The following is a 144179-nucleotide window of genomic DNA, read 5'->3' on the forward strand; positions in this document are numbered from 1 at the left end:
TCTAAAAGGGCATTTTCAATGTCCAAAAGATACTTTCAAAGCTCGCAATCACTATTCTCAAGGAGCACGACTCCATAAGGTGGCAGCAACCTTGTGAAGTATGTTTGCGTCTTATACGACTAGCTTTAAGTTTGTATTGTGGAAAAAACAATGGTATTTTATATTGAAGTATTTGTGCTGGTGTGTCCTAATGTTCGTGCGTTAAATCCTTCAGGACATCTCTAATACACTTAGTGGGTTGACATCTTTTCGTGTTTTTATGTAATTTATTCTAAAGTTTTGTAGTAGCGAGAGTAATTATTATGATAGCTCCTTTTTTTACCTTGAAGATGAGGCATAGACTGGCAAAAAAAGTAGAGAAGCAGCTTAAGTAACTTCTGCTCCTCCCGAACTACATTTTGCTGAGTTTGCTGCATGTGCACATCAACAGCCTAAGAGGGTAACCTTATGACAGGGTAAACGGACACGAAGTCAGACATTCGAACCCATCCAAGTTGCCGTTTTACTTCGTAATACTATATTATATACCATTTGACGTTCTTGGAATCATGATGTGCAATCATGGCACTTATAAACGAAGCCAGGAAGCATCTAAGCAGGACAACTGTGACTGTACCGAGTGCATAAATGGTCTGAACGGAGGCCGCTGAAAAAGCCCTGCTGAAGCACTAACATACCAACATGATCTGACGTAAACATTGAAATGTATAGCAGATAATACTATTACGACGAGATTTAATGTTGCCAAACAACCACATAGTTTGGAGGAACGTCGTAATGTAAAAACTATCTTCCGGCAGATTAATGACCCGGGCTGCCTTGGGAGGCTCCATAAATTTGGACAACCCGGGGTGATTTGAAGTGCACTTAGAGCCAAGTGCACGGGCCTCAAATATCGCGATGTCACGTTAATGTTATCAATTTACCGTATGCTGTTTCCCTTGTTAATCTCGCAAAGACGCCCGATGACTTTCCAGCTACGCCTTTATCACACTGAAGGTTAGCAATGCGCGATAATGCTGCCTCGACACCATCTATGTCGTCATGTTGGAGCCATGATTCATAGCCATAATCATGCACACACAAGAAATATGTTAACAACCTTATAAATCAGTGGTGAAGGCAACAACAACAAAAAAAGAACATCGATTATGGAAACAACGATAGTGCAGAAGACACAACCACGTAAAAAAAAACGCTGTCCTTGGTACGTTACCAGAGAGTCACCCACTGATGAATATACCGAATCAGCCTAGAAACGACGGCCCAGTTTTTTTATTAAAACTAAACAAACAAATTTGACTAGAAAGTCAGTATTCTTGCAGTTTTACCAGCCGGCTATGTTGGAAATGTTTATCTCAAAGAACTGTATGATGTACTGCTACACATATTTATTTTTTTTTTTTACGTAACTAGCCCATTGTACGTCTCGACACTGCCTTGCACATAGCACATCCGAATGGTTGAGGTTATTTTCGACTGTTCTAGAATCCATAAATAAGAGCGTGCAGAAAGCGGACAAGATAGTTTATTCTTCCCTACTAACGAGGCCTCCAGCGATAGTCATGGAAACCTCAGTGCCGCCTACATGTACAAATACCAACTCGCTTTACCACTAATCTGATTTACGGTGACCGATGACTGTACTGCAGGCTATTATTGCACTAGTCACTTTTTTCTAAAATTCAGGCTGCAAGGCAATTGTAGTATGTGCAGTTTTACGTCCATAAATCACGACATGATTATGAGAGACGCAGACGTAGAAAAATCCAGAAAGTTCAATCAACTTCATGTTATTTCACCTGCACTGACATTGCAAAGTACATGGGCCCACTTTGGCTCTACTGGAATACCACCACCACGACCGAGATCAATCCCGTGAACTTCGGTATAACAGCCGTGCACTCTAACCGCTACTCCACCGCGGCGGACAGTGAAGCGTCTCATCCGCACCCGTTGGAATTCTGCTTGCCGTGCCGTCACAACCATGCACGTGACAGCATCATTTGCCGCGTACTTTGAACTCCAACGCTCGAGATCGAAGTGTGACGCGATCGTTGTTACGCTTGTGTCCGCCAATTTTCTTTTATTTTATATATTACCTTTCGTGGACCCTCACGCTCAAACAAAAGAAGGCGGCAGAGAGTTAACGAGGCAACCGTTTCGAGCGCAGCGCTTTCAGCTCAGCGTCGCGCGTGGAGAGCTTTGGCTAATTGCGTAATTAGCGGCAGGAAACGAGTTAATCGTGTTACGCCTGCATTTGGGAGCCGAGACCAAGGAATGCGCCGAGCTAGGCGGTCGCGAAGGTTGCATCGAAAACAAGAAACACGCCCATGCAGGGCGCCTTATTCTATTTCCTCGGCGCACTGGTTCCTCCTCGTACGGAAGCTTGCAACACCCTGGCAGCTAACGCACGCCAGAGTACTTCCCATTTCTTTTTTTAACTGTTTTGTCTTCTTGGGGTTTTGTATATTTGCTTCGACACGCCATAAGGATGGCGCGCACAACCGGCTTAACGAAAGAGCATGAAGGGGCTTTTAGATGCGGCGCTGACAGTATACTACATATATACGGAGTGGCAGCTAACGCACGTCAGCGAATCGGTGCCGCAGCTTTGATATCAATCAGATTTGGCGTGCACTTGAAAGCGCTCGCCTGAAATACTGGATTGCGTCTGGTCCATTTTCGGTACAGAATACATCCTGTATTCTTTAAGAAAATATTAAAAGTCTAGATGGAAGTCGACAGATAGAAACACGTAGGGGGATAGGCAGGGTGAACTGTGGAAGTGCCTCGGACAGGCTGGCTGACGTTTCGACAAGAAGACCTATCTTTTTCAAACTCACCTTGTCATCCTTGGCGTGTTAGTTTTAAGCGGGTTAATAGTGACGTCATCTCCTGGTGGTGGCGCGTGTTCCTGTGGCGTACATCCTTATTACCTCTCTTGAAACTAACACGCCGAAGATCACAACGAGGATGCCTTTGACAAAGATAAGTCCTCCAATTGAAACGCCTACCAGCCTGTCCAAGGCACTTCCACTGATCACCCTGACTATCCCACTAAAAAAAAAATATTGTAATACGTCATCTGCAGTTACGCAGAAAAGGTGTTGCTGCATAAGTAAAATGAGAGCGAAATGAGAGCGAAAACTTCTAAGAATTTCGCCAGCGTAAATAAAGCCGCTCATGTTTCTCCGGAAAAGAAGGCGTACTGAGGGCAGAGATCTTAGGGAAGAGAGGGTAGAAAAGAGAAGGAGAGAGAAGAAAATATATATAGTGATGGTATCTACAGGTTAGATGTTAAATGTAACGGTTGTGATAAGAGTCACCTCAGAGTTTATCAGTTCGCGTCCTCGAGGAAGACGAAAAAAAATTATAAATTGCGGTGTGGCTTTGAAAGTTAAGCCATACTATAGGCAATTTCCCGAGATGTACTTGATGAGTTAAGCACAGCTACCATTTTTACCATGCCCGCTCATGCACATGTCATGCCGTATCTAGTTAGGTGTAATAAAGCGAAAGCTGTTATGAGATGAAAAATCGGGTCACGCACGGCGCCGTAGTTGCCCGTCACCGCCCGTGTCCGTAACCACATCGCACAAAATTCAACGAAAAATTAAACTTAGTAATAATGACACACAGGGGCTCAAACCAGCGTCCACTGGTTGCCAGTCCAGTATTGCACCCCTGAGCCACGCTGGTTCTTAGAACTTCTTGGCAAACTTGCCTTAAGCAGGCCTAATGATGGGAAAGCAATCGCATTAATGCGAATTAGTAATCGTTTTAAAACAGCAAAAAAAAACAACCAGTCGTCACACAGTGCGAATAGCATGACGAGGGGGTCGTCTAAGGCTCCAACTTATTACACAGGCTTGTTGTTGTTCACCTATGAACTGCGGCGCATACCAACTTCAGCCATAATTCCTCATTGTGGTCAGCCACTGCATGAACAATTGGCACAAAATTCCTTGAAAGTGTTCAGCAGATACCACGCTTCTCAGAAGAATGACGAAAATTTCTATTTTTAGCGCCGTAGGGGGTATCAAGGAAGTGTGCCTGCTGCAGTTATCTAATGACTGCTTAGAAAAGGCTCTCAAAGGCTGCTCTTCCAGCTTTCGTTTTGACTGTGCTGCGTCTTCCACGTGGGCCGGGCGTTTTCCTTAACTGGCCGTTTTTTGTATTTTTTTTGTCTTGTAATTTTATTACGGAACCGAATTATTCCAGGGCTCGACTATATATGCATAAAATTTTGCAACTTCCTAATCTAGTGCATTTCTCTCATGGACAACACCTAAGTGGCTGTTCAGCATTGGTCACACCTCTTATTTAGTTTATGTCAAAATATCAGCTTGAGATCAGTAGGCTGCTAATTGTTCATAATAGGCCTATAGCAAAAACAGTTGTCTATCCACACGAGATACAGCAAGCAATATTACTTTGTACTACGAAATGACGTAGAGGCAGCGTGGAATGACCCCCCGAAAAAAGGAAGCCGAGAAGCGATTCTGTTTCGAGGGGCAGCCTTCAGTTTAAGCTTGCAGTCTGCTCTATAAAAGAATAAAATATGTTTTGCCAACAACATTTCCAAAATGCAACAAGCTGAGTGCTCTTCGTTATTGTACTGATAAACTTATTCGTTATAGAGGCATATCTACGTGATTTGGAGAAATTTATTTACCTGAATGAATATAACTCTTTAACCACAAAGCTGCCATGGAAAGGGTGAACAAAACGCCAATTGGCGTCGAGCTCGATAATTTTCTTCCCATGATTCAATAATCTACCCACTACATGCAATATTCTGCCCACTACATTTTTTTTTGTTCGGAAAGCAGTTGATGTGCGCAAAATAAAAAAAAGAGAAAACGAGATGTTACGGAGCTCTCAACTTGTGGGCAGTGACAACAGTGCGTTGATGCATGTATCACAGACGTAATCAAACAGTTTGAATAGTCACGGGACTTATTTCAAACAAATATTGACAATATCCGCAGCGCTATTACCGACTGCGAAACGGCTTGTTTTAGAGCGTTCTTTATTCATAGTGGAAATAAGAATTCAGACACAAGTATGCATTTCGATCGCAAATCCGGCTCACCTTTGTGACTGTGAATGCCGTCACCACGTAAATTCTTGCTCGGGTCCTTGCCAAGTATACTGCTCCACTACGTAAGCTATCGTGCTTTATTATTATTTCTTGTTTTATTAGCTGTCTCAGGACATTGTGTACATCAACAGTGATATAAAAGGGATATCAACAAATAACGTCAGTCCTACTAGACACGCACCAATTTTTAAAACTTCTGCAAAGCTGTCAAGGGTTCACCTTCCAGCATTCATGGTGACGAAGCCTGTCATACCTTTTCTGCACTTTTAAGTGTGTTGCGTGTACGAAGCTTTCAAATATTCAAAAGGACTGTTGTATACGCGTAAGAATTCGCGAACACTCTCTGCTCAACGCGTTATTCAAGGATTCTCATATTTCCACTTGAGTATGTATCGTATGTCCGTGTTACAATTATTAACATATGCGCAAGTGTGTGATAACATATACAAATATCAAAAAGCATATTGGTATATGTGCCAAACTATAAACCGTCCTCAGACAAGGAGTATGCGGCGGCGCTGAGTTTGTTCGCTAGCATCCCCTCTTCTTCACTATGTAAATGTAAACAATATCAGCTTCATTGCATCACATCTTGTGCACTATATTATCATAATTCCCTCGAAAACGAAGGATGTATGTTAGGCCAAAGTCAGCGATAATATTTCTTACTTGAAATAAGATTCAGCGAACGTATAGCGTGAAGCATATATATTGCGTGAGTCACAGCAAGTATCTGATTTTCTGCCTTGCACTGGGTAAGGCGTGAGGGGAGATAAATGTAATAAAGAGGAAATAGGAGTTAGAGGAGGAAAACAAGCATTCATGCATGTAAAAGGAATGTTCATAAAGTGGGTATCTGAAAGCATGCATAAATGGTCGCACGTGCATTTTAGAATTCGAACGTTCTGGGTATATGTTTCATAACAATCTCGCAATACGACGTTTTCTTCTTATAGCGAGGACTCGTAGAGCACCCATATCATGATCTGACGGTCACATGATCGCACAGCGAACAGCCGGCATTTATAGTTACTTTTCTCCTGTCTCATCTCTATGGAGTACGCTGAACGTAAATCGTTGAAAAACTTGAAATAAACGCGTATGTCTCCAAGCTGGTTTCCCAGAAGCTGATAGTGAACGAAAGAGGAATCAGAAAATATGCAGTATGAAGAAAATAGGGAAATTATTATTAAACACAGAAAACTTCCCCCACGTGGAAGCACTTTGCCCGTTTCGCACTTTGCCAAACACATAAACAAAGAGAAAATTCACAAACTTTTATTTGTGTGCTCTAGCTTCTACATTATAGAGGAGACCCACGCCGAGGGAGGCGCTGCGGAGCGTGGCGCTGTCAGTCAATGTGGGGAGAAAACTGGTTACTCGAGTGTTGGCCCCTCCGCTGTCCCATTCAACCTGCTTGAAAACGCGTTGTTTTGCTCGCACGCTGCACGCGTTCTGCACGTGTTTTTGAGAGTCTCGCGTCGCGCGCGGTTATGATGTATGCGCTCTGTCCGCATTTATTAGGATGCTGAAATTGAGGATTTTTTTTTCGTGGCAGCAATTTGGTAAAAGGGCAGCGAAGCAAGTTGTAGCAGATGATGTCGTTCTCGTCAGAGCGAAGTGCGTTTTGCAAGTGAAAGACGACGCTGTTTACGACGTTAGAAGTGTATAAAACTTTCTGTACGTTCATAATTATATACCTGTTTTATTTGGTTTACTGTGTGTACTATGCACTACGTTTGTTACTGGATGCATGGGTAAGGCCGCTTCTCATGCTTTAGGTTAAGCGGTTCTTGCGCTGTGACTGCTATTAGCTGGGATACCTTAATTTACTAGCACCCACCCAAGTTATCGTGCGGTATATACACAACACTTCAAAAATAAATGGTCTATTTGGGGCTTCTTTCTGACCCACAACGAAAATTGACATCTATCTCACGTGTCTTTCCTTGCATTATCACTTTTCTCATCGCGGGTACTTTGAGTTCACGAACAGCGTGCGTACCATCATGATGAGCGCGCAGCTTTCAGAGAAACTTTTTTGTGTGTGTCTCATCTGCAGGGGAAGAGCGCATTGCTATAAAGGCATTTTATCTTGGTCACGTATAAAAAATGCACCGTGTTTTTCGGGCTGCCCCTGCACACTCAGTAACAACTAGTTCACTGTATCTTCCAACGGACATGCAACAACGGCTAATGCATTTTTTTTTCTTTTTTTCATAGTTGTCGTGATCGTGTCCACTCAAGCGGGAGCGTCGCGTTTCTAGCAGCAAATGTAATTGCATCGCTGGCGTCTCTAGCGATTCTAAATCGCTTGAAAGCGAGTCATAGACATCGAGGAAAACAGTGTTCTCTTCATCTTGCATTGCTGGGTCGTCTTGAGCAATACCTTGTGGCACAGCCGGCTCCACAGAATTTTGTGCTGATCTGGCTGCCCTCACAGAATGACGCTTCCACCTAAGCAAAATAAAGTTTTGGCAGAGATTAGATCGTGCCGTTCACAACAACGTTCATACGTTGGAGTTTTTTCTTTATGCAGATTTTGTATGGTGATCATCATTGAGCATATGGCAGATAATAATAGTTTTTTTTATCATCTTCAAGTATAAAATGTACAAGAAGTCTGAAAATGAGTAGACGCGGTTTCTGTGATCCTGTTAGTAACACCTTACATTCACAAAATAAAACAAGTACTGCATACGAAAGCAAACTTTATAAAAACATGTACGATGGCAAAACGCCCCTTTAAAAAAACTCCGTGTCCATCTGTGTGCACAGAAACACTTCATACAAGAACTTCACGGAGATAGCTGCGTATGAAAATTTATTGATTAAACATTTTGCATTGTCCGTTGCTTGAAATATTTTTTACTTTGTACTAAAACTATCAAAAAAGTAATGTGCTTGTTACTAACCGCGTTCAAATCTTACCCTTAAAATGCAACGGTGCTAAAGTACCATGTTCGATCAAAACCCTTTTATTTTTGCTTGACTTGATAATTGCGCACACGCGGAATGAATTCTCGCTGAGCTTGAAACGAGGAATGAAGAGTCCTCAGAAAATGCTTTAAAATGCATAGATAGTTATGCGCTTCACTGCCTATCATACCTCCGCGCCGTTTCCGCGTGAGGAGCCCGTTTCTTGTAAGCCACTGGAAACACTGTCGGCACATAAGACGGGTGCAGACTTGGGTCATTTTTACAGTTTCTCACAAAATGTCTGCTACAAATCATTGTCCAAGCTTTTGGCAATCACACACTTCCGTCGGCGCTGCGTAGATATAAAAATATATAACAACACATCACCAATACCACATGTGCACACAGCTTCAACTACTACGTCCCCAACAATATCAAACACTAGTAGCAGCATAAACTATTTCTTCGCTATTTTTTAACAGTGCTCTAAAAACGGACGTTGAAAATTTATACTTTTAAGATGGGGACGTGCATTTCCCAGTAAACTCGATAGATTAGAGGAACGGTGACGCAGAAATTAACACCTGTTATTTTTAATGCATTGTGCGCCTGCTAAATTTTTGTGAAAAAATTGTTTACTTACATTTTCGGCGCACTACTTTATTCCATTCCTGTCGTCTGCTTGTTTTGTACTATCAGTTTGGGAATCAGTAGAATTTCACTGGTGGAGTCGACCCCTTCGTGTTAGCATGGTTATTGTGACTGTTGACGACGCCACAATAGTTCATCCTTTTCTGTTGGGGCGAAATTCATTCATTCATTTTATTACCTCAAAGGTCCCAGTTGGGATATTACATGAGGGAGTGGGTATTACAAAGGCTAACAATATAATGGTAGTTATGATGGGATAGTTTCGATGAGCCGTTTAAATGCTTGGGTGTCGATGATGGTGGCGACTTCGGTGGGCAGGTCATTCCAGTCTTGGGCTGTGCGCAGAAAAAACGATTGATGAAAGGTCACAGTATGGGCTTGTGGTGGATATACTGCGTTACAGTGACTGTTGCGTGAAATGCGGTGGGCTCTTCTGATGTATGGGTTATCTAAAGGCAAAGAATGGAAGAATTTATGATAAAGGTTAAGACGTGCGATTTCGCGGCGCTTAGCCAGATCGAATAAGTTAATCTCTGCTTTTAGTGGAATCTCTGCTTTTAGTGGACATCGTGGAACAAGGGACGTTTCACGTGCAGCGCGCGCTTCGCAAATGCGTGGAAGCCAAAGGGAGCGGAAGGGTCGGAAGACGCTACTGTTCTGCGCTTTTTCTGGCAGGGGAAAGGCAAGCGCTGGCGTCGCCGGGCAAACTTGAGCGGGTTTCCCCTATACTTTACCTATACTGCCCCACATTCTGCAGATTTGCATGTATAAAGTCAGTGCTTTTAGCCTCTGCTAGGAAAGAACATGGAGAGTATGTAACAGAGGAACCGACCTACTGGTTATTCCTTTTTTTTTCTTCCGTGGCTATTGATGCTGTATTTCCTGCTAATAAAATTAAAATAAATAAAAAAATTGTGCTCATTACTGCGACTGCCGTAGGCTACAATCCACTGCTTCTACCGATGCCCTCATTTGCAAACCGTCATCCATAGCCAATCGAGAAAAAAGGCGGACTTGGGTGAAGACAACAAAAACAAAACAAAAAGAAACAAGAAGAAAAAAGAGAGGGTGTGAGGGCTAACTTTGACGCATCATTAGAAATACATTTCGCAGTGGCCGCACACACTTCGGAAAACATCTCTGTAGTTAGTCCATAGCAGGAAAAAAACCAACCAATAGGGAAGTAGAAGTATGAAGTCACAGAGAAAAAAAAGAAGATAAATGGCCTCTACACACGAACGATAGGTATACATGCAAAACTAGATGGCTCATCGTCTCCACATTCTGGGCGTCGCTTTCGCTGCATCCATCCATACGAAAACGGCACCACTCCCGAAAAACCCTCTCACCGCCTCATTTCCCAACCATCCCCGGCGCTCGCGTTCTACCTTTTGGAACCTACGCAGAATAGGACAAATAAAAAAAAAAAAAACTAATGATGAAGCAGCTAAACGGAAAGGCAAGGTGGGAAGTGGGGAGGGAGCACATGTATGAGAAGCTTGGAAGCAAAAGTGGCGCCTGGTTGCGCCAAACCGAGTGGTGCGGATGCCATAAACGAGAAGGCGCGCGTACCGTAGTACAGGAAAGGAGCAGACGAACAAAAAAAGAGAGAAGATGTTTGCGAAATGTGCGGAGGCGGTGGTCTTATGGCTCGGAAGTGTACTGGCTCGTTACTCGCGCGGTTTTGCAACAGCCTCCGGTGAGTTTGCCACGTGGCGGTGCGTGAGGTGTGTGTGACTGCAGAGTAAGCGGCCGGCTGAGAGTCGTGGCAAGGTATATAGGCTGTGGCCGAATCGGCATTGCGTGTATACGTCTTCGTGCGTTTGAGGCACGTGGAGGCTGGATATTGCTTTTTCCGCAAAATGCCTACGTCGTAAGAAATAAGACGTTCGTTTGGCAGGTTCTCAGGATGCGAAACGGAAGCAAGGAACGCTTGCTTTGGTATGCAGCTCATTGGCAGGCGTCTGCGAACAGCACAAGAAGTAGCGAAATGGGGGGCGACGAATAGTACTAGCTGCGGCTCCTTTACACCCAATAAGAAATGGTATAAGTATAAGGCACGTCACTGTATAAAAGACTCCGTAATAAATGCGAGCACGCGGTGATCTTTGCATTTCGCCTACCTTCGAAGCGCGACAGCCGTGGTTCCGGGATTTGAACCAGCGCCGAATAGCTTAGTAGCAGCACACCTTAAAGGGACACTGAAGTAAAAGAATGGATTAGTTTAAAATGGTAAATATGGCTCCGAAAACTCTAATCAATTTTTTTTTCACCTTATAGCTTTGATAATATATAGTAAAATGAAGGTCAACGTCACAATTTTGCATTTCGAGCCAGAATATCCACCTATGACTTCACTGATTTCAAGGTATGTTTATTGTTCTTGTACCATTGGCAGAGCAAGACTTTCTGTTAACTTGGCACGTAATTTCCATGGACCCCTAAGATAACAATATATGTTATTCTACTGGTTAAAAACGACACAGGTAATTGTGAACACCGTCAAACTATGAGGCCAGGACGATTGGTGCGGGATCAGTAAGTCAACGTTGCCACCAGCATATTTCTTTTGCTGCATTTGCTCGTTTGCCGGCCGTCGTTTCACGGTAAACATACCGATTTCAGTTTTTTGAAAGAATGATTTACTAATACCTGAAGAATTGGGCTTTTTTATAGAGACTATCTGTAGGCACTACAAGTGCGATAGAAGGGGAAAAAATTGGGGGACCCTTAGGCTTCGCCTTTTAAAGTTAAACGCGATGGTGAAATCCGGCCCCTAGTGCACCCTTTACCGGCTAAGTGCATACTTATTCATATGTTTTGCTACATACACACGCACGCACACAAACACGCACACAGTAGATTGGACCAGCGCGCGCTATCATTGCAGGATGGGCTTGTTTTTGTCGTGACACCTGTCGAATAAAATGTGTTAAAGGGGCCATAAAACACTTTTTCTAGGAACCATAGAATGAATTCACTAGAACAGCTTATTGTCTCACGAATTCTACACCACAAAAGCTTTATGAATTCAGTTTGTCGCATGCTGCAATTGCAGTATCTCTTCTCTCGTCCCGACGAAAGCGTTGGAAGCTGAGCGGGCAGGGGTGGCAGGGCAAAGAAACTACTGCGCCGCGTGACCTTGAGCACTTTTTTTTTCTTCGACTGCGTGATCGAGTGCGGGATTCGGATGCATGATTTTTTTTTCACTCTGATCTAGCGCGCACGGGTGGACAAGTAGGGGACTTCCACGGATATCTCGGTACCTGTCGCAGTTTCGAGATGAACTCGCCAGAACAAGCTGGAACGCAGTTTTTGCGTGCTCTACGGCTGATACCGCATATGACCATTTCATAGAAATTTTTTCGTCGGTATATAAAAAACACTTTCCGTACAAAGAAATAACTAAGCCAAAACGCGCACGTAAGCCTTGGGTAACGTTAAGTATATTGAAAATGATACGTACGAAAAACAGACTGTACCAGGTGTTCTTGAAAAATCGCGATTTGAATGCACTGAAAGCGTTTAGGGCCTACAGAAACAGTCTTTCAAAAACTTTAAGGCAAGCCAAACGCGACTATTACCATACTATTTTTAACGGTATCATAGATGTCAAGCAAATGTGGAAAAAACTAAACACAATTATATCTTCAAGTAATAGGACGCCCGGTGTCGACGAAATTACAATTGATAATCATATATTTAAAGGAACAGCATTAGCCAATAAATTCAATGGGTACTTTACTTCTTTGTCAGAAAGTACTTACGACGGAAATGCATTAAGTTACATGCCAACACCTATAGCTCCCTCAATATTTATTGACCCTACGGAGCAAACTGAGGTAAACAACGTTTTCATGAAACTTAAAAAAAGCAAAAGTGAGGACATTGACGGCATAAAAATGGAACCGGTTATCTTTGTTATTGATTTATTATCACCCTGCCTGACGCATATTTATAATATTGTTTTAAGCACAGGTTTGTTCCCTAAGCGGATGAAAAATGCCAAAGTTGCAGTGCTTTATAAAGGTGGTGACAAAAATGAAATGAGTAATTACCGGCCAATATCGGTATTACCTATATTTTCAAAGGCTCTAGAAAAAATCATTTTCACTAGATTGTATAAATTTTTGGACTCGAATTCTGTGATTACAACAGCACAATATGGGTTACGGTCTGGCGTATCGACGGAGACAGCGCTGTTGGATCAAAAAGATTTGATACTGGGCAACATTGAAGCAAGGAAGCTAACATTAGGCGTATTCATAGACTTTACGAAGGCGTTCGACAGAATTGATCACCAAACCTTGTTAGAAAAATTGTTTTATTACGGGATTAGAGGCATCACGCTCGATTTAATAGAAAGCTACCTTAGTGATCGGTACCAGTGTGTGTCTATAAATAGGCAAACATCTATGCCCAAAAAAATCAAACGCGGTGTACCACAGGGAAGCATATTAGGACCTCTTCTATTTAACCTTTATATCAATGATATTGTAAATGTGGATCACTCAATAACGTACATTATTTATGCAGATGATACGAGCTTATTCTTTACGGGAACAAATATAGACAATTTGATAAAAGCAGCTAATAAAACGTTAGTCAATTTTTCGAAATGGTCCTACCAAAATTCGTTACAGACCAACAGCTCTAAAACCAAGGCCGTTCTTTTCCGTGCGAAAGGAATAACATGTACGTACACACAAAAACTGATGCTAAATAATTTCAATATCGAACTTTCAGAGACTGTCAAAACTTTGGGCGTCATCTTTCATCAACATATGTTCTGGAATTCTCACACTGAACAATTGTGTATTAAGCTAAGAAAAGCCCTTGGCGTGCTGAGAAGGTGTCAGTCGTTTCTACCGCTCCCCCAGAAACTTCTTATCTTTAATACGCTTTTTTGTTCTCATCTACGCTATTGTCAGTTGGTATGGGCTTCTGGAACTGAAACATCAAAACAAAAGTTGTATACACTTCAAAAAAGCGCTTTGCGGGCTGTTGCAAATATAGGTTACAGAGAACACACATCCCATTTATTTGTCAAGTTTAAAGTTTTAAAATTTTGTGTTGCATATGAACATAACTTGTTGTTGTCTTTGAGGTCTGAAATTCGAAAGAATTGCGCAAACCTGAGAGGCTTAGCACATTTACAGCCGAAAATTTTGTTGCGTCCGATGCGGAGTTCTGAACACTGGCACATCCCCCGACCGCGAACAAATTACGGACTCCAAATGCTAAAGTACTCTGTTCCCCATGTACTAAATAAGTTCAAGCTCACAGAACAGCAATTGCGTCTCCTTTCAAGTAGTAATATATTAAACCTGTTTGTATATGGAGCTATAAACCCAGAAAATTTACACCCAGTACTTGTAAATGCATGAAATTTTAAGTGTACCCCTTTCTGTTATAGCGTCTTATTTTGGTTGCCTTTTTTCCCAAAAATTGTTTGTTTGTAAACACCCAAGTGTGCATCTATTCTGTACTTCATAAACAACCACTAGAATGTTATTTTCTTTTCTTTTTTCTTTCAATCATACGTGAGCACTCTATGGAGTTTGGTGTGCCATTGTTTCTGTTGCCTTGTACAAATGGGAGGTGGGGCTAGTCAAGCTGCTATAGCGCAGCTTTTTTCCTACTTTCCATGCCACAATTGTTTCTTGTTTGTGTAAATCACGGTGTATCGTTGTGGTGAAATAAATTTCAACTTTCAACTTTCTTTCTTTCCTTGATTTTTCGGTCACAGATGCACAGACGATTTTTCGCTCACAACGAACGGCGCTGAGGCCAGCGGTGGGTTTTCTGTGACACGAGTTCTTTAACGCTATCGCGTTAAAATGACAGCATATCCACGCGATGAATGATGAAGAGTGGGGCGAAGCTGCCTCCTCACGCCGCTGCCACTTCAGCCTCCTGTAGTTCTACTGCGGGGTGCTCGTGGCGCCACCGCGTAACTTCGCTGCGCACTTCTGCCTCGCGCGCCCGCACGTCGGGGTCCCTTCTTCGAGCGCGAGCCCCGCCGCCCCCCTGCGTGCACGCCCGTCAGCAGCCTTGTCTATCCTACGTCGCCGAGCCTCTGAATGCGCGCGAAAACAGCGCTTTTATTGTACCATAAAGCGCCTTTGACGTACGGCACCGCCTAAAAACACGTGATCGTGGTGGCGCGATTGTCTCTCTCCCCTTCCGTAAGTGTGACGTCAATCCTTCTTTTATACAAGTAACGCCCTCTAGTGTCGTACCATTTGCATTTTTCAGCGTATAGTACAAGTCCCACCCTCGATAAGCGGTTCAAGAATTAATGAGTGGTGATTACTAACAACGGGAAAGCACAAGCCACGCCTTAAGGAGGTTTGCCCCTAAAATTGGGGAACACTTAAGCCTCGCCTTTAAGAGTGGAACACAATAGAGATATTTTGACCCTAGTGCGTAGTTCAAATACGTGGTGCGCACTTTATATTGTATGATGTTACTCGAAAAGTTCAAATTGTTGATTACTACAAAGCAATAGATAAAGCTCAAAGCGGCTTGTGTTAGTGGAGTTTTCGCCTATACCTGCATTCTGTGTAGTAGGTAGCATTCTTTAAACTTTGAGAAATTTTGCGCTTGAAATATTTTCGAACTTTTTATGCACCCACCACATTGTCTTAAGGGAATATGCGCAGTAACGTGTGTCCTTGTAGTGGGTGGATGGCTTTAAACCACAAATTCCTATTGACATTCACACGTTACGCCCGATGGCAACGTACGCTTGTACTACGCATTGCGATTCTGATATTACATGCAAAATTTTGAAGCCTGTATAAAGAACGCATATGTTTGTAAAACATCAAAGTTATTTTCAGCGCATTTCCAAACGGAGGAAGTTCTTTTCGCAGTATTCGCAAGCATTGGCGTGGTAGTGTGGTGTACAGGTTTTTGCCACGCAAACTGCTTGGAGTTGATACTTGCTTGGACCCGGGAGTCTTTAATGTTTTATTTATATTTTATCAATATTTTGGTCGTACACACAATGATTATCTTTCTCTCTCAACCAACGATGGTGAAATCAACACCAATGCCGGAATTTTCACGCCATAATCTCTTTATCGCTATCGCGTTCTTATAAAAAAAGGTAAGGCTATCAACTAGGCACTTCAAGGTGCTGAGATACCACGACTGGTCAAGATGGCGACTGAAAAAGGCAACTAGTAGCTCAGAGACGATGAAGCTTTTGTGTGCCTCCATCTTGGCATATTGCTACATAAAAGAGTTTGGTGCACTATGTAATTTCATTGAAGAATCTAAACGTCATCTAAATTATCATCTGTTTAACATATACTCAAACAGTTCGGTAAATCTCACGTATTTGGGAATAGACGTTATGAGAAGCATGTGGAGGGACGGTGACCGTGTTGCAATTTTTTTGATGAGCGGCACGTCATGAAATTACGCTAAATATATGTACACTTGTTGCGTGCGTAGTCATATGTTGAAGAGTTTCAGATGTTTATATAGCCAGTTCTTTGCACTTGCGCAACGATTTCAACTGGAATTGCGCATTAGCAACACTAGAAGCTGATATGAAGCGCTATTATACTCACGAAGATGCTGGCCCTGAACACTGCTCATAACTCAACTTCAGCGCATAGCACCTAACCAAAATTGACGTTAACCCGACGTGACGGCTGTATCAAAGCAGTACATATGTAATGTTTATAAAATTGGGCATGCAGCACTGCAACCACTATTGACGTTTCATGAAGATTAGCGCCTATTTGAAAAGTAGTTCCGAGACCTGGCGTATAGCTTTGTGGTAGAATGCTTGACTGCCATGCAGAATGCTTGAGTTCGATTTCTGTTGGGACGGTGAAATTTATTATTGGCATTCGTCGGGCATCAACGCTTCCTATGGCAGGTTTTTCTTGACCTTGACGTGTATTCTTCGCATTTCGCCGGTCGACGCTACCGATGTCGGGTATTTCTTAAAGCTTGAGCGTTAAAGTTGTCCATATGTGCCCTCGTCGTCCCTGGGTAGATACTAAGTGTCAATCACCCGTAGCACATACCCGCATTCCAGTGGCACATGCCCGCCCGTGAGTTTGTGCCACTGTATGGCAGGAAGTGTTTGACGACGTACGTGACGGGATTATGACATTATTCATGTTTTGACTAGCGCGGCATATTCGTCAAACCATCTTACCCTCCCATGCTAATTTTGGTTCACACCAAGTTAAGGGGCTGACCATGAGAGCACCCAAACGTACGCGGCTAGATAGATAGGCTCAATGTCGCTGAAGTTCGCCAAGAAATGCTTCGTATTTAAAATGCTAGAGTTATACTTGTTCGTGTGAGTAAATGTAGGACATACATTCGATTTTGATCGGGCGAGGTAAACTCAGCTGTCTGGTCAGCTAAAAATGTCAGACTGTTGATAATATATTAGAATTCATTTCCTTCTGATTCCTAATCTTTATATTTAGTAAAAATAATTTGTAATTTCACCCTCGTTTTTTTGTACTTTTTAGGAATATGATGGCGATCATTGTGCAGTTCTGATATTTAGGCTACGACCAGTTTTCTTGACAAATCCCCCAGAGTGGTTATGTGCCGGAGCTCAAATGCCACAAACAAACAAACAAACAAACAAACAAACAAACAAACAAACAAACAAATACTTGTCTGTTTGACAGGAATATGCGGTATGAAAAAAATAGGGAGCGTAACAATAAACACAGAAAAATGCCCCCTCGTGGAAGCACTCTGCTGGCGTTACACTTTGTCAGGCACATGAAAAAAAAAGCACGAATCCCCCCCCCCCCCCTTTTTTTTATGCTCTTCCACGTTACACTGCCCTACACTCTGCAGATTTGCATGTATGAAGTTGGTGCTTTTAGCCGCTGCTCAGAAATAACAGGGAGAGTATGGGTAACAGTGGAATCGACTTACTTGTTACTCTTTTTTTTTTCGTTGCTATCGGTGCTATATTGCCTGCTAATCAAAATTTTTTTTTAAAGTATCGTGCTCATTACTGCGGCTGCCGTATGCTACAGTCCACTGCGTCCACCGGCACCCTCATTTGCAAGACTTCATCATAATGGATCATGAAATACGCGCATACTTGGGACAGGACAACAAAAACAGAAGGAGACAAGAACAAATAAAGAGAGGGGGGGACATTGAGGCGTCACTGGGATTATGCCTCATAGTGGCCACACAGACTTCGAAAAACACCACCTCGAGTTAGTCGAGAGCAGAAAGAAAACCAACGTCAGGAAACAGTAGTATGGAAAGGGGGCTACGACAGGCAATAAAAGCATAATGGGTAAAAAATTCTTGGCAAAAAAGGTATTTGTTCGATGGATTAGGAAAGCGAATCAAACACTCGCATCACATATGCTCCACTTAGTTTTGTTCAATCTTTGCTGGAGTGTCTGATGAGCGGCTTTATTATTATTATTATTATTACATTGCTATTGTTATTGCTTGTCGTTGTTGTTAAATTGTTATTGTTCTCATAATCGTAAGCTGCCCTAGTGACGGCAGCTCGTTATGTGATGAATGACGTCAGTTTATCCTTTGATACTTAAAAAAAAAGTCCGGCGGATCTCACGTATGTCTTGGGAATCAACGTCATGCGAAGCATGCGGAGGAAGGGTGACCGTGTTGTAATTTCTTCATATAGCGAAACGTTATCAAATGACACGAAATGTACGTTGAAATGTTTTCACGCATGGACATATTTTTAATAGTGGCAGATGTTTATAAAACCAGTTGTTTTTATCTGCGTAAGGATGCCAACAGGAACATGAGTTTTAGAAAACTACTAGCGATAAGCTAATATGACGCAGTTGTGCTCGCGATGATAATAGCCCTGTGCAATGGTTCGTTAATCGATTTCAGCTGATGGCACCTAACCAAAATTTACGTAAGCAGACCTGCATCATGGGAGTAGATGCGTGATGTTTATAGAAATGTATAGCCAGCACTGCAAACGCAATTGGCGTTTCGCAAAGATTATGATCTGTTTGAAAAGTAGTTCCGACACCTGGCGTGGACCCGTGGTAAAATGCTTCATTACCAGGCACAATGCTTGGGTTCGATTCCTGCTGAGACCCTGACATTTATTCTTTGCATTTTTTGGGTCAATGCTGCCGATGGCTGCATTATTCTTAACGATCATGCGTCAAAATTGTTTGCGTGGCTTGTCGCCCTTTCTGGATAGATCCTAAGTATGAATCATCATTGGCTCATACCCGCATACCAGTGGCACATACGTGCCCTTGGGTATGTTATCACGATCATGAGAGCACCCACATGGAAGTGGCTATTGATAGATAGACATCTACCTAAAGTCACTTACTTAACAAGGCCTAAATCACTTCGAAGCGGGCGTCCGAGAGCGCCGCCTTGTTGTACGCACTTCACAAACACCTACGCTACCACGGTAACGTGAAATCAGAAAAATAGCGCGCGTATGGTAAATGGTACGAGTAACGTACTTATCAGCGCCCGCGCACTTGATCCCGCTATCACGGTACGCCTGGTATTCCGATAAGCCCGGTATACTATAACTGTCTATTGTCGGGTGCTTCGGCTTCGCTGGCGGTGAAATCGCATGACCCAGAAAAATTGCCAGTGGTAGCTTTTAACAAGTTACAAAGCGGTGGCCGGCTCTTCGCAAGAAGAACTGCAATGCACTTATTTGGTCCGACCTCCTGTATCCTCTCATTCTTTCCGCATTTATTTTCTCTAGATGTCAAAAGATGTCGGCCACGGTAAAAAAAAAAAGAAGGAACTATAAAGGCAGCCAGTGAATATAAAATTTTCCGTACTTCTCGGGAATTTTCGGACACACTTCTTAAAAGACCCTTCATACGACACTAAGGAGATACAGAAATGGCAAGAAAAGTAACACATTACATATGTTCACATTCTCTTGAGTGCACGTGAAGTAAATTTCAAACCAGCTAACAAAGGTAGAATTTGCTGCAGCAGTAAGAAGACCGTTAGACAAAGGCCATAACTTATTCATGTCTTCTTTAATTGAATAATTGACTCATTGATTCATTATTTCATGGATTGATTGATTGATTCCCACTCGCAGGCTTGGCATTGACCCGGTCGTGCAGCCCAACTGGAACTGATGAGTGCGGCCGTGTGGCTTCTTCCGTACCAGCGTCATCAGAGGACGCTGCAAGCCTCTTATCGTGAGAATGCTGGGGACGCAAGAGACGAAATGAGACGAGAATTTTTCCGTCGATCGCATGGCCTGTGATCCGGGGCGACGGCGGACGGCTCCTGGAACGGCTCGTTCATGGGGAGCGTCGTGGTGACAGCGGACACAAGGCAAGCGCTTACGTGCAGTCAATCATAAATGTTTACAGCTACACGCGAGTGCGTGCTGTAACTCTGTACTAAATAGTTTGTTCGGGCCACCTAGTAGTGTGCTACCTACCATCAACTGCACGGCTGGGTCCGAAATAGGCCTTATTATTCGTTGGTGCATCAGTTTTCAGCTGCCGCATAGCGCATTGTTCCTTTCTAATTTTCATGAAAAGCGCTCATCTGAAGCATTTCCATCAGATTTACACTTTTACAGCATAATCGAAGCTATCACAGCGTGCCTTCAATGGTTTGCCGTTGTGCAAACGATATTTTTGAGAAAGATTGCGAATAATAAATGTTATGCTGATAGACTACGTCAATATATAAGCATGCAGCTATGGCTGCCAAAGAGGACGTCTAGTTCAGAGGTTATAGGGGGAAAATGTTTAAGTCGAGTGAGTGAAGAGGCAAGCCACAGATTATAGCAGAGGGAAGCGTCTTCTACGAAGCACGACTGTCGATAGCCCCTGACGTATGGGGAAAATGTCGCGAAGAAGCTCTTTGGCACGCACTTGCTTGGTGCGCAAGATGTCGAAGTTGAGTGCATTTCTGTAATAGCCTGGAGATGGTGTTCTCTGAATGCAGCACCGATATGTCTTGGGACCTGAATTTCAGAGCCCCACCTGAAAAATTTCTGTCGAAGTCTAAATCTGCTTATTGCTTTCAATACACTTTGAGCGAAAGTGCTTATTTTTTTTTAAGCACAACTTCATTCATGAACGAACGCGAACTTAGCTATCCGTCCAGGGCTTCTTGGTATAGTCGTAGTGCTTCTTAAAAAGGAAACTTCCATTGCAGTAAAGATTTCATTTGGGCTATAGCTGGTGCATTGTTTAACAAATAATGCTGGACTGCGTAAAAAAAAAACAAGAATGAAGGAGACATGCTGTGTATTCTCCTTCATGTTTCTTCTCTTTTCCGCAGGCTAGCATTATATACGTTTCGGAAACTTTTTGTAACGCGACACTGTATTATATGCAGCTATGTAAGTGGAGTGCAATATAGGACTAGGTGCCTTCTACAGATATATAGACGGCCCAGTGAAGACATATATATATGACAATAAATTGCATTAGTGTGTGAAAATTATGTACATATGACGTGTCAAGACGTCCGGAGGTGTTTATAGGTCGTGCACATTTGGCAAACGCAATGCACATAGGACGGCGCGAAGTGAAATTATTATGTGCCCATTGATGCTGTACATACCGACGTATGGTAGCAGTCGGCTGCATTGTGTATTGTATTGCGTAATCGAAGAGAGAAAAAAATCCCGAAAGTATCTCCTGTGTAAGAAGTACGTGCTTTCAGGTTCATAACACGTTAAAGGTTAAATTGTCTTCTTTTCGCTAATTTGGAAGCTTGGTTCGGACGGTTTCTCAGCCGGAATAGCTGGTCTATTCTGAAGGCTGGGAACTGTAGCTATTACGCAGCTTCATATTTTGGATTGTTCCAGGCAGATACTAAATGCATGTTATCCACGGTTACCTGGTTGGCTTGCGGTTGTCATAACGGCACGGCGCCAATGCATATTGTCGATTAGCCGGACAGACACGCTATATGCTGCAAAGTGCGTTGAAATATATGGAACTGTTTAACAGCACCTAACATCATCATACGCTTTCATAAACACAGGTCACGCTAGAGACGATGTTTCGAGGAGTGGACTTCAGGAAAACGGACTTCAAGGCTGCTTTTAGAAAGAAAACAAGTCTGCTTATTTAGTGACACGTGCTCCAGCACTTCTCCTGTTCACAAATTTTTCATCTCAAGCTTGTGTCTTCCCGACTCATGCCGTTTTTTGGATAATCATAATCATGTATAGCAACCCTCAAGTGATGTGCGCTGCCCTTCGGTAATTTTTTCTCACATAAATCAATGTTGCGTGTACTTATCAGTGAGAGTGCGATCTGCTTCTGATAATTATAGTTGCTGAATGGAAATACCGGAGAGACCGTAGCGTTCCTACTCACAATGACTGTACTCTTTACCTAATTATGGGTATGGTGGCCCTCAGTGCAGGGAACACTCATCGATGATGTCCCGCTTTCCAGGATTAAAGCTTTATTTCTTCCTGTCACGTGATGTTCTAGCCTGCGCGTACGAACGATGCACATCTAGAGAGAGATTATGCACGAGGTAAAGAAAGTGGGAGAAGAAAACGCGTTGCAAGGCAATGGAATATGGACCAAATACTGACCAATGAACGCTGTCAGTGTACTAGTTACATCAGACACGGGACATTTCATTCCGGTAGTCAGTGCCGACATACTGCCGAATCCGATTCTTCAAGAAATGCGAGCCGTCAGCGTCAAATCCATACAGACGTTTCCCGAAATGCATCGACTTGGCGCACCCGGGGAACACTAGCGTGATGCTCGCGCTCCTTCCCACAGCGAGTGTTTTCTCGGGCGCTAATTAGTTTCGCCGCGGAGGGCGGAACAGTATCCGACAGGACCGTGTTCAAACGCGGCGTTGTTCACCCAGTGTCACGACTCCATTACGCTAAGTGGGTTAACGGTCCCAGGGTTCCCGGCCCAACGTGGGACGTGAACTCCCTCGATTGTTAAAATCTCGCCCATGAGAGAGGCTCATCAGACGAACTGTAGCTCTCCGGGATGAGATTGAACTATACAGTAGTCTCAAGGCGCGGCAGGGTAAGTTCCGCAAGGCGTACTTATAATGTTCGAGTGCAAAAATCCAGCGTAGATGTGCGTGCATATGTAGAAGGACTTTCTCGGAAAACGCGGACGGCTCTTGTCGGAGACATGTGATTACGGGGGGGGATGCTGGACTTTAGTTCTTGACAGAATATGCAAATTGTGAAAAACACGCTGGTAGTTCCATCGTAATTGAGTGGACTCGGGTGCCTCAGAAGCCCATCGTTCTTCAGTGAGTACTGAAACGTCGTTGACTTGGCTTCCTGATAGAGCCACTACTAAATGGGATTGTGTAGATTGGTGACACTATAACACGTGAAGCAGCGCACAATACGCCGAGAAAACTAGCAGATAGGGCTGAGTTACACATATGAACAAGAGACTGCAGATGGAATGGAATCGGTATAAATAATGAAGACACGAAAACAAACATACCGCTGCGCTTAGTACGGGCTGCACTACGCGGGCACGTTGGGCCCGTGGCCGAGCGCACTTCAAGGTTGTGCAGCGTTTGGCTTTTCCGGCGAGTATGTGCCGACATCCCCCACGTCCATCTACTTCCTTGCTTTCGCTCTAAAGCTAATCAATTTAGAATCAATTTAGAGGCAGATGTCAGGACAAAGCAACATGAAGGCGAGGGTGAAAGCAGGGGCAGGGAATGCGTACTCGCTTGGACAGTCGATCACTTTACATATAGTGATAAAGCATATCACGATCAGCGCCACCGTACCACCCTTCAGAGCACTCGATCACGCACTCGTGTGGTGAGCGGGATAAGCATGCGCTCGCATGGTAGACGCGCGCAGCGAGCTGCGGCTCTCTGCACGGCTTCAAGAACGATGCAAGAGAAAAGTAAGGATAACGACATCGTGCAACAAAAAGGCCTCTAAGCAGAAAATACACGCTCTCTATTCGCGCACAAATTATTAGCCATGCGGTTTTTTGAGGCACTACAGTTATGAGTATTGGGAAGTGGTACTGGTCACCGTCTAAGCGGTGAACAGTCATACGCAAGTGAGAGGTGGTTAGGTGGTTGAACTGCACTAAATCGAAAAATAAGAAAGAATTTGATTCACTTACCCTGCAAGTTGGCTTGGCTAGCAAAGTTCATTGGCGGCCTTCGTGTGGAGGGAGGTGCACTGTAAATCATTCCTCCTAATAAACGACACGTCAACTGCTAAATTCGTATCTCGAGCAGCACGCAACACGCAGCAGGAAGAACGAAGCTCACGAAACTGCCGATCGAGCTGTCGTGGCAGTAGTTGTTATCGAGAAAACCTCGAACCCAGGTCCCAGCGCTTCGCCGTAAGCCATTCTCGAGCAATTGTCACGCCGGTTTGAGGAACCCTCCCATTTGCGGGGAAACAGGGGGAGGGGGGAAGTTAGAAGCTGTACTATAGTAACGGGGTAACAGTTATCACACACATGCGGAAGCAACATGCATCAAACTACTGGCACCCGGATAAATGCTGCGTCATGGTCAAACGTTCCGGCGCACCGCGCTTGTGCGATGATTGTGGCCCGTCATCCTTAACACGGCGGGCTTCCGAAGAGTAAAGAGAGCCTTCATCAGTCTACCCAGGAAGCGTTGGTTACGCCTGCTTTAGAGGTACACAAGAATTTGCATCAAAACTCATACGCCCACTTGCGCACATTGTCCGTATTCGACAATGATTGCAAGGGTTTAATACGCATGAGTGTGAAAGGAACTTTGTGACGTTGTTCTCGATTTTATTTCAGGCTGCAAAGGTGGAACAAAATTTGTGCTGCTTTCGTGCACTAACACGCTTTCAACCACAAAATAAATCTCGAGATTTTGTTTTTTATTTGTACATGCTTAATTAAACAGTGCCAGGTACAATACTTGAAGCTACTAGGCAAGGGCCAGGCGACAGCTAGAAGAAAAAAAAGGAAGATGCTAAAGTAACAAAATCACAGCATATCCACGGAGTGAATGATGATGAGTCATGCGGCGAAGCTTCGAAGGATTTTGTCGGCAAACCGTGAATCAACCACCGGGTGCGTCAATCCGTTCGTTCGTGCGTCCATCCGTCCGTTCGTGCATATGTATGTATGTATGTATGTATGTATGTATGTATGTATGTATGTATGTATGTATGTATGTATGTATGTATGTATGTATGTATGTATGTATGTATGTATGTATGTATGTATGTATGTATGTATGTATGTATGTATGTATGTATGTATGTCCATCCAGCCGTCCGTCCGTTCATCTAGTGAACACTCCAAATACCGTCACCTGGCATCTTTTCATCATATATTCATCATGTACAAGTACCGCCATCCAGTGGACTTTTCAAGGACTAATACGTGAGGTGGCTACAACATACAGGAGACGCGCTACCCACGCCTTAAGGAGCTTAGCCCTAAAACAAACATTTTAGCATATGGACTGGACCCCGTCTCTCTATATTAAAGGTTAACCTCCAAAAACTTCACCGAATGTCAGGTTATTTTTCTTCTTCTATCTATCAGTAGCTGCTCATTGTGCAATGCCAGGATAATGCGTACCATTTGAAACATAAACGGGGAAGATTCAATAATAATCAACAGCTTCGTATATTACGTGTTAATGTTGTACACCAAAGCATCAATGAAAGGATCAGAGGACCTGCCTTTATTGTGCTACTTCTCTTTTCTCACCTAATTCATATCGTAAGTGTCTTAAAAACTATTGCAGATGAGAACCCAGTACAACTGAACTATCTATAGTGACTTAGAAAAATATAGTATCGCTTTCGTCGTTGTGGCATAATCGTATGAATAAATAATAGTCTCATACAGAGAGCGCCTTTCCAGCATCTCCTACCAAGCGTCCGTGCCTTTCGCTTCCAGTTGTTCTGCAGAAATAGCATTCATCACGATATCCATATGAAAGTCGAGACAAACTGTACGCAGAGCATTCGCAACAGAAGTCATGTATCGATGGGAGTTCCCTTACAATTCTCTAAATTACTACTAGAACGGTAGAATCAGTACCCCCCCCCCCCCCAAAAAAAAAAAAAAGCCATGCACGGAAGCGGCGCGTTTCTCGGAGGAGACGTACCCGTGCAAACAGTCGAGTAGCGACTTCATCTCATATCCTCATTACAAAAGTGCCCTTGGGACTCTTTGTCCATCCAAAGAGTTATTCGGGCGAGCCTAAACCAGACTCCCTTCTCACTGAAGAACGAAGCGCGTTATTGTTTCGCGTTCACGCTTCGATGACTCTCCGGCAACTTCCAGGCCATCCAAAAAGGGCCGCGCGTAGCGTTTCTTCGTTTATCTTCGCGAGGAGAATCGATACGAGTGTCATATTTTTTTCCCATAGTCCTCTCTATTCCCTACAGACGCATAAGATTGGCGTGCGGCCGCCATAGCGTGTATATATCTCCGGCTGCATCAGCGACATGGTTGAAGGCGAAGTACGCGGTGGCACGGCGCCGAGTCGGGTGCATTAAGGCATCGGTCTCTCGAGGACCACTCGTACATAACCGGCACTTCTGGCGAGGCCCACATACAGCGGCTGAACGTCGTTATTCTGTATCGTGCTGTGCCTGCCATTCCCCTGAGATGGTCTGTTTTGACAGACGTCTTCGAGGCGTCTGGCGTGCCGCGTCACTGGTGCCACCCAGCGATGCATCTTTCTGAGCGATAGTGGTGCATACATGACCAGCAAAATGCTGCTTAGCAATGAGTGATATAAGGGTACTCATAGGTACCTTCAGCGTTGCGAGAGTCTACGCTTCGTGTCTATTCCCTAGTGGGGTTGGTCTTGCAATCTCAGCTTTTCGAACATGGGCGGCTGTGGTCTCTTGGTAGCGAGTCAGGGAGCTTGTTCTAGCGAGTTCGCTTTCAGGCGCCAGAGTTCTGTGTACACGAGCAATCCGCTTCATTAAAAGGAGACGATTGCGTGTGCTCGTACTTCAAAAGTTTCGATGAACTTGTAAGCTGGTGACGTTTGTCAGTTGATGCGTTTGCTTAACAAAAAAAAAAAAAAAGACCTACCTCCCGAGACTTCATTCGAGGCTCATGTTTCCAGATTCGACGGCAGCTTCCCCTTAGTGTCTCTCCGATGACAGGCTATATATATTGCGCAAATCCCGCAATTCTCAGTAAATGGCCTTTGTTTCTGTGCGGCGAAGAATGCTAAACGGACAGTGGTGAGGCGACAGTGGTATCAACTGAAATGACCTATCGATTCTAACCTTGACGACGACGTGACTATGGTAGCTGTACGACGCTGTTTTGCTGACTGACCCAAAAGAAATCAAAATGTCAGCCATGCTGGGTGCAACACGTCGTTGGAATGTACTTTTCCGTAAAAATTCAAGCTGGTAGGAACTATGAAAGAGCGTGCCATCTAATTCACGTCAGCGTCGATTATAGTGTATTCTGTTGGAGCCTTCGAAATTACCCAACAACACTGCGCTAAACGTCTGCGTGGCGTGTGGTATAGCACGTGAATTAACTGTCTAACGCTGAAGAAAAATATTGCGAGATATGACTGTAGCATCAAATAAGATTCGAGTAAAGAAAAAGTTACTATAGAAAGTGCCTTGATAATGACAAGACGATGAGCACGTAGCAAAACAAATGGTAAGAGATAGTAAACGCAGGGCAGAGATAGTTGTTGTTACTGCAGTGAAGTTTTAGATTTCAGGACACTAATTGGTGCTGCATTAACGTATCGTAACTGTTAGGGTCTTACAATATCACACCATTGCTTCATTTTGTTTAGGCGATCACATTTCAAAATTCAGTGTGATCCTTTTTCTTAAGTTCGTTTCTAAAACTTAATTCCATCTTTGCAAAAGCGTCATTTTTTCACCGCACCATGACCTCTCACGCTGGCGCAACAAGAACGCGAGCGTGCGAACAAAGACAAGCTATTTTTTCAGACTTTACAGGGCCGGGCTCTTGTCTAAAAAAATACTTGTCTCTGTATGTCACCTCTTCTATTTCCAGATGCTTCCAGTTATAGCGCTTTTTGAATGGCTAATGTTGCTGACGTTAGAAGCAAGGGCTGTTCTGGGCATCTGCCACATGGAGTTCGACAGCCTGGCGAGCAAGTCGGGCAACTTCTCGTCGCCTCAGTACCCGGAGCCGTACCCGGCCAGCATTCACTGTTACTACCTCTTCAAGGGACAGGAGTCCGAAACGCTCAAGATCACATTTCTACACTTCGACCTCGAACCGCCGTTTTCCAAGGGGCAAGTATGAATCCATTAAAAAAATATTTCAGAGAAAGCTCATTCGTTTGAGTGGATTAAGTTGTTTGCAATTACTTGATATTGCGTGGAGCTTGATGTTCAGGGCATGAGAATAATTTGAGAAAAAAAGGTCGACGAGGCTATCAACTGAGCTCTTCGAACGGTAAAATGAAGAAACAGCTAATGGTCAAAAAGTGCCAAAACAATTTTTTTTGTTAGTAGAGCTTGCTATTCTTTGAAAGCTGATTAGAGTTTGAAAGAAAATAGGAATAATTACATGCAATGACTACAACAGAGGGTCCTGATGTCAGAAAATAGAATGGTCACAAAAATATATAAATAAAGGTGGCTGAGAGGGTTTGGTGTCTTGAAAGTAAGGCCGGCGCTGTTCCTAGTTGTTTAGACCCTCAACTTTGAAAAGGAAACGGTTTTATTGTTATTATAATGCTATCACCTAAATGAATGGAAACAAACATTAACGTACTTTTGATTGCAACAAAGATGTATAGCTGATCCCAACGTAATTGAGAATGAAAGATTTGAAGGTATTTACAAACTGTAAGAAAGAGCATTCACCCAAGTGTTCATTGGTCGATAGTGAGATTTACGCTGACTGTTTTCCACATTGGTTGAAGTACGAGAGATATATCTTGCGCAGAAATTCAGCACTAGCCCCTAATTAGGAATGTTTCCCGGTGCTTTATCTGTACAACTTACATCTTTATTAAAAAAAAAAAAACGCCAGGCCGGCGCGCAAGGCACAGCACAGTCGCAGCGAAAGCTAGAAGAGCGGCCTTTCAGAGCCTTTTCTAAACACTCATTGGATAAGTGCTGCAAGCAGACTACCCGCTACGGTGTTAATAGTGAAAATTTTTGTTTAGTAGGCCGGCATCGCTAGGCTATTTTTCGTCATTCTTTTGAGAAGCGGGGTATCTGCTAAACACTTGCGAAAAAATTTGTGTCCATTGTTCATGCAGTGACTGACGACGACGAGGAACAATGATTAAAGTGGGTATGTGCCACAGGTAATAGGTGAACAAGAACAAGCTATTGTAACGTGTTGGAGCATCGGACGGCCCACTCGTTACGCTATTTGCAGTGTGCGACAACAGGTTGTCCTTTCGCTGCTTTAGAACGCTTCATAAGTCCTATTAATGCGATTGCTTGCCCGACATCAAGCCAGGCTAAGGCAAGTTTGCCAACAAGTCCGAAGCACCGGCGTGGCTGAGTGGTAGAATACTGGGTGGCACCCAGCGGACCTAAGTTCGAGCACTACTGTCATTGGTACGAGTTTTTTTTTTTCCAATTTCGTGCGTTGTGGTTACGGACAACGGCGGCGGACAACTACGGGAGCACGTGACTCAAGTTTTGATCTCATAACAGCTTTCGCTGTAAAATGCTTATATTATTTTACAGCGAAAGCTGTTATCAGATCACAATTTGGGTCACGCGTAGCTCTGTAGTTGTCCGCCACCGCCCTCAGTGTCCGTAACCACATCGAATGAACTTAGAAAAAAAACCTTGTACCAATGACGAAGTGGGGTTCGAACCTGGGTCTACAGGTTGCCAACCGGTATTCGACCACTCAACTACGCCGGTGCTTGGCACTTGTTGGCAAACTTGCCTTAGGAGGGCTTGATGTCGGAAAAGCAATCGTGTTATTACGACTTATAAAACTTTTAAAAACAACGAAAGAACAACCAGTCGTCGCACAATGCGAATAGCGTAACGTGAGGGCCGTCCGATGCTCCCACACGTTACAATAGCTTGTTCTTGTTCACCTATTACCTGTGGCACATACCCACTTTAAGCATTATTCCTCATCGTCGTCAGTCACTGCATGAACAATGGACATAAAGTTTTTTGCAAGTGTTTAGCAGATACCCCGCTTCTCAAAAGAATGACGAAAAATAGCCTAGCGATGCCGACCTACTAACCAAAACATTTCTAATATTAATGCCGCAGTGGGTATCAAGCAAAGGCGCTTGCAGTACTTATCCAATGAGTGTTTAGAAAAGGCTCTAAAAGGCTGCTTTTCCAGCTCCTGCTTCAGAACTTTGATTTTGGTGGTCGCCTTTCAGGCAACGTTCTTCGCACTCTTCCGTGGCTGGCTGCTTTATTAATTTCTACAGCTAACAGTTCAGAACTTTCTTGCCTATCTGAGCAAAGGAGGTTGAAGTTCAAACATGAAACCTTTGCACTTCCGAGTAAACAAGGTATTGAAGTAGGCTCCCTTTTAGTTACTTTTAAACACGGAACGGGTGATAACGAGAACAGCGAAATTCAGTACCGGTGTTTGGCATTCTACTGTTCACTTGCTATCATGTGCATTGACTTTCATAAACATTTCCACTTTACGCTTGATAGCATGTCATTTGTGGTTCAGGATCACAGAAACTGCGTAGGCGATAATTTAAATTGTTTTGGGAATCAGACCCACAATGTTGAGTAAATCTTAAGAATATTATTAGCTTAATTTCTGATTGTTCACACACCCACTCTTGCACGTTGTTTCAGCTATACTGCGTTCAGATCAATAGTCAAATGTCTAGGGCGGCTCAAGAGGCCTACTGGACGGCTTTATGCTCTCCCATAGTAGAGTGCCTAGTACTCTAAATCGTTAACCATTTTTTTCTAAACAGGTATATACAACTTGAAAAACTTATTACAATGTGCAAGACACTTGCCTGGTGGGATTAATTGTTTGACATTCATCAAGCAACAGTAACTTTCAACTCCATTTCCAGCAGAAAAATTTTACTCTTACTTTTCCTTCGGGCGTTTTAGCACCTGTGCCAAAGGAAAAGGTAATTATTTATATGCATGCAAGAGCCTGCTGATACTCCTGCAGTTTACTTGATTGATTGATATGTGGGGTTTAACGTCCCAAAACCACTATACGATTATGTAAGACACCGTAGTGGAGGGCTCCGGAAATTTCGACCACCTGGGGTTCCTTAACGTGCGCCCAAATCTGAGAACACGGGCCTACAACATTTCCGCCTCCATCGGAAATGCAGCCGCCGCAGCCGGGATTCGAACCCGCGCCCTGCCGGTCAGCAGCCGAGTACCTTAGCCACTAGACCACCGCGGCGGGGCTTCATTTTACTTCCCATTCGCCAAAATGAATGCCTGATGAACTTGTCGCCTATGTAAATGAATATCTCAATGAAGACCTTTGTGTGCTAGTTATCGAAATTTGATTCTCTCAAAAGTTCTCTGAGGTAATGTTCACTGAAGGCTTTCACTCTTACATTAGGCATTATTCAAAACAATTTTCTTGTTTTTAACAATAAATACTCTACTTACGCAAATTTCTCAAGGTTAATTAGGTCCCCATTACCTCGGTGCTCTATCAGAGTAGTTAAAAAAAAAACTGGATACAGCTAGGCTGCCACAGCCTGTTCACATCCCACTGCGTCTCTAATGATTAAAAATTTTACAAATTTTTGTTTATGGTGCAATGACAGATTTGACGAAAAAGGCGTCATAACTACGGATGCCTCAGCAAGAACGTAAATTTGATTGACAAACATGCAAACAGCCTGCCGTAAACATTGGTGTTTCTCTGCGAATGTCTTTGCAATGAATACAAGTGATAAAAAATTGTCCTCACCTTGCAAACAAAGCATGTTATCATAAATGTCATTATAGCACAATCCCGTACGTCAGGTTACATGATTCTTGAAACACGATACCAGCACTAGTCCAAGTTAAATAGCATGATACAGTAGCACAGAAGGACACACAATAACTCACGATAGCACACATGGGCGACCGCTGTTGCCCTTGTCACGCTCTTCTTATGAGCGTGATCGCCCTTGAAATGCTCTTGTCAAAAGCGCATTTTCGTGACCTATCAGCTATCTCAAAACACCAGTTTTCTAAGTTTTCTGACGAAACCTAGCTGTTTGGTTTATAGTGTAATGTATCACAAACTGGGCGACTCTGAGGTACTTTAGAACTGTCTACACTATATTAACATGGTGTGACTTGCCGTTGTGGCTGTCGGATATAATAGGTTCCGAGGTGGCGTAAGAATGACGTCACCGCACAATCGTAAACAGAAAGGGACTTCTAGACACATTTTTTGTATTCTTCGAGGCTCCTCGAGCCCACGAGAGTGCGGCACCGACCTTCTTTTTCTTCTTCGTGCGAAGGCGCGAAACACACAAAGAGCGTCATTTACTATCACTCGTGACACATAGAATAGAAATGACACCGCATGAGTTGGCTCGAATGAGTGAAGCCTGAACGCGTCACGCTGCAGGTGCCTCAACGACTTCGTGGACATCAGCACCATAAGTGTAACCAACGTGCGGCAGCTGGTCGGGCGGTACTGCGGTGTCGAGGTTCCCGTGCCGCTTCTCACCATGAAGCCGCGAATGGAGATCATCTTCAAGACAAACCACGCCCACGAGCGCACTGGATTCTTCGGCATGTACCAGTTCACGGACGAGAGTAAGTGCCGTTCACTGGAAAAAGTGTTGTTCTTCGCTGTGCATCTGCGATATTAGCTGATTGTTGAGTCGTTGCGAGAGCCACATTCAAAAATATCGGCTGCCCTTTCCGAACGGTGCGCTGAAATTTATTACGTGGTTGCTCCCCGTTGTGCCTGATTGTAAGTGCTTAAGCTTGTGACAGTTTACAGCAGTCATAGAACACGAATATGTGGAAATATCCTACTGCTGATGACACTCAAGAAGCTTTAGACGACTACGAAAACACACAGACGCACACGTATACACACACAAGCGCACACACACGAACACACACGAACACACACGCAAAGACAGACAGACAGACATACAGACAGACAGACAGACAGACAGACAGAGAGACAGACAGACAGACAGAGAGACAGACAGACAGACAGATAGATAGATAGATAGATAGATAGATAGATAGATAGATAGATAGATAGATAGATAGATAGATAGATAGATAGATAGATAGATAGATAGAGTACAAGTGAATTCTTCATTGAATAATAACGGGGTGCAATTACACCAAAGTGAGGGAAATTGATGCAAGACACATGCTCGGAAACGACCTAAACTAACTTTTGAGGTGTTTTATAGAAGAGCGAAAAGTATGAAGGAGAGTATAAAGGTGTGCATTGTATAAAAGAGAATGTCATATATATTACCGCAATTATAGAGCAATAAGTCTAGTGCACGCACAAATGAGCGCTTTGTTTTCTCTTTTGATTTCTTGCTTTTTGTTATTCGTAAACGGATTAAGTATCACGAACATTCCAACTATTGTTGGTTGTTAAACACACTTTTGAAACTCGAAATATCTGACAGTTACTGTTGTAAAAAATATTGTTCCCCTGTAGAAGGCAGCTGGCTGAAAGTGGCTGGCGCATAGAATGCGGATATATATATATATATATATATATATATATATATATATATATATATATATATATATATATATATATTAAAATGATTACAACGAAAGAGTCTGTACAAAATGCACGCCTGGCTGAACAAAGGCAGCCGTTCAGACCTGTTTTCTCCTGTAAGGCAACCTTAGCCATCTGGAGGTTGCGTGGCCGAGTGGTCTGAGGCACTAGTTTTAGGCACCAGTCCAGAAGGGGGTGAGTTCGAATCCCACCACGGTCACAACTTTTTTACAATTTCCATAGGGTTTCGAGGTCAATCTCTCTCTCCTGTCATTTGTTCGAATGTTTGAGCACTGCGAAATTCTTAACAAGAATTTATCTTAAGGAAGGTTTTGCGCTCCAAATAATATAGTTTTTTTTTGCCTTAGCTTGGCGGAAAACAAGCCAGTTTTTTTTCCCCAGCTTCCAATGAATATTGTGTAGCGCAGATATTGTTATTACTTCATTTTTTGTCGTATATTCGATCAGCACATCAATGAGATAAAAATAGCTTCACTAATTTGGAAAGAAAGGTTTATGATGGAGTGTAATCGGATTGAGTGATCTCAAGATTACCGCTTAAATCGGGCTAATGTTGATACGTGTAATAAATGCCCACTATTGATGTTATTTTATGTAAGTTGACTGTTTACTCTGCACTTAGGTTGCGTATTTTACGTGCTGTTATAATTATTATTTTATTGTTATTGTTAACCGAGGGTCCCACTGCAGTCGCTTGACTTTGGGACCCTCGTCTGCATACTACATTCTACAAATTTTGTATTTTGAATGAATGAATAAACTGAATAAACTAAACTAATAAATGTAGAGGTGCGAATATCTGCGCAGCTGCGGAAATTTGCGCTCTTTCGTATAAATCCCGGCTCTTCACCACGTCGTGATCAAAATGCATGAAAAATATCTTGAAGCACAATAAACAGAAGCCGCTATCTGCCATTACCCATAATTATTAGATGGCAGCAGTAAATTACCTTATGTGATTTGCTTCTGTGTCATTTGTAACTTTACTTGCAGTACACGGCGGTTATGAGCTTTGGCCGGGAGAGCAACTCCATGTCTTGAAACATAAAAAGAACGCTGTCTTCAAACCCCTCGTATACAGATCGGGATTCGGATAATGAACATCAAACGCACGAATAGGTTTTCGTAGATTTTTTACCTCAAATAATTATGTCCGTTATCCAGAAAAGAAATTACATTTGGAGTAACAAATATTCCTTTTAACCACATCTCCGATAACGATGAGGACAGATATTGGTTTGAAAGCGTGGTTATGGAGATGCGTTTTTTGCGCACTTTTTTGCTTCTGAAGAGAAAAGCACAATAAATGGCACGGAGAAAGAATAAACTCACGACACGTCCCGTTTTTTGCGCTGTTCCCCTCAGTATGACGTACCTATGGGCCTTCAAGTAACCCTTCTTTCTTTTGTTTAGCAGCCATGTTGTTAATATTTCGAGAAGCTTCTTTTGTGGCTAGCCTCACTGAAAACGTAAGAAAGAAACTTTTGGGTACATGAATACACCCTGTGAGGGCTTGTGATGGCTATGAATTGAACGTACATCTAATAATAATTGTTAAAGGTTAACATAACAAAACTACGGTACGATTATGAGGGACGCCACAATGGAGGGTCACAGAAATTTCGACCACCTGGGATTACAACTAGACTAACGTGATGGGCTGGATGTTCATTTACTAGAATGTAAGATAATAACTCCTAAGTATAAGACATATAGTAAATATGTATAAGTATGACACATAAGTATAAGACATATAGGACATTTACAAGTATAAGACATATAGTAAATATGAAAATGTGTGCTTCAACAGTAGCCTTTGTCTCAATATACATGGGAAAACAGTTGAGAGAGCCATTGTGTCTCAAGCAGCAGCCAAAAGATACTTACAACGAAATCCGTACACACCAAGTACACCAATAATGAATGCGTCTTTAGTATTTCGAAAACATACTAGAGTACACCTTCTCGTCCTAATCTTTTGTTGTAGTTCAACATGGTCATTCGAGGATATTAGTTGTAGTTCAACATTCAAACTGTGAAAGAGGCGCAGTAAAACAATTTCAAAATTTAAATTCCTGAATGCTCCGAAAAATCGATCAAGCGATATGAACGAACAGATACGAAAGTTAGATGTAAGCTTTGACAGCGTTTTTACTCAAAATAAAGTTACCTTAATACCGACCCACATGAACTTATTTTTACGAGTTCATGAATTTTTTTTGATGATGATGAGTGAATAAGTACTGTGCCTAGTGCATTATTGACAACTCCGAACAGTTTACTGAAAAAGTTCGAACCTATGAAAATAATCATATGTTTCATAGAGTGCATCAGGAATTTTCGTACGAGTAAATTGCGAACTGGGTGAAGTCTAAGGTATTGAAGACGCTTTGTTTATTTTTTAGAGTGTTTGTAGTAAAAGCAACAGTAAATTATAGCGAAAACATGAGGTGAAAGAAAAAATTGCGAAGTCTTAACATATGCGAGTTTACAATAATTGTTTACAAAACAGTGAAAGGAACTTCCTCTGCTTGGAAATGCAGTGGAAGTGGCTTTCATACTTCACAAACACACGCTGCCTCTATACATGCTTCGCAATGCATTATGAAGTATTGCAGTAATGATGCATGGTACAAGCGTTCATTGCCAACGGGCATCAGAATATGTGATTATCGTAATGGGTTCGTGGTATAAAGCAGGTACCCCACTACAAAAGGCACACACGATACTGCGCCTGTTCTCTTAACGCCACGTATAGTGGGTGCATAGCAAATTCGAAAAGGTTTCATGCACTAAGTGTTTCGAATACGCACCAGGAACAGGATGTCGCTTTCGCGTTCAACTCCAATGGGCGAAGCTTTAGAGTACCCTGATTTGTTTATTTGTGTGTTTGCACTGCGGCATATATTTCCACAGTGATATACATCAAACTAGCCTTATATAATATCTTAACAAAAAAGTATAGCGGAATGTCACATAGAAAAATACTATGAATAAAAAAAACTCTTGTTACATACATTTAATAAAAAAAGACAAAAATATTTTGCTAGCATTATAACACTCGAAATGCTAATTATAACATTATTTATGTACAGACGCCAGCACTTGACAATACGTGGACAGAAATAATAACAGAAACAAAATATGTAAACTTAAAAAGAAAGCATGGCAGATATCGTAGGAATAAAAGTAGATAATAATTATTAACTAACGATATACTTTTCTCTAATTTAATTCTGGCATAATAGGTATTTCAGAAGCATAGGAGCAACAGCTAATAACAAAAAGAAAAAGAAAAACTTGTATATTGGAAAGCGTATACACAATTGTATTGACGATACACAATTATATACATAGCAGTTGACTCTGTATTGGTGTTTCTACAGCATTAAATATTTTAGGTTACCTTATGTGATTTACAAGTGTATATTCATTCTTGAAACACAGCTGCGTTAATCGCAGCTGTGTTTCAAGCTGCGTTTTGGAGCTGCGTTTTAGGACAAAAATTAAAAAAACCTCGTGCGTAGCTTCAGCTACAGAAAGCAGAATATAATTTAGAAAATGTGGAAGTGACTATAAGATGACCTACGTTACTGCGAGAAGATATTTATATTCAGATTTTTTTAGAAGGCAGTCACATCACAAATCCACTTTACAGCTTCATGTCTGTGAGGTTGTTTTTTTTATACCAGCGTTATAATTTATATACGTGTGGTTACGTACAACTAAGACAGTGACACAAACGTTTATTAATGGGAACTAAAAAACGACAAAGTTAGTGCCAGTGGCCAAACGATCTCTCATTTTTTATGTAACGAATGGATTGCGACAGTGTGCTATATCGCGCTTACCGTGCTTAAAGAAACTAAACGCAACGCTTGAAACAGCGGCAAGAAGCAAGACACCCTATGCGGTATTTTTCATCTTACGCCATATCATTTTCTCACCATTTCGTGGAGTCAGCACTCCGAATGTCGTCTGAACGAGTGGCTCCGATGCCGAAAGAGGAGTAAATGAAGACGGAAGTTGTCTCCGAGGAGTATTGTCAATGCGGACCAGCTACGTAATCAGGTGAATCTAAGGTTTCGTGTGAAAGCGCTATAAAGAAGTGTACAAAACGCTCTACTCGAAACAGCAAAAAAAAAAAAGAGCCCCCTTCCCCCACAAAAAAAAAAAAAACAATACATAATCCACAGGCCCATTTTTTCGGGCTGCGGGCCTGAAATTTGCTCAAGCAGTGGAGTCAACGAGAAAAGACTGCAAGTTTTCACATAAAAGTCTTCGTTGTTGCGAAGGTCATTGAGAGGAGTAATGATTACAATGATGATGGTGACCACGTTAAAAGCTAGCATTACTCGCTGTTCGCGTCCTTTCCCTAGTGCCATTCCTCGGAGTTTTCCAGTGAGAAAATGAGCCCTTTCTCGGGACGTAGCGCAAAAGAAATATCATACGCACTCGCCATCAATTCTGGAGGGTAATAACCCTTGTCGTGTCTTTAAAGTAACAGACGTCACCTATTTTGTGGCCGCATCGAAAATGAAAACTTCTCCCCCGACGCGACGGAGTTTCTTATTGCGTACAGTGCACGCTGAACGTTACAGACTTTATGTCGATGCAAGGAAAACAGGTTTGGAGGATGTGCTCCGCTGTTTCCCATGTGCGCTGTCGCAATGTTCTGTGAAAAATTACCCGAGGATTAGAGACACCTCGCGATTGCAGAGCGATTTGGGTAGCGTAAAGGCAAGAAGTAAATTCATTGCGGGTGGATTATACGTTTTTCGAAATAAACTGTACATTCTGCCGAACAAATTCGTGTATCGCAACGTATGGGATGCGCGAGAAAGTACACTGAAATTCATTCTGTGACTGTAAAACGAGTACAACAGAAACTAAGTTCATTTTTTTCCACGGAAGATATTTACTGCTTTTATTAGGACGTGCTTGCGGGCTAGTTCATTTATAGTTTGTGTGAGCTTAAAAGTGGGAGAATAAGAAGAAATTAGAGACGATCGATCTGTGGAAGGAACGATCAACACCATAAGTGCCTCTATGCAAGCGTTTAAATTCGTGTTCTCGAAAAAAATGAAAATAAAGCAATCAAGTTGCTTCCGCTAAAAAAATGTGCGAACGAAAATTTGTAGGCGTGATTTTATTTACGAATGAGATGATGCCATAAGCGAATGTAATCTTATATAACCTATTTATTCAGCGTGGCAGTCAATGTCGAACGGGTCTGGGCAAAGCGATATTCGCAGTTAGGTGCTACAGAAGTTAGGCAAGAACTGAAGAAAGGTTAAGGACTCAACCCACATAAACGAAAAAAATAAGGGGACTAGATTGAGCGTCACTTGCAACTGAATTTATGTGAGAAAATTCTCCTTTCAATATACATGCATATATGTGCATAGTCACAATTGCGCAGGACAATGGTGACCAATCCAACGCTTATGTCAAGCTTATAAAAAAATTGCGGCTCTGCTTTACGCAGGGCGACAGACATGCCACTAGTGGCCACGTCTCCTTTCACATTGATAGTACACGCCTCCAGAAAGAACGACTTCATGAAGACCTGTAAATTAATAATAATACGTGGAACTTAACGTCCTAAAGCCACCATGTGATTATGAGAGACGTCATAGTGAAGTGCTCCGGAAGTTTCAACCACTTAAGGTTTTTTTTAATGAACACCCAAATCTGGGCACACTGGCTTACAGCATTTTCATCTCCATCGAAAATGGAGCAGCCGCAGCCGGAATATGATCCCGTGACCTTCGTGTTAACAGTCTCGCGCCATATATTCACTAGACCACCGTGGTGTAGCGGCTGCAAATTACCGTAGCGAGCCATACTAGTCTATGATGTCTTTGTAAACTTCTCTCCTGAATAGATTTTCTTTTTGTCCGCTGACGCATCTTGCGCCCTCCGGGCGTTCTCGACTTCTTCGCAGGTTTCATCAATCCGCCTCAATCCACGCGAAACGTGACCGGTTGCGGCGGCACGCTAACTGGCGTGGGCGGTGACCTGGTGTCTCCGGGCTACCCGGAGACTTTCCCCAAGGACGTCGATTGCAACTGGCTCATACGTGTCGACTATGACAAGCACATTTATATCCGCGTCCTAGAGCTCCAGCTAAAGGGCAGCATTGGTGAGTTGGCCCAACAAAAGCCCCACACAAAGCATGACTACGTCGTCATGCAGGTTTCGTGACAATTATTTACTTGAGCTCATTCTTCTTTGAATAAACAGTAATAGTTTAGCGGGCTTAGTCGAATAACGGGATTGAAATACGCATGCGCAATGCACCAACTGGTCCGCATAAATTACGGCGTGCAGCCTATTTTCCGTTTTAGTATTACCGTGTTTGTGTGATAACATGGCATGTACAGCACGGCGACTGTTTAGGACACCCGCTACGAACTCAATTAGGAATCTTTGTGAACCAATCAAAATTTTATAGCAGATGGCTGTGCACAATGGAATGGCTTGCCTTCAGGTGCCTTCTACGACCGAGTATTAGGATAAATTAACGTAGTTTTTGGGATGGCTTCCCATTCCTAACAATCTCAGGCCTAACTAAAAGATCGGCGTAAACAGAATTGCCTCAGAAAAACCTTCACTTTCGGTGCGCGGCTCATAAATATTTACTTTTATTGTTTTTTACAAAAGTTGTAATACTGCTACGTGCGGAGATGCACGCGAGCATTTTAAGCTCTTTTTTTTTTCTTTTGACTTCTTAAAATGCACTCATTCTCCGCTAGGGGACGCCATTATTGCAGACTGAACTCGTCAATGCTAGGCCATTAAGCTGAAAAGCTCTATGCTTAACGAACATTTATGAGACTTTGACGCTATTCCCTTAACTATACCGCGAGATACCGCTAACGCTAAACTACAATTGTCTCGTGCTATCAGATATCTTGCGCATGAATTCGACTGGGGGTCTTCTACCGGTCCTAGCGATGCTTCATAACAGCTTGAATAGCTCTTGTTTGTTTCATAGCTTTTTTTTTCATTAGCTTTTGAGTGAAACAGAATTATAACCATGTATACATAGCCCCTTGCAAGTGGAACGAGTATGGAGCAGATTATACAACGCAGGCGCTGATGTGGTGTAAAATTTATTCTTGAAACGAACGGAGATATATACATGAGCCACGAAAAGAGCACGAATAGGAAACCTGTAAATGACATCGCCCATCATATCGCACAAAAACTAGATTGATGACGGCAGTGGACGGCATACCGATGCAACGTCTGCCCATCTGCTGTATCTTATATTCTTTATAATTTCACAGAGAAATCACTAACGATGTATGTAGACAACGGTGGAACGTTGAAGTCAGTGCATCTTCTGTATCATCTGTTTTTTCTATCAGTTTGCACTGTGTAGTCATGTAGATTGAATAGCGAACTCGCCCAATATACAACTTAGAAACAGCATCAAGACAATGAGTATATTGATGACACGTGAAAAAAAAAAAGATGTGCAGCTTGCGATGTACGTGGTGTAATTGTGTTCAAATAATTTGCTAGTAAACTGCTCCTCTATTTTCGGAGCCAAATGCTTGCGTTTGCATAGACAGATTTATTTTCCGAGAGTGGCATTTTGAAACCTTTGACAAAACAATGTCCGGATTGATCGCGACACCACGCTTTGCAGTAGGTTGAAGGGTATGTGGTGCAAAAAGTGGGATGAATTTTTTTTCATATGATAGGAGGAAATTACAAATATACACAGGGTGGGGAGGTTAACTTGAAATCTGTTCGGTGGCTAGCTCACGATTGGAATGCTCCCACAACATACCAAAATGTTGCCCCAATCGACCATTCAGAAGAACCTTAAAAGGAGAAAATGAAGGACTGTATACCTAAAGGGGCACTGGCACGAAAATTTGGGCCTCACGTTTTTTTGCTGCAATGTGTTCCTGTGGCCTGTTAGTCACAACACGACACAGCGTTTACGGCCGCAAGCAACCAATACATAATTACAGGCTCGTCGTTATCGATAAGTGTCAGTTCCGCTTTAGAAATCGACAAGTGTCCGAGCACAATTATCACCACCTGGCGGGTACAATGCTCGACCACGTCAGCATACAGGACTGTGATGTACTTGCGCAAGGTCTGCGAGAAATGTTTTCGAATAAGAAACGCGACAGCAACGTCACCAAACACAAAATTTCCAACGCGGACCCCGCGGCCACAGACTCGCGGGCAACTGCCCAGTAACAGTCTGCTTGCTCAAACGCCACAAAAAAAAAGTGGCGGCTATTACGTCATCATAACTTATTTCAGAGCAGTCAAGTGAGGGAAGTAAGGGGTTAACCATGGGTCATCTTTGAGGGTGTGAATAGCGTGAGGGAATGAGTTAATCACGCAAACTTCAAAAGTAATTTGAAATACCCTCCAAGCTATTTGGCTCTTGATATTTTGCAAATTATGTACACATGTTTCTTTATTCAGAACAAACGTTCGACGATTTAGACTGCGTTGCACCCTACTGTGTGAGAGCAATAAGCTGCCCAAGTATCAAAAAGCCAACGCCTATGTGTGTTTAGATGCTCAGTATGTGTTTGGAATGTTCTTAACAGTTTAGAGAACTTGGCACTCTACTATCGGAGAGCTTAAAGCTATCCCGTGAGCCTCACAATGGACATGACGTGGTGTCTAAGGGGCAGTCAAATATAAGCAACGAATGTTATGTCTTTACCCTCTAAAAACATGGAACAAAGACTTTGATTGAAGGAACAAGTACAAGCGCACATATATGCAATCTATGAGGCAGGACTGTACGTCGGCTTAATATTGCTTATTCTTATCTGCGCACATATCCACATCGGATGCCGCGCTTTATTTCTCCTTCACAGTGTGGCTGTTATTCTCTACGTTAAGCCATATGGCGACATCAGAAAACTGTCGTCATCGTGAAGCAGCATGCGCTCTCTTCGGCCTCCAATTTATCTCTTTCGTTGCCAGGACACGTGCGCCGGTTTGTGCTGGGCTTGATAATATAACGCTGATGGGTAAGAGAGCGTTTACAGGGAAATTGAGAGGAAAATAGAGAAAGAAACGGAAGAGCAAAATTGACATACAGAAGAAGAGATACAAAAATATAGACACAAGAAAGACGAAAAAAGAAAACAGAGCATGGAAGGCATGTGAAGTATAGAAAAGGAATGGGTGGTAAAAAAAAAAGTCCGGGTGAAGAGGAGGGAAAGTATAGCATTGTCTGGCATAGTATAGCAATAAGTTGGACAAAGATGTCAGGCTAGGAGGAGAGCAACGTAACGAGCTCCCTGCTTCCCCAATATTTTCGCTACCACTGCTCAAGTAAAATTTTTTTCACGGCTTCTTATGTGACATAAAATTTTGGTAAAATTGAACGCTGCTTTAATAAAGGTTACAAAAGCTCCGGTAAAGCTATTTCTTTAATATTTGTATGATTTGACAAGCTCTAAACTATACTTGGCGATTCACGGTACATTTCAGAATCCGGAAACATCAGCTTGTTATTTTATCAAAACAACCATCATTGAGTAACAGCCTTCCAGCAAAACTTATCTTTCACATTTAAATCCGTATAAGTGGGTTTCTCGCAATATGAGGAGGAAGGGAATACAAGGAGGTTAACCAGACGCACGTCCGGTTTGCTACCCTGCACTGGGGGAAGGGGTGAGGGGATTAAAGGAGATGAGAGAGAGAAGTGAAGGGCAACGTGTGTGTAGATGTGACCTTGTCCATTGCACGCTTATAAGCGGTCGCGTAGTCCAGTCGTCTTTAGAAGACTTAGCAATGCCCGCGTCGCTCGCAATAGGAATATGAGTGTCGCTCAGCTTGTGAGTTATTCATTCAGGATTTTTTTCTATTCCGCAGCGAACTGTGGCGAAGCGGAGCTTGCCATTTTCGACGGTTACTCGAACTTGAAGGTGAATCCTGTACAGCTCAAACGCTATTGCGGCGATCTCAAATACTACAAAAATACTGATGAGAAGACTGAGCTGTCCAAGAGGAATCGAATTCTTGTGAGGTGAGTGACATGTCTTGAACTAGATTTATATAGTTCGTCATAACGTACACTGCAATTATCGGTGGACGTTCTCAGCTTTGTTTTTCGTAATTACATAACACCAAGGGCTGTTTTCTAGCTGTTTATATGCCGTCATCTCAGGATGTTTAGATTGCGATTTTCTGTGTGTAACAGCTGCATGAATCGAGCAACCGCAGACAGATGTGCTTGGAAACATCTGTAGAAATTGTTTGGCACATCATGGCCCTGTAAAGTTTATGACATGACCTATAGGATTGAGAAGTCACTGGTGCGAAAGCTTAAAATGGTGGCTCTCTTACATTTAATATGAAATTATTACTGGTAGGAAATGGCATAAACAAAATGTGATAATGTAGAGCATCGCGACGCACTGAATGCATTCAGAGGGCACGAAAAACTTCACAAAATAGGCGGAAGAAATAGACGAATGTTGGAGAGGTTAGCCAGTGCTCAGACTAGCTGGCGATCCTGAGCTGGGGAATGAGGTAAGAAGACTGACAGATTATAAAAAAGATATTTAGAAAAATGAAACAAATAAATAGAATAAAACAAAAGAAGACACGAAGAAGGAGTGAATAATATGCTTGTAGTCTGTCTCTAACACCAGTTGTCCATGACAAACGCATGAAACACTCTTCAAAGTTTTTTTTTTCTTGGAGCACTGAAGCGAGAGAATTCCTAGAAAAAAAGAGTGATTGTTTTTTCGCCGCTACAGTAATTACACAGCGTACTGTTGATAGCTGTTCTGATGCGAAATGAACCAGCGTTCGTCAAAGGCACCCCAAGCCACAGGTGGCACAATAACGTCTGCGCAGATCTAGCTTCTCCCGACGGAGAAGGGAGCTGTCGATTTTTGTTGAAGTAGAGAAGACGACTGTTGGTAAAATATGTTGAGTGCAGTTTTGCAAGCGTCAGTTTACGTGCGAACGAACGAAGTCGTGTGGCTGCGTCCATTCTGGTTAATGGTATAGCTACAGAATGGAAAGCACCATGAGGCGATCTGGTGACCTGATTTACGTGGTCGATTCCGCAGATAATTAGGTATCAACTGTTATGCCATGTTGTGCTTTTTCTCCGTATGTTCATCATTGAAGTTGCCCGGGCTGACAGAACGCAGGGGAAAACATGATTACACACGAAGAAACGCGTAGAGAACACGCATACATATGGATAAGTGAATGAAAAGAATAGATTGAAAATTGTTCACCCGGAACCGCAATGCACTGTATCGCAGACGAGTTGGTTTTAGCCACACGACGTAGAATGCGGCTGCCTAGGGTTTTGTAAGTATGGAACTCTTTTTTTTTTTTTTTTTTTGCAACGCTGTTCACAAAGATTGGGGAAAGGTTTAGGACGATTTTAACGCGCCAACACGGATACAACACGAGAACATGAGATAACTCTAATGTGTTTTAGAGGTGGAGCATTTCTTGCTCGCGCATATGTCACGCGTCCGGCGTCCGCACTCACACTACGCATGTTTGACTCTCCTCCTTCACTCTCTCAAAAAGCTTCGAGTTACTCTCTCCACTTCTCTCCTACCACCTGCTTGCGCTCACTTCCACATTGCGCATACGTGTATCTTCCCCTTTTTCTCCTCTCTGACGATCCCCCTGTCTGCCGACGCAGGGAGCGTCTGCTAACCTGCACTCGCTCCCTCGTGTCCTCTAGGCATTCCTCTCCACAGCGTCTCGCAAAGCCGACGCAGGTAGCGTCTGCCAGCGAGTTTCTTCCTTGAAAAAAAAAATGGCAGCATACTCCGTGTGTTTTATTGTATTTTATTGCGTAAATTGTATACAATGCGTCTGTGTGGCCGCTCGTGCGTCCATCCGCCCGTCCTGCGTGCGTCTGTTTGTGTGTCCGCACGTCCATCTGTGCGTCCGTCTCTGCGTTCGTCCATGCATCGGCTCCTGCGTCCGTCCATGCGTCCATTCGTCCGTGCAGCCATCCGTGCGCTCGTCTATGCATCTGTCTGTGTGTCTGTTCGTCCACCTATTCAACACTCCAAGCACTACCATCTCGCATCTTTTCATCATATATTCCTCATATAGAAGCACCGTCATCCAGCGGACATTCCAAGGACTGAACAAGATGAGGCACACGCACACTTTTTTACGGCTTGCGCTTCGTGTCTACTTCCCACATTTAACCACCTCGAATTCATGGTATATACTAGTTCACTGTATTCATGGCACTGCGGCCCAACGCTCGCTAAGCCTTTCTAAAACCAAGGAGGTCACACCCAGCGAGTATAACGTAGCAACCCTTTCTTGTCACATATTGCTCAATGTACATGCCAATGGCTGCTAAGGGGTAATGAGAGACAGGTGAATTCGGCTTTTAGGTAACGCGCACGCTGCGATTTTTTTATTGTTGAGCATCGCACAGAAGAAATCTTCCACGAGTGCCACCTTTGAGGTCAAAATCTAAGACTGGTTACACACTACGACTACTCCTACTACTACGAGGGACAAACGGGTGTCGCTTTAAGGAGCTTCGCCCCTAAAACCGACTGTACGCGCTGCACCTCACCACTTTGTGGTCTTCTTCGGGGAGATTATATTTTATTTTATTTATTTATGGTTTTTGTGTCAATGTGTTTTTAGTCGAACTATTTCAGGCGTCCGGTGGTGTCCGCATGCCGGCAGGTGTTATCTCTCTGCTCTCACTCCCCTTTTCATGCCAATACCTGCTGGCGCGCGGGCTTATACTCACCCCTAGCAACTGGAGCAGGTTGTGCGGCCGGAGTAGCGGAGAATGTGTGGAGAAGTGATGCGTGCTCTCGCTTGTGAGAGCGCTCGCATCGCGGAAGTTCAGCGGAGCTCCCGTGTGTGTGAAGGCAGTGTAGGAGGGGGTAGGTGCAGTGCTTCGCCATTTCTTCTCTCACTGTTCGCCCCCTCTCCTCCTTGCACTCCACTCTCCCGTCTACTCACTCGTAATTATGTATAAATGGAGTGAAGCGCGCGCCTCACTCTCGATTGTTCGCTGACAGATGAATGTGTACATATTTGGTTACGGCACAAATCCTCGCCTCGTCATTAATCTACGCCATTGAAATTACTGCGTCGTGTATTCTCGTGGCAAGAAACGCAGTCGCATTTCCTCACGATTCCATTCGGGGAGGTGGGGGCAATTTTTGTTTCTCGGCTAGCTTCGGCTATGTTCGTGTTTTGAGGACTCAGTTTCACCCATTGCAAATGCCCGTAAACTATTTCGGCTTTCTATTTTTGAATGGAATCTGGTTAGAGTGAACAACATACTCTCACCAGACCGCGGTGTTTGCTGTCCCAATACGTGGTTCTCACCACAACGCCTAATATGATTATGAAGTTTTCGTTTTCTTACGGCTACATAGAGTAACCAGCTGCTGTTGATGGCTTAACGAGTTGGAGAGGTATGTGGGTAATTCCAGATGCTACAGCAAGAGAATTAAAGTCCTCTGAAAGGGGAGTGAGCTAGGTGTTTTCAGAACCTCGTTGTAACGCCAATGAAATAGGATTCCTTTGGAACTTGCAAAGCATTTCCAATGTATGCTTTCTAAATAGGTTGTTTTAGGTAGCATTGAGCAGTGGTCTGGTGAAATATAATCGCAAACGCTACCTATGCATTTTCAATAGAAAATCATGCAAGACTGCGCTGCTTGCGACTATTGCGGCAGCGATGAAACGATAGAGCACGTTTTATGTCACTGCCCTCAATACAGCGTGCAAAGACGGCAGCTAGCTGCTGCGTTAGCTCGCCTTGATGACAGACTCTTGTCAGAACAATCAGTGCTCGAGAGCCCACACGATCTGTCTTCACCCAGAAAACCAATCAAGGCCTTACTGAACTTTTTGTGTGGTAGTAGCCTATTGAATAAGCTCTTTTTTAGTGTGTATACTTTGCTTTTTACTTTATTTCCTATCTTTATTCTCTATTCTCCTTTCTCTCAATGCAGGGTAGCAAAACTTACGCCCCAATTTCCGGTAGACCTCCCTGCCTTTCTCTCATTTTATTTTCTCTCTCTCTCTCTCTCAATAGAAAATAACAAAAGGGGTAAAGTCATTTGGAGAATACTGGCTTATCCTTACGTTTGTGTTTCGTGGTGTTCCTGACACAAAAACGGTTTTGTTTATTTATTTGTATTTATTTGGTTGTTTGTTTGCTAAGTGTCTACCTTCTTATATTCAAGCTACCTAAAAGATCGTGCTCAAAGCCGTCCAGGGAAACATTTTTTAGTGAAGGAAAGGACATTCTCAGTGATAAAAATTAAACTATTGAAATTTCTTACCACTTTGTGCTACAAATACATTTTTTGTGTGAAGAATTCAAGTGCAAATGATGTCCACACCAGAGATTCAGTGGCTATGGTATCCGGCTGCTGACCCTGGGGTCGCTGGTTCAGTCCGGGCCGTGGTGGTTGTGTTTCAATGGAGACGAAACTTTAGTGCACCGTGTACAGTGCTACGTCCGTGCATGTTAAAGAACACCAGATTGTCGAAAGTTCCGGAGCTCTCTAATACAGCTTCCGTCATAATTAACCGTGATTTTCACGTAAAACCAAAAAATTTGTGGTAGTTGAATTGATTTTGAAGAATTGACATCTGGGCTCGTTCGCGAACGTCTTGAAGACAGCGTAACTCACGACACGGACAATAAAAATTGAAGGATTGAGGTTCTGTGGCGTGTCCTTCAATCACCCATTGTACTTGCATGTTGTAATTTCCACTGTGTTCGCAACGTTCAAGCATGTGATGTATCCCTAGGAAACTTTAGACGCGCATTCCGGTAAACCCAACCTTACTCGCCAAGCCGAAATAGTAGAAGTACGTTGGCCTATTTGTTTTCAGCATACCATGCTTGAAAAGTTTTCGTTGGTGCACCACTCACGTTTTCATACTGTAGTTGCCGCCATAGTGTCTTTGTTGCTCGCCTTTTCCTATAGGATAGATAGATAGGCGCACACAGGAGGAGTTTTGCTTGTATTACGCCCCTTCAACAATCTTTCCTTTATTGCTGCTTTGCCATTTCTTTTTTTATACAAAATATAACTTAATGTTGTTGTCCACACATCTTTCTCGGACTCGTAAACGCAATGTATTGCCAACATGGGGTATTGAGATTGGGCAAACAACTTCGTGTCCTATGTTTGCCTAAGTGTTTACGAGTGCTTGTAGGGGAGAAATTTAGACCAATCTGCAACACTTGACACTGTCGTTTTCTTTCAGATTAAGAACAACCGTGGCCTCTCCTATCAAGCAGCCCGGCCAAATAATTGGCTTTAAGCTTGTGTGGACGGCCGTAACGTTTCAACCAAAAGGTCAGTGCAATATTAGAATACGCCCCATCTCGAATCATATTATTTCAAGTATAACATGCAACAGGAGTAGGACCTTCCCCTGAACTATTAGCGGTCAGTCTTTAAAAAATGACATTACCAGATAGGAGAAAGTGTTATGCTAGCCACATTCGACGCAATGCTATATCACGGATCATGGTGTATGCCCACCCTCTTCACATGATGCAATAAATATTCAAAGTTCATCAGTTATACAGTGGCATTTACAGAACCAGTAATGACGAATACATAAACAGAAATTGTCGACTAAGCCAACCTTTCGACAAGAAGACGATGCTGCGTTTCTAGAAATTCGGTTTTAGAGATGAAATTTTGCAGAGCACAGGTAATATTCGTTATAGCATTACAGGTGCCACAAGAAACTCAGACTCTCGATGTATTCAAAATAACAATGCAGTATGCTTACTCGCAGAGGGAAAGTAATTCCTCGAGCCTGGATGTTGCTCAAGGCACACCCATTTTACTATACCGCAGGTAATATTGGGAAACTAGGCGTCGCTACAGAAAGACCGAGTCTCGTGAATTCACGCGTCAAATGTACTGCGCTGCTTTGCATAAATTATAACTTGAAACAAATATTGCGATTCACCTGAACTCTAAGAATATACACGCGTTATCCATGCACATTCGCTGAAAGATCACTTGAGATTGAGTGAGCACCGACGGCGTTTTAGAGGAATGTCCAAATTCTAAACAATTCCATTCAGTAAATAGACAAATGTGCTGACTGTACTTTCTAATACTGTAATAAATGTAACCTCACGTTACAACTAAAATTGGTTTATTTACAATAAACCACAGCCTGACTCATTGCGTGCTGCTGTAGCACTTGAATTGAAGGCCAGAACAGGTCATCTTGGTTGGTTGGTTGGTTCCAAAATATCTTGGTGCAATCCTCTATAGGGGATAGGCCATGTGTCGGACGGTGCGTTGTTTAGGATACTAATGCACTTATCGAGGTGACAGGTTGAAAATTAATAGATCATCTTCTCCTTTATCGACCTTTTCCCAAAAATGTCTTTGATTTCTGTATTATTCCGCAGCTTCTGCTGTATTACTAACTGGCTCAAAAAGTATAAATTACTGCATTCGAACGGCTGTCATGTACAGTCTTGTAATATTAAATATGATCAAGTCTATTAACACGGGAGTAAATATTACCATATATGAACGAGTAATTGTTAGCAGCCATGGTGTCTTTGTTTGCAATCGTAAAAGAATAGAGGACGCATTTAGTCTTGTCGTTGATTCTCGCACCGGAACTATTTCCTGCATTGCCACATGATTAGGGGTGTGCCAATAGCGAACTTTACATCCAAATTGAAAATAATAGCGATAGCACCGGATCAAGTGCAAGTACGAGCAGAATATTACAAAAATAGTTTTTGAATAGCTTGCGAATAGTAAGGAAATCATTTTCACAGCAGCCTTAAGTAGGCCACGTTATAACTTTCGAAGCAGCCCACGAATTTTGCATTTTATTTTAAACAAATATTCACTATTTTTAACCAAGGCACATTGATAATGAAATGCTACAGTTTTGTCAATTGATAGATAATCATACACAGTAGAACTGGAGTTTCAGAAACATTTTGTAAGTGCAGGTTCAAATACAGGAGGACTGTAGCATTCAAGGTGGTACCTAATGAGCAGCTTCTAGGTTTTTTATACAAATAATATAGAATATTCATAAGTCGACGTCATAATAAATATTATGATTGTATAGCGAATTATGACTCTGTAGTTTCAGGGACACCGGAGTTTAGAGGGAATAAACCTCCAAACTGTAATCAGTCTAGCGCCCCGCCGCGGTGGTGTAGTGGCTAAGGTACTCGGCTGCTGACCCGCAGGGCGCGGGTTCGTATCCCGGCTGCGGCGGCTGCATTTCCGATGGAGGCGGAAATGTTGTAGGCCCGTGTGCTCAGATTTGGGTGCACGTTAAAGAACCCCAGGTGGTCTAAATTTCCGGAGCCCTCCACTACGGCGTCTCTCATAATCATAGAGTGGTTTTGGGACGTTAAACCCCACATATCAATCAAATCAATCAGTCTGGCACAGAAAGTCTCGTAAAATCTTGAGTTGCATTATCTTGCTAATACAATATAAAACTTGGCACTTTAGCCCTTTCTGCTCGAACACATCGTTTGTTTTGAGCCTTTTCATCGAGACATATTATTCGAAAAACATTCGAAAATAATAGGTAATTTTCATACGCACTATTCTATTCATATTCGAACGAAATATTCGGTTTCTTATTTTAAATTTCACAGTATTCGCACAGGCCCATAAACAAAGATCACCGATACTTTGTTTGCTGTTTTGTGAATTCTCAGACGTCTGTAAGGAGTACACCTGCCCCAAGAGCCAGTACTGCATGAATTCGGAATCTCGGAGCTGCACCGAAACGAGAGAGTACTGCATCGATAGGTCATTAGTATGCGATGGACTGCCCAACTGTAGTGGCGAAGACTTCAGCGATGAAGATAAATGTGAGTATAAGGTGATCTATCGTACTCACAAAGAATCTCATACGCCACACGTACTCGACATCCAAATGACGGAAACATGTCCCCCTGAATGAAGGGACATAGCTCAGCGGGTGCTTTTCACATAGGTGTGTTTGAGTGCCTGCACGTACATAACCTATCTCGCTTATTCTCACCATTATTAAAAATTTAGATATTACCATTCGAATGAGTTTTAAAAGCTTGGAGAACACTTGAGCTTCACCTTCAGAAGTAGAATGCGATAGCGCAATCGGTCCTTGTGCGCATTGCCTTCTGAAAAGATAAAACCCGGTTTCCGTTCTCGGTGTATGCTTGAACCATGCTGTAGAGACAAGCATGCGTGTGCTTCAAATTAGCTGTTTCAAACTACGCTACAAGGCCTATACTACAAGTAAAGTAGTGAAGTGCCCACCACGCCATAATTATTCCTCTTGCGAATCAGTGAAGAACCTACTACGCTTGCGTAAGAGAATGCGCGAATACGCTTTACTTAAATAAGACTGTATCGCCCCGCCGCGGTGTATTAGTGGCTAAGGTACTCGGCTGCTAACCCGCAGGTCGCGGAATCGAATCCCGGCTGCGGCGGCTGCATTTCCGATGGAGGCGGAAATGCTGTAGGCCCACGTGCTTAGATTTGGGTGCACGTTAAAGAACCCCAGGTGTTCAAAATTTCCTGAGCCCTCCACTACGGCGTCTCTCATAATCATATGGTGGTTTTGGAACGTTAAACCCCACATATCGTTCAATCAATAAGACTGTATCACCTGTCGCTGAAAATGTGGCTATTTTTGCGATGTCAGCCTGCGGTGGAAGAATACACCATATTAATATGTCCTGTATGTTGTGCATTGTTGTTCAAGCCCTAACCACATGCACGCCGTTTCCTCGAGACAGCGATCAGCGACAGCTACGAGCCACAAGATTTGCTGTCGCGTAGGCCCATCCCTCACCGCCGCTTGTCGCGTCACGCGCTCCTGTAAAACTAGAAAAGATAGATTGTCGCCTGTAAGCCAGCGTGGCGATTTCCGGCAACCTGGCTGCCCCATTGGTCCTCGCTTCGCTTGCAATTTGCTCTAGATGCTCGTTATCCACGCGTGTACTTCAAGGAATGCAAGGTATCGACTACCTTTTTACACTCTCATCGCACGCGGAAAGTGAGATCGGCCATATCTTGTTGTAATCTCGTTGTCGAAGGTTTGTTTTTATGTCTCGACGGTAGCTTGTGACAATTTGGTCGCTTGCTACAATGCGAAATCGTCATGCGAAGTGCATCGTTTCGCCACCGTAGCGTACGCTTCTGGACAGCCTGTCGTGGCTAAACCAAAGATTGTGAGGGAAAAAAAAGGTCGTGAAACACCTTTGTGGCTTCCTCGTGTCACACTAGACAGTATTAACTTTGCATGTTGTCATCGACCAACTCTTAAACTTCTATTCGAAATTCATGGGTGTACACACGATAGTTTTCCTCCAAGCACCAATGACACTTTGTCGCCGACATGCGGTTGCAGCTGTCGCGAGGGAGGAAGTTCGTCGCTGCCGCTTGTCACTGTCGCTAGGAAATCATGTGCGTAATGTTCAGATTTTAAAAATGACGATGCATGCTACAGCCTTGGACGTGAGGTATTATTTTGAAACTCAAACTTCTTTCTTCCCTACTACTTTAAGATAGTGTTGCATTAGGTTGATATGCATCGACGCTTATATAGCATTGTAGAAGGCAGAAAGAGATAAACAGCTTCACACAGCGTAAGCAACGTAATATGATGAGCAGGTACTACAAATATTGCGTTACCGTGACATTTTACATTGAATTACCTTCAACGCCGGTCTTCGCGGTATAATGGGCTGTATAGCCTTCCAGTCGGTCAGTATCGACAACGAGCCTTCCAAAATTTGGTACCAAGCCGCTTTAGCACCGGCACCGCCACAGTGAAGCGCTCCCGTTTCGGAAAGACCCGCTCATCGCTCTCCTGGTAAACCTCGGCTAACGTCGTAAACCCGTGATAAATTGCTCCACGGGGAGTTGAGATCACGCTTTCCCTAGAATCCCCCTCCCCCCTTTCCTTTTCCTTCCTCTATACCCCATAGCCGGCAACATGCCTGATCCGAGTGAGTGAGCCCCTTTAGCAGGGATGTATAGCGAGACATTAAAATGCGCAGCGCCAACAGATGATGTGCATAATTATGTCTATCGCTGCCGCACCGGCTTAGAATCCAGGCGAGAGCGAGCCGTGGTAAGTTGGACTGATACGCGCCGCACAGGCGCCCAAGTCGGTACGTGAGTGATGAAGCGAGTCTAATGCAGTTTCCGGGAATCTCGCTTTATACGAGCAATCTAATTTCGAGGCTATATACTGCGGGTTCCGACGCCTGCCTCAATAATTCACCTGGCAAGTTCATTGCTATGTCCTCGACGTGCTTTACTTTCTTTGTGGCAGCTTACTTTTTTTCTTGATTCTTTTAGCCCGAAAGCTATCGATGGGCCGTTTTTTTTTATTCTGGCAAATATATCGTAAGAGGCAATAGATCTTACACCTTCCATGTGCTCACACATACAGAAAGACACCATGTTGGGGAAGAAGGCCGCATTAGAGTGACGGCAGTCATTGAATTGAAAAGCCCGTCATTGAATATTTTTTTTTGCTGCGTTATTGTTTTGATATCTTGAATTATGTTCTTACAAGACCACGATTGGCATGTATATATGTACATATAAGTATATGATCGGAGGCTTAAAAATCGAGTTTCAGACGGTTCTGTAATACATTTTAACAAAGTGCGGGAGTGGAGAGGATGATGAGGGCTGTACTACCACAGCCTCCACTGTATCAGGCCACGCAGTTGGGTGCTTTTAAAAATTGACTTTGAAGTCATTTTCTGAAGTAGTGCTTTTCTAAAAAAAATGGCATGGAATCTAAATGGCACTTGGTGCCAACGCTTTGAATACATTACTTTCGACCACGTTTTCGGAAGATGAATTTCATTTCGGTGAATGTGTCGTAACAGATGTCAAGAAGGGCCTGTGATCTAAAAACGAAATTCAATACCTGCAAATCCATGAAATACCTTAAACATGTCTGCCTTGCATGCAATTATCGTTTCATCCCCGTGTTTTAATCAATGTTGGTGGTTACGACACGAAACACATGACCAGAGCTACACTCTACATTTACGTGTATGTGCCACCATCGCTACCTAATTCGAGAAAGCCTTTTTCAGCACAAAGCAAGACACATATGGTGAATAAGACGGAAAGCACACACGGACCTATTTGCGACGCTTCACTGAGAACCGCGAAGCGTTGACGATAAAATGTTGCAAGTAAGGCACCAGTGTGCACCCCGCTTTGTCAACCATCGTAATTTTCTTGTGCGCTGAACAGGAATTCTTCATGTCTTACCAATGCCGTCACTTTAATGGTATAGTTTCAATAAAGCACCAATAAATTAGATTCCAACGTTTCTAATGCACCAATGCGTAAGGACAACTGGCTTCACTTACGCAAACATCTTGCGGTAAAGCAGTCGAAGGCAAAGAACACCGTAGACAGGATGGGCCCCAACTACCGCCTGATTTTCTTCATGGCCGAACGTAATCATGCGTGCACAACTATTCAACGATCTTCTCTGCAGTGTTTTTTGTCCTCAACTGCTTTGCCCCCAAGACGTTCGTGTAAGTATGTACGACCAACTACCTCAAACAGAAGCTTTGCAAAACTGAATTCATTGGCGACTTCAAAGATCTTCAAAGTACAAGGAAGGCATGTCTGTCTTGTGACACTCGTCTGTCTTGCACACCTGCAGGCAACCTACCGCTGCTGGCTGGCTGCGGAGCCGGCGCCGGCGTCGTGCTTCTGTGCGTGGTGATCGCGGTGATCCTGTGTCGACGGCATTCCCGGAGAGCGGGCCAGGCGTCGCGAAGCCTGTCGCTGCCGCTTCGCGAGCTCGAACACAGCCCCACGTGCGCCGCGCGACAGACGCCTTTCCTGCCCGAGCTCAACTGCAGCGTACACCGGCCGCAGCACCTGCCGGGACCCGTACCACCGGCGAGGCCACCACCCTTCGCCAAGCCCCGGCGATCGCCCACCGACGTCTAGATGTGTTCGCTTGGCGACAACTAACTGCACCGACGCAGCTGTCCCAACTGCCTATCGTGAACGTCTGCCCTTTCTAGGAACAAAACCTTCCTACGGCCTAGTTCGCGATGTAGTTTCGCGCAAGTCGTGAACTGTTGAGGTGTATGCAACGGGGTGCAGAAGCGCTACATACCCTGGCAACGTGCGAAAGCCGAAAAGTTGACGTTTTCTGCTCCGATGCTTGTTTGAGATATCGACGGCCTACCGTGCGCGTTACCACCTCGGAACTTGCATTATTAGTGACTCCGACCCTGGCGTGCCCGTCGATATGAGGACCATGACACGTGACATGTAGTATAAGGCGTAGATCGTAGTCGCCGATGAAAGTTATTCGTACGCATGTCCAGCGTGCGAAGGGTGACGGCGTTTTGTTAGAATTGTGCAGTAGCAATAATACGACGATATGGGAGCTGCCGGGTGTGAAAGCCGTGAAAAATATCCGCATTGCTTTGCTCGAGCATTCAGATGGTAAAATAGGGTCGCATAAGATCGCGCTAGGTCATACAAAGCCAGGGCTTAGCGTTTTTAGCGTAGGGCTAGTACGATGTCTACCGTGCTCATTAGTGAATAAGGGCGCATCACGTGATCTGGAATTTGCGTAAGCGAAGCTGACAACTGACACTAAGGTTGTACATATCACAATTTCCGTTAAATCCTTTGAAGAGTGTGGGCTACTCGTATTTCGGTACTGTTGATGCTGACTTAGACCTAGAATCCTGCGACCCGCGAAATACCTACGAATAATTAAAGTCTGTGGTAAAGTATCGAGCTGCCATACCTTAACAACGATATTGTTTCATTTTTATAGCTGCAATATGAATATTGGTGGTCAAGTGCAAATATTACGAGTTTTTACATTCCAAATACCGCAGCTGTTTATGGAGTAGCCACAATTTTTGCAACGTTGTGCTTGCTTATTATGCTCGAGCGTAATCAGATGTGGCTGTAATCATTAGGGGTTGTTACTTTTTAGAATTTTCAACTTTTAGAAAAAATTATGTGTGTAATGACAACGCTTTAATGTACCTCAGTTTTGACCAAAATTTCATTTCTGTATATATCATAATGAAACGAATATGGTAATGAAGTTCCATTTCTGAGCAATCATGTGCGCCGCAATAGCTACATAGTCTCCTGGATGAACTAAGAACCCGAGAAAGAAAGAGAGAATAGCTCGTCTGGCAACATTTAACAGTAAGTTACGTGATCTGGTGCATCAAAACACCATTATTTTTGCTTCCTCAGAGGAGTCAGTCAGATGATTCTATGATACATTTCAGGAGTATACGCATAAACGCCGAAACTGAGAATATCACATGTTGTCTTGAAACAAAAATGCACATGACTTTAATTTTTTTTTGGTAACAACTTTTTAGTTTCTTGTGTCTGAGCTTATAGAAATGGAGTGAGTAACTCAGGTAATATAAATCTCGACCTCTCCTTGGCTAGCTAGTTAAAATAGATCAGAACAGAACAGAAATTCGCTGTAGAAACAGGACTGCAATCTTCTGAAGCAGTGCCTATATTCCACTCATTGAGCATTTCTATGCATGCGCCGTGCAACCAGAGACACCGTGTATGAAGCCGGAAGCACAGGCGACGTATTCTGACAAGCTGCTACTTCTAACACTAGTCATTTTCTTCAAAAGACTTGGCCAGGAACACAATAGATTTGCCACAGTCTATCGCTGAAAACTGTCCAAACAAATGATATCACCCTACATTAAATATGAGAGGAGTATACTTTTGTTGGTAGCTTCGTTTAGCCCCTGCAAATACTCTGATATGCTCATCTTGCCTCTTGTGATCAAGAAACCCTGCTTTTATACGCAAGCAGCATAGTAGTGTACTCTAATATTATCAGTAAGTTGTATAACATATATCGCCTTAAGAAGACGCTAATGCAAGAAAGAACGGCGTCAAGTTTTACCGCACACTGCCAAATCGTTACTGTTTCAGGATGTCTCAGATTGTGTTAAGCGCATATTTTCTAGGCCGTTCCGTGGAGTCACAATGACCTTGCTGTATAGATGCGCACAGGATACCACTTGTAATAGGTAGGCCCTCGAGCAGTGGTTCCCAAATGGTGGTCGGCGAAGACAAATTTGTGAGGCCGCAAGACCAATAGCACAAAAAGCAAAACTAGAAGTGAGTTTTTTTTTCTTTTTTTTTTCTGAAGCACGCTTGGTCCCGTGACATCGACCCTTTCGTATTTTAGTACGCTTGACTGCATAACGACGTTGCATTGCGGCGCAGCTCACTTGTATTTTGGTTTCATGGCATGGTTTTAAAACGGTTGTTGCGGTTTAATATTGAGGTCATATGTACGTCATTGCACGTCTGTGTAGGCTTGTATATTTTCAAGAGAAAGCATAGAGAGAAACATAGTATGTGGATAGAGACAACACAAGTTATTCGCAAGCTTTTGCGATGGAACAGGCGTGGTACTTGAGTTGGATCACTCTTCACCAGGGATAAATAGGAGGAAACTATTTGACGATGAATGTTGCGTTAAATTATAATCTAACCTACTTTTATATAATTAAAAGAGGCCTCTCGTCACTTTCACCAGTCCTCAACGGGAGCCCGGATCATCAATGGTTGAAAACTGCTGCCTTGGATGATATATGAAGAGATAAAAAGTCGACAGTTGGAGAGCTCAGATCCTGTCAATTCGAATCGCATTGGTCATGCGGGAACATGTCATTGGCCATGCGCGAAACACTAAAACTAGTTTAACGAGAAGTGAAAATGTATTTTGTTGTAGTTGGCAACGAGCATTTTATAATCAAGAAAAAAAAAGCACCCCTTGAAGACCGTGAATGCCGACAGTATCAATTATCTACGTTGTTGCCAAGAGCTGGACAACAACATAGCTTATACACTTTTCTCACTTATAATGTTGAGAGGGTTGAAGCGAATTCACAAATGAAACACCGATATTTGTCTTACACGCAATAGTATTACGGCGCCGGTGGCAGGTTTCCTTTTTTCCCAAAAGTTAAACAGGGACTTATCTACCGAGTCCACCACCTTCATATGCAGTACGGAGAAGTATTTGCGAGCCCTGGACACTTAACGGTGTATACCACCGGCTCTGAGACGGTTCTGTGGTAAGAAAGAAACATCAGTGACGTATAGTGAAGGACGCGTGGGCGTGATGAGGGAACTCCAGATAGGCGTTAATGCAATACGTTGTCCCTGCTGCGACACTTGCGCAAAGTGCTGATTAGATTGCAGTACTTTTCACACTGTTCATGTCGTTGGGAGACGAGCGAGTTATGTCAGCGACATTCACAAGGACAACATGCCGACTGACACTGTATAACACTATGAATGGACGCCTTGGTGCTAGCTTGCGTAATTTTTTTACTACCACTAGCACGAAGTGCGGATATGTGGTACGAAAAAAACCACAGGACGCTAAAGATAACAACGTCAAAAAACTATAGTGAAATGATTGGGCACTTTTCAATAATTTTGACAATAACCACTTCTAAGTGGCAGTTTTGATCATATTATTACAACGTTCTCCCGACTTCATAGTGAATCTGGAAATGTTCACTCAGATGCCGCCCACAACTGCCATAAACCTTTTTTTTCTGTAGTGTGTCAAAAATTGCGGCTCAGAGTTGTGGCGTGAATAACGGCAGACTAACGCTTCGTAATGCCAACTGACTGTGGGATGCTGGAGGCCAAAGTTCGAACACAGCAAAGATGCGCGCACTACGTATACATAGATATATAGATATAACATATATGCATGGACAAACAGCTAGCTGCTGGGCTGCAACTCTAACGCAGTAGTCCAGCTTCATCAAAGCACCGTGTGGTACAATGATGCTTGCTGATTGCTTTTCTAGCGTACTGAACGCGAGAGGAGTTTTGTTGTTTCTAATCTCTGAAGGACATCATTTCGTTGTGCTGTTTCACCAGAGTATTTGAATGTTGTGTACCCAATCTGTTCTCATTTGTACAATACATTCCCATGCAGTTGGTTGGCTTGAAACGAACCTTTGAAACTGTTGAACAGATTCGTTTATTGCCCCTTCGACGTAAACATACTTCTGCGATGAGTGGAAAGGATACATCAACAGGTGTGAGATGCTGTTAATATTTTCTTGAAACACATTGATGTAGTTGAATGATTATATAACGCTGTACTTGGCAATCTCACATCAGACGGCTAGTTTGATTTCCTGTTGAGATGAAAGGTGTTACGCTTATCAGTGTTCTGACATTTTTTTCTTAGCTTCTGAGCGTTCGGGAGTGGCTATTTTTTTTCTTTGTCTCAGATAACTGATTGCAGTACAATTTGTTTTTGAAAGTTTGGTAGTTGTAACAGCGTGCTCAGCTTGAAAGGTAATCTTTGGGTAGACGAGTATGTTAGTTTAAAATATTAGAGCGGAAACTTGTTTCTGACAGGTTGACGAAGAGAACATAGCGTGTGATTGAAACTCAATACTCCACACGACGTCGCACAACAGTTGCTACAGTGAACGGCACTGTAGAAGGGTCCACGTTGACAAGCGTTTTTGGCTCTGAGATAGCTACAGTGCAACAACGGTGCAACATAACGCGAAATAAATTCACACTGAACGTGGCTTCGTTCACTGCCACGTTTGTATAAGCCCCTGTATAATATTTGCACAAGTTAGTTCTGTATGAGGTACCACCATGCATTCATGTAAAATGGTGTGCTTGCACAGCACCTAAAAAGCGCTTACAGAAAAAAATATATAATGGTGACTTTATTTGTGTGACTATAAGCGTATATATCATGAACGTTGTCGTTTGTTTTTTACCGTTTTAGTTCTATGTGCTGTGCTTATGTTGGGGAACTATATGTGTTCGAAACGTTACAAAACTTCAGCTGGTACACTACAATGTGTCACGTCTCGTTTAGTTATGTCTCTTTTTAATCACGGAGTGCAATCACCAATCCAGTTGTTGGTAAGACGGATTGGTTGTAGTAGTACTGGTAGGTGATAGCAAGTTTTAGTGCTGCTACAAATGTGGACAAGGAAGAATGAAAATAATAGTTTCACCAGCCTAGTATCTCAAGTATGCTCTCTTTATTTAAATATTGTGCAACTACCATGCATCGGGTGCTTAATTCGAAGATATAGAATCTTATAGAGCTTCGTTTACTAACTCGGACCTTTATTTTACAGCAATATCTTAGCATGTCTGATATTATTTCGTTTTTACAGCACTAGTATACGCTTGCGGCTTCAAATACAATGAAAGCTTTTATAGCCAACAAAATGTTACGTAATAATAATCAAATACAGCGATAAAAGTTATCCTATATATATTTTCCAGTTCATATCCTTTCAAGTAAAGCGAGAAGTGAATCAACGTCTGTGTACGGTGAATGTGAACTTTCCTTGTCCTCCTAAAATGATCTTGAAGCGAAGCGTACGTAGCCACACATGAAACTATTTAGGTAGTGACATATGAAAAGTGTAAGCAATTATTGGATTGCTTAAATCTCCAAGTAATAAAACACAAAGTTGAAGTTTTTAGATTACGACAGCTGAGAGCTTTTTGTTTTTATAGTCTAGGGAGTATAGAATGAACGAGTAACAATTATATGTGTTTAACGCATGCCGTTACGTGAAATTGCATTTGTGTAAATTTAGTGTGTGGAAGAAATATTTTTTTTACTAATGATACGCTATGATACCCTATTCTGTAACAAAAATGCGTGTTTGCCATAGGTTAATAGCGTTTGTATATCGCATATACACATTCGATGTATTGGTTTTAAATGACACATCATAGGTGATAGTTTTATGTACATATTACAAAATTTTATTTTCGCACCACTATTTGAAAATTTGCACTGGTTTTTTAAACTTGTTCTTTTTGGGCAGTAGTTCTACCAATGTTTGAAGTGATTTCTACGAACGTCTGTGTGGCACAAGACAAATACTGTCTCTACAAGTTGGTAATTGTGTTTTTAACCTGCGAAAAACTACGAAACTGCCCCTTTAGTGTTTGTGTTTTGTACTGGTTGTACATGGGCTGAATAGAATGAATAGAATGAATGAATGAATAGAATAGAATGGGGTCAGATATGAATGAATCATTGAAAAATTGATCACAGGTTATACTGAAAGCCACATTTATTTTCATGCCGATTTAGGGCGCCAGTTGTACACCGGAAAACTGACCGAATATTGCAAATAGGTTTGGTTCGCTATACTCATAGCTTATCAAATTATGAAAGCCAGAATGAATAATAAAGAAGTTAGTACAGTAAGGATTCACAGCCTCCAGGTAAAGAGCCGGCTCATTAAGTTTCCTAACAATCGATAAGGCCATTTCGAATTAGTGAGCAGTCATAATCGTTATCGCGTTTGGCGTATTCCTCTACTCGACTAATTCCACCACTGTAATCTGTGTACTGAACTTCTCCTCGGAAAGTTCATCGTTAGTATTGGAACAGACGAGTTACAAGTATATTAGGGATGTCAATTTTGTCTATAGTTATGTGCAGCACAAGTTACCTTGGCTCACAACAAGAATCACAGACAGACAGGGACAAGTATAAAGTACTGCTTGCTTGGTAGAGAATGTCCAAAAAATGCGTCCTCTTTCCAACCATTATACAAACATCAGTACAAACACAGATCGCCGTGAACTGCGTCAAGTGTCACGACGGTCACATAGAGAATACACCACTGAGGCGGGTTTGTGTTGAAAATATCTGCCATTCAAATGTTCAAATCGTGGAGAGAGAATTCTTTGTTCATCCTACAATACGAACGTAACAACCAATACACTAAGCGATCATATATGTGCTATTTGGAATGTCACACCGTATACTTAGAAAAACTGTCTATTCTCTTGCACACAATACGAACATGTCAACACCCCTAAGCAGTATTTTTTGTTGTTGGAAACGAGGGGTTTCCAATGGCTGTCCATTGCTATTCCCGTATTTAAACGAGGTGTACGCAAGTGTTTCAGAACAAGTATGTACTTATTAAAAAAAAGATGTTATAAACTTAGGTCCAAGTAAAGAGTTGTGTAGCGCTCACAAGCATTGACGTATGTGCACTCTTCTTGTTGCCCCCAAGTGAACTTTTAAGAAGTTATGCACAGTTCCTCAAGATACTTGTACACAGTTGTGCTGCCAAAAAAAAACAGTGCACGTATCGCTTTTAAGGTTACTTGCATAGGATGACGTTGACGTCGTGTTGTAGCGTCACACATAGCTTCCCCCAGCACTGTCAGACGTGAGCGAACCATATAAGGCAATCGCATTATTAACACGCTGTGCTGCTTTATGAAGGCGCTCGCCACAGCATAACCACACGATCACAATCTTCCCTTAAGGTAGTCCGTGCTATGGAAGAAAACCACGGTGTGAATATGTCTCATAATGAAAAATCGTTGACCGTTTGCATCGTAGGTAAACTCATTTCTTTTGCAAGCCTTTGTTTTTGAATAGCGTATGACAGAAACCAAAGCACAGATACATTTAAGCCTGTTTATATATACACACACGTCTGTTTGAGTGCGTAGGGTTACCATGAGACGGGAACAAACCGACTTCCAACGATTACTGCCGCGAGGAGAGCAGGGTGCGTGAAGGATTTATCAAGTGTCCCGAATGTATAGTTTGCGTTGTTGCAAAAAGTGTTTTAGAAGAGTGAATTATGAATGCTCAGCGCACCACGTCACTTTATCTTGTTTCAAATGTTGTGTAAATCGAAATTTGTGGCTGTTTTGCGGATGTCAAGTTTGTTAAATATTGTGCCAAGACAACTGTTCCTCCAAACAAACGCTTGAATTCTCGCAAAAATATCTTATGCAGTTTTCATGCAGTGAGAAAGAAACACAAAAACTTTAACGGTCTCTCACTCATGTGATGTTATGCGATGTTACCTGTCGGTTCGATGAAAATCATTAGATATGACAAGCGTTTACAAGGCCATGGTAAATGAAAGTTGAACAGCTGTGCTGGTAGAATACAAAAAAAAAGTTGTGTGGCAGATACTAAAGTTGTGTTGGCAGATACTTTCAAAAATAAAGTCAAATATTCACTCTTATTCACAATGGCGTCGTCATTTACTAGCCAATATGCAGGCGAGAAAAGCTACTTTTCTTAAGACTAGGTCCACAGTGTGAGTTGAACGAGTTTATTACCGTTGGGTACATTGAGAGCTATCGTCACTATCTTGGGCTTAATTGTGTTTCCGAACTAAGTACGTGGCCACGATGGCATTGCCTAGCAAAAAATTACAAAATGTGCTTCCATGAGGATAAAATGCTAACAAAGCAATAAACCAGCACGTGCAGAAACTTTTACAGAATATAGAAGTTTCGATAGTCATAAATATGAGGCTAATATACAACAGAGAATAGCATGAATAAGCGCATTGGCTACAGCACTTGCAGGATTAAGTCTGCGTGCAGCATCCAACTGGTGATTTTCTCTTCACAATTTACTTACAAGGTGTAACCTGCAACACGTTATTTTAAAACCATTGCAGCCACAGGAGATGAACGTTCACAATTATATAGTAATATGTTGAAACATAAATAAAGCTCTGAAGTGAAGATATTCAAAATTGCACCAAATTATCAGCCTGTGCACTGCTATAAGTGAAGCTTGTCTCAATAAGAAAACAAAGGAAACCCGAGAACGAACGTTTTCAAAAGACTTCCGAAGGGTGTCGCGTAACTGTCGTATACTTCTTTGGCGAGAGATTTGCAATACTGATGTTTTTTTAGGTAATCACTAGGCGGGCAATCATAACTTTCTACACTTCAAATTCAAAGAACAAATCCTCGTGATTCGGATAGGAAGAAAAAATAACGCCATGTTTTCAGCTTATTCTGGGGTCTAAAACGAATTGCACACTCTTCTTTAAAATTGCCTTGGTCCTGTGGGTATCTATTCATGGTGTATTGTGAGTTACACGCTTACTATGCAAGAAAAAAAGTGTTCGTTACTGCTTTCGGGGAGATCGAAGTTGTCCAATGTATTTGTTTTTAAAGGAGTACTGAGATAATTTGCAGCATGGGACGCTCCTGACATGATGAAAGACAAGTCGCGCAGTCTCTATTTCTGAAGCCAGGCAAGTCCCTGTTGGAGCTCTGATACTACCGTCCGATCGCATTGGCCAGTTGTGTAGGCAAACTTGTGGAGAGGATTATTTGAACGCCAGGAGTGGTACTTGGAGTGCAACAACATCTACCCAGATTCCATGGCAGGATTTCGGCGAGGTTGATCATCGATTGACAACCTAGTCGACCTGGTCATTTACGTCCAACACGAGAAAGGCCGTAAGCGTCTCTGCGCAGCTTTGTTCCTAGACGTCAAAGGGGCGTATGACAACGTAACGCCTGAAGCATTGCTCACGGCTCTCAAAGATGTAGGCGTAAGTGGTTGGACGTATCGCTAGATACTTAGTTACCTGTCAATGTGATCCTCCTTGGCGAGCACTGAAGACGGTCAAACATCTCCACCTTACATCCACCGTGGCGACCCCAAGCGTGACGTATTCAGCCCTGTGCTGTTCAATCTTAAGCACATCGCTCTCACTGAGCATCTGCCAAGCACAGTCAGGCTATCAATGTACGCAGATCATATCTGCGTTTGGGCATCGGCTGTAACACGCCTGCTGTTGCGAACGATAAATCAAAAAGCTGCTCTTGAAACGTTACGTTACCTCCGAATGGAACCTTGGAAATTTCTTCCAAAAAATGCGCCCTCGTAGCTTTTACACACAAGCCTATGAATAGGAGGAGGAGGAGGAAGGGAAGAAATGAAAGGCAGGGAGGTCAACCAGACGCACGTCCGGTTTGCTACCCTGCACTGGGGGAAGGGGTGAGGGGATTAAAGGAGAAGAGAGAGAGAGAAGTGAAGGGCAACGTGTATGTGGGTGTGACCTTGTCCATTGCACGCTTATAAGCGGTCGCGTAGTCCGGTCGTCTTTAGAAAACTTAGCAGTGCCCGCGTCGCTTTGCTGGCCAGCGACGCGTAGAGCCATGAGCCAAGTATCTTCTCTTCGGAAAAAGATGTACTGTCTAGTGTCTCCAACGTTTCGTGTAGCAAATTGCGTTCGCTCGCAAAACGTTCACATGAACACAGTAGATGTTCTATTGTCTTGTCAGTGTCGCACGATTCACATCGGGAGCTATCCGCCATTCCTATGCGAAAGGAGTACGCCTTTGTAAAAGCTACTCCTAACCACAGGCGGCACAGTAAAGTTGCATCCTGGCGGGAGAGGTCCGATGGAACTTGAACCTTTCTCGATGGGTCCAATTTGTGTAGGCGGCGGTTCCTGACACTGGGGTCACTCAGCCAAGTTTCCGACATGGTGTTAGCGAACGAGTGAAGGCCCCTTGCAGTGTCGGTTCTCGACAATGGAATTGGGGTTGTCTGGGCGTCCGCGTGGGCGGATCGGGCAGTTTTATCAGCAAGGTCATTACCGACAATACCACAATGTCCCGGTAACCACTGGAACACCAAGTCATGTCCTTTCGATAAAACTTCGTGAATCACTTCTCTTATTTCATTCACTAGTTGTTGATGCTCCCTCTGTCGTAAAGCTGATTGCAAGCTCTGAAGGGATGCCTTGGAGTCACAGAACACAGCCCATTTTTGAGGTCGGGCTTCCGCGATATAAAGTATAGCAGCACGTAAGGCGGCAAGCTCCGCTGCTGTGGATGTTGTCCTATGCGACAGTTTGAGCTTTATAGTGACCTGGTACGCCGGGATGACAACAGCACCTGTGGAGCTGTCAGCCGAGACCGATCCATCGGTGTAAATGTGGGTCCTCTGGCCGTAGTTTTCGTTGAGTAGCGACAATGTCACCTGTCGTAGGACCACTGTTGAATGATGGCTCTTGTTCGTTATTCCCGGAATAGTGAGGCACACCTGTGGTTGTTGTAGGCACCACGGGGGTGACGCTGGTCTTGTTGCGGGAGTGGAGCCAAAAGGAAGGCATTCTCTATGGGCAGAAATGATCTTTGAAAAGATCGCGTGTGGTCTTTGAAGGGGCAACACTGCAACATGGTGACCAGCAACTCGGCAGAGGTGTCTTACGTGGGCTCTCAAATTGTCAGTGGTGATGTATGTTCGAATTGGATGCTCTCTTGCGATCATAATTGCCCCGTAGGTTGAGGTGCATCGCGGCAATCCTAAGCACACGCGTAGTGCTTGTCTTTGCAGACTTTCGAGAGTGCGGATGTTCGTCTTGCACGTACTTGCCAGTAACGGCAAGCTGTAGCGCAAAAATCCCAGAAACAGTGCTCTGTATAGCTGCATCATTGACCTTATCGATGCGCCCCAAGATTTTCCACAGAGGAACCGCATTATATGGACAATGGAAGTTAGCCTTCTCTTCTGGTAATTGCAGTGGGCACTCCACGAAATGTCCCTGTCAATGATCACACCCAGGAAGCGATGGTTCTTCTGGTATGGAATATTTTGTCCATTGATGGTAACGGGTTATTGTGTCATGGCTCTGCGGGTAAACGCAACCAATGCACATTTCTCCGTTGAGACGGAAAGACCTTGCTTGCGGAGATATGAGAATGTCAAGGTGGCAGCCTGCTGGACTCTTGCACGTACTTGTAGACGAGTTACAGCCGAAGTCCATAGACAAATATCGTCAGCATATATAGATATGAGGATGGTACTTGGCAAAATTTCACGAAGCCCTACCACCACGAGGTTAAATAAAGTGGGACTTAATACGGCGCCCTGAGGGACGCCACGGGAGGTATAGTAATTGGTGGTAGGTCCATCTGAGGTTTGTACAAAAAAGGACCTTCTCGTCAAATAATCCTGGATCCATTGGAACATCCTACCACCGATTCCAACAGCTTCCAACGAGTCTAGGATGGCTTTATGTGTTACGTTATCATAAGCCCCTTTGACGTCGAGGAAGAGTGCCAGTGGTATGCGCTTGAGGCTCTTCTGTTGCTGGATAAATGTTGTGAGATCAATCACGTTGTCAAGAGATGACCTACCTCGCCGAAAACCCGTCATGCCTATGAATAAGTACACCGTAAGCATCAATGGTCAAAGTGTACCATACGTTTGATCGCACAAGTTTTTGGGCGTGATAATTGACAGGAATCTATCATGAAGCGATAACGTCTCCTACATGAAAAAACGGTTAATAGACATGTGTATACTACTGAAGTTCTTTTTAGACCTGGCAAATGTCGCTCAGTGTAATGCTACAGCTGTACAGGGTACTTTTTTTCGGTTGTATGCGGTAGAGCTTACCGGCATTGACCAATGCAAGCAAAATATGCCTACGAACGTTACAGAGTGTTCAGGCGCTGGGACTCCGGATTTGTTTCGGCTTGCCTCGTAGTGCGTCGACAATGGCTTCTATAGCAATTGCCAGTGACCCCTCATCGCGACACATATTGACGTTGAGACACTCAGGACACATATAAAGCATATTGCTCGGACACCCTGCCATTACCTATAGCCCATTTACCAGCAGACAAGCCACGTTCGTCCTTTTACCAAACGTTAACCTCGTATCGCGACTCTTTGCCAACATGATTCACACCCGCCGCCAGGCCTTTGACTCCTTCTTTGAGCCTGACTCAGGCCACCATCAGGCTAACAATACCTGGCATCCAGAAAAAGCAGATATGTCGTTGCCTCCTCTTAAGCAGCTTGCTCTGCTCTTGTTATACCAGACGTACAAAAACTGCATACCCGTATACACCGATGGCTCCGTTTCATAGAACAGTTCAACGGCATCTTTTGTTATACCAATAAACACCACAACATGCAAATTCAAGACCTCCCACCTTACGACATCAACAGGAGTGGAGCTCACATCTCTTCGTGCCGCATTGCAATTCATTTGTGATCAACAGCCACAAAAAAGGCCGATTTTCAGTGACTCTAAGGTGGCACTGCAATCCCTTCTATCACCTTTACGGCGCGGTTCGAGAGAACAACTGGTGTTCTAGATTGCAGAAAATACTCACCATTTATTTGAGAAAGGACATGAAATAACCTTCCAATGGCTTCCAAGTCACTGTGAAATAATTGGCAATTTACGGGCTGCCCATACTGAAAGCAATCTAATATCAATTCCGCTCTTCCGAACTGACGCTGCACGGAAACTCCGCATGGTTGCTCACAAGTGCACCACGCCGCAATGAAATGACTCACATTTTACCCACGCACGATGATGTATTTTAGATCCAACTCTCAGTTTTCGAATTCATTCAGAACATCGCGGACGAGACGCTACTATGCTGTGGAGATGATGATTGAGTGTCGCGTTTACCACTGCGTACGCGTTCCGCATAGAAATGGCCGATACTACTGCATGTGACCATTGTGACAATGATGACACAACTTGCCATATTCTGTGCGAATGCCCACAATACTGCTCGCAGAGACAGTCCCTCTGCAATGCACTAAACGAGACGCTTTCGGAAGAAAGAATACGGCGCTACCGACAGGACTTTATTTCGCAGAAGACTGTAAAGGCGCTCCTGCGCTTCTTGCGTTGAACCGGCCTCTCCACACGATGTCACACAGGCCCCGTTAATTAGGGAGGCGATCGCCGGGGTAATTCCAAGGGCCGAAGTATCGGCCCCCCGAACCGCACCACGAAAGCGTGGACAATTTAGAAGTGGTCCTTTTTGGCGCGCCAGCGGACGCCGGCTGTGGCCCAAAGAACAAGTCAGAGCCGAGAGTTGATAAACAAAACACAATTATATTCTCAATAATGGCAGATCGAAAAACAATACACAAATATGCTCACTCAACAATAGTTACATACAATACGTCACCAACAAACAACGTACTACAAAGTACAATCAACCACACATGGAACAACGGACACAGACAACAATACGCACTACAATGCAGTCGCATGCATTGAACAACCAAGACACTTAAAGACTAAAGAGATAGAAAACCTATCCAGTCCAAAGTTCTTGGAACCAAAGTCTAGATGATACTCTTCCGAGAATCACTCACTCAAAGTCCAGCGTTGTTGTCGTTCCGCAGCCCTCGAAGTTTCTCTTCCAGGAAACCTCGCCGACGTTTCTCTTCTAGGAAACCTCCAGTCTTCAATAGGCCACTCTCCAAGCTTCAAACTTCTTCGCCCGAACACGTCGGCTTCACACACGCAGCTGTTGCCACGCGTCCTCGCTCGATAGCGGTAGACACACGCTCTTGTCTGTAGCTCGAGCCTTCACCCCTCAGGTGGAAATCCTCGTCATCTCCTGCTTCGTCCCTACGGACAAAACCTTCGCCGACTACACGGCGGGATTCCTACGCACTCTGGCGTTAAATTCCGTCTTCTCCTGATCTCTCATCTCGGCTGCTCGGTTAAATACCTTGCGCGCGACATTCCAGAAAGTTCTCGTCCTTTCGTCGGCGCGATACGCAGCGAAGGCTGGGAAGAGGGCGAGACGGTTGGAATGCCCTCCGCGGCCGATGACTCAACTCGGTATGACCACGCCCCTTTCGTTCTAGAACTTTCGCGGGCTATCTCGGCCGCCGATGTGGGGTGAGGAGGTTCGTCGGCGAAGCCACGCTTCCGCGGGGAGAGGGAGTCGCGCGCCCGGGGAGCCTTGGATGTTTGTTTTCTTCTTTTTTTTTCTTTTTTTGACCTCCCGGCGTCTCTTTCGCGCGTTACCGCAAGAATTTGGCGGCGCGCCCATTTCTAGCGCTCGTTCTGTGACACACGACTATGATTGGAACGCCCTGCATGTGTGTGATTGTGTATAAGGGGCGAAGCTTATTATAGCGACACCCGTTCGTTCTCGCGGACGTTGTAGTAGTGTGTAACAAGTATAACATTTTGACCTCCAAGGTGGAGCCGGTGAGAGATTTCTTCTGTGCGTTGTTGAACAATAAAAGATAGTGCTCAATGTACACGCCAATGGCTGCTAAGGGGCAATAAGAGACAGGAGAATTCGGCTTTTAGTTAATGCGCACGCTGCGAATTTTTTTATTGTTCAACAACGCACAGAAGACAAGAAAGTGTTAAGTGTTGCTACGTTATACTCGCTGGGCGTAACCTCCTAGGTTTTAAAAAGGTTTAGCGAGCGTTGGGCTGCAGTGCCAGTGAATTAGTATATAACATGAACTCGAGGTGATTGAAGGTGGGAAGTAGACACGAAGCACAAGCCGTAAAAAAATGTGCGTGTGCCTTCTCTCGTTCAGTCCTTGGAATGTCTACTGGATGGCGGTGCTTCAATATGGGGAATATATGATGAAAAGATGCGAGATGGTGGTACTTGGAGTGTTGAATAGGTGGACGAGCAGACACACAGAAGGATGGACGGATGCACGGATGACCGCACGGACGGATGGACGCATGGACGGACGCAGGAGCGGATGCATGAACGAAAGCAGGATCGGACGCACAGATGAACATGCGGGCGCACAAACAGACGCACGCACGGACGGGCGGATGGACGCACTGGCGGCCACACAGACGCACGCATGAATGGACGGAAGCAAGAACGAATGGACGGATGGATGCTTCGCCCCACTGTCCATCACTCACTCCGTGGATATGCTGCCATTTTTTCCTGTTTTATTTTGTATATTTCTATCTCTGTCCTCTTTTCGACCCTCATTTACCCACCCCTGTACAGGGTAACAAACCAGTTATTCTAGGGTAACCTCCCTGTCTCTTCTTTTTATTAATTTCTCTCTCTGACATAACTTGAACACATCGCGAAAAGTACATTTTTCGTTGCCATGGTATGCAGTGTCAACCCTCTCTACGCACCGAAGTTAGACAACACGTATGAAGTATTGTATTATAATTTTAAAATTTTCATCGTAGAGCATCTTCAAGGCAGCACCACTTCAAAGGACATTTCTCAACGAGTCAAGGCATTTCCTGAGTTGGCGAGCTCTGCATCTTGCACACCGACTAAACTTCGAGAATCACTGTCACGGTCACCGGACAATTCAATCATCATTGCCCCCATGCACCACGAGCAGATGACAGAGTGGGCGTTTGAACCTCGCGAGTTGCTACCTTCCCGTGACGTCACACTGCTGTGACACGTCACTGCGAAGCCACCCTTTTGATAACGAAACTGACACTGTTGTATTAATATAGTGTCATAAAGTATATCCAATTATCTCTTTTTAGGTAACCTGACCCCTGTACTTTTATTTAGAGCTACTAACAAATTTCTTTGTAAAAGTCTTGTCAGTACTATTTTAAAGAGACACGTGAACTCCCTTTTGATTCTGAAGACCCTACGACGAGGATATAATGATCTATAAAGAGAACTGATGTCTCTCTTCGAAGGAAGCCATATACGTAGCCACTCGCGAAAAACGGTTAAACTACTTATTTTTTTCTCTGAGAGCATGATGGTCCTTGCGGCGATTATTGACAATGCATGAATCACGAGATTTCGTGGTCTTAGTAATTTCATGTAAAAATATTAAGGCAGCTTTGCACTCCTGGTGGTGAGCCTAGAGGCAGGGCGGAGTTGGCTGGCATTGTTTCTTTCTCTTCAGTTTATTTTTTTGCTATGTTTCCTCTATTTTGTAATTTACAGTTCTTTATGTCTTGTCTTTTCATTTCTTCTTAATTTTTCTTCCATTTTCTGTTTTATTTTTCTCGTTTGATGACCCCTTTTTTTTTACATTTCTATGCGTAATGTCACCACCAAGGCGCTCGAGGAACATGAGGCAGGAGACTTCTTTCTGGTGTGAGCGTGCGGTAGAGATGGTTTTGTTACGTGAGGTTTTGCCTGTAATATGCCATGCGACGACTACAGTATACAGTACCTACACCACCAACACGGCCCCCTGAAGAGCTTCGCGCTTAAAAATGCGTATACGCCCTCAACAATCCTATATTTTAACATTGTATGCCATCGCCAATGAGGTAATGATAGCCCGCTTCACATGGAAAGGAAGGGGACAGCGCATGGAAATAGAACACTTGGAAGAAATAAAGTACGCAAACGCTATACCAACGATTGTTCGCAAACCCCTCTGCAGGCTTTGCCTGCAGAGGGGCTTATGTATGCGACTGACGTCATAAGTTTGTACTCGTATTCTGCAGCAGCATTCCATTGCGACAGAATGAAGAGGGAAGGTAAGTAATCAATGATGCATACGCTTGAAGCTTACATACGAATAGCGATGTACAAAACAGGTAATTCTGATGTGCAAGGCAACACGACATGGCCGAAAGAGGACGCGCTGTCTTAATCTGCGTCTGTAGAGGCTCTCCCAATGTGTTAGCAGAGGTAAAACTGTACTATAAAGGCGCCTAATATAAGACAGACACGAAGTATAGTTCATAACGAAGTTTACTACAGAGAATCAGTTACCTATGTGTTGGCAGATGAGTTGGTATAATAGATGACATATTCTATATATCTCTTCTAGGTCAGCAGCACGTGTCAAGGCACGTTTTTGCTTGAAAACGTGCTCCAAGTGACTCAGATTTCCGGATAAGTGGCCGAAGTAGCGATGCCGCACTGGTTTTGCTTGTTTCTCACCATCCTTATGTAACCACGCTCGCCCCAGTCAGGTCCCATGCTGCAGTTTAAGGAGAATCGGTAAGTGAACGCGCGCTCGCTTTTGGTTTTTCAGAAACGAAAATAAAAAAGCTCACCTGTTCTTGCATATCCAGTAATCTATGCCGTTGGTGGTGCCGTAGCCCACTACTAAAAGGCCGTAGTTGACTTCACTAGCTCTACAAAATGGATTGTCATATATACCTAAAAATACAAATGAAAATGGAAATTGGTCCGTAACTTGAAACCACTCCACCTAGTATGAACGAATTGCTATTTGTGAAACTAAGTGGCCATGGTTAACATGAAAAAAATAATCTTTTTCTCTTTCTTTCCAATTATTTTGATATTTGGCTACTAAAATGAAGCAGAACTATTTATATCAAGAGAAAAAATTGTACATGCTTCCACCAGGTATCGAACTATAGAAAATGGTGCCGTCACTCTGTTGGTGTGTCTGTGGATGTTGTGTTCTGTCGCGATGTTCTGTTGGATTGTAATTGATGTTAACTGTCTGTGAGATTAAACTTCTCTAAACAGAACTCGGGATACTTCCGCCCGCAATTTGGCAGAAGCAAAGCAGCACCAACTCGCGTAGATGTCGACCACTCCAATACATCTCACCTTGGTCATACTGGAAAAAATCATCGTGTTCGGCATCGATAACCACTGCAACAGGTCCCACAGTGGCTACAGCAATCTGCAGTTGCTCTTCAGACATTTGAGGGACTGTGTGAAAACTGGACATGGTCGCACCGACTGCACCCTTGTCGAATGCGCATGGCATGGTCTGGAAATGAGAAAAACGATAGTCTTAAACTCACATATAGTGAAAGCCGAACGAATATCACACTATTTCTGGTAAAACACCTGTTACGTTCATTTTTCGTGATAATAAGAGCCGCAGGTGTACGTACAAATTCAGGACAACCATTATGCATTCAACAGACTCAACTGATACCGTAAAGGCGACGGAGCTCAATATGTCGATACAGAGAAGATCGTTTCCCGTGTGAACCGATTTTGGAGGTTAATTGCGACTCGTAAGGCATCGTTCTTTTAACCGCAGATGGCGCTAGCTTGTGTTGCTGGCGAGTGAGAACATTGAATGTTGGATATAGAATCATTTACTCGACCACTGATTTGCAGTACAGAAAGGTGTTTTAAGTCGCCAAGAACGAACGAAGGAATGGCTCTTGGAAGAAGTAAATATATGAAAGTGTCATAAATTACGCGTGGTAAAAAGTTTGCACAGCAAATACCACATTTAAAACTTTACAATAAGTACATTTATACTTTCCAGCATCCTACTAAATTTTTGTGCTAGTTTTTCTACAACTGTTCTACTAGCATATAAAGTAACTTGGCGCAAGAGGAGCAGGATCAGGGAAACAATATGCGGATAGCTCGAGATGCGTCCGGTTCTGTGTGCAATGCATCCAGAAATTGATGATGCAAAAAAAAGCAGGAAGAAGACAGGATGAAAACAACCAGAACGATGGGAACAAAGGGCACGCACGGCACGCCGGAAATCGGTCACAGAAGTTGAACAAATTTACTAACTGACTGCTGTGTACGTCAGCCATGCGTGTGAAAAAACGTTTTCTGAAAGTGAGCTGCAGGTTTGCTCACGGTAGCTTTGCGAAAAAAAAATTACGTTCTAAATGATAAATAAAACAACGTAATACAGTTTGAATCTCTGCAACCTGCATAGCTTGTCGACACGTCAGTGACTGTCATAACGAACTACTCTACTTTGTAAGCAGGTGCTGCGTAAGCAGGCGTGGTTGATTGATTTGTGGGGTTTAACGTCCCAAAACCACTATATGATTATGAGAGACGCCGTAGTGGAGGGCTCCAGAATTTTCGACCACCTGGGGTTCTTTAACATGCACCCAAATCTGAGTACACGGGCCTACAACATTTCCGCCTCCATCGGAAATGCAGCCGCCACAGCCCGGATTTGATCCCGCGGCCGAGTACCTTAGCCACTAGACCACCGTGGCGGGGCAAGCAGGCGTGGCTGTGAATCAGCCTAAAAACAAGAAACGTGACACTGTATTTACTGTTTGAACGAAGGCATGTGTACTTACAAGCTACTGTACGAGACGTTTAAAGAAGTACTGACACGATTCTAAAACATATCAAAGGGCATTTTTTTTTGTTTCCTATAAATGCAGTTTTAACGCTCTCCACACACCGGAATAATTCAGCAAGTATAAAATATTTTCTTTGATTACAAAGTTTTCATCGCTGAGAATCAGCAAGTTAGCCCCGCCACAATGGACTTTATCCCGATGAGTCAACACAGTTCCTCTAGAGCGCGAACTCTTCAAACTTCTAGCAGCCCAAATCACAGAAATCACTGCCGAGGTCACTGGAGACAATGCACGCACTCTTGTTCACGTGTACCACAAGTAGATCACCGATCTGCCACTAGTACTTCGCAAATTGCTGTCTTCGAGTGGCGCCACCCTTTTTGACATGTCAGCGAAAAGCCGACCTCACTGAAAAAGAAAACGAAAGCTTCTTTTCAAAGTAACGGCATTAAAGATATGTTCGATTCATTCACAAGTACACCGTACTCTTTTTAGGGTTCAGTATCACGTCAGTCCATTTACTGACAATTTTCTTGTGTGTTTTTCTTCTCTCTCATCTGTCTCATCTTTATACTTCCCTTTCCCATTCCCCCAGCGTTAGGTATCCAACCGTGCATGTGCTGAAGTAAAGCGTGGGATTGGGCTAGTTGGTAACGCATTATTGAACTTCTCAGTGCAAGAACTTCCGACAAGTAACACAAAAGACGAGGGCGAGCGCAGACTTTCAACAAAATTTATTACTACTACGACGCACATATATATGTTACAAAAAAGACAATAAGATCACTTGCTTAAGCAGAAACCAAAAAACTAAAACAAAAACACAAAACCAAAAGTCAAAAGAGACTGCAAGAAACCAGGTGCTCACCCGTGACCATCACGTGCCCAATTTAAAAACGCCAATTCTTTTTTAGATAACGCTATTGATGATTTGCTGATGGAACTGCCTCGAGCGATTGCTGCAGCTTTGATTACAAGTCTTGTGCCTTCGTTAGGGTGGAACGCGAGAACCCTTGTCTTTTCGACCAATGGCTGGCACCCAAATTCGGAACAATGAGCGGCCAAAAAACTGTCCCGTCCTGCACTTCTTACTTTCTGGCAATGTTCCTGAAGTCTTACATTAAGGCACCTGCCTGACTAACCTACGTACTCACGTCCACAAAATAGGGGTATGCCATAAACAATCCCTGTTTCACACTCAACAAACTTTTTTTGGTGCTTAATCTTGCAGCTGCTCACGGTGGTTCCTACGGAACTAGTTCGCACAGATAACTGAGACAATTTATTTGGTGTGGAAAAAGCCAATGACACACCTGCTCTTTGGCCTATTTTCTTGGGTTTATGCGAGATACCATGAAGATATGGTATCACCACCATCCTCTTGGGAATCGCTTCTTGTAAAGCTTCCCCATCGTTACCTACTTTTAACTGTTTGCGCAGCTTCTCACAAACAGAAACTAGCAACGAACCGGGATAGCCCGCTGCTTCTAGACGGAGAATCTGCTTGTCGAAACTTCATTGCACTGAGTGGAAGCAAGATTTCGTTAAAGCGTTATGTATACATGTTTTTACAATACATGTGCATGTGCCTCGTTAACCTCCCTGGCTTCTCTCGGGTTGTTCTATCTCCTTGCTCCTCAAATCCCGTGTTTTTAAATATAAAAACAATCATAAAAATTTTGAAATTCGTGTCAGTACTCGTTTAAGAAAATGTCAGTGCGGCTGTTTGCTTCATGAACGTGCCTACGTATAATATGTTCTTCACATAAGATAGATGGGAACTATCTCAGCATACGTGAGTAATATTTCAGTGCGGGTGATCATAATTGAGAAGTGGTGCTAACCTTAAAAGCATACGGGTACAGCTCTTCAAGGTCGACGCCCTTGTTTTGGATGATGTATTCAAAAGCTTGATCTGCTCGGCCCCCTTCACATCCCAGGTTGCCAAAATCTTGGGAGCAGTCGATGAGGTTCTGCTCACTTAGCTCCACGAGTTGGCCCGTCCGTATGAAATGTTGGCTTTCCAGTGCTCCAGTCTAATCGTATCAGATTCACAAAGAGGTTATAAGGACAAGAAAAAAACCACAATATGTTCGTAAAATGGCGGCAGATTTAACAATCATGTGCGTGTATCAATATTTATGCCATTGCACAGGAGGGCTAAAGTATTTGCAAAGCGAACGAGCCTTAAAAATGCAAGAGAAGCTCAAAGAAAGTTCAGTTGGGATCTGAGTTTTTATGTAGCTGTGCACTGCGGAGAAAACAATAAAAAAGGACGTCTAAGAGCACTTGTAGTTCAACAGAATGGTTGTCTGAATAATTCAACAAATACACCAAGGTGCCGAGCACAAGAGAATAAAGTTTTATCAAGGCGTTTAAGCATGTAGAACGAGAAGAGCCTTGTTATATATATATATATGATCTCCTCATTTGAAAAGTTTTAGTTGAAAAGTTTCATCTCGTTTGAGAAGTTGCTTATAAGACAACTCACGTTGCGAAACATCCAAAAAAGAAGCAATTACAGGGCTTTACAGTACTGCACAGAGTACATGCACACACTTGGTTCCCTCCTGATGGCGTTGTAAATACGCAGAACTAGATGCATAAATTTTAAGCAACTTGCGACGGTGATCGTATTATACGCCCGTGATGACGGAAGCATCCTTAAATAGTATATGCCAACAAAAGGGTGCACAAAAATATAAAATGATTGCGCTGAGAAACAAAGGAAAATCACATAGTTATGTAGACCGGTGAATAAAAGCACAAGCGTATAATAAAGCAATTTCGTTCTTAGCAGCTAAATACGTGATTGAATTTTCACTTAGCATGTAAAATGATTCAAGCTGGAGGGGTGTATGCCACATGTAAGGAAGTTGTACAACCTCATCATGTGTCAAAATTGCGTACGAATACTCGAAAGCAGCATTACGATATCTCTATGCAAGAGTGTTAAGTTGGGCTTGTTAGTTAAACAAAAGAAATCACAAAAGACAAGAGAAAGAGTGTCGATGAAAGGGCGCAATGTTGCCGCTTGTTTTCGTGCATTCGTTCGTGCCATGAAAACTTTTCGCTCTACATACAGTTACGATATCGGTTACCGTAAATTTGATATTAGACAAAAATTCATAACTCTAGACAAGCGATAACTCCTTGCACAGTTTTAGAGACCGAATTATGTTGAGAGTGCGCCTAAAGAAGCTCAGCTCAAGTGTATAAAAATGACTTAATTTCCTGGCAACGAAATGGCATTATACTTAAGATGCAAACACTTCGATTTTCGCTAACGAAGAGATGCAAGTGCAGAACTGCAAAATAAATTCTTAGTCTTCTGCCAGAAATAGTTGAAGGAAATCAAGTAAAACATGCCGCGCTGAAGGCCCACGTAGCTGGGCACGGCCCCTGCGTCTTCACGGGAGTCACTGCTCCTTTCTTTCTCCAGTCGATGCTGTCTGGCAAAACTGACGTGTTGAGCGTTCGTGATGGAGTGTTTTTCCATCTGCGGCAATTGCTCTGTGATGAAACAATGTGTCTTACAGCTGTAGTCATACGTTCGACTTCCTCTTGTAGCTGTAGAATTAAAAATTATATCGATCACTATGCAGTTCCATGGAAGGAAGAAAAATTCAAAATTTACGAGCCATATGTAAAGGTTTTACTGCAAGTTCTATAAACCTAGAAATACTGATCATTGTGAAGGTAACAAAAACAGTGCCGTAAAAAATGATATGTAAGCTCCCTTCCCACAAAAATAAAAAAAATATCATCCTAGTCAAATAAAAATAAGCTGCTTATAGAATGATGTTTAGTCACAGAGACATCGTTTAAAACTCTAACCTGTTGCGGAAAAGTGTAATGATCCATAAAGTGTACAAAGTCACGAACAAAGCCAACATCTCGGCTTTAGTACTTTGACCTTAAAACACCGTTACACAGCTTTCTTTCTCATACTTGTTTAACGACTGTGAAGTAACAAAATATGAGATTCTTTGGTAAATATCCTAGTGCTTAAAAATTAAAGGCCTGCGTTGTTCACTGGAATCACTTCTGAGCGATTGGTTGATTTGCAATATACGTCACTCATTTTGCTGATAATGTACGGCCACTTAGGTGTATATTAACACAAAAGTATTTTATGCCGGAGTCCACCATGGCTCCGCTGACCTATTTACGTCATGGATATGACGTTGTAAAATATATGCCAGCAGATCGCAAGGAAAAAGGATACAAGAAGGAAAGATTATCTCGCGCGGCTCCAATCCAGCAAACCCTTAATTGGTGGCGCGCTGCACTAACTACAATGCCGCGAAGCGTACGCCGTCATGCATGTTAACAGTAAGCCATTTATACACTCCGTACACCGTTTTTGCCGTCCTCAGAGCTTCGAAACTTGAGCGCGTTTTTATTATCAGTGGCGAGATGGCGCGACGCGCTCGCGTTGGGCGCACTCTAAGCCCCGTATTCAGAAACGCTTTTCGAGTCGAAATCCATCCTTCACTTGACTGAGTTGAATACTGCGTCGCTTCTCGACTGAAATTGACGCTGCGCTAGTCATGAATCGCTGAAAAATAATGCCGATATGTAGTGACTTGATCTGCCAAAGGACGGCGCTACCATTGACGTTTTCAAGTCGAGGAGAGACCTTGAGTAAAAGAGCGTTTGTGAATACGGGGGTAAAGCTAGTAACCTCCATGAAGTGCCACCTCCAGAGAGCGCTGTTTTTCCTGCGCGCGCGTTTATCGGACTCATAATGGGGGAGGAGACGAAGGTCGATTCGCTCGCAACCGTGGCCGCGTTTGCGAAAGGGGAGCCCTGCTGACACACGACGAAGAATTGTGACAGCTGTTGGCGCTTGTCCTGTGTATACATGCGCGATCGTTTCGTGCATTTTTCTCACTCTTTGAACTGCGCGCTTTAGGTGTCTGGCTATAACAGATGTTCGTCTGCGCTCGTCTTGAATATATGCTAATTTCGTGCGTGCTTTCTGCTTGAGGTGCGCGCTGCAAGTTTCGAGCTGCTTGCCGTTCTTCCCGTGACTTGGCTATTTGTTACTGTTGCTGAAACAATGCACAATAAACAATCAACTACCCAAGTGAAGGGAAGTTTCGCTTTCGCGTTATTCCAATTACTAGATAGGGAGATCAGCCACGTTGTATTTTTTGAGCTGATATTGACATTTTCTCGGCGCCAGTATACGAAGATTTATTAAGCGGTGGGGGCCCAGTAAACATGACATAACGAACAACGTGGCCACACAAATATTGCAATATATCAATTTTTGGCTCAGTATTTATGCTTATTATGCATTCACGTTGACAAAAACACAAAAAAGATACGCATTGTGATTGTTTAACAGGAGAAAATTGTTCGGGCATAAATATCACAAAATATAATTTACTAACCATATCGGCGAACTTGTTTACTTTGCGTGTATAGGCGACTTCTCCTCTTGCGTATCTGTTGTTGTGTTCTGCAATTTTTAGGCGGTTTCGAAGATATGCCAGCTTCCTTGCCCCATCTTCTATTGGCGACGAGTAATACTTGTCTTATATACAAAAAAAAACCAAAATAATTCACTATTAGTCTTGACTCCCAAGCCTCCACGAAATAAACAAAGAATGCGTATATAGAGTGTGGTCTACATAGTGAAGAAGCCGAATATACTGTAAAAGTTGGAATTTTATTGCCGAAGAAATTCATGGTACTGTTTATGTGTGCATCGACGGCTTGTTTATGTGTCACACTGCGTCTGACTGTACTTAATGCGTTGCACCGTACCTGAATAAATGCAAAAACAGGGACTGGGGGCTTTCTTTCAGTTACAATCCTATGAGACTGTAGGTGGTGGAAAGCACATGGGACAATACTTGCGGTGGTGCTGAAATATATTGCTTATTAAAGAATCTTACACTGAGATGTGATACCTGCAGGCAGAAGAAAAATAATGTGGAAATTTGCAGTGTGAGTGCAAAGTTTGAAGGTAGTGCACAACATTCCTTCTTTATCTTCGTTTTCTTTTCTGCTCTCATCATTTTTATACTTAGATCTGTGTTTTGCTTTTTTTATCTTTCTTTCTATTTAGTTCTTCCTCTCTTTGTATGTATTTGTGTCTCTATGTCGCGTTTTCTAAATTTAATTTTTTTTATTTTTCCGCGTTCATTCTGTCGATACTTTCTCACTAAAGCTTCCATTTATTTTCGTACTTGGTTTTTCCTGCTTAACGCCAACCGACGGCAGCATACGATAGCATACCACAGCTAGGGTACCTGTAGTGCTCCACACTTGCCATCAACACAAGAAGAAGATGGCTGTCCCTTGGCGCGAGTGTGCTCTCAATTGCTACCCGTGGTGTTCGTTGTTTTCGTCGCCATTACGCGAGGTATACTCCAGCAAACGACGACCACGCTCCTATCTATCTTATATATGAGTGCTGTTATCTAAGATAGGAGCGTGATTAAAAACCTTCCGCTTTCCGACTCGTAACATTGAAAATGCGCAAGCCGGAACATGGGTCTTTGGTTTCCACTTATGTGGGTCGTCCTTTGGCTGTTGTTGTTTTTCCATTTCGTTATCTATACCTTTAGCGCGCTCGTCGTAATTTCCCCCTTTATTTTCCTGACCTGAACCTTTATGTCTTCCGCGCGATTCTGAGACAAAAGGTATTGTAAAATATAAGTTGCAGTTTTTAATATAAGTACAAGACATGTACAGCCCCAAAAATTCGTCACGCCCTAAGTCTATTAATGTTTATTCTATTATTTATTTTTACGGGGCGATGGCGAAAGCGACACTCTCTGAAGCTCCCCTTTATTATATTTTTAACGCCAGCGATTCTTCCGCGCTGTTTTATTGACAATTCCTTCCACTACCCGGTCCCCTAGTTTTGAGTAGACAACCAGATGTTTCAATTGCGGTTAGTCTTCTTTCCTTCTGGTTTACATGTATCATCTTCTACATTGCTAACCTTTGGAGGATACCGAGGGAATTCGGCTAAGCGAGATATTATCGATGGCCTAAAGCTGTGACTCACCGTATTTCAGCTTGAATGCACTCCACTCCGCATCAAGGCTTGTCACGCTGACTCCAGCTGAGCCACGTGTTACAACCAACCAAAATACACTAGTTAGCAGCGTAAAAAGCAAGCGGCCTTCCATCACCTGGAAGCACAAGAAACAAGGGTAGGCTAAGCAACACAAGGCTCTTTGCTACGTGCTACAAAGTTGATCCGATGGAGTTGAAAATTTTGTAAAAAAGGGTTTTTTGAATAGATGCCTCAAAAACACGATTGATGGGGGAAAAGTTCAACATTTATTGATAACACGATGTAGAACATGTGTCGATGATAATGCTATTGGTTCAGGGTCGAAGTGAGTCACACCACTCCATGTGCAAGTCGCTAAGACAGCCGTACCTCTTGCTGTGGTAAGGTGCTTCCCATGTAACATGAGGAACTGAATGAACACTTGCTACATTAAAAATATTGACCAACCCCCATCAATTGATCCTGTTGTGAGGCACGGTATAGGAGGAGCTCCGTAAGAAGTTGAATATTTTGCCCATTGCTTTTTTTATTGCGCATGTAAATATGACTTCCCTAGTTTTTTTTTTTTTTTTGAATATTGGTCACTCTAAAATGCGGCTGCCAAGACCGACACCATAACTACAAACTCGAGATCAACACAGCTACTTCTTCAGCCCCACTAGTTACTAAGCTATGAGGCGTACTTGCGAAATGACATTGTTGTTTGGAAAAACTTTGGCCTTTACGAAGCTTTGTTGGTCTCGCGAGTGGTCGCAGCATGCTGGGGATCAATACGACCAGAAAATGCGAAGAATAGGAAGAATAGCTCAGGAGCCCACTTACCTAAGTCTGATAACGATGAGAAAACGGCGTCAACAATGGTCGCTTGTTCGATATTATCACTTCTGGGTATGGAGCGAGTCGTTCTGACGTCAAAATCAGACAAAGGCCTACATAGAATGTTATCGAGAAACCAAGATATGCGCCACAAGCATTCTTGGAAAAGTCCGACGTGCTTTCTGCTGCGAACACAAAGGGACACGCTGGGCCAGAGGACATTTTTTATGAGTCATTTCGCTAGCACAGTCTTGTGACCAAAAGTGCACACGAAAGAATTACACTATTATCTTCTAAGATATAGTTGTGCTTAGCAGTGGTAGGAGCGTGAATGTCTGATAATTCATTTAAAGATGCTCCAAACTCTGAGTAAATCAGCATTATCGCATCTTTTCTTAAAGTAACTATATAGCCCCTGTCAAGCTGCGTTATGATGCTACCGCACGAAAAAAAAAAATTGGTTTCTACAAGGGCGGCCAGTTTGCAGCTGTTTACACTAAGCGAATACATCTATCACGCTTGATTATCACATGCGATGTCTAAAGGCTCTATGATAAATGTCTTCTCTTATTGTTACTTCTTCAGTACACAAATCAATATCTTCATGTGCTTCTAGTAAGTTATTCAAAGAGAACCTTTTTCGTAGAAGCTTCAGTCCACGGATTTTATGCAGCGTTTGACTGCAAATTTGTCGCTTTTTCTGTCTTCCATTGTAAGGTAGTAAATAGTTACTTTCTTGACATTTACGCTAACTTGTTTTTAAACGTATTTATATGACTTTATTTTTTTGGCAGCAATTCTTTGACTTTGCCAGCATTAGAAAAGAACGACTTCGTAGCAGGGCCTTATAAAAATAATATTTTATGCAATGGTGCTGTGAAAAGTGTAAACGGCACACAGAGATTTATTTTGCGTTTTCTGTAATGTAAATTTCAAGATATGTTGCCAAAAGTTGTCATTCAGTTTAAATTCTGTATAGCAAGTTATGATGCGTTAAACGACGGGATACGTAATGAAGCTGGCAATTCCGCATTCATTGTGTGAATCTCTTCTGATGAGGATGTAGCCATCTTGGCCCCAATTGGTGCCCCATCTGAAACAAACGCAGGCAGAGAAGTATACTTAGGATTAGTGCGATGCCATCAGAAATGGGACCTTGTCAACTACATTGATACTCTCACTTTTTTTTTTTCAAAGAACTAGACAGGTTTTGCAAACGGAAAAAGTAAAGTACGTGATAAAAGGAACTACGAAAGGATAGCACAAGCATAATAATAATAATAATAATAATAATAATAATAATAATAATAATAATAATAATAATAATAATAATAAAGGAGTCACCGAGTCAGTTGTTAGAATAAAGCCAATTCTCACAAAAGCTAAAAAGCCTGTGAGACAAAGAAGCCGTTTCCGCTCTTTGACTGTTTACCCAAATGCTTGGGCGTAAATTTCGACAGAGTATGTATGTAGTATGTACATTCTGCGGCGCCTGGCTGTGCGAAGTGCATCGTTGGTTTGAAATGTTATCTACGCAGTGTAGCTTTCGTCATCGAAGAATGTTTGAAGTTGGAAAATGTGTAATTAGGAGTACAACTTGGATGCTCCAGGGTGGACGGAATTACTTTTTTCGCTAAGACCATCCCAGACAACTGTGATGAGGGTGGTAGTCCTTAATACGGCAACTGTGGATTCTCAGTTGAAAATAGTTATTGAGTGCGGAGCTGTGGGCGATACGCAGATATTAAATTGATGGAAAAGCAGGGATGCAGACGAGAATTTAGCATTTATTTTGCTACCCTGCACTAAGGGAAGGGGGAATGGTGAAAATGGTGAAATGGCGAGAAAGGTGGTAAAAAAATTAGGCAAGTGAAAAACAAATAACAAAAGTGGCTGTGCTATAGCCTATTGAACTCATTGATGCAGCAATGATGTTGCGCGAAAACTTACGAATTCCGCACAATCCAGTATTTCTGGCCATCTTTAGTAGCTCCGTAACCAACAATCAGCAGAGCTTGGCGCATACTGTCTTTGAGACATCCAGAATCGTGATACACTCCTGAAAAGACAAGCAATAACGAAGGTAACTATTTTACGCATCGGTTTCACTTCTTAGCTAGTTATAACAACCGTCAATGATTGCGCCATATTTGAAGCGTGCTCCTCAACTCTTCAAGCATTTCCGTTGTGTTTGATACTCAGGGAAGCATTCCATTTAAATGTTTCTCGCCAAATTTCTATGGCAAGTACTAATCCTATCGCTCTTCTCGTGAGTGAATTACTTCTAAGCTGAAGTTAAAAGAGTCCACGTAACTATTGAAAAGAGGGTTCCACAATAGGCTTACGCACTGCAACCATGAAGCTCTAAACAGGTGTTTTGTGTCATACGATTTTGAAGAAACAGACAACAGGCTTTCCGACCGTTTCTTACACCACCCAAACGACCTCAAGCATTTTTCATACGACTGACCAACCTCCTTCTACGCGCGGAGACGTCACCTTCGCGATCGGCGACGTGACGCAACACGCAGCTCGTCGATCGGTCTAAACCTGGTCTCAAAAAACAGTAATGAAGTAGTCAACGTCGCCGATCGCGGAGTTGACATCACTACACGTGGAAGGAGGTTGGTCAGTCGTATGTTAAATGCTCGAGGTTGTTTGGGTGGTGTAAGAAACAGTCGGGAAGCCTGTTGTCTGGCCCTTCGAAAACTTTTTGTTTGGCGTATGGAAGTTTACTTCGGCAAAGCCACATCCCTTCACAGTTTAATTTTATTCTTTTTTATTTACACCAAAAGATAAAAGCACCATGAAAGGCATTATGTAAAAGAAGCATAAGTGCAGTTTTATATACAATAAACATGGCGATTTTACAACATAAACAAGGAGGCAAGAATCACGGCGCGTTGAAGTAATACATAAATCACTTGGTCGAACTATGTCTGTCAGGGTACAAGACAAAATTATATGGCTTGTGAATTTTTGAAGAAAACTTCATATGCAGATACTAACAAAAATATCACACAGCTGGCACGCAACATCGTATTCGAGGGCCTGCTCCATCCGTATTGAGTAGATTCGTAAAAAACGCATTTCATGCTTTAAAAAATTGTTTTAAAAATCGTGTCTTTGTATACAGGACACTTAAACTTGGATTGGTGCAATATTAAAACTCAATGCCCCGCCGCGGTGGTCTAGTGGCTCAAGTACTCGGCTGCTGATCCGCAGGTCCCGGCATCGAATCCTGGCTGTGGCGGCTGCATTTTGGGTGGAGGCGAAAATGCTGTATGCTCGTGCACTGAGATTTGGGTGCACGTTAAAGAACCCCGAGTGGTAGAGATTTCCGGAGCCCGTCACTACGGCGTCTCTCCTGATCAAATGGTGGATTTGGGACGTTAAACCTCACATAAGAACAATATTGAAACTCGATCGGTCCTTCGAGAAAACAGCCCATTGTTTAGATCTTGGTTTATCAGTTGATGAAGCGTCATGAAGGAGCACACAAAATGAAGATTCTTTCCGTCATCCACTCTTTCACCCTACCTTTGGTTGGCTTATGGGAGGCTATTTTGTCGTTGTAACCGGTATAAGCTACTCGTTTCACCGAACATTAGATCAACGGAAACGCGGGAAGGTTTGTCCGACATAATCTGTGCTTTCAGTAGCCCAGCGGACACTTGGGTTAAAGTTTCGGCTACAATACGGCAAAGCAGAAGGCGTGGTCGGCTGAAGCCAAGACTCATGTCCCTCGTCGATGTGCACAGGCGCGTTCATGTGGTGGTCGTACATGCACACGCTCTCATCTGTATCACCGAAGGCAATTTTCTTTCAATCTTCCTTTCTATCACCATTGTTTGCACTATGCGAATTTTAACGCTTCTCTAATATTTAATCTGCAGTTCGGATCACCTTTAGCGTGAACATGGGAGCACGTGCCGCAGCGTGTATTGGGGTCACGTATACCTTCACCAACGGGCGCAGTTCTGTTTCGGTGTGACCTTTTAGGGACGAAGCTCCGTATGATGTGGGTCTGTCCATCCTCCGTCGTTGTCTTTCGCAGCCACCGGGATGCAAGATGGGAGATGGCGGTACTTGGAGTGTTCGCTAGATGCACGCACGGACGGACGCATGGACGGACAGACAGACAGACTAGCAGACGGACGGACGGATGGATGGACGCGTGGAGCGCGTATGTGCCACAAAGGATGCGAGATGCGAGATGGCGGTACTTGGAGCGTTCTCTAGATGGACGCACGGACGGACGAACAGACAGACGAGAAGACGGACGGACAGATTGAAAGACGCGCGGACGTACGGACAAATGGATGCATGGATGGACGCACGGATGGTCGCGAGGATGGAAGTAAGAACGAACGGACGAATGGAAGCATGGATGGGCTGACGGACTCCTCGTCTCACTCATCATCATTCACTCCGTGGATGTGCTGTGATTTTTTTTTTCTGTCTTGTGCGTCGCATAGTCAGAGAGCGTCTTCGACTAAGTAGGGATCCGACCATGTGGTGTGCGTGTCAGGGCTTCCGCTAATGCACTGCGCATGCGTCGAGACGCGTTTGTGGAGGATGGCGTGCTAATATCAGCTGTGGCATTCGCTCCCGCCTTGATGGTGAAAGTATTATTAATTGACACCCGGGTAAAGTAGAGTTGGGGAGTGTGCTTTACATGACAGTGTGCAAAGTTTTAGTGCACAAACTGTTACGTTATATCAGCCTAGGTTATGTATTATTCGCTCCATTCTTCAAACGCAGAATAAAACGCATCGTATTTTTTCCGATTTTGGAACCCTTTTAGAACCACGTGAATGCGAAACAGTCCGACGATTGTTTGTACATAGTTTCATGATTTCAGAAATGCTCGGATTTGCAGCACTTGCTGTTTCACACAGTACTCACCTCCCTCTACCCTCCTTTTCTTATTTTCCATCCTCAACCACTCTGTGTAGTTCGGCCAGCCGGAGTTTGTTCTGAACTATTTCCCTCCCTTCCACTGGTCTATTTTATTCCTTGTCCTCTATTCTCTAACATAGTGATCACGGGCATTGTATTTCAAGGTCACACATAAAGAGCTATATGCGGAGTCACAAGGTAAGACTGTGCAGACTTGAAGGAGATCGATCATTCAATAAAAACTTGCAGAGGTGTAAGAAAAATGCAGAGTGCTCATGCGAGACAAAGAACTTCACTGCATATACACGTGAAGTAAAAATTTACCTTCGGAGTAGAAGGTGAACGTAGACTGGCTGTTGTCGACAAAAGCACACACCGGACCCACGAGAGCCACTTTGGTCATTAGCATTGACTCTGTGGCGGAATTGATGTTCACGAAGCTGGACACTGTGGCAGCTACCCCACTTGGGTCAAATGCACAGTCGGATTTCTTCGTGGAAATGAAAAGAGAATATCATTTTCTTATATTCATTTGGTACTTTCAATACAGAAAATTGTTCGAAGCTGAGCAAGGATGAAAAGACTAGTGGCAGTAAACCTAAGTTTTTTTTCAAAAATCACGCACCTGGACTTTCAGACATAATATAGCACTTTTGTAGTACTTTACACCAATTTAACTACGAATTTTGTGCCGAAATCATATATCTTACGTGATGTTGGAACGCGCTTTATATCGCAAGCGTGTGATTATCTGTACATGTCCATTCACCTTGCCAGCACCTACATCGTCCATCAGGGGAGTATGCATAGAAATCTTTTGTACTCCTTAAATACTCAATTGAAGAAAAAAGAACACATGTATGACATCACAAACCGCTGCCTTACGCTTACTCAAAAGTGTCATAGAATAATGTCATATTGGTAAATAGGTCCAAGTTTTACACAGTTCAAGGCTGTTGGGTCCTCTATCAGGTTATATGCCTTTAGCCCCAACATCCTTTTGTTTCTTGTGTATTGTACAAGAAAACAATAAAACAAATTTTGAAAATTGAAAATTGAAATTGAAGACACAAGCAGTTTCGTCAAATTATAGGTAACAGACAGTTTTTTGACATATTTGATACACAAACTGTAAACAGTAAACAATGGCAAACCTCGACACATTACATGTCTACGTTGTGTAGGCAGGGCTGAGTCAAGATTTAGCGGCACTTTTTTCATGGCACCACTCACGTGCAGAAAAAAATAGACAATTCAAAATAAACATTAGGCGCATAAGTTTTATGCAAGCGTAGACGCACAAGTATGTCGAGTTTTACATTTTAGTAACTTCATGTAAACTGGTAATGAGATTCTCAGAAGCACACAATAAAAAATATCTCTTTTAGAGACATTGGAAATCTTGCGGTCTTTTTGTCTCGCAGGAAGAAAGTTTGCAGGATCCCGTATGCATTAACATAAAACGATCTGAAGATGAAAACGATCTTGTTTTGCTTCTCAGCTGATGTACTGATGCTTCGCTTTCGCAACCCTTCGGAAGCTTTCTTCATTTAAAGTGGTCTTGCAATGCCGCCAAGAATAGAGGTACATCAGGTGACATTGCATTGCCTCCGTGATCGGACCACCTTTGATTAAGCTACGATGCAATATGACGGTGTCATCACGTGACGTGGCTTCGCTAAGACGTTATTTTAAACTAGAATCCATTCAAAAAAGAGCTGCGCGCTTTCTATGCAACAAGTATGACAGGCATTTTTCTCCAACGATTGCCTTCCCCATCTAGGTTCACGACACTTACGAAGCATCGCCATGTTGAATGCCTAAATCTTCTGCACAACCCAATCAGTTCTTCTCGTTTTGCCAATATAGAATCATATCTGAAAAGCTACGAATATTTGTCTACGTGGAGTAACCAAGACCTTAAGATTGCAACTTTTTTAGCCCACACTGATTTGTTCAAATGCAGCTTTTTCCCTTAAACTATAGAGACCTGGAATAGGCTGCCCAGAAGTGTTCGTTTCTACGACTTGAAGAATTTTCGGAAGCCTCTTCAGCAATGGTGATTTGTTCTTTTTTTTGTCTTGTTTTTCACTTCTGCAAAAGTCTCGTTGAGGCTGCAGTATGTAAAAATAAATAAATAAATAAATAAATAAATAAATAAATAAATAAAATAAACACATCGGTGGTTTGTGATGTTACTCTGACATCACAAGGTGATATATTTGCGTAATTTTTGCATCTCTTGTCCCCTATATGCCAACGGGCCTAAGATGCCGCCTACGCGGGACGCAGACAACCGTATTTCGCGTCTTAATAAGCGTCTAAGCCTCTCAGCTTAATAAGAATTCCATGAAACACACAGGAGCTGTGTTTGGCTCCCAACAGGCGACACGCAGTTTTCCTTCTCATTTGGATTTTATTTAGCAATAATTTTTACGCCTGATCTAGGACCACAATTAGGTTCTTCCGTGAACTTACTGATTCCATTCTCGCCGGACTTCGTGCGGCTCTGACTATTCACAATATGGGGCCTACGTCAATTCGCTGTTAGTCGCTACAGATAACTGCAGAATACATGTCACCGCCTGATTTTGCACACAATATATAAACTCCGAGTTAATAACAGCTATTGCATGCAATTTTTTTTCACGTAGAAAAGGCGAAAAACACTAAGAAAGATGACAAAATAATGGCTTACTGTTCCCACGTATGGGTAGCTTTCTTCACTGTCAATACCACCGTTGACTTTGATGTAACCATATGTGGAATCCATAAAACCACCGTCGCAGTTCCTGTTGTGAAACATGGCCCCACAGTCCACAATATTTTGAGCACTGAGTGAGACAAGCTTTCCAGTTTTGCGGAACCACTGGCTTTCGAGAGCTCCAGTCTGAAATAAATGACTTCGCATGGTGTAGCATGCCACTGAGATATTAGGATGTCTCTAGACCACGACGTACATTTATGGTGAGCAGTGTCTCACGTAATAAATTTATTGAGCTGCAGGCCAATTCTAAATTCTATTAGTGCTTCGGAAAAAATCTCTAAAAATGCTTAATGGTTTGTTAAGCATAACCTCATAGCACACCTATAGTAGACACAAAAGCTTTTGTGAATTGCAAGGAGAAAAAATGTGTAAGAGCACCATATTTATTCCAACGTATGAAACGAGGTCTTTTTTTCTTATATACTAAAGGGCACCAGACATTATTCATTGAAAATAAACAAACCGTTTCGATTTTCATTAAATTTGACGGTAGCCGGCGCTCTTGAATAGTGCCGATAGGAGTGGTAGTCTCTATAAGACACTATATACTTTATGTATGCAGTTTAACAAGTAATAAAATGAAAGCTTACTCATGTGTACTTATTAGCCTCAGTAAAAATGAACTAATTATATTTTCCTTTCTACTGACTTGTCTTAAGCTCCTTATAGATTATTTATTTGTATTTTCTAAAGGAACCACTGCTGTGCAATCGTTCGAGCTTTAATTACAGTGCTGAAAATTAGCGCATAGTGAATGCGACGTGTACTACCGTAGCCTGCGTTTTTTTAAGGGCGAAGCTCCTTATAGCGGCACCCGTTCGTCCTTCGTTGTCGTAGTCGGGGTCGTAGTGTGTAACCAGTTTAACGCTTTGACCTCCAAGGTGGTGCCGGTGGGAGATTTCTCCTGTGCGTTGTTGAACAATAAAAAAATTCGCAGTGTGCGCGTTAACTAAAAGCCGAATTCTTCTGTCTCTCATTCCCCATTAGCAGCCATTGCCATGTTCCAGTAGGAAACGTTAGTAAAGTAGAAGTGTTAAAAGCCGACTTCTCCTGTCTCTCATTCCCAGTAGCAGCCATTGTTTACCTCCAAGGTAGTGCAAGGTGAGATTTTTCCTGTGCGTGATTAAACAATAAAAAATGTTTGTTCAAAACGCAGTTGATTGATTAAACAAACCTACGAAAGACGCCAGATGTTTTCTAAAAACAAAACAGAAAGACGCCAGATGTTTCTAAAGCAAAACAAAAGAAGACGACAGCTGCTTAACGAAAGACGCGAGGTGTATTCTAAAGCAATGGTTTTATAATCAAAACCATATCGATACAGGTTTGTAGTTGCCAATGCTCGCTGCCGTCGGTGTGTGCTCGTATGGATAAGGATGCCGAAAGGCGGGCGCGCAGGGCAGCGGCGGCGCGCGCTCGCAGACAGGACACTAAAGTGGGAGCACGCAAGGCAGAAGCGCGCCGGGAAGCTGCGCGACGTCGCCGCCGAGATCCTGCTATACGGGAACAAGAAGCCACATCAGCAAGGCAGTGTCGGCTAGATCCCGCCGTACGTGAACAAGAAGCTGCAGCGGCACGTCAGCGTCGGCAAGATCCTTCCGTACGGGAACGAGAGGCCACATTTGCAAGGCATCGTCGGCAAGATCCTGCTGTACGGAAACAAGAAGCCACATCAGCAAGGTAGCGTCGGCAAGATCCCGCCGTACATGAACAAGAAGCGGCAGCGGCACGTCAGTGTTGGCAAGATCCTGCTGTATGGGAACAAGAAGCCACATCAACAAGGCAGCGTCGGCAAGATCCTGCCGTACGTGAAGAAGAAGCTGCAGCGGCACGTCTGCGTCGGCAGGATCCTTCCGTACGGGAACGAGTGGCCGAGGCACCACGTCAACGACGCGAAGCAGATCTTAAAAACGTTCGACAATGGAAAGCGGCGAGGAAGCGCGCATATCGCCAGGCGAATTAACGGAAGAAAATTTCACATTACTTCCAGGAGCTTCGCCCAATCTCATCATAATTTAGCTCGTGGATCTTCCATCATTTTTTTCAACTTGGAAACGCGTGGAGTGATCACTACCCAATCATGATATCAGCTGCTGGTGAAAATATGACATCAAGGAGAACCGTCATGAGATCCACAGAGTGGGAAGCGTACAAAGACGCAGCAGGAAAGCGAATCACTGCTGCTACAAAGGATGATGAATTACTCGCCACCATGACTCATTGCCTAAAAGAATGTACACTTGTTTCAACTAAAAACGACAGATTTCCGTCAAATGATGAGGAGTTTGAAAGACTGTGTGCTATTCGCAGGCGAGCTGAATGGAAAGTTTTGCGCACAAAGAGCTTAGAAGACCTCCGAGCCTGCCGACGGACGCAGCGTCATATTCGATGCTACCTGGATAAACGTAGCTGTCAAAGATGGCGTGACTTTTGCTCAACATTAGCTGTTCATCAACCTGTGTCCTAATTCTGTCGGGTTTTAGAGGCATGCGCATGCCACTCCAGCAACTTCACCCTTTCGCCGCACTCTCCCTGCACGATTGAAAATCCCTCAAAGAGCTCTCAGAAGGATATTGCGCACTACTATCAACAAATTCAACGCTTTGTACTTAATCTGCAGGTAACCAGCCTGGCAACTCACGGGCAGCAGTGCCAGTGCTAGACATATCTTTTACAGTTGAGGAACTGAACACGGCTATCGGTGAGTCAAACAGGCGCACATCACCTGGCCATGACGAAGCAACCTATGAAGTCATTTCAAAGATACCCCACGCGTCCCGACTATGACTCCTAGAATATTATAGTTCCTCGTGGATGTCTGTAGTGGTCCCCGCTGAGTAGAAGCATGCGAAAATGGTGCCCATTTTGAAACCTGGTAAGCAGCCAACAAGCTACACCTCTTTCCGGCCTGTCACCCTACTGAGTTGCGTTGGCAAACTGATGGAGCGAATTGTTCACAAATGATTGACATGGTTCCTAGAAAGCCGCAACGAATTTCCGCAAGAAATGAATGGGTTCCGCCAAGGCAGGTCGGCTATCGACAATGCCATCGCACTTGTCCCTTTCCTTGAAAAGGACCTCTCCGCAGGTCGAATCCCGACAGCCGTATTCCTTGACATCAAGGCAGGTTTCGACTCAGTCTTTCACCATGCCATTCTCGCAACAATGGAAGATCTTGGCCTAGGAGGGAATCAATACAAATGAATCGAGAACTATTTAGAAGAGCGGGAAATATATATGAGCACTCCCAATGGTCCCACACTGTTCTAAACAGTAGAGACAGGTGTACCCCAGGGTGTCATGCTCAGCCGGCTCCTTTTCAACCTTACCCTGATACACTTAACAAACTCATTTCCTCGAGGAGTACACATCAAGAATTACGACGATGACTTCTGTATCTGGAACGCTTCAAGGTCACGCTATATCGCCAAACAGCGACATTAAAAAGCTTTACAGAACATCTCCAAATATTAGGAGCCCCGAGGCATGCACTTTTCATCAAAAAAGAGCACAGTCATTGCTTTCACGAGAAAGAAAATTAGCAAGTATGCACTACCCCTCGGTGGACGACCACTGACCTATGTACGGTCTCAGAGATTTCTGGGATTCATCAACGATAGAAATACTTCCTGATCTCCTCAGGTGAAGAAACTTCGAACTAGAATAGTAGCAGCAACTCAACTCTTCAAATGCATGCCTGGAACACGATTGTGATGTAGATGCCACTCTATGGTACTGCTTCAGAAAGCGTACATTTAAGGAACACTACGCTATTGTCTACCGGTGCTTCACCGATTATCCCCAGTAAATAAGAAAATTTGGGAAGCCGCACGCAACAGTTGCCTACAAATCTGTCTAGAGGGACTGAACACCTCATCAGCATTGGGAAGTGTAGCGGAAGCAGGATGTCTCCCATTGGATGTCATCTCTATCCAAGAGACCATGCGTACTCATCTTCGACATGTATACAAGGCAAAAAAGCATTTCCTGTACCGAGTTCACCTAACGCACAGCAATTCTTCGTTCGGCCAAGCTGGGCGAATGCTTCAACTCTCTCCTGTTAATCAGCCACAAAAATTAATGCCTGCAACATTTCCTCCCTGGACACTTTCGCCTCTAACTATAAAAAAGCTGTACCTGGCATCAATGGGGCAAAGAGACGAATGTCACAGGCTGCGCTGATGCAGACTACTCTCCTCTTCTTAAACAAGAACTAGGCTCAGCACTCGCACATTTACACCGACGCCTCAACCACTCAGGAGACTTCCGCTTATGAACTTCATATCCCTTCTACAAGACAAATGCTATCCTGTAAAGTACAGTGGAAGACATCCTCGACAGCAGCAGAACTTCATGGCATCAAAGAACCTGTTCTTTACATCTTGCGCCAAACGCCGGACCAATGGGTAATTTTTACCAACTCCAAGGTAGCACTACAGATATTGTTCAACCTCCTAAAGAAGATGAATTCTCATTCCGTTTCATTCAACATAGCATATCTACATCACCTGGCTGTGACCGCCGGGAACTCTATCGCATTGCAGTGGATACCGGCTCATTGTGGCATGTCCGCCATCGAAAAAGCAGATGAAGCAGCACGCAAATGTCTTCGACGCTATAATTACAGACGAAATTATTTCACTAAATAGATACAACTCAAACAGCCAAAAGACTTGCGATTGAAAAAAAATTAAGAGATGCTGGAACCTTCCAACTCATCAGTATGCCTTCCTTCACTCAATCGACCCCTATCTGAGAACAAGACTCTCATTCAAAATTCCTCGTCATCTGGAAATGTTATACCGTCGTTTACGTCTAAACAGTGCCTATGCTAAAAGCCTACGGTACTGATTCGGACTGTCAGCGAGTCCGTATTGCAAAAAGTGTGACTCCATCAAAACTGTGGAACATATATTGTTTCAGTGGAGAGCATATGCTGAGGAGCGCGCGCTTTATAAACATTGCATGCACTTTATAACTGAGAGAACTTTCTCCCTTGACTGTGTATTGGGACCTTTAGCCTGCCCCACTTTACAGAGGCGTGCTATGAAACTTTTGTTTGCGTACTTGGACAGCATCGGTCAGCTATACAAGCTGGACCATGAAAAAACTATTAGTCAGCTAGACCATAAAAAAAACTATTAGCGCGCGTCCTCATTCAATGGTCAAAGAGGTGGCCTTTTTCCTTTCTTTTCTTTTTATTCTATCATCTATATTTACAGTTTGTCTTTTTTTCTCTCTCATTTTCTGCTCGTGCTTTCAATCCTCAATCCCCTTCCACGTGCAAAGTAGCAAGTCAGCGAATTTAATAAGCCGGCTAAATTTTCTGCAAGTCAATAAAGAGTTCTCTCTCTCTCTTTCTCTCTCTGGGTCGATCAACAATTATTAATGCCCATACACTTACGGCACTGAACGCGTACGACGACAAACACGACCCTTGATCAGGCACAGGGGTCACGGCGCCTTCTTTCCTCCAGTCCACTTCGGCAGGCAGGTCACTGACATTGAGTCCATCCGGTGTATCTCTGCATGGGAGCTTCAAGGTGAACCTTCTTCTCGGTTTTACTGCTGGTGCTTGGCATAGTTCGGACTGTAGCTGTGGGAACATTCAAAATCTCGTATTGAAACAAAATATCAAAAATGTTAAATGTGGATGAATATAAGTAAGACAATGGTTAACCCTCATACTAAAAGTACTAAAGACCCAAATGGAGAGGAAAAAAATGTACAGCAAGATTATTTTCCCTCTGCTGGTATGTTCTCACGCTTCATTTGCAGTAACAGCAAAAAAAAATTTAATCTAGGGCACAACAATGAGGACGACAGTAAATTGGGAGAACAAGGAATGGAAGCGCGATTCTATCTTGTCATAAGCCCTTATCGCCGTTTCCGCTGTCATATATATATATATATATATATATATATATATATATATATATATATATATATATATATATATATATATATGACAGCGGAAACGGCGATAAGGGCTTATGACAAGATAGAATCGCGCTTCCATTCCTTGTTCTCCCAATTTACTGTCGTCCTCATTGTTGTGCCCTAGATTAAATTTTTTTTGCTGTTACTGCAAATGAAGCGTGAGGCCTTTGTCCTGCAGTGGACGTAGTCAGGCTGATGATGATGATGATGATATATATATCACCAAGGTCACGTCGGTGTAGAGAGCGCAAGCAGCCGATTTTTTACTCTGCGGGGCAACACCACGAGGCAGTTTCAGGCTTCGATGGGGTGTGGGAGGAGCATATGCAGCCTAGTAGTCAGGCTCACCTCGCCAGAGCCTGAAACTGGCTCAAGGTGTCACTCCGCAGAGATAAAACCAGCTGCGCACGTGCTCTACACAGACTTGAGCGCGCCTGTACGTACACCATTTAGTCCACATACGAACTGAAAATAATAAAAAGCAACAAAAAATGAAAAAAAAATATTAAATACTTCATTGTAATCATTCTAACAATTGGGGTGATTAGCCTCGCAGTGACATGCATCATCGCGAAGGTGACTGCAGGAACTAACACTTAGAAAGATTGAGGCAATTGGCCTTCTCTTAGCTTCATGTATATTGAATTGTTGCTCTAATTATATTTAGCTTGATTTAACTATTTGACTCTTCGATGCATTTTCTATTGCGCATACGAGATCTTAGAATAACCGGAATTTATGTACGATAAATAGGCCAACAATGTCAGTGTGAAACGACGTAGCTAGCATGCCCACTACGCGAGAAAGAGATAAATGGCGCGATTAATCACTTTTGAAAAGAGGACATGCCAATAAAGAAATAATTAAGAAAAACCGTTTCTGCTGACAGTGTAAACTCTTTCTTCTATTTCTTACCACGTCTCCGAAGCGGTTCATAGCCAGTTTGAAGCTGACATTCCCTTCCTTGTATTTTTTGTTGTGCTCCATGATGAGCTCAAAGTTTCTTACGAAAATGGCAAACCTGTTTTCTTCCTCCAGTTTCGAATGATAGTATTTTCCTGCGTGAATAAAAAACGGAGACATGAAAACAGGAACAATCAAAAATGTTTATATGTAACCCAACATACTTTTTTGATAGTTTGTGCCTACGAACCACGACAGCCGAACTGACACTTCTTATTCAGCATGCAGAAGCCTCAGGAGAGAAGTTGTAATGTTGAATGACGAAGCAATTCTGATTTTGACAAAATGCTGCAGTTCATCATTGCTCAGACTGCTTCGTAAGGCTTCCATTTATGAAACTGTCTGAGCAATGATGAATTGCAGCATATTGATAAAATCGGAATTGCTTCGTCATTCAACATTACAAATTATGTCGATCTGCTGACATAGGGGCCTCTGCCGTTGAAGATGTTTGGCCTAGCCTATAAAGCACCACAGGAGTGTGGTACAGGAAAATCGTCTGCAATCACTGACGGTCAAAAGGCTCAATAATTTGTAAGAAAAGGCTTACACATACAACCATGCCATCTTCCCATCAAGGCGCCGCGTGCTCAGTAATGTCGTTCTGTGGTCGGAGCATAAGAACGTGTAACGCCGCTAAAAGGAGACTTCACTTCGAGTATATAGACAACGTTTATGCCCGTAGTAAAAAGACTTAGTTGCGCTGTTTAAAAAAAAAGTTATCTTTCTGTAATGAATGGCTGTATGCCCAAAGATACCAAGACATAAGACGTGATGTGTGAGGTATTCCACAACACGTGCAAGGTAATTAAGGTGGCGTGTCTTCACAAGAGTGGAAGTCCTTCTCTTACACGGTTAGTGTGCTGATTATACGACCATTTAAAAAGAGAAAGTTATGAAAGAAATGTTTTAGCTATGTTTGGCTGTGAAAGTGTACATGTATGAGTGTTACCAATCGTATCGGCATTTATGCCTAATATGAAAGCGTTGGCCATAGGAAAGAACGCAACCGTGTTTAAGGTCGCTGTAAAGCACCTCTGAAGTACAGATATATAAATTGCATACACGTTTAAAGGGAAGGGAGTAAACTAAACTGCAAGTGGTCATCAAAAGATGCTCCAAATACAAGTGAAATCTGGAAATACAAATTATGACAAGGAGTGAGCCACTGGTTATCTCGTGACAAAACTTGAGGTATGCCCCGCCGCGGTGGTCTAGTGGCTAAGGTACTCGGCTGCTGACCCGCAGGTCGCGGGTTCGATTCCCGGCTGCGGTGGCTGCATTTCCGATGGAGGCGGAAATGTTGTAGGCCCGTGTACTCAGATTTGGGTGCACGTTAAAGAACCCCAGGTGGTCAAAATTTCCGGAGCCCTCCACTACGGCGTCTCTCATAATCAAATGGTGGTTTTGGGACGTTAAACCCAACAAATCAATCAAAACTTGAGGTATGAAGTGACGTAATGCAAAGCAAGCCTGCAATGTACAACCAGTACGAAGTTCGAAAGGTGCTTCTAGTAATGCTTGAGAGCCTCTTTCGTATTTCCTGATAAATCGCCATTGAATTTTTTACACGCTTCTTTGTTCTTTGTTCTCAACTTACAAAAATAGCAAGTGTAATCTTAGGTGAAGTATTGTTTAGTTGGCAGCTACTGCTTCTTTGGACTTCTGTTCACTTCGTTTGTAACCAACATGTATTCAAATACAACTTCGAATACGGGAGTTCATGACTCCTTCTCAATTTTAGAGAGAATAACAGCACTCACAGCAAAATATGCTTTATTTTGCCAGTAGGGTTTGCTTTTCTTAACTTCTGACAACAAGCCTTCACGTCAGTAGGCATGTTCGATTCTCTTTGCTGAAAAATTGAAGCATTTTCGGACGTTAAACTCTACACATAGATTGATTGAAAAATTGAAGCTTGTAAACTATCATGCAAACCTTCATAATAGCGAAGCTGCTCGATTTTTTACAAATAAAGGAGGAAGGAAGGGCGGGAGGCACGAGCACGAGCCTCCTACGTGCACGAGCATGTAGGAGGCTTTATCGGCTAATGCTATGTTGCTTGGTATATGCTAAGTTTCAAATTTGACTTAAGCAATAATGTACTTTTCCTTTTTATGGCTCTTAAACTGCCCACCTCTTTTGATTCATAACAGCCGCTTTCTCCTTCAACTAGTCTGGCCGGGTCAGCGCCGTTGATCTCGTTCTTGCTCTGTAACCTTCCCACTGCTTGTGGTATAGTGGCTAAGGTACTCGGCTGCTCACCCGCAGGTCGTGGGATCGAATCCCGGCGGCGGCGGCTGCATTTTTAATGGAGGTTAAAATGCTGTAGGCACGTGTGCTCAGATTTGGTAGCACGTTAAAGAGCCCCAGATGGTCGAAATTTTTGTAGTTCATCACTACGGTGTCTCTCATAATCATACGGTGGTTTTGGTGAGTCAAACCCCACATATCAGTCAATGCTCTGCAGCACGTTGAACCTCGCAATAGAAAGCTTCTCCTTTGAGGGCGCGGTTCTTCCTCGGACGAACCATGCAACACGCTGCCTCACACGATCAGGCACGTCGATATCGCAATGATTCCAAGCACATACACGTGGACAGCAGGTCTATGCGTGATGTATCACTAGTTCATTTTTCATTCAATTTTGGTGCGGTCATACTTGGTAAGTTCGGTAGCTTTGACGGTGCTCCTTCGCAGTTGTTCTTATGGTGCATGTGCCGGTTGGCATGGTGTCACATTAGCTGTCGAGGTAGCTAGGATGCACTCTAGCTAGGCGATGCAGCATAGATAAAGGGAAACCAATTTTCCCTTTTTTATTGATATCATATATAAGCAGATGTTGGCGCACAAATATGGTGCCAGCTTCTCCTTAGCCCTTGAGTGCAACTTGAACACGTATCTTAATGGTAAACATACCAGGCAGTGCATGGAAAATAGAACAATCGCGCATAGATACGCAAAGATACACTTGTACGCACATATCACAACAAAATGTCAAGGAAATGTTCTAAAGTCAAAGAATGAAGTCTCTGAAAATGTGCTCCGTTCTTATTCGGTCCAACCAGCACAAAACAGGAGAGCACACGCTTAGTCCTTATGAAGATATATTTGCTCGTGTTTACTTAATGGTCGACACGTCATCTACTTCAGTAACACATATGATGGGTGTCACGTGATACTGCACGTAATAAGTACATTTATTATACAAATGAAAGTTCGTTATTTCTTTGTACTTGTCAGCAATTCCACTGTCTTGTAAGAAACGTGTTAATGCTTATAAAGCATGCGACTGTAAAACTCCAGTTGGCCACGGACCCAGAAGTTTCTTCATGCTAAATGGTCTGCGGTCTAATGCCAACAATTCCGATTTAAGACTGCATCTTGGCGTGTCATGATGTTGACAGTCTATGAGAAGGTGACTTACGTCTTCATCTATAAATCCACAACCACATTCGGGAGTTTCAGCTCTGCCAATTATGTGCAAAAAATGATTTGTGTATGCGGTGTCTAGCCTCCATCGGTGAATTAGAGCTTTTATACTTCGATTTAATGCCAGCGTAATTTTTAATTCATAAAATGGATCGATGTAATATAAATCAAAACTCTTTGTACCTTGGTCAAAGCAAGCAGTTTTGCTCATTCTGAAACTTGTAGTCCTCATAATACTACGCAATTCATTTTTCGAAATTGGTAAAGAAACAGTAGCGTCTTTACGATGTGCTTGTCGTGCCGCTTCATCAGCAGCTGTGTTTCCAGGAATGCTGCAATGGCCAAGTATCCACTGGAATTTGATCTCATGTTGCGCCTTGTTTGCTTTGGTGAGCTCTTTCAGCGTTTTGTATGTCATACTATCACTTAATACTGTCTTGTTTGTACTGGAGAGTGATCTCAATGCGGCCTGTGAGTCACTGGAAAGTACCGATTTTTTCGCGTCTGCTGCCGAGTTTATAAACTTTAAAGCATACAGAATAGCGAAAAGCTCAGCTGTAGTAGATGACGTCATGCGACATATTTTAAATGATTCCTGAATATTGAGCTGTGGTATAATAAATGCCAATGTTGAAGACGTTGTAATACTTGAGCCATCTGCGTAAATGTGTATGTACCCTGGGTACCGCGTGTGTATCTCGTAAAGCGCAAGTTGTTGAGCAGCTTGGATTAACATGTCTCTCTTTCTGATAATGCCATCCACTGAGAATTAAATGCTTGGTATTTCAAGCAGCTTTGGAAGATAGTCCATTTCAGAGCTACAAAATTTATTTTTTGGTAATATATGCACATTACTCTGTATTTATTCATGAGCATTGCTTTTGTCCCTTTGTAAAATCTCCAGTACCAATGGGTGGTCCTTGTGTTGCGTCTGTAAGCGAAAAAAATTGTGGCATGTTTCGATTCTTCTGATGACAGGAAAGGGTGATTGTCGAGTTTCTGCTATCACAAGGCTGCTAAAAGTCGCTCGTAGAACGCCTAGGCATACGCACAGTCCCCTAGCTAATAGTCTCTGCAGTCGCTTCTCTGAAGTGCGGGAAAAGCCGTGTAAGACTGCTGCAGATTATGCAACTTTTTGTCGTATTAAAGCATTGTGAACAGCGAGCATGGATGATACATATCCGCCCCATGATGACCCAGCAATTTTGCGGAGTATATTCACTAGCGTATTCACCTCGTTTTCGAGTTTCTTTATGTGAGGTGCCCATGATAGCTGCCTATCAAGTATTACTCCGAGAAACCGATGCTGTGTCACAATCATTAGTGGTTTTCCTTATAAATTGAGATTGAAATTTCTTTACTTCTTACAGGTGAAGGGAAATACAGCTGTTTTTGCGTGCGACAGAATCATTCCTCTTTCTTTTTTTAAAAGTTCTTAATACTATTTATGCCGTCTTGCAATGCAATCTGAATTAACCGTACATCCGTTCTGTCACCGAGTGCGGTTTGGTGGCGTCTTGGTGGTGACTTTTCCGTTGCTAATGCTTTAGAGCACGCGATTGAGCATCACGTCACGCCAGCTAGTGCTGTAGAGAGACGAAAAGAGTGAAGGCGGTGCATGGCTGTCGAGTGAGTAGTTGCTAGGCAATGGCGCCAATGGGTTTCTTATGAGGAGTAGCTGTTTTGATGCCGATCGTTACAGCTCTGCTGTTCAAACAGTATTCATGTCAGTCACCGACTTTTTCGCTAGTGTAGCACTTCAAGAAATTAGAGGTGTAAGGTTTATGCAGTTTACAACAGAGTTTTTCCAATATCACCGAATTAAATCATAGACTTCGCACCTCCCAACAGTCTAACGCAAAAAGCTTAGATCGTGTGAGAGATATTTTACCGTGAGTAAGTTTGAACACTTTCCACTCTTCTTTTGCGTACTCCTTGTCAACAGAGCAGAAGCCAGAGATCAGCTTTGTGGCCAGTAGCACAGTTGGCATTAGAATCTTCATTGTTGACTTCATGATTAAATAAAATTGGAGCTGAAAGTGAAAAGGCGTACGTTGAAGAAATACAATGCCTGTGTGTTTAGTGTTGAGTAAGAAATACAGATAAAGTATATTTCCCTTTAGGAATACATTTATTTGTGTTAGGAAACAATATGAATACTTATATTAGTAGTATTAGGGAAAAACTATAGCATGGACAGTGCTCTCGACATAAAAAAGTACAGGGTTATAAAAGAACAAAAGAGAGGGAATGCAGTATATATAGCCCAAGGCACACTGCACGTGTGCACACGTCTGTGACCTCCATTGACCAAGTCACGAAGGCCTCATGCTCGAGGCGTGCGCATACCCGGGTGCGTCTGTAGCCCCTTTATGTGGACAAAATATGTCACCTGGTGGCGTGTTACGCCTCGGCTAACGAGAACCAACACGTTATCGCACGACCATTTACTGCATCCTGGTTCTGATTTATCTGAATGCTGCATAAATGTTATATAATTTACTGTGTAAAGGGCACATTTTCAGAGACCGATGGAGGTGACAGAGGTTTTCGTTGATGATAGGAACATACACATCGTAATATATGATCAGAAAGCCATATTGCATAGGCGTTTTTTTTTCATAACCAAATGTCTCATAGTAAAAGCCCTGCGTTACATTCTTTATATATGATTTTCACTGCCTTTCGTGCGAAACACCCTTGGAGAAGTACACCGTAAGATATAAACAGAAAACTAAAAATGTTTTTCATGCCAATAAAAATAAATCGCAATGCTCTGCACGTCCACAAAAAACCTAATTATGCAACCCAAAAGTGCTCCTCGCGGTTGTTCCCAAGATATTGAAAATTACCGGCTTAAGCGAAAGGTGTCACTTACCACTTGCGAGTATTGGCGTTATCATAACCAAGCTCTTTCTTGTGCCATTCAGAAGAGTCACGTGAACGCATCGCACAAGCAGGACAATGGAGGTGATATGAAACAATTGTCTGCTTTTGAGAAGACGCACCTGATGAAAGTAGATAGAACAGAAACTGTCCTGCTCCACGTGTAAGACTAAAAATGCAGTGCTTTTTTGTAGCTGGCTAGGGGATTTGCGATAAGCTTATTTAGCCGCTTGTACAGACATTTAGCCCGTTTGCAGGCTGACAGACGCCCATTTGTCGGGGTGACGATAGCCATCGTAAATGGCCTGGAAAGTCTAAGGTCAGAAGAATTCTCGTCGTATGGTTTATGCTGCTAAGTTTCTCGCTGTAAATAGGAGTAAAGTGTGGCGCATCTGTCACGTCTGTTCTTGGAGCATGAGTGACCTCAACGTTTCACTATGAGTACAGTGATATTAAAAAAAACAGAGTTCATTTCTTCATGGTTGTTTTCTTTAAGAAGTCACGTTTCCATCTGTTTGTTTACTAAGTATTAACGTCGATTACCACTTGTAGACAGAAGTTTTACGAAAAACAGGAGTGCTTTCACTTTAAGATGCTTCTTATCTGTGCACCAGTTTGGTTAGTGACCAGCACATCATCGTTCACGTTATAACGCGAAATTTCGCGCGAGCAGCTACGCTGACACGCTCTCTCATGAGCGAATTCCTGCACTAGCATCAGTGCAACACAAGCCATTCAAAAAGGTTTTCAACTGTAGTTTGTGGTTTCGGTCGTACAGCATAAACGAAGGTTCTTCTCAAAATATAATATTACTCAGCATTCACGCCTGCTATCTGGCCTTACTTGTTTGAGCTTACATAAACAGCGATATGAAATACGTCATTCTGCTCAGCAGCACAAAAGCACTTTGCCAACTATTTATATCCAACTGTAAGCATCCCGTGTTATTATTTGCAAAAAGTGATGTCATGGTTTCTTGTTTTCATTTTGTTTCGTATTGCTATTAAGGTTTAGACAGTACCAGCTGTGATTTGCCGCAAGCTAAGATTTTCATATATAGGGGAAAAGCCACTGCAAGGAACTAATACTGAAGATAGTAACGACACGTATAACTGACGGTGTAACCATTTTTTGGAGTACATGGCCAGTAATTGCGACATTACCATTTTAGGCACAACTTTAACATTCATGGTAATGGTGCATATAGAGCGGTGTGCACCTTACAATAGAGATCTTTAGGAACACAGTGGCTTTTGAAATCACATAGAGCACTGAAGTTTAAATAAAGAAATATTTGATTGTGTATCTGCATCCATACTCTTAGCTTCACCATTTGCCGAAGTAAAGTGATGTGGTTATGCCTTGCACACACTTTTGTTCTGCTGCGTTGAACATGGTTCTCGCAAGGTTAAATAAACCTTTCTAGATGAAGCTATATTGTCATTTATTGTGTATCTTATTTCCATAGAAGCTTATCCACACTCTCTTGGCTATTCTACAGATCCCTGCCGCTAAATTCGGACTCCAAGTCTTCGACACACTAGAACCAGTTCTTGCCGGTCTTTCATTACAAGATGGCACACCATAGACCGCAGTAGCCTTTCCGAGAAAAAGTCAAGCTTGCTTCTATATTTCATTGGAAAGCTAGAGGGCTACAGTCAAGAATGCCTTAGTGTAGACAGTTAATTTTTGTGAATAGGTTTCGCATCATCGTCATTTGTGAACCACATTTTTTTTTAAATACCTCGACTGTCAGGCTATCAATCGTTCGTTTCTTCATCGTGCACTGAGTGAAGTCAAGTTGCAGTGTATGTCCGCAAAGAACTCACTTATGTTCGCCAAAGAGTAGAGTCAACAATGAAAATCACTAGGTGTGTATATATGTTGAAAAGAATAAGTCGTTGTTTACGCTGATAGGCGCACATACAGCGCTTTCACGTCGACTTGATCAAGAGATATTAATTGATATATTTGCAACGGCTCCAGCACCTTGGATATTTATGGGTGACTTCAACACCCATCATCAACTGTGGGGAAGCATCAGGACAATTCGATGAGGTACGAACCTAGTTGATCTTGCATCAGAGCACGGGCTTCAGGTGCTGAACGACGGGAGCCCTACTTATCTCCGAGGAGTAACTTATAGCAGTTGCCTGGACTTGACATGAGTGTCGCATAGTATTGTCACGAAAGTTCAACGGTTCACAGATATTGAAACCCACGGCAGTGACAATATACCCACGTACGTGACAGTAAGAGGTCTAGACGAGTCTCCTTCCCCAGGATGCTCAAGACTTATTGACTGGAAAGAGTATCAGATATCAATGAAGAGCAAGTGCATGCACGTACTGCCGGAATCCATCAAAGAAGTGATTTGTTGTGCGATGGAAACTTCAACGAAAATTTGTCTAAAAGAATCAAGACGTACCGCACTCAACCAAGAGCTGGAGCAACTTCGAGCTGTCCGCCAGCGTACCGAATGACGATACAGGCACACGAAATCTATCTATTACCTCAGAAAATTCAGACGCATTCAGAAGAAAATCCAGCGTCGACTGCATAAACTCCAGGAACAACGATGAAAGAGTATTTGTGACTCGCTAGACCCACGAAAGCCACTGTCTTCCGTATGTAGAACTCTTCGAGGCATTCGCTCGCGTCCGCAACAACGTCATTCCATCGCTGCTTTGGCGCTACACCAACGTCACTCACAGCCTGATGTTTCTGGCAAATTTTGTGCAAAGATTGCCGGGGACATATGTAGACCGATCAACCTATTGCCACAGGACGTTACAGTCGCATGAGATGAACAAGTGAAGGTTGCATTCACTATGGAAGAACTTCACGCAGCATTGAACAACTGCAGGCACTCATCATCCACAGGTCCGGATGGAGTGACCTATGCTGCCCTACGTCAACCAGGCACGAAGGCACAACGCTGTCTCCTGGACATTTTTAATAGGTCTTGGCGTGGTGGTATATAGTGCCCGATGAGTGGAATTGCAGTCATCTGGTGCCTTTCTTGAAGCCCGGAAAGTCTCTATTGAATCTGGCATCACACAAACCTATATCACTAGCAAGCTGAGTTGGCAAAATCATGGAGAGGATGCTGCTGATTTGATTTATGATTGATATGTGGGGTTTAACGTCCCAAAAACACCATATGATTATGAGAGACGCCGCAGTGGCAGGCTCCGGAAATTCCGACCACCTGGGGTTCTTTAACATGCACCCAAATCTGAACACACGGGCCTACAACATTTCCGCCTCCAGCGGAAATGCAGCCGCCGCAGCTGGGATTTGATTCCGCGAGAGGATGCTGATGGCACGCATGGAATGGCACCTGGAACATTATAACATCTATCCTGATGCTATGGCTGGCTTTCGACGAGTTCGGTGTTCAAGCGATAACGTCATCGACTTAGTGACCTCTGTTCAACAATAGAAAACTAAGAAGCGGCTGTCGGTAGCTCCGTTCTTAGACGTGAAAAGTGCATACGACAACGTGACCTATGAGGCTGTCCTAAATGATTTCGAAGCAGCTGAACTTGGAGGTCGTGTCTTTCAATGTGTAAGAAGCTACCTCACAAACAGATCCATGTTTGTTCCAACTGAAGATGGGCCTACGAATAAGCATTTCGCAAGTCGTAGGGTGCCCCAAGGTGGCGTTTGAGTCCGACTCTTTTACACATGGTTCTGGTGGGTCTCACCGAAATGCTGCCACAGACGCCTTATATATCTCTCTACGCTGATGATATCTGCATCTGGGCGTCTGGCATGACGCGGCTTCAAGTGCGAGCAAGGTTACAGAAGGCGGCAACAATGACAGCGGCATACCTTCGCCAGCAAGGTTCGACTATCACCACAGAAAAATGCGTAGCGGTGGCGTTTACACGTAAACCGATGATTTTCTACCCATTGTGATCACTTGCATATAAGAGATGTAATAGATTCTTGGATGCCATCGTTGATAGTGACCTAACCTGGAGTCCACATATCACATACCTGAAAAAAAAAGCTCATTGGCATTGGGAATGTATTCAAGTTCATTGCCGGAAAATTATGGGGCCCCTCCGTGCACTCTATGCTGCAGCTTTATACAGCCGTCTTTCTTGGACATCTGCTGTACAGCCTTCCTGCCCTGTTCAACACGTGCAAGACTAACATACATGCACTACAGAGCGTACAAGCCCAAGCACTTCGGACATGTCTTGGCCTTCCAAGATGCTCGTCGTCAGTGGCAACAGTTGTTGTCACACAAAAACAGCCGGTCTCAACGTATATCATTGTCGATACGGTGAGAGCGCACATTCGGCATTTATCACAGCTTCCGTCACATCATTTAGCGTGCTTGACAATGCGGAGCCCCATTGCTTCGTTCTGCGGTATTGTGACGAATCACTAGGACATATTAACGCCTGGGTTCGAACCTGCGATGCGTCCAGCATCTGCGTTATGGAGTCTCCGTCAACGTGACGTGCGCTTATCGGTTCCTGGGACCGTTAAGAAGGCAGGCATGTCACCGCTAGCCTTGAAGCGATTGACTTTGCATCTGTTGCACGAAACGTACTTTGACCGCGTAGATTTTTACACCGATGGCTCCAATAATTTCAACAGCTCCACAGGAGCAGTGGTTGTTGCATCTGGTAATGTGTTGCTTCAATATAAGCTCTCTCACACCACGACGTCGACAGCAGCAGAACTCGCAGAACATCAAGGTGCAGTCAAGTACATCCTTCGGCAGCAACCTAATCAATGGGCCATCTTTTGCGACTTGAGGTCAGTATTACAGACACAACGGTTCGCTATAAAGAACGGGTTACACGAACAATCAGTAAATCAGATAAGGCATGACTACCACGAAGCACTCGAGGAAGGTCATGATATCGTATCTCAATAGTTGCCGAGTGATTGTGGAATTGTCGGCAATAACCACACGGATGAAGCTGCTCGATTGGCTCATGACCAAGACGTGCAGGCGCCAATACCATTCTTGAGAACGGGTGCTGAAAGGCGACTACAATCACATGCTCACCGTATGACTACCCTACGATTGAATACTCCGGGTTTCTCCAACGCGCGCCTGTATTCGAATGACCCAAACTTGCAACTTCGTTTGCCATTCAGGCTCCCACGACGCGCTCAAACTTTGCTGTGCCGCATGTGGTTGGGCGTGGCATTCACGAATGCGTATACTCTTGTCTTCTTAGAATGGCGAGAAGTTCGGCATGCAACATTTGTGCCTTCGAGGAGAAGCTTGAGCATATTCTATGCCACTGTCCACCATACCAGTCTGAACGACGTATTATGGAAGCCAAGCTCCGTCAGCTGGATTCACGACCACTTACAGAAAATATCTTGGGCCTTTGCCGACAGTTTCGCATAAGCACAAAGCCACGAAAGCCCTCTTGTGCTTCTTAAGGACCACGGGACTTCACGAGCACTTGTGAAAGAACAGCGTGAGACTGTACTGTGTAGTCTCGAGCTGACTATTCAATCTTCTGTTTCTCACTCCTTTTCTTTCCTATCTCTTTCTTTTCTATCATTCCCCCTTTACCCCAAGCCAACCGAGGCAAGCTTGGTTAACCTCCTTGCTTTTCCTCTCTATTTCTTTTCTCTCTCTCTCTCTTGCTTCAATTTTCGTTCACGGTCAACGCTGCACCTTCACTCACAACCGCCACCGAAACAGGCATTTCGTCAAAACGAGCTTTTAGTACTATCGTCGGAAAATGCAAAATTAAAGTAGCAGGCGAAGTGCCAAGCTACAAAAGTAGGGCTTTGAGAATTTAAATGCCACTGCTATTTTATCAAACCAACACCGTAAAGCGTTTGCGATACCTTTGTACGTCTTGGTATAATATATAATACAGGAAGGTCGCCTGCAGCAGCATTGAAGGATAAAAATTAAGAGTGACCTGTTAACAGTTCTAACCTGTCACACATTAAAACACACAGGGACAGTCGGGCATAGAACCCGATAAAGTCTTTGAACAACGACGTCGCCTTCATTGCGCCCTCTGTATGCTTCTGAATAGTGATAATTTTAACCCTACTCTGCGAGCAATACAAATAAAATAGTTGCTATACCATAGAATTTATTTCTAGGTAAGACCTGGTAGTTTTCAGAGGAACGGTAAACAAATTACACACGACCATATGGTTTCCCACTCTCATGCAAAAAATCACCGGTGCTCCTGTGAACCTCATCGAAGCTACCCACACTGTAGCACTGGGACTTGCAAACCGTGCAGCCTTAAGCCAAGAGCATGCTGAGAAACAACTTAATCAAGCTCATCTACCCAGAACGCAGAGTCATTCCCCCTCGGCACAGTAAACTAAATAAAGCTCAAGCCGTAAGGCAACAAGAACCTATCTGAACCCACTGTTAACAAACAACATTTATCCGGAATTCTCTACTCCTACAACGTGCGATGAATGCCAAGACACCGTAGATCTGATATGTTCTGGCGTTGGTGCGCCTTTGCGCAGTGATAAGGAAAACACCGATGAGTGACGGGACACAAAAGACTATACGCAGTCTCCCATTAGGACAGTTATGAACAGTCCAACGGGTCTTCAAAGCCGCCGGAAGGCTAGGTTTTCAGTCGCAATGTGACAGCAACCCACTTCGAGCTAGAAAACAAGTGGCACCAGACCATGAGTGGGCGAACTCTCTCATGAGTCCACTGACTCGAACTCATTCAGACTGAGATCAAACCATAGTTCAGAGTCTTAGTGAACCCGGCCTAGTGTATTTTGGTGAGTCCGAGAGAGTTCAGTTGATTAAAATTTTATGAAGTGTAAGTCCGAGTGAGCCTAACTCAGGAAAATATTGGTTATAATCTTAGTCCGAGTGAGTTCAAAATGCAAGAAAAATTTCTTGAGGGAGTCTTTGTGAGTTAACCTATTGCCGAGCTATATACCCTGAGGACAATAATAATGTTCGGTCACCCGGCTATCTATCCTATTACCGAATTGCTGAAGCATGTCGACCCCATGCAATAGGTTTCCCACGTTGATATACAGTTAACGTCCCCGGAGCAGTATGTTATATTACGCTAAAATAGTCTGCGACTGCTCCGTTTACAAAGCAGTAAAAAGAGCAGTACAACATTTTACAAAGGTGAAATCTCGAAATTTTATTTAGGCGAATAACTTATGTACACTTTACAAAATCTTGAAAAGAACGCCACTACGAGAAATCAGCTGTTAGACGAGGGGGTAGCTGGCCTGAGATGCTATGCCGCATTGGTTGTTGTTGTCACGGGACATAAGGATGTAGCCCTGGTCTCCCCAGGATTCAGCCCAGCTGCAATATATTAGAGAATAAAATGTAAACAAAAAAGAGGCACCAGGTCGAAGGTCGTACTGGAGAAAAGATCGTTTGAGGCAGGAGTAGTAAAATGGCCGTGAAATGTCACTTCTTTAGAAAATTCACGAGGATTGGTATTGTTCTCACCTGTTCTTGACGAGCCAGTACTTCTTCCCACCCTTAACACCATAGCCGACAACGAGTACACCGTGGTCCAGATCTTCACTGCTACACTCGGGCTCATCGTACACTCCTGAAACAACCCGACAAAAGAAAACAAAATCACGCTACGTTCTCCACTAGTCATCAAGAGAACTTACAGAAACGAAAAGATAGCTTTCACAGCTTGCTGGCCTCATGAATCAGCCAGAGATAGGAAGTTTACGAGAATTCACAGGCCCTTGCTGTATACACCTTGTGTGAAATCGCTGCCATTTGTTGACGATTGTGTGCATGGCCGCCATGTTAGAGGCTCAGCGCGGTGCAGTACGCAGAGTCCGGGCAGGTCGACGTGCGTTTACGTATACGTAAGGCGTATCGACGTGAGCCGTGTATTAGCTGATAATCGCAATGCCAACGTGTTGCTCTGTGTCTTAATTGCAGCACATCAAGAGGAAATTTGAATGCTGAAAGAAAAAGGTAAGCCATAAACGTTGTCGCTTGCTAAAAATTGCGAAACATTTCTTTGTGTACTGCAAGCACTTTTTGCTACTATCTGTATATCTATTTATCTATCCACTTACATGTGGGTACTCTCCTTATCACTTCCTTAACGTGACCCGTGAATCAAAATTAGTTGGGCGGGCAAGGTAGTTTGACAACTATGACGCGCTGGCCAAGACACGAATAATGTCACAACCCTGCCACGTACGTCGTGAAACACTTCCCGCCAGACAGTGGCGCCTACCTGCGAGCGTGTATGTGGCACTGTTATGCGGGTATGGGCCACCGGTGATATACACTAACAGAAGACCAGAAATGACGAGAACACACATAGAAAATTTTTGCGCGTGAGCGTTAAAAAAAAACCTGACATTAGTGGCATTGACCCGACGAATGCAATGAAGAAATGTCAGGGTCCCAGCAGGAATCAAGCCCTAGCATTTTGCATGGCAATCAGGCATTCTACAACAGAGCCGCGCCAAGTCTCGGAAGTACTTTTCAAATAGACCCCAGTGTTTGTGAAACGTCAATTGTGGTTGCGGTAATGGCTATTCAATTTTATAACCATTACTTATGTACTTCTAAAAAGCAACTGTCCCGACATATGAAATTCAATTGTAGTTGGGTGTAATGCGCTGAAGTTAATATACACAGCGGTTTCAAGGGGTACCATCCTCGCGAGCACCAGCGCTTCATATGAGCATATCGCTTCTGGTGTTGCTAATACTAATGACCCTGTTGTCACAGTTGCGCACGTGCAAACAACTTGTTATATAAACACCTGCATCTCTTCAATCTAAGTCTGTGCGTGCGACATCTATATAAAAACCTTAGGTTCATTTCATGACAAGTCACTCAGTCAAAATATTACAACACGTTTCTTCACACAACGTCGATTCCCAAAGCAGGTGGAATCTGCAGTTGTTTTTTTCTTTTTACAGCGAATAGCCTTTCCGGCATGTGCTCCAGCTACTGCTTCCAAAACACGCGTTTTCGTTCTCCTTTCTCAGCAAGTAAGATATGCAATAGCAATTGTACTCGTGTTCTGATAAATTCCTGCACGCCGAAGCAAGGCAGTTGAAGCAAGCGTTTCTGCTTGCAGCCGTTGACCGTGTGAGCGCGACTCGTACGCTTCAGGCTGCAGCTACTTTCACGCAACGAACTTTATGCCTACATTTCGCTTGAGGTGTTTTGTTTATTACGCTTGGGTAACGGCACACGCTGAACTGGAAGAAAGTGCGTGTCATCGGTTCGTTCTGATAAGGTAGCAACGGTGCTAAAACCTCCTTGTTTCATAGTGTTTCGTTCTCTCTTCTGGAGTGTGACAAGCTACCGTTTTATGGGATGACCTGCGCATGACTGCATTTGTAGCGTTTGAATTTCTAGCATGACTGCATTTCTAGCATTTTATGTGCTTGGCACATTCAACGAAATGCAGGCACGTGCAATTAATTAGCCACGATAAAGCTCGCTGCGTGAAGGTCGCTTCCCTGTGAATCGTACGAGTCGATTTCACTTGGTAAATGGCTGCTAGCGAAAACATTGCAAAAACTGCCTTAATTCGGCGCGCAGAAATTAGTGAGAACACAAGTAGAATTTCTATTGCGTGTCCTATTTGCTTGGAAAGACGAGTGCCGAAAAAATGCATAAATTGACGTTTTCCGGGAGCAGTAGCTGGAACACAGTTTAGAAATATCGTTAGCTTGAAAAAATAAGAAGCCATACCCTTTTTTTTTATTTAGGCAATTCGAGTTCCTCCCTTTGTGTAGCAAGGGACACACCAATACATCAGCATTGCAACTATTAGCCAATAAGTGCCTCTTGTCGATACGTCTTACGTATACGTATACTCAAACACACTCTGACTGTTTGTACTGTGCCGCGCTGAGCCTATTACACGATGGTATGCAGATGACAATATACAGATGACAGGAATTTAGCATAAGTTGCATAAAAATTATGAAAGTGCTCAATTTCTTTCGGGAATAGTCCCATTTTTAGCCAGTGTAATAGTGGTCAGCAGAAACGTTTTTTATTAAGAAATGAGAAAATTATTTTGCTGCTCACGTGCAGTGTCATGTTACTCTTCATTACCAATAAACTGAAAAATGGCGACCAAATAAGCATCTGAAAAAGCCTTTTCAGTTTGATGAAGGAACTTCTATGACATGAACTAATAAGCATGAAGGCCACAGTATGCCCTGGGTATCTGCTATAATTTTGCGATCGAAGTTGGTGAAAAAAGCACTCGACAACCGTAATATCTAGCTTGACACAGTCTAATGATAGTAAGTAGTGGTGCGTGACGTCTCTAAATATCGCTATTCGATCGGGTTCAGCAATAGACTTGTAGAAATATGGCCTCAGTGTTCACTGGATGCATTTTGTATGAAATAGAGCCATTTTCTTACTAAGGGAACCTAAACTCGAAAAGTTACGTAACTGTTTCGGACCACAGCGAAATATCCTGCGTATCACTTCTTAAGCACTATTCACTGACTGCACATATACGTATTTACCTTCGGAATACAGCTGGAATGATGAGTGACTAGCGTCAATAGCCACAGAGATGGGGCCGACCGTAGCAACGGCCTTCTTCAGGTCATCCTCAGAACCCGCCTTGATTTCCACATAGCCGGTGTCGGTTGCTCCAACATCTTCCTTCTTGAAACGACACTCGCCATCCTGCGCGCAAGCATACTCTGTTATATGAGGACCCACAAACAACTTACGACAATGCTCAAATCACCTCAAGATGTCGGCTAAACATTGTGGGACAACAGTCCTCGCACACTGGGAAACTTGTACTTGACAAATGCCTCCTTTACTTAGCCAGAAATTGTCTCTTACAGGATGCCCGACAATGCTGGCTTATATCTTGAAGCAATCGTTATAAAAGAGTATGGGCAATTTTAAGCTCTGAGAAAGGCTGAGGCCAGTAAAGAGAACGGCTAAACCAGGCCAAGCCGATCTGGATGCTCTGCGCCGGAGGAGACTAGAATAGAGGTTAAGGGAAAGCGATGAATTTAGGCTTTGCATAGAAACAGAAGTGCATCCAGACAGAAACGTGGACAGTGTAAACTACGGCACACAAAATATGACGGCTTGTGTGTGTCAAGGAAAGCATAAAAGTGTTTTGTGGCACAGCGCATCGTCCATGGTCGCACGATCTCGTGTTTAGCAAGAACCTTGGGTTAGTAAAAAGCCGGTCATCTACTATGCCTTATTAGCTCAAAAGTTCTGAACAGCGAGCGGAATCATTGTGGAATTATATTGTCCGTCAGTCAAGCCGCTTCGCAGTAATACATCTTACACCGTCGAGATTGATTATGCCACCCACTATGCTCATTCCATATGTTCATGGCTGCCTGCGTGATCTATGCTGTTTTTAGAAGTCAGAACCGTTTTCAGAACTTCCAGATAGCCGAATTTAACAAACATAATACAATTCCTTACCACAGCCTCATATGGGTAGCTTTTTTCCGTGTCGATACCATCGTTTGCCTTGATGTACTTAAAGGCGTCCTCCATGAGACCACCCTCACAGCCGTTGTTGCCGAAGGACTGAGAACAGTCAACCAAGTTTTGTTCACTGAGGGAAACGAGCTCCCCGTTCTTCAGGAAATGCTGCCCCTCCAGAGATCCAGTCTGTGAAAAAAAAATCAATGTTTTGTTCGCGATCGAAAACAAATACACGAAAGGTTTCTAATTATTGCATTTTAAGAGTAGCTGATGAGCGATACAACGGTCAAGCCGAATGTTGCCCGCTGATTGTTCGGTGTAAACAATTCGATATGCACGTCTTTTTCTTGAAAGTTTTTTGTTGCGTATCATTATCTGGCTAGCTGTACGTAGCCTCGCTTCGCCTAACTAATGAAGGAGTACACTGGCAAAGTTTCTGGATGTTTTGTTTTCCTCTTATTTGATTAGCCGTTGTATTGTTACATGCCGGCTGCTGGTAGCCATCTTTTTTAACCCTGCAACTTGAGCTAAGAACGCTTCACACGCTCACTTAGATGTGCGTGCAGAGCACCGAACACCAATCATGGGGATGAAATTCGAACTAGACAAGCGCTGTGTGTGTCTCACCGCATTTATAATATTGCATCGTGACAACCTCAGTGCTAAATTGCATGGACTATTCATGAAGTTGTTACAAATGTTTCAATGAAGCAGGAACTCACAGTGCTGAAGGCCCAGCAGGACCCGCACTGTCCCTGGTCCTTGACGGGTGTGACAGCTCCTTTTTTGCGCCAGTCGACAGCTTTTGGCAGGCTGCTGTCATTGACGTTTGCTGGTGGCAGGAAGGTAGATCCACCGGATTTGCGGCTTCCGTGGTAACCGTTGAAGATCCTGGCGAATTCGTGTGCCAGCTTTGTGCGAAAACAAAAGAGAGAGGTATCGTTACTCAATGACACTACGATTTCGACGTGAGCTTCGCGGTTACCCGAAGGAATTAACTGAGAAAAAGAAATGAGGGCATCGTCTGCATTGTGTGATTAACTTTTGATACGAGACAACGTAAGCATAATATTAGGCACTAGACGTGCAAACATCAACACAAGAAAATTCTGGGCAACACTAACCGAGTTTCTGTGGTCTTGCGCCCCTGTTCGCACTTCTAAACTGATTTACTATGAGTCTCTAGTCTACCATTAATTTATTCAATTTAAACTCAGGCATCATGTTGAACTTCTATCACTTATGTTGTGCTGAATCTTCAAATATAACGAAAAAGTGGTATTTTCTGCTCCATCAACTGTACACGATTTCAAGAGAAAGGCCAACTTTTTGAGCGAAACGTAGTTTTTCTTGAACTACTGTGAGAATATCAGCATCAAACAGACACAACCTCCGTCCTACATTTCATTTTTTAGAAAACTCTCAACACGCACTATTCCTTCTGAAGCCTCACATCCGTAACTGGTGGTTGTCTTAAATAAAAGAACGAAAGACGGCTCTTTATGGTTATCGGTGGCCGCAATTGTGTTGTTCAGAAATAAACAAAACCATAAATGCATTTGCTAACCTACCAACAAAAAGCCGTTAGTGTTCTCTAATTACAATATTTTACTGTTAACACTGTCAGAATATGCATACCAATAATTTTGAGGTCTGGCACATTTTATTGCAAATTTGGTAATTTGTATTTCAGGCTTTTTACTCACGCGGATAGTACGTGTAGCCATTTGGTTAAGTTAGCTCTAGTGGGCTGTCCTTCATGCTAATCGGAGGTCACCAGACTAATTATTAGGAGGTGATAATTAGAGTAAATCCGCTTCTAGTGCAGAATTAACAGCACATACAATATAACGTTTGTGGGCTTCTATGTTTGATCAATTATATTCTGCGCAACCTGTGGAACAGCGTACGTTTCAACAAAGCAGGCAAAGATAGTTCTGGGTCTTTCCCACATTAAACAAATAAACCAAAATGGGCAAAGTCCTTCTTATCAACAAATGTGACCAGATAGCTATTGTGAATTTTCTCATACAACGTAAGTATTACAGGTTACTTCCAGTTGCTTTAACAAAAAACTATTCAACGTAACAATTTTCCTCACCAGATCGCCGAACTGGTTCATTCCGAGCTTGTAAGAAACGAGACCCTTGGCGTACTTAGCGTTGTGCTTGGCAATGATTAGGCTGTTCTCCGTGAAAATCTTGAACCTCAGGAGCTCCTCCATGTGTGACTGGTAGGTTTTTTCTGGAAAATTGGATTAAGCACCAAACTGAACATATTTTTCTCGAATGCTGCGATAGCATAGCACTTTAGGATCCACCTTAAGGTTCTTATTTTTTTAGTAGAATTCATAAAACTTTCACTGAATAGACTATACGAGCCACATCGTGAGTATCTTTTTATTTGCCTAACGGGTTCTTTTTATTGCAGGTTCTAGGTTGCTTGTTAGAATACTAATTGCTTCTGTAGTCGTATACAACGCAATAAGTTCAAAGATTGGCCAACACTGATGACTAAAGCATTGTATCCTATTGCTTTGACGACTGAAGAAATGCTTTCACGACTTGTCTCGAAAGACAAGGTTAATGGCGTTAATGGCCGTATGATTGATGCTGCCAGCATGAAGCGAGTGCCCATTATTTTGTAGTCATATGCATCCACCTTTGAGAACAGTTTACTGCAGAACTGTAGAGTTCTATCTGACTATAGATACATAAAATGATGTCTCGTACTTTTTATAATGATAGATAGATAGATAGATAGATAGATAGATAGATAGATAGATAGATAGATAGATAGATAGATAGATAGATAGATAGATTTTGTTGTTGCTCAATACAATAATATGGTCGCAACATTTTTGTTTGCATTTTTTCGCGTGATTCTAATTTCACGCTAAGCGTGCTTTGTGCCGTTTTTCGACAACCGGCTTTCTCTACGTAATCTAGGTGCGTCGAATGACATAGGTTGGAATGACGTACAACTGACCAGTTCTCCCATGGAACAACAACCTTTACGCACCTTTCTCGCGTTTCCTTTTTAAAAAATGGTTCGTCTCGCTACTTTAGTATTTACAGTGTTGTGTCATGAATATTAGCATTCGCCCTCTGTGACCCGGAAGAAACGATGAAGAATAGATGAGGAATATATATTTACGCTGCAGAAGGGCAGCCCAAGTATGTATATTTGTGTAAAGGTGTAGAACGTAAGACACATCTTGCTTACATAGAGGAAGAACATTCTAAGGTATGGTTGAGAGAACGAAATTGTTAACTGAAAAAAATACTTACTGTGGGTAGTTTTAAATGCCTCCCATTGGGTGCGTAGGATTTCTTGAGAGCTTGCAGCAACAGTTACCGCCACAATGGCGCAAAGTACGCTTAATCTAAGCATGGTGGATGCAACAAAAATTCACCTGCAATTAAAAAAAAAGTTATTCGTGCGTTTCAGTGGAGTCTTTTCTTTGTACCTAATATAAAATAAAAAGACACTTAGATAACACTTGTTTAACTAGACTGACAATGAACCTAATTTCTCGCCACGAGGAAGCCTCACTTAAAGATAGGATTACTGCAGTTCAAGCTGCAGTTTTGCTTTAGCGTAAGACATCACGTGAACAATTCTTAATTCTGGAGCCTTAGGCATTATAGCGTGAGTTTTACTTTTTAGGCTACTCTTATGTTATTTGAGTTGTGCTTCATACAGTGGCATATTAAGCAGAGTGCGATTTTTGAGCTCCACTCAGCCCCGAGAAGAGCACTCGCTAGCAGGCGCCGAGATGCAGCATCGATCTTTAGAAATGCGTATGGTATGGTACGACAAAAATTTAATAACACGAACACAAAAACAAAAAATGACAAATTGTGCACAGATGACTCAAAGCAACAGTACGTTTGTAATGTATGAACGTGAACTACACGACAAAAACGGTCAATGCAAGTTACTATTTGCCGGTAGAGTAGAGCACTGCGTACAATTCTGACAAGACGAAATTACTTTCGTTAGTTTAGAATCGTCAAACACCGGGCTGTGTTCACCATGCACTGTTAGCTTAGGATGGCAGGAATAACTTGAACCAACCGTGATACTGACTGTTTTTAGCATATACGTAAACAAGGAGTCTGTGAAAATACGTAAGTAATTAAGGTCAAGCACCTAACATAACCGGCAAAAGAGCAACGCCTTGCAAGCGATTGCGCACATAAAATGAGGAACCCGTTGATCACTGCCAGACTTACCTGGTGGGGAGCTATACTCTTTCAATGCACCCTTAGGTGTCGACGGTGGCATAAGATGGCTCTTATACCCTTCCATATGAAGCTGCTTATCAGACACCTATAGCAATATCATTATCGGTATTGATCGAGTCGAGAGAAAGTCCACGAGACCCATCAGAAGCGATAAGCCAACCTCATGTCGCTCTCTCGATGCAGCTCGTGCAGCGAAGCCATTGTTTTACGAAACAATCGAATTCCACCGCCAGCTGCATCACGTGCGTGAGATAAGGCGCCCTTGCGGATGAACTGCTACCAACACGCGTGGGTGCGAGCACCGCCTTCATGGTTGCCATCAACGCGACTTTTCTTAGGTTTCGGAAGATGTAATATGTCTGCCCGTTGCACACTAATTGGTTACCTAAAGAGCAGTATTTATCGGCAAGGGAGTCACAGTGGTTCTTTTCAGAGGCGCGAGATAGGTTTTTTTTTTTCATCAGGCACAGTTAATTCGACGTTTTCTGTGATTAGGGCAAGAAGAACACCATTGAAAAGGGCTGCAATAAAACTGAAGAAGAACATTTGAACACTGTGTTTTGTTACGACAAGAAATTTATGACCAATAATATATATATATATATATATATATATATATATATATATATAATATATATATATATATATATATATATATATATATATAAATATATATATATATATATAATTTCTTGTCCTACCTTCCAAAAAATATAACATAAATAAGAACCAGCGACGGTAATGAATCTGTAAAAATCGTCGTCCATTAGTCGTTGTAAGTGCAAGTCAGCTCGAACAAACACTTTTTACGTTGTAATGGGCCCTCTTCTTCCATGTCATTAAGGAAAGGAATTCCAGCACGAAAAGCTATAAAAATGAATAATTATGAACCAATCAATGCATTGAATTATAAACAACGTCCAAAAATACATTAAAACGAACAAACATAGTAGTAAGCTTGTAGGTTTCAGCTCTTACGATAACCAAAAAATCGAACAGTTCTGAAAACAATGCTGTTGTACTAATTTCTTAGGAAAGCTCTCAGTTTTCGGTTTATTTCAGCCTACTTTAAACTTCGAAAAACTGGTATTTTGGTACTTGGTGAGTATAATAATTTTTTTTAATTGTCCATCGAATTGTCCATGGCCGAATGCCTAATAAATGGTGTGTGTGGCTGACGTGGCTGCAGTGTTTGTCGACTATTCCTGAGCAGAATTCAGTAACAGAAGAACGAGCAGTTGTCTAGTCTGAAGCATAATGAACGGACAGCCGACAAAGCTGAGAAAAACATAGGAGTACTTAGTCGTATAAGAAAAATCATCGGCTTGCTCTTGCTTCTTTATTACAGCTACGCTAAATAATTCCTCGAACAGCCATCGGAGGTTCCATGCCTCAAAAAGATGAGGAAGGTGAGGAATAAGGCGATGTCATTTGCATGAACTGGGTGATATAGCTACGGTAAAACACTAAGTTAATACCACATATATTACTGACCTTTCCGAGCTGTAGCAGATGTCACAAGTTTACCTAGGTCGCTTTGTAATAGAGGTGTAAACATGGTCAAATAACCAGGGGGCACGGTATATTAACGCGAATGAAAAGCACTGATGTAACAGGCTTTCGCGAAATGATTTACAGCAATAAAAAAAATCACCGCCATATTTTCGCAAGGAATGACGTTAGGGTAGCTTGCTCGGACACGATCGTGTTAGGCTGGATTCACACGAGCGAATAAGGGGGAATTTTCGCGGTGCACGGTGCATCACATGACGCACACGCTATGAGAACTCCCCACCCTCGCGCCATGGATCTAAATGCGTCGCCACAAACGTCTTTTCAAATAGGGTTGCATCTTAGACTGTCATCTTGTATCCAGCGCTCTAGCAGGAGGAGAAGCGTTCCGTAAGCGCGAGAGTTGAGCATACGGATCTCGTGAGGCGCGCTCCGGCTGTGTGTATACAACGCTTCGGCGGTTTCGTCGGGTGGAACTGGTAAGGTGACCGTTCGGTCCGCGGAGAAGCATGATTTTTCCCTTGCGTGTCAATGCACCTCAACCCGCAAATCCTCCGCGCACATTTGCTACCATCACATATAGGCTTAACGACGTTCTATATTCCGGACTGTTATAACGGGCTCTTGGCTGCGCTTCTGCTGCGTCGCGAGCCTGCCGTGCTGTGGCACTGCGTTGCCTTGGCTTCTTGGGTGTTCACACGACCACGCGGTAACAAATAGCGTTCACCGTGTGAGCTCCGGGCGAAGAGAAAGGAAGTGCACTCCCCGCTTCACAGAAGTTTTTGACAGATTACGTTCATTGCATTACGTCAGAGATCGGCCCAATTTTGAACGATTGGGGATTCCATCTGACGGTGCAATGTAGTTAAAAACTTGCATGAGGTCACGATGACGACATGCGGTCGTCAGAAATCGATGCTGTCTACGAAGTCACGGTGGGCTTTCTGTATTAAACTTCTTTTCCTCGCTCACAAATGCAGCATGTAGAGAGTGATAACATCCCAAAGCGTAGGATTTTATTAGAATGGGGAATACTCAACGTAAACACTTGAATAACGTCGACCACCGGAGATCACTGGCTACGGTGGTGGGCTGCTGACCAGGATGCCGTAGGTTGAATCCACGCCAGGGCGGTCACATTTCGGTGGAGGCGAGATAGATGAGGGAGGCACGCAAATAACTTTATTTGATCCGGAGAATATGCTCACTCCCCCCATAGGGGGCAACATCAGCGGGCTGAACCCACAACTGAACGTGGAGATGCATCAGCCGTGTAGTATGCGATGTCAATGCAGGTTATAGAAGACCAGATGGTCGAAATTTCCGGAGGCCTCCACCACAGCGTCTGTCATATTGATATGGTGGTTTCGGGGTGTACAACCCCAGATAATATTAGTGATCGGCAATGGCACTTGAAGAAGTACCGTAGTTTTGATATTGCGGAAAGTCAAAACGACGTAATGAGGTCATTACAAATTTCGGCTGTCTACGAAGTCATGATGAGCTCTAGGTATTTAACATTTTTTGCTCTATCATAGGGGCAGTGGGAAAAAGGTGATCATATCAAGCAGCGTACAACTTGATCGTATGCATTTCGTTCACTACGTGAACGAAATTTTGCGCCAGACTTGTGGTATGTTAATAGTAAGCTATCGTATGTGGATGTTCTGCCATTCATTTGGAAAGTCGGTACAACCTTGTAGACGTGTCTGCGCTTGCAGAGCGTTCATCACTGCCACGCCCTCGGCGCTTATTCATTTTGACGCCAGTGTTCCATGTGACCCGATATCTGTCATACAGAAGCAAAGCATGTGACCATTCGAAGGCCTATAGATAGGGACCATGCGGCTACTTGAACGTAAGCTGCAAAACAATAGCGCGTACTTCTCGCTTTTTCATGTCCTGTCACACGGCTCTACTCAAGTACGAATGATCTGTTAGCGTTGATGAAAACACACCACAGAAAACTGCGGCAGGTTTTGGCAACGGGTCGGTCAGTTTATGACATCCGCGTCGATTTTTTTTTGTTTTATAACTCGTAAAGATTAGTTTTCACGTACTTGAAGTCCAATCTTCATAAGGGCGCTAGCTTTGCTATATGAACTTATTTATGTTTATTAGACACTGTGCTCATAATTATTCTCTTAAAAGGCAGCGCAGCTATTAGGCCTCGTTGGAGACGAATCACGCTTAAATATTGCGAAATAAACATTGCGATGAAGAAGAGGTACGTCCTTCCTGTATTTCTGCGCCCCTGCATATTCCGCGCTTCATAACAATGCTCCATTTAAAGTATCGTCAATATTGCATTAGACATTCCTAAATGATAGAATCCACTACCTGAGTTTTTTCACTTTACTTTGCGCTGTTTTTCTGTGTAATAGAGGATTTTAAAGGACTGCTTGTGACAGAATGCGTTATTCGAGGCATTGAACTGGTTTGTTGAATGCGATGTAATGTTGCATGCGATGTTAGACAGATAAATACCTCAATATAAAAGGCCACAATTTTTATTTTATTATTTAGAGGTGCATCTCACATTAGGATTTTCGTGGCTACAAATGGGGAATCATGGCTGCCAAGTTTTCCTGGCATACACCCTTAGACGGAAGCTTGAAGGTATGGTAACACGCAATAAATATTCACCACTGTTCCTCCCACTATTCTTGGCAGAAATGTCATCCTTTGTAGAAATCTCTGAATCACTTTATTTTCATAATTACCCTGAGGAGCCCAAAAACAAGAGATAGACGTCAGAATACCGTGCAAGAGCTGGAACAGCTCGTGTTTCAATATATAAGCGTGAAATACAAGTAGCAGGGGGTTAACTTTGCCTTGCCAGATATATATACGTAGCGTGAGCTACAGAGAGACGGACGGACGGACATACAGACGGACGCATTGACAGATAGACAAATGGATGAATGTATGAACTAGCGAGCGAGCTCATGCGAGTCAAGTACCCGCCCACTATTGAGGTGTCACTCCAGAAGCTTCGAAGTCTTCTCCGCTGCGCCAGATTTGCGCCGTGTGGCGCCACTGCTCTTCAGGCATGCGCAGCACGGCTTTCGATAAGCCACGCGAAACTGTTTGATTTCAGCCAGTGTAGCTTACGCTTCGAAAAGCATAACACTACGAGAAAACCGCCCAAAAGTTGTGGCCAGGCAAAATATTAATCCCTCGAGCAGAACGAATCACAAAAGTTAGGCAAACTTGCCTCTTGCGATGCTGCAATATTTTAAAGTTTTTTTTTGTGGTTTTCATAAGAATACCCCAGTTGAGAACTCGGCTACATGCGGTTCCTTCTCTCCTCAGTCACAGGATGCTCGCCGCTTTGCGCAAAATTCAGGGTTATGAAGAAAAACGGTATCCAGGGGCCGCATCGACAAAAAACCTACTTAAGCGAAATATTCTTAGGAGAATGCGATGGCTATTCCTCGTGGGGGAAATATCATAAGTGATGGTGGCACATGGTTAGCACAAATCTCGTTAAAAAGTGAAGTTTTGTGTTTTTAACCTCTTCTACTAATAAACCTTTATTTATTTGCTCACATCGGAAAAGGAAATTACGAAATCGGTGCCGCCTGTAAGTTGTTGAAATAAAACACATCTAGCTGATTTGTTCGCTTAAGTTGTTAGGTTGAAATATCTTTCTTACACTAAATATTTAGTTAGGTATTTATTTTCATTATTTAGAAAATTATGAATATGGGCTTCAAGCGCACTTCCACTGTCCGAAAATAGAAGCAAATAAATAAATCAATAAATAATTCAATCAGCTGCGGTTCGCAAACAGCGCGGTAATGACGAAGATGGTAGCGTTCCTTTCACCAGGCTAATCCATTTCCTCGTTTTGCAAGATTTTCAGTTATATTTCGTATCACTTCTCTAGATTAAACCCTTTAGTTTAGCTTTGAGATGGTGATATAGCCACGACATTTTATAATTACGAAGTATTACGTGGCCTAAGTGTGACTATGGTAAGAATTTGTTGAGCTAAATTTAGCCTACTACCTCTTTAGTAGAAGTTGTGTGCAGTGGGATATACCCAATATCGGTGGCACATACGCATTTCCTTCGACGGTAGGTTGTTGATATGCCACGATAGAGACATACAGAAAACGGTTTAATAAATATATATATATATCCAAAATATGAAGAAGGTACCCTAGTCTCGGTTGCCCCTGATGATTTTGGCGACCACCCAGGCCCGTGAAACCCAGACCAAGTGGATCTCAAAAAAGCCATCGCAGAGAGCATCGTCCCACACCTCCTATATGTGTAAGGGGTGAAAACAATTTTGCGGCACCTAACAATATGTTGGGCTAAGCTGCCTTTATTTTCAGATGACCAATATAATGAGTCTGAGCAGTACTGATTTATGTTTCACCAAATATTTATTTATTTATTTATTTAAAAAATACTGCAGGCTAAGAATAGCCCAGGCCGGAGTGGGGGTGGTACAGTATCAGAATATGACAAAAAAAAAAGCAACAATACAGGAGGCACAAACTAACAGGTAAATATACAACACATTATGGTACAAGATCTAAGTTACTTCAAAAAAAATTCACTACATCTTGACACGTTTCCAGACTCAAAAATGTTATGTGGTAGTTCGTTCCATTCTGTTAATGTGCGAGGAAAGAAAGAGTATTTGAATTTGTTAGTTCGAGCAAAGATAGGAGTGAAGTTTTGTCAATGATACCGTCTAGTTAGACGCGAAGATAACGGAGAAAGAATATTCGTTAGCTCAAGTACACTTTTTTGCTGGATAGATAGAAAAGAAGTTTTAGTCTTACAGTTTTCCTGCGACATTCCAGAGTTTGAATTTTGTTATCATGCATTAGTTCAGTTGGGCAATCAGATCGGCGAAATCGGTTCAAAATAAAGCGGACAGATAACCTTTGGATTTTCTCTAGATTGTTAATATCTGTTTTAGTATGCGGATTCCACACCTCACATGCATATTCCAAACCAGACCTGATTATTGTACTATATGCTAGAAGTTTAGTACTGGGAGAAGAACTACTGAGTCTATGCCTTAGCATGCCTAATTTCCTATGATTCTCACTAACGTTATCACGGATCCTTGAAATGAAAGCCTGCTCTAATAATAGCTTCGCTTTTTAAACACGGCAACATATCGAAATGTTGTTCACTTATACTGTCGTGATACGTGACTATACCATACACAGTATGGCTAGCGGGACACCAAGTGTCACCAAGGTGACGGATGATAGCAGACGACAGCCTATCACAGCATGGGCACCTAAGTTGCTTCCGAGTATTATTAGCTTCAGCCGCTTTGTTCAAGCAGCCTCATACTATCTCGTTTGGTCAACTTAAGTATACCGCTATCAAACAACTTGAGCTAGCGAGGAGTTGCAATACTCTAATCAGAATGCCGACTAAAGTATACTACTCAATGAAGTGTATCATTGATTCGGTCACGCTTCACGTGATACAATGTGCCGCCTATGTGACGTGTGCACTAATGCCGATAATAGTGAATGAGAGCTTGCCCAGTGCCGCTCTTGAAATAAGGGCCGCCTGTGTGCTTTCCACAAGTATTATTAGCACGATAGCAACACAAATTGCGTATCCGCACTTGGTTATCATATCAGAACAAGTTTGAAAAAGCGCGATGCTATTGACTTACGAGCCACGTTACAACCAGGAACGCAAAAGATCGCGCCAGCTAAACGGTGCATTAGTAGACCACTATCTTTCATTCAAAAATAACTATATTATTACACAGAATAAATATTCAGATATTACAAGCAGACAATTTCGAACGTGAGTACATCGTTTACAAAGGCGAATGCTTCTTTTTTCTGAGGATACTTAGATTGAGTCGTTTTTTTTTACGAAGCCCGGCAAGTACGACCACATGTTAAACGAAGGGAATAGTTGCGATTCTGTTTAAACTAACGCTCGATCGCTCTTCTTTGTGTGTACATGTACTCTGTTGATCTCTCTTTTTTCTCTGCCTTTGCTCACTCTCCACTTCGAGTCAGCAATATAATTTTAATTGTCCCAATAAAGATTTTGTCATTTGAAAAAGTGAATTCAGGGTATCAATAATTTCTTTAATAATAATATTGTATTTAAAGGTTATTTAGCATGTGTGCGCTGTGGTATATAGAGCGGAAAGGACTGTGCCCAGTTGCCCACAGAACTAGCTCAGCATGTGTGACGAGAATATGCGATGAAGAACTGGTGACACTAGTCGGGTTATTCACCATCTGCGTAAAATTAAACAGGTTGCAAGTATCAAGAAAGCATTTCCAATTTGAAGAGAATGGTACGACTTCTGGTAACGATGACGCCCACATTATGGTCGGATAGTTGAAGTCGCCAAGGATAGTTATCGAAGAAGATGGGTACCGCATCGTAATTTCATTAATGTTGTCGTGAAGCTCCTGAACAAAGCTGATGTCTGTATCTAGAGGGCGGTAACAGACGCCAAGAACAAGCGTTTTCACAACCACCCCGCACCATATCACTTCCAATGTAGACATCACGTTTATAAGAAAGGACTTAAAACGCTTTGAAATGGCAAGCAAAGTACCACCGCCTTGTCTTCCATCTCTATCCCGGCGGTATATGTTCAGCGATTTGGAAATAGTAAAAATTTCGCTATCGCAAACATGAGCATTCAACCAAGTCTCGGTCACGGCAATCACGTCGGCTTCACAAGAATCGATAATAGCGTCAAAAGCTTCACGTTTTCCCATTATACTACGGATGTTCATCTAGAGCACCGAAATAGGACGTGATACGATACTGCCACTTTCCCTTGCTGATTGTTATGAGGAGGCATTAGATGTCCGCGCACGTGGCAAAAGTGCGGTATCAGGCATTGAACGTGCGTCAAGGTCATGGCTGTGATCGGAAGTCGAGTGCGCCCTATTTTCGATGCGGAATCCGCTACCATTACTGCGAGAATGCCCAGTAGTCTTGCGAACAATGCCCGCGGAAGCACTATAAGAATAGTTGGTGTGGTTGACTACAAGCTTGTCGTAACGAAGCTGAAAAGCGGGTCGGCTAGGCAATGATTATGAAAAATTGTGCAGCATCTTGCGCGCTGTTCTTGTAGCATGACAGTAGTCCTCCGATACAGAGACGTCATGACTTTTCAACATAGATCTACATGCCAGCACAAGTTCTTTTGTTTGAAGGCTTGTAAATTTTACTATCACTGGTCGAGTTTTTTCGCGTATGTATGGACCACCTAAACGATGGGCCTTTTCTCAGATTCGGGTCAAACTCGGCGCCTAGGCTACTAGGAAGCAAGTTGGTAAGTGCCTCTTCAGTAGCTTGCCAGGTCTTATTTTTATCGGGCATACCAAAAAACACTAAGTTGCACCTTCGGGCTCTATCCTCGAGGTAGTTTAGACGGGACACCAACGCGTTATTTGTTGGAGTGATGCTGCTAATAGCTTCATTCGTGAGCTGCAATTCCTTCTCAACATCAGCAACCGAGTTAGTCCGCAGTTCAACCGTCGAAAGCCACCTTTCAATCTCGCATATTTGCTCGCCAAAAGTGGCTGGTTGGCTTTCGCCTCGTCGATTGCCTTTGCCAAATTGGACTGCTCAACGGCAGATGAATCACAGCGGGCACTTATCTTAGAAAGCATTGCCATGACTCCTTTATGACGCGAATTAGAAGAATCTGTGTTGTTCTCGACATCATCATCGTGACGAAATATTTGAAATAGCATTATAATCAAGCTTTTGCTAAGCTTTGTCTTGCGGCAAAGATGCTTCAGGACATCACGGAGCCAAACGGAGCCAAAAGAACGAAGATTAGACCCACCACTCCCATACTGGCTGAAGCATCGTGTGTGGCAGCTCCCATACACACGAGCGCCAGAGTTCCCTATAGTGTGTTTAGAGGAAATTGTATTAACAAAGCCATATATATATATATCATTGACATGCATGATACGCCATAGTATGGAGGTACAAAATGGACGTGAGAGGGACGTGCGAAGAGTGGTGCCAGGAGTAATTGGAGGATAGGGTGAAGGGTAGAGGGTAAAGCATTGCAATGCGATGCACAGTATAGTACAGCAAAGAGTGGTAAACGTATTTCGAAGCTGAGGAAAGGTGGCGTGAAGGTGCGGCAGAGGAATGCAAATTAAGTAGCATCCAGTTTCTGCGTCCCTATTGAAGGTTTCCTACCCCACGTAGTCATGCAGCAGTTTCGAATAGCCAGCCCGCACTTGGCTGGGAGAGACAGCCTCGCCGAAGAGCGCGCTAATTACTGCTGCACATTTCCAACAGCTTCGACGCCGAGTGCGACTGCGCAGATTATATTTTTTTACAATGTAACACAATGTGAAACTTCGCTCATTCTGACTGCGGGGAATTAAGTTTACAAGAGTACTTCACCACGCATACGTCACCACAAGTCACTGTGTGAGCGCTGCTGCGAGTTTGTAAAGAAAGTGCCTGAATGACACGGTGTGACTGTGTATTTTGTTCACTAATTTGGTGAAATATATTTTATTGTTTTTGAGTGTCATCTTTAAATTTTCGCCTTTTTTATTCTTTGGTACCACCTATTTCGAACCCAAGCACAGTGTATAGCAAAGCTGAGACCACGTCTGGTTATAATACCTTTTTTTTTCTCTTTTTCCTTCGCTAGCTTGTTCTCTGCTTGTCCGCGATTATTGCCCTTTTTGTTGTCTTTGGCCTACAGATATATTCGTGGCCGCAAGTATTGCCACTTCGAACAAGTGCTAAAATCACTTTAAGGTCATGCAGTCTTGTGGCGTAGCCAGGGGCAGGTGTTTAAAACCTTCCCCGTTTTTTTTTCGTGTGTTTATGCTATAGGTCGGCAAAAACATTTAAGTTTTCTCAAGCTCTCTCAAAAAGTACATTTCACTCAGAAGGCTTACCAGGACCCAGAATGCTCCGAATTTGCCTTTTGCGGACTCAGTCAGACTTAAACTCACTTAACCTTTCTTCAGACAGACTCGCTTGGACTCAAAATCACCAACATACTACTCAGCCGGACTCATTTGGCTCAGATTTACGACCTGACATGAGTCTAACTGAACTGGAGTGAGTTGACTTAAGAGTTGTTTAGAATACAATTAGCTTTTTTAGATCATGTTGCCAATGCTCTTTCGAGCCAATACTTTACAGTGGTGTTCTACGATACGCCATTTTTACCATGTACTTCCAGAAACAAGTTATGAGCGGTGTCAATGCACTAAGGACAAGATAGTTTTATCAAGAACTTTCCATGACAGACCTTGCGCATGGATGTCATGGCACCTCGCATTCTAACACGCACTTCCAATTAATAAATATTGTGGCGGCGCATGAATGCTTGCGCGTTTATATATATACCGACTCAATGGTGCCCTTAGCAGACTCACCAGCATGGAGACCAACAGCCCTCTTCTGAACAGCATCATGGAATCCATTAACAATATTCTGTCACGTGGGGTATGCCTAGCTGCACAGTGGGTACCTTCGCACGCGGGTATTGTGGGCAATGAAGAAGCGGATCGCATTGCTTCGTCATGCAAACATGATGGCTGTGACTGTCCGGGAATTCTATGTACGATGGGCAACGCTCGTCTGCTTATACGCCGACACCTCCTAAAGCAGCACCCAGACCAGCGTGTGGCGAATGAAACGTTCCCTTCCCGTGTTCGTGGCGGTGGCTTGCCTCGTAGTTTCCGAGCGCTGTTGTACAAACTAAGAGTGGGCTCTGTGCTGGTGCGTGAACGATTACACCATCAAGGGCGTGTGGACAGCCCGTTGTGCGCAGCTTGTGGCTCCTGCAAAACACTTGAGCATCTCGTAGTGCACTGCCCCACATTTGCTACGCAGCGGTCTTTGTTGATTAAGGAATATAAATTCCTGGGACTAAAGTGCCCGACCCTAGAAGACTTTCTCTTTCCGAGCGGTTGCGTTTCCTGACGATACCAGGCCCTCCGAGCTCTTCTTACATTTATGAACCAAACGGACCTGGCAACCCGTTTATTGGCATTTTTATTATATTTATTTATGTTTTCTCACTCATACTCATCCAAGTCTTCGTAATTTATTTTTTCATTCCTCATCTTCTTTTTTTCTTTTTTCCCTCTAATCTTTGTTTCCTCTGTTTCTTCTCTCCTACCGAAAGAGTGAGCAGGCGTTGTGCCCCTCCAGGTGGCAATTGCCAGCTTGCTCTCCCTCTTTCCTCTGTGTCCTTGTGTATCTGTGTATGGAAACCAAATAAACAAATAAATAAATACATTTGAAGAGATATGAGTATAAAGATAACGTAATATAAGACTGCTATAGTAATGCTGAAGATAAGTATATAATACAATAAGTCAGCCCTGTAAAGTGGAACTCAGGCAGACTCAGGCGAGATATATATCTGACGCAGAAGGCTCACTCAGACTCATACTCACGAATATTTTCCTCTACCAGACTCACTCAAACTCACCAAAAAATTAGTCACCCGTACTCACTCAAAGAGCCATGATGAGTGACTTGATATGCACACACATAAAAAGGCGCGCTCTAACATACATAAAGTATGATTACTTCCCCTCCCCCGCACACAAACACGCACTTTATGTTATATATGTTGCTGATTCGGCAGGAGTCCTAATGGAAAATAGACCAACCATGCTCAAGACGTGCGCAAACTTAAAAAAACAAAATACAATATTGCAGAGTAATGGACCCTAGCTATTCTCACTGAACGAAACAGAACAATATTTACTTTATTATTGGTGTGCCTCAACCTTTACACTATCTGAAAAATAAAACGTTGTTGCTTTTCTTTCTCTATTTTTGCAGAAAGAAACATGACAGCAATTCCGAGGATTCTGAGAGGTTCAAGGTATACGTTGAAAATATGGAATTCATCCAAGAACACCATGAAAAGTTCAACAAGCAGCTTGCGTCGCACAGCGCTGAGTTGAATCATTTTGGAGACATGGTAAGCAACGGGAAATAGTGTTTTACTTCCAGTTCTTAATGTTCAACTCGTGATTCAGCATCGAACAACGGCTGCCAAATGCCTTCACGAAGGTATAATATATGTGTCACTGCAGATATTCTACGTAGCTGGTTTCTAATAAAATTCGTACCGCATGGTTAAACTGGCTCCGGCAAGAGTACCTTTTGCTCCAAACTGCAAGGCTGAAAAAGAGAAGTGCCCTTAGAGGAAGGGGAGAAAAGAAAGCTGAGTACAGAGAGGCCGTACTACCAGTCACTTTACAGCTGCAAATGCTTCTCCAAGAAGTACAATAAATTCAGGAACACGCTGCTGGAAATGTGCAGTACTTTCATATCATGTAATTCGTAATGCTTCTAAATATAATTATCTTGTTTCATTGAGATAGCAATTATATGGATGCTCTGGGCAGATTTTTCTCTATCGCCATCCCCTTCATACTCCGTATATGTATATGTACACATAAATTAAGGCAGAAAAAATAACTCAAAAGAACATATTCTGAAGCGTCCAACTGGGGATTCAAACCAGCGACCACTCGCTGCGTAGTGCATTGATTGATATGTGGGGTTTGACGTCCCAAAACCACCATATGATTATGAAAGACGCCGTAGTGGAGGGCACCGGAAATTTCGACCACCTGGGGTTCTTTAACGTGCACCCAAATCTGAGCACACGGGCCTACAACATTTCCGCCTCCATTGGAAATGCAGCCGCTGCAGCCGGGATTTGAACCCACGCCCTGCGGGTCAGCAGCCAAGTACCTTAGCCACTGGACCACCGCGGCGGGGTCGCTGCGTAGTGCACTGCGATAGACAACTCCACCAGAGCCATTCATGCGCATCATGGGTGCCGTGTCATGATACACGTATTTATGATAATCGCCATGGTGGAATGCAGTAATACCTATCTTCTTTTCTAAATATCATGAAAATAATAATAACAGCCTTAATACTGCTAATACTGAAGTCATGAACATCACTCTCAAAGCTGCAAGTACACACAATCAATCGATCGATCAATCAGTCATTGTGAAAGATCCACATCACATTTTTTTCTTGGGCACTGGTAATGTGGAAGTATTACCCCTATGAAAGAGTTACCATTGTGGAATGTCTAAGCTCAATAACGCGGACTTTGCTTCAAATTAGAGCTCGGCAAACTCTCTCATGGGCTGGTTCACTCATGCTCAGACTGAAATCGGGTCACGAGTCTGGGTGAGTTCGGGTTAATAATTGGTCAGCTTGAGTCTGTGATTCCGGTGATGAAAATGTCTGTGAGTCTGAGTCCGAGTGACTAGGGTCGAGGAAAATATTTCTGATTGTGAGTCAGAGTCAGTTTCAAGAGCAAAACATATTTCATGAGTGGTTATGAGTGAGTTCCATCTTTTGTTGCCGACCTGTGCCGTCGTAATATACGAGAAGGTGGGAATATCAAAATAAAAAAAAAAGTTACCGACAAATCCAAGTCCCGTCAATGTCATGATAGGTTACTAAAGTCATTTTTCTACTGCACAACTGACTTGTTTTGCTGCTTCAGCGTCTGAACGAAGTTGAGCATTTGGCCGGCTGCGGAAATGTGAGCGAAATGGAGGACGACGAGTACAATGCCGACGCAAATATCACGGCACTTCTTGGCGAAGGTGAGATACCAGAGTATGTCGACTGGCGGGAGAGGGGCTTCGTGACATCCGTGAAAAACCAAGGTCACTGTGGTACTTGTTGGGCATTCAGTTCGGTGAGTAGCACCTGCGTTTACGTCAGTAACTGAAAGTTCCATACATTTTGCATGTGCTTCACGCCTGGAGCGCCAGAACCTCTGGAAATTTAGTACGAGTTTACGGATACATATGTGACAATAGGGCCCACTTAAGGGCAACAATAGCGATGGAAATGATGGAGTACAAGGCAACTTATAACGAAGGTATAAGACAAGACGAGGATGCATCCACTATCCATTCCTAAATCACGCGAGAAAAATAGGAAAACAGTACCTCGACAAGAGACGAATGCGTTGGTTGCCCACATGGTCGCTGTCTCAAGTGGAATATTGTTTTCTATTGCTGTAATTTCGTACTTAGATTATTAATTCGTTCACTTCACAGAATATTTCGCTTAAGGAAAGCAATTGTGCTTGCTGATTATACTGTCATTTTCAACTTGCGTGAAGCTTCGTCTGTATATACGTTTAGGAAGCAACAAAAAAATAAAGGTAGAGCATGCGCACACTCTGGCACCTAAATGAAATAGTCAAACAAATTCACCAAGGCTAACTAGGAAGCGCCACCAAGTCGAGCAGTATCTGTAAGTGTACCGAGTCATTTCCCAAAGATTGACTCATGAGTACCAATAATTAAGTCATCGATGCCTTGTGAAATATATTCGTTGACATGATGTGAACTTGATATCGGTCCTGAAGAGCTCGTGCCAGATGGCATCCGAGAGAAGGCCATGACTTCACCTATGATGGCACTGGCATGCAAGACCCACCGCAACATCTTGGGCCTTCTGGACTGCAGTTTCAGATGTCCTGAACTGTTGAAGAATGATCGTCAGGAGCCCTTGGTTTGAAGTGAAGAAGCATCAAACGCTAGAAACAGTCAGTACATGGGTTCAAAATAGCAAAATTTGTATGCTTTATTGTAATACCTTTTAGTTATTGTTTGCTCTGATTTCGTTATGCTGTTTTGCCTGCTCGGCAGACAAGGTAAATTGAAGGCCAGCATTATAAGAAAACCGGCCAACTTGTCTCTCTCAGCGAAAAAAATCTTTTCGACTTCGCACCAACAGGGAACTATCTTGTCACATCAGTTCAAGCCCGGTCGCATGTTTTAAATATGTTATGGAAAATGATGGTATCGGCATGGAGCTACCAGTTTGAACGCAAGGTGAGCACAGTGTCCTATACGAACATACTTTTCAAATGCTTGTTCATAAAAAATATTTCTGAATAAGATTTTTCTAAACCTTGAACACAATAACAAAATCTATTCGACTAGAAAATTAACTTTAAATTACGCCATAATGACATTTCCTGCTTCTAGGCCCTTTCTCAGCAGTATTTTCAGGATATATGCCCCACTAATAGAAAGCTCTGGTCTCAATATTTATGGCACACTTTCTCAACCGAGAAAGGAAATGACTTCAAAGACGCACTAAACTGTGTTTGAGTCTTCACTGACAAGTCATGCTTTTATTTTGGAACGTGCACAAAATTTTTGTGGAATGTACGCAAGCTCTTTTCTTTTTCGCTGTCAGCTTTATGATGTTCCCTACATAGTTTCATGCTTAATTCCTTGTACAGCCTATTTTCTCTCAGTTTTGTTTTGTTTTAATCATGCTTGTTGTATATACATTATGTAACACAGCACGTTTTCTGCAAACATCGATGACATCCTAACAGCTGAATAACATGTCCACGCAGTCAAACTCAAAGTAATATTTTCCCCATGAGTACCTGTCAGTAGTGAAAAGTGTAGCGTACGACAATGCGTTATAAGGCAGATTATACCAAAAGCGAATATTTTAATTGTGCGTGTTCGCCCATGTGACACATAAACAAAGCGATTAACTAGCATTCTTGATGCTTCAGTACAAGGGAATAATAATAATAATAATAATAATAATAATAATAATAATAATAATAATAATAATAATAATAATAATAATAATAATAATAATAATAATAATAATAATAATAATAATAGTAATAATAATAATAATAATAATAATAATAATAATAATAATATCATTATTATTATTATTATTATTATTATTATTATTATTCTGTTGTTTAAACTACAGGATAATCACTTTGGGAATCACCCTTTCGCACTACGTTGTTACACACACGCATACACACGCACACACATACAGCCCCGCCGTGGTGGTCTAGTGGCTCAGGTACTCGGCTGCTGACCCGCAGTTCACGTGCTCGAATCCCGGCGGCAGCGGCTGCATTTTCTACGGAGCAGAAAATGCTATACGCCCGTGTGCTCTGATTCGGTTGCGGGTTAAAGAACCCCAGGCGGTCGAAATTTCCGGAGCCCTCAACTATTTGGTAATAATATGGTGCTTTCAGAACCCCACATATCAATCAGTCAATCAATCAATCAATCAATCAATCAATCAATCAGTCGCAAACACATACGCGCGCACCCCCTTACGCGACTAAAAACGCAAGCGCTTTTTCTTGGAGACCCAGCTGCAGAGCAGTGTCACTCTTAACACAAACGTTCAAGAATTGTGCGCTGTGCTACTCAGGTGCGGAAGACCAGACATGTTCTCACAAAAACGGGTGAATCATCCATGCGAAATCATTTTAAAGAATGTTTACTATGTTCGCACGCGCTTTTTTGTAGTGGCCTATTTTACTTGATTACTACCTCACCAACTGTGTTCCCTAATACTGTAATTTTATTCATATTCGTGGACCAAAGAGTGTCGCATTCTTATTTAGCATGCCCAACACGTTTAGCGGGGATGAGTGGAGGTTCAAAAAAGAGGACGTCGGTGCCACCATAACAGGCTACGTTAAACTTCAGAAGGGCAACGAGGAACAACTTGAGCGTGCCGTAGCGACGATTAGGCCGATATCCGTATTCATCAACCCAAGCCACCAGCACTTCAAGTTCTACAAAAACGGTACGTACCGTGCAGTGAATGCATCATGGAGATTGAAAAAAAAATGAACCTATAGAAATGCTGGCAACCACCATACACAAACCAGCCTTCTCGCAAGCCTCCTTGTGCTCAATTTTCAGGGCAAAATATGCATCATGCTCCGGTTTCATTGTTCTTGCTTGCCTTCAAGGCTTTTGGACCGCGGTTCGTGATAATAAAAAAGAGCGTGGCAAGATGGCGGCCAAGACTATATTTATTGGTATTTAATTTATGAGGTGTCCCCAATTAGTCTTCGTTCACTTTGTAACTTGTCAAGTACTTACTTCATTATGAAAATGTACATATTTGTTATGAAGGCATGCTGAAATGATCTCTATATGTACTATTTTGAAGAATTTTCGATTTTGCAAGAATCTGCAAATGGAAAGTTAGTTTTTAACGTTTGATAAAGATTGCCCGATAAACCTGAGAACTGACACATGACTAGACCTGTGTGCATCAGAAAGCAGCGCCCTCAAACAGGCTCACGCTGAAGTAGCCAGTTTCACGGAATAATTTGAAAAATATATGGATCACTGTATCTGCCGCTCGCCACTCTAAGCAACGCGCTGCTCTTGTCTTGAAGATTCGTGCCATATGATAATATTATCAACTAGTGTTGTCAATGAAAACAATCGGCCGTGAGACACAGATAATCATGGCGGCGTACATTTATAGCGCACGGAATCAACGTCTAATTGGGACTCACGTTGTTCGTGCCTAACCTTTATAGATGCGAAAGTGCGAAATGCTGTCTCTGGCAAAGGACAACATGCACAGAGCTTGCTTGCAGTGGGCTTATTTGTGGGCGCTTCTTTCTTTTGCTAGAGGCAGCATGGTCAGGTGTTGATTTAAAACGAAAATGCTTTATGCTGGGGCCCACCACGGTTCCATGGACGTTTTTTTTTGTCATGCATATGACGTTGTAAAATATAAAACGACTGGTTGAAAAGAAAAAAAAAACGAGAAAAAAATTTACATAGCAAGGCGTCGAACCAAAAACCTCTCACTCAGCAGTGCACTGCACAAATTCACTAGACCACAAAACGTACGTTATCTAGTTTGTTAATTGTGAGTCATTTATATATCACTGGCGGTACTCCGAGCTCAGAAATTTCAGTAAGTTTAAGCAAATATCAAGCGATATTGCTCGAAGGTTGCGCTAGGGGCGCGCCCCGAAACTCGTTGCTCGGCAGGCTGCGATACGCGAGCGCTTAATTCGGGGTTGGGGCACTATGCACCTGTTATGCTTACTTTACTCTCCCACTGCAAATTGAACGGCACGAAGGTCACTTCACTCACTGCCGCGGCCGCGTCTGCGAATGGAACATGCTGCCCGCACGAAGAAGTAAGCATCGTGACGGTTCGCGTTCATCCTGTACGTACGTGTGCGTTCCTTTCTTCAGCCTTTGCTTCTGTTTGAGAAGCGTGCTATGTACAGAGCTGTGATTGTTGTTAGTCCGCGCTCATCTTCTGTATGCTAATTTTGTGCGCGTTTGCTGCTTCAGGTGCCTGCTTCAAGTTTTGAGCAGCTTGTCGTTCTCCACGTGACAATGCATTTAGTTGCTGTGGTGTTCATTCCTTCACCCTTCTGGCGAAACATTGCAGATTTGACGCTCGACGGCATCTGTGAAGACACGTTTCACTTTCGTGTTGTACTGATTCCTAGGCAGAGGGATCATTCACGTTTCTTAGGGCCAACTGAGTCGTGCGTCTGCAATATGTAGTAGCCACCTCTCGTTTTAGTCCTTGGATTGTCCGCTGGGTGGCGGTACTTGCATATGATGAATATACGATAAAAGATGTGGGATGGCGGAACTTAGAGTACTCACAAGATGGACGGACAGATATACAGACAGATAGACAGACGGACGAATGGGCGTGGCCAGCGGTTGATTCCCAGTTAACCGATCGACCCTTCGCCTCACTCATTATCGTTCTCTCTGAGGACACGCTCTCATTTTTTCTGATAAAGCTCTCAACATTAACTAATACAACTGCCTCAATCACATATGACCTTAAGGTTTTTTTTTTGTTTTAACTTTACGTTGCAGGTATCTTAGAAGATCCAGGCTGTAATGCTCACCACGGCAGCCATGTCGTTCTTGCGATCGGATATGGTGTTCAAGACGGGATAAAATATTGGCTGCTCAAAAACAGATGCGCTATTTTGAGCGACGCTCATATGAGTTGCAGATTTTGGTAGTAGCGTCCTCATAAGCGAAAACAACCTGGCACCAGTACGCCTCGGTGTCTCAGTTGCTAGGTTTTTTGGCTGCTGACGTGAAGGTCACGGGTTCGATCCCGGCTGCGATGGTCGCGTTTTGATGGAGGTCGAATGGCAGAGGCCCTCCTACAGTGCGATGCCAGTGAACGTCAAACACCAGAAGATCAAAATTTCCGGAGTCCTTCACTACGGTTATTTTCATAATCAAGTCTTGGTTTTGGGACGTGAAACGCCACCCATCATAATTATTTGGAGCCTTAATGTGTAGAGAGGTGCACTTATTTGTTTGTGGCCTGTCGACTCTGGCACATAGTCATGCTGAGGTTTGGCAAAAAAAAAAGACTTGTAGCATGTGGCTGATAACTGCAATAATGAATACCCACTGTTGTAAAATTTAATGAAAAGATAAAAAATCTGCCAAAGAAATAAAGTGCGCAAAAGCTAAAATCTTTCTGAAAAAAACAATAAAAATATCAATGCTACTATTATTTTGAAAATGATGCAGCATCTTCATCCTCACTCATGATCATCTAGATCATCATCATTTTTTCAGGTAGAGTGCTGCGCCTGTCGCGCGGTTCATGCCCAGGGCTCGAAAGGATTGAGCTAGAAGAGAACGAGCTCAAAAATTCGGCATGAGAAGACGCCGCACCCACCGATGCTCCGCTTTGTTCATCACGTTTCAAGCTACTGACAGGCTTCTGCACGTACACTCCTGCGACGACTGGAAGGCGAAACCTATCATATTTAGAAGCGAAAGTTCTTATGAGATCGCGACAACGGCCGTTTTCGGCGTAGTAGCTGTCCACCGCTGCCACCCCGGGTGTTCCTCGCTTGAAGTGAAAAGAACTAAATAAATAAAAAAGTACCCCTGAGAGAATGGGGTTCCCGCTCCAGCCTTCTGCGTGGCTGGGGTTCCCGCCCCAGCCACGCAGATCCAAGCCGGCGCTTCGAAATATACGAAAAACCAAAAATAGCCATTTTTAGATACGAATTATAGGTGTTCGGCGTGACCACCCCTACTGTGCATGAGCGTCCCATATACGCTGGCGCCCCCTCTTTTTCCTCAAAACACCGACGCAGGCAGCGTTGTCTAGCGAGTTCCTAGATTTAAAAAAACCGACTGCTTGCGCTCCACGACTCTTCACTCTTGTTTTTCTCTTCGGACTTTTTTTGTGTGTGTCTCTTTTACCTCTATTTATTTCCATTTGTGTATCTTTCTATTCATCTTCCTGGTCTTTTTATTTTTCAATCTCTATTTTTTCTTTTCATTTTCAACTTGCAATTTTCTATCTGCTTTTTCTTTCTATATCATTGTTTAATTTTTTCTTTCTTTTCATCTCTGCTTCTCTCTTTCTTTCTAGCAATATAGTACTATTTCTCTTCTCTTTACCTTCACATTTCCAACTCACCATTTTTGCTTCGCTCTACTATGCGAACATAGACAATAAAGTGATAGCGTTCATGGATTGATTGATTGGTGATTAAGATGTTCGCCTTCGAATAGTCGGTATGCGACTCGAATCTAAGTTCACGATGGAAGTTTTCGTCTAGAGTTTGTCTCTTCGCGCATCCCCATTTCCCTCAATCTTACTAGTGTACTTTATCTCTCTTACTTTGTGCTAGTTATCTCGCCCATCATATTTACTGTATATCACTGTGGAGAAATCGTCGCGCGTATTGTCGGGGCGAAGCAGGAGATGGCGAAGACGGTTACGATAAAGAACAAGATGAAGAGATGACATGTCAGTTCGTGACAATGGTAGTTTGTAATCTCCCGCAAACAAATTATTCCCGGCTTAAACATCCACGCTGTCAAAAGCTAAGAAGAAGACGAAGAACAAGAATAGCTCTAGTATTCTGTCGCTAAGCTGCAATGGTCGAGACTTGCCGTGTGTCGTTCAAAATTAGCATTGCCACAATTAAAGTATATATTTCTCACAATAGGCATAAAATTATCATGATCACGCACTGCCACGCATTTAGCCAACATCCACGCACTTTCTACATATTCTTAACAAGAAAACCTAAAAGTAATTTTAATCAGCGTTTGCCAACCCTGTGTTTCCTTACAAATTTTTTGTAAAGCAGTGTATATGGTGAGTGAGATTTGCCCGATTCTTGTGGCATATACGTGCTGTAAATGTTCTATAGCACAGGTTTTGATGCTCAGGTTTGCTGTGCTCACCTATGCATACTATACCACAGCAAAGGACAGAAAGCACAAAGAGATGAAATGGCGAAAGCCTAGCCTTACGATGTCGTGTGCGTGTAAGCGTGCACTGCATTTGAAGTTGGGGAAATGTGGGGCAAAACCATACGACCAAAAATGCAGGCCTACCGACCAAATTCATCGCCTTCACTTACTGGAGACCAGTGTTTTGAAATGGGCACCATCATTCCATTCCTATTCCATTCTAGTGACTTGCAACTTCTCGTAATTCTAGTATTTTCAATTACTCGGAATGAAAAAAAAAACTTAGCTCATTCTCACTCCGGAAATGGCCAGGCCGGTCAAATCCGTTCCTACAATTTTGCAATGTTGGAAATGCATATCTTGATAGCTTTATCAAGCTAAGATTGAATGTATTAGCAAAAATATGATGTCAACATATGCATAAAAACTTCAAAACTAGTCTAAGCGCGTTACTACGGTCAAGGGATAATAGTTTGGTGAATTATCTCGTGCGCTACAAACAAGCCACTAGTTCTGCAGGGGCAGTTCTCCTGCTACCTGTAGTATTTGCATGATCAGTGCAATCTTAAAAACAAAGTTAGTAAACAGTTGTCTCCGCATGTATCTACTTGTTTACTGCGCAATTTACTACCTTCGCAGCATTTTTTTACTATAGCTAGCAGCCTGCAAAGCTTGAAACTTTTACCGTTAATTATCAAGAATGCTTTTTTGGTCTTTTTAACTAAATTATTATGCTAAGCCACTTACGTTGTCAGATCTCTTGTAAACACCACCGTATATATTGTAGTAATCGTGACGTTTATTGAAAATTTTGAGAAATCCTAATTTTGTCGATTAATTTGGAATGACAATTTCATGGTAAGTGATGCCACACATGTATGAAAGGGCAGAAAATTATGTGTAAAAAACGTCGATTATTTTTTCAAGTTTTATGGCTGCTAACTATTACAAAGGGTGTTATTCCAAAGTAGGAGCCATTAGCCTTCAAACAGATACAGTATACGATACCGGCTAAGTCGATAATCTGTGTGCGAGTTTGCGTGTATGTGCTCGTCTGCAATTCGTTCATGTCTTTATGTATGTTGCTGTGATGCGTACTTGCCATGGTAATTACACGAAGTAATTAGTGTCCACTATTTATTATACGTGGACAATTGCAATTCGCCTATTATCCTACACATATTTCTGTAATTTGATTACGTTGATGTGACAATGTATATGCACATATATAAACGACCGTTAACTTTAACTTCAGTAATGTATTATTTATTAGAGACAGCACTATTCACCAACTAATTTGCAAACTAGCAAGTTTTTTATCTAATGAAAACTTTACTAGCATGACTTACTAGAAGTTGAGTGCTTTTTGTGACGAGTAAATGTTCAGTATTTAGTGAATAAGTAGGCCCTTTTTTTACGGTGCATGCTTAAAAGAATGATTTTAGGGGCGAAGCTCCTCAAAGCGGCACCCGTTCAATCCTCGTAGTACGTAACATGTCTTACGCTTTGACCTCCAAGGCGGTGCCGGTGGGAGATTTCTCCTGTGCGTTGTTGAACAATAAAAAAATCGCAGCGTTCGCGTTAACTAAAAGCCAAATTCTTCTGTCTCTCATTCCCCATTAGCAGCCATTGGTATGTACATTGAGCAGTATCTGACAAGAAAAGGTTGCTACGTTACACTTGCTGAACGTAGCCTCCTTTGTTTCAGAAAGGTTTAGCGAGCGTTGGGCCGCAGTGCCATGAATACAGTGGACTAGTATATACCATGAACTCGAGGTGGTTAAAGGTGGGAAGTAGACACGAAGTGCCAGCCGTAAGAAAGTGTGCGTGTGCCACCTCTCGTTTAGTCCTTGGAATGTCTGCTGGATGGCGGTGCTTCTATATGCCGAATATATAATGAAAAGATGTGAGATTGTTGTTTTTGGAGTGTTGATTAGATGGACGAACGGACACACAGACAGATGCATGGACGGACTCACGGATGGCTGCACCGACGGACGGACGCATGGACGGACGCAGGGGCGGATTCATGGACGAACGCAGAGACGGACGCACAGATGGACGTGCGGACGCACGAACAGACGCACGCACTGACGGGCGAATGGACACACGGGTGGACGCATGGATGGACGCACGGACGGACGGAAACAAGAACGACTACACAGACGGATGCTTCGCCCCACTTTCCATCATCCACCCCGTGGATATGCTGCCATTTTTTTACTATTGTTTAAACCTAAATGCATTAGTCTTAAGATGACGACTTTGCGAATCGTCATGTAGGGATTCGGAGAGGCGCCGTCTTGGTTACGTGGCATCGCCTGCTACACTCGCTACCCGAAACAATGCTTTCAAAAGTACATTCTATTTCTCTGTGTAGGACGTAAGGCCTAGCTAAAGCAGGCTTTCCTACTAAAGTGCGCTGATTTGATTTCGGAAATGGTAAATTACCGAACCAATTTGTTAGAAAGGAAACTGTCTGCATAAAGCAAGCTTTAATTTTATAAAAGTCATCCCACCAAACTATTCATGATTTTCTTAGGTTAAGCTCGAGGAACCAATGGAATCTCCTTACTCTCAATAGGGTCACTGTTTTTTTTTTTAGTTTTTTGAAGCCAGCAGTACGGGAAATAACAAAAAAGAAAACAGTGATGCTGCCCGTTAAAACCGAAAATTCTTAAGAAAAAGCTGATATGAAACCTCATTATTTCTGCGCAAGGCATTTATGATCTTGCTTGACTACCTCCTGCTGCTGTTTATGCACTTAATGTTAACGTTCCTAGCACGTATTGCTCTTGTAGAAATCACCTCTGAGCACAACAATTCTTTTTCTTGCAGCTATGGCGAGAAATGGGGCGACCACGGTTACTTCAAAGTAATTCGAGGCAAAAACATGTGCGGCGTCACCTCAAGTCCAACGTTTCCTCTAGTTGAACAGATAGTTTACTGAACAGAAAGAAAGAGAAGCCAAAAGTGAAGAATAAAATTCCCTTTCTGATTACAGGAATCCGATAGGTGTAGCCCAAGTGATGCCAGGGAGATTGATCCTTTTCAGGTTAACTACTGGAGTGTGCACTGTGTAAGGAAACAAGTCTGTGGAGTCGCCAAATACTTATGAATGGGGGGTATGAACTGGTTTTCTTAACCGAATAGTTGGTTTAAATTCTGTTTTTT

General features: G+C 43.1%; 3 protein-coding genes across 3 annotated transcripts; 1 reads left to right on the top strand and 2 right to left on the bottom strand.

Annotated features, from left to right (window-relative positions):
* The first annotated feature begins 27679 nt into the window (after positions 1-27679).
* LOC119173413 (neuropilin and tolloid-like protein 2) lies at positions 27680-55679 on the top strand. Its single transcript, XM_037424242.2, has 7 exons — positions 27680-27920; positions 32191-32381; positions 39299-39496; positions 43222-43375; positions 48604-48695; positions 51068-51223; positions 55045-55679. Exons 1-7 carry the CDS (start codon positions 27709-27711, stop codon positions 55335-55337), a joined length of 1296 nt encoding a protein of 431 aa, XP_037280139.1. The 5' UTR covers positions 27680-27708; the 3' UTR covers positions 55338-55679.
* A 16989-nt stretch (positions 55680-72668) lies between these two features.
* Positions 72669-119570, bottom strand: LOC119174298 (uncharacterized). Its single transcript, XM_075894548.1, has 15 exons — positions 119419-119570; positions 118471-118595; positions 117282-117424; positions 115903-116091; positions 115175-115366; positions 114238-114403; positions 111203-111308; positions 110959-111052; positions 82026-82152; positions 80398-80540; positions 78365-78565; positions 76840-77031; positions 73521-73686; positions 72995-73100; positions 72669-72918 (listed from the first exon to the last, which is right to left on the bottom strand). Exons 2-15 carry the CDS (start codon positions 118571-118573, stop codon positions 72819-72821), a joined length of 2028 nt encoding a protein of 675 aa, XP_075750663.1. The 5' UTR covers positions 118574-118595; positions 119419-119570; the 3' UTR covers positions 72669-72818.
* LOC119173776 (cathepsin L-like peptidase) lies at positions 83740-103890 on the bottom strand. The gene is made up of 8 exons (XM_037424563.2): positions 103736-103890; positions 102749-102890; positions 97378-97520; positions 95927-96118; positions 90454-90645; positions 88080-88245; positions 84804-84912; positions 83740-83946 (listed from the first exon to the last, which is right to left on the bottom strand). Exons 2-8 carry the CDS (start codon positions 102870-102872, stop codon positions 83847-83849), a joined length of 1026 nt encoding a protein of 341 aa, XP_037280460.2. The 5' UTR covers positions 102873-102890; positions 103736-103890; the 3' UTR covers positions 83740-83846.
* Positions 119571-144179: the final 24609 nt, after the last annotated feature.

The sequence above is a fragment of the Rhipicephalus microplus genome, chromosome 5, assembly GCF_043290135.1.
Source record: "Rhipicephalus microplus isolate Deutch F79 chromosome 5, USDA_Rmic, whole genome shotgun sequence".
Taxonomy (NCBI): domain Eukaryota; kingdom Metazoa; phylum Arthropoda; class Arachnida; order Ixodida; family Ixodidae; genus Rhipicephalus; species Rhipicephalus microplus.

Coding starts and splice junctions, on each gene's coding strand:
- LOC119173776 (XM_037424563.2), bottom strand. CDS start 102,872: ATGAAGTCAACAATGAAGATTCTAATGCCAACTGTGCTACTGGCCACA. Junction 90,646..95,926: donor CGTCGTACGCGTTCAGTGCC/GTAAGTGTATGG, acceptor CATTTATTTCAG/ACTGGAGCTCTCGAAAGCCA. Junction 83,947..84,803: donor TACTGGATTGTGCGGAATTC/GTAAGTTTTCGC, acceptor CGTTTGTTTCAG/ATGGGGCACCAATTGGGGCC.
- LOC119174298 (XM_075894548.1), bottom strand. CDS start 118,573: ATGCTTAGATTAAGCGTACTTTGCGCCATTGTGGCGGTAACTGTTGCT. Junction 78,566..80,397: donor TAAACAAGTTCGCCGATATG/GTTAGTAAATTA, acceptor TTAATTCTACAG/CTACAAGAGGAAGTCGAACG. Junction 73,687..76,839: donor TGTACCCGTATGCTTTTAAG/GTTAGCACCACT, acceptor TCTCATTTCCAG/ACCATGCCATGCGCATTCGA.
- LOC119173413 (XM_037424242.2), top strand. CDS start 27,709: ATGTTGCTGACGTTAGAAGCAAGGGCTGTTCTGGGCATCTGCCACATG. Junction 43,376..48,603: donor AGGAATCGAATTCTTGTGAG/GTGAGTGACATG, acceptor GTTTTCTTTCAG/ATTAAGAACAACCGTGGCCT. Junction 51,224..55,044: donor CTTCAGCGATGAAGATAAAT/GTGAGTATAAGG, acceptor GCACACCTGCAG/GCAACCTACCGCTGCTGGCT.